The 144,179-nt window shown below is 40.0% G+C and overlaps 1 protein-coding gene and 1 long non-coding RNA gene across 2 annotated transcripts; one reads left to right on the top strand and one right to left on the bottom strand.

Moving 5' to 3' along the window:
- Window positions 1–64,202: 64,202 nt before the first annotated feature.
- On the top strand, window positions 64,203–120,395 carry LOC113043657 (hydroperoxide isomerase ALOXE3-like). The gene is made up of 16 exons (XM_026203167.1): window positions 64,203–64,258; window positions 64,366–64,424; window positions 64,519–64,669; window positions 82,411–82,615; window positions 83,055–83,136; window positions 83,236–83,358; window positions 85,759–85,862; window positions 85,961–86,130; window positions 86,233–86,376; window positions 86,648–86,851; window positions 99,032–99,118; window positions 99,448–99,617; window positions 101,078–101,199; window positions 107,145–107,245; window positions 119,634–119,804; window positions 120,130–120,395. The coding sequence occupies exons 3-16, from the start codon at window positions 64,526–64,528 to the stop codon at window positions 120,307–120,309; spliced, it is 2,007 nt and encodes a 668-aa protein (XP_026058952.1). The 5' UTR covers window positions 64,203–64,258; window positions 64,366–64,424; window positions 64,519–64,525; the 3' UTR covers window positions 120,310–120,395.
- Window positions 67,202–72,839, bottom strand: LOC113043658 (uncharacterized). Its single transcript, XR_003275765.1, has 2 exons — window positions 72,073–72,839; window positions 67,202–67,329 (listed from the first exon to the last, which is right to left on the bottom strand). It is a non-coding gene; the product is annotated as an uncharacterized LOC113043658 (long non-coding RNA).
- Window positions 120,396–144,179: the final 23,784 nt, after the last annotated feature.

The following is a 144,179-nucleotide window of genomic DNA, read 5'->3' as shown; positions in this document are numbered from 1 at the left end:
TCAGTTTACAGACAAATGTCTTTTTCCCAAGAAGTTATCTGTCAAAATAAAGGGCAGGTAACAGATAACAAAAATGCATGTTGTTTTATTAAAGGAATTTTAACATTTTTATTTAAAATATAGGCAAATAAATGAAAATATCGATATTGCATATTAATCCATGTAGCCTACCCCCCTAAAATAGGCTACCACTTTTAATGCTCCGATGCAAAGTAAACCACAATTTCTTTTGAATAATATAATGCATAATTAATATAAAATAAATAATACTGCACACCTTTTAAATGTATTAAATCTAAAATATGGTTTAATACCATGTAGCTTAGAGAAAATATAAGCACAGACTCAGGAACAGTATGAACTGCCTTTATCATTTTGCATTATTGAGACACTGTTTTTAAAATGAATGTTGTTCAGTGCTTTGACGCAATGTATTTTGTTTAAAGCACTATATAAATAAAAGTGATTGATTGATTGATTGAACAGGCTTGACATTTATCCTGCTTGAATACGTTCTAAGAAATGCACATAACTTCATAAGTACCAAACTTTCATCTGGGAATATTAAATATTAAAAAAATTTTGTTATTTAAACTATAGTGTTTTCCTTTTCTTTTTCCGTGACTAAAGCAGTCAAATGTAACACATCAGCGAGGCAAAACTGACGTCTATTAGTGAAAATGTGCTTTGATGCGCTTGTTTGATAACTTGTGGTTAAAGCGCCACTCAGTGGTCAAAGGCTGAAAATGCACTTTACAGTTAAAAAGGAGAAGGGTATTCCCATAGACATATAAATAATTAAATTATTTATATGTCTATGGGTATTCCTGCACAACCGGAAGCTGCAGTTACAGGACCGCAATTCTGTGACCGCAGCTTTAGGACCCTAGTATTTTTGTGACAGCGCCACCTACTGTACTGGATCAACACTAATTAAAGATGGACGACGTGGACAGCAATCAGACGGTGAGTATCGATATTTAATTAAGTTTTATTTTATAACGTTTAAACGGTGCAAAGTTTACATAGTGAGAACTGCTACCTATGAATTAATAATTAATTCCCACCTTATTAAGAATTTGTGAGCTAGTTTTATTAATTACTACGACGTTAATTCGTGGCTATGATTTCATAAATCCTAATTGTGTTATAATGACGAAGTATTATAAGTGAATCTAGCCAGCACATTAATTAAACTTATCAGATGACAAGAGCATGGTTGATGTAAGGTTCGTTAGATTTACCTGCAGCTTAATGTATTAGTGTGAATACTGGCTTAATAGTCGTTGTTTTACCATATTTGTGTATAAAATATATTTCATAATTAAACTGGACTGACTGACTAGTTGCCTGTTGTTTTGGCATTATTTTGCAATGATAAATGAGGCTTTTGCCAATTTTAATAGTTTGTTACAATTTGGCCTAATCTGCAGGTCTACTCCACATACAGTTATACATTGCTATCATGTGTTAGTTTCTGTCATGTTCTGCATGGCCAATATGAAGTGATTTTATGGATTCGATTAGGCTCATTGTAGGACAGATGATTAAAAAAGGCACTAGGGATATTTTCATGATCTCAAAATATTCTAACAAGTACACTCTCTCTTTTCCAAGATGCATATAACAATCAAAAAAGGAAAATCCCTGCCCGAATTAAAGCGATGCACCACATGCTGCAAGGACTTTCACTTTTCATATTCATATATATATATATATATATATATATATATATATATATATATATATATATATTCCAGTTGAATATGTTAAACAAATGTTTCTTATTTATCTCTCTCTGTCTCTCGCTCTCTCTTTCCCTAGAGTTGAAGCCTACAGCCGTTCTATCCATGCAGCAACTGATGGAGAAGGGGTTCTCTTTGGTGCTGTTGTGATGTTGTCACAAAAATTACATGTATATACAGTACAGACCAAGAGTTTGGACACACCTTCTCATTCAAAGAGTTTCCTTTATTTTCATGACTATGAAAATTGTAGAGTCACACTGAAGGCATCAAAACTATGAATTAACACATGTGGTATTATATATGGAACTATATACATAACAAAAAAGTGTGAAACAAGTGAAAATATGTCATATTGTAGGTTCTTCTTTAGCTTTGATTACTGCTTTGCACACTCTTGGCTTTCTCTTGATGAGCTTCAAGAGGTAGTCACCTGAAATGGTCTTCCAACAGTCTTGAAGGAGTTCCCCGAGAGATGCTTAGCACTTGTTGGCCCTTTTGCCTTCTGTCTGCGGTCCAGCTCACCCCTAAACCATCTGGATTGGGTTCAGGTCCGGTGACTGTGGAGGCCAGGTCATCATCACTCTCCTTCTTGCTCAAATAGCCCTTGATGCCTTCAGTGTGACTCTACAATTTTCATAGTCATGGAAATAAAGAAAACTCTTTGAATGAGAAGGTGTTTCCAAACTTTTGGTCTTAGCTATAACATATATATATATATATATATATATATATATATATATATATATATATATATATATATAAATAAACATTCTTGAATCATTCTTGTGTTTTGAATGATCATTCCTCTCAACAACTTTTAAAATATTGGCTGTAATTTAGTGACTCCATACACTGATTCCAACTTTAACTTACCTGATAATGAGCTAATTCACCTTAAGGAGGTTAATAAATATACTGTATAATTCAAGAGACAATTCAAGACATTTAAGGTTCTTAATTTTTTACAATTGTTTTAACATTGATATACATCAATTTCACAAAATGTATATTTCATTTATATTTTGTGTAAATTCATGTTTAAATTTAAAATTGTGACTCAAAGCACACTTAGTAATTAACCTCTGCTGCATTTTAAATCAAAAATCACATTTAAAAACAAATGCTACTGAGATTAATATATTGATACAATATACAAAGTAACGTGACTGCAAACTAAACCAACAGGATACTAGAACTGCGTTCCTGAAACTGCAGCCATCGCTATATTGGCCAGTACGGTAGGTGGCGCTGTCAGGAAAAACTAGGGTCCTAGAACTGCGGCCCAGATCTGCGGTCCTGAATCTGCAGCCTCCGGTTGTGCAGGAACATACTATTGTTAAAAAGTCCACCTACTGTCCACCTACTGTAAACAAAACACAACTTTTATTCAAATCTTTGTAGAGTGTCAATAAGTAACAATAATACAAACTTACTTACTAAAATGCTTAACAAAAAATAGACATTAACTCAGCAACTACACATTTATGGTTTTTAAATAAAGCAGAAGAATATCAGCATTTGTGGCTCAACATTAATTGAATGACAGGGTCTACTCTCCAGCACAATGGTGAACCACAACACTACATTAACATATCTCTCTTGAGCAAAAACAAAAATAATATAGTTCACTTAAATATTGTCTTTCCTTATCAGTTAATGATTTTGCATAACATTTTTTCTATGAACATTTGCTTATACTTTAGTGAAATTATCTTGTTTTGCTTGGTAAATCTGACTTATATTTTCACAGTATATTGCTGATTTTCCCTTGAATTGATGGTAATCTACTGGCACACTGTAAAATAATTTGACAGTAACAGTTTTTTCATTAAAACAGTGGATTCTGGGTAATATGCATCATTTTCAAGAAAGTAGCCTGCTACTATATATCGAGAATTAACAGCGTTCAAAGTCGACACTCAGAGGCTGTGTTTCAAATCACATCCTACACCCTCATTCACTATTCCCTATATGAGTTTACTGATATAGTCCACCTGACAGAGAGATTGAAAACTAATGAGTGAATTCAGACACTGATCAACAGCTGCTGTTAAAGTGCAGAATCACAGAAGAAAAGAGAAACAAGACACACACGTGTGCTGTGTCCTAAACCTAAGTGCGTGGACTCTGAAGTTCGCATTTGAAGTGCAAATGCGTCACAGTGTCACGACGTAAGCTGTCCCAAAGAATGCGCACTTCGAAGTGAAGTACAAATGCGTCAATGTGGCGCGACAAAGGCTAACGAATTTAGAAAGTGACTTTAAATGCACCCTTCCTTTCCCATGAAAATGAAGTGTACATCTGATGGACACTTCACACCCTTCCATATCCCAGAATCACTTGCGTGCATACAACGACAGTGTTTGTATTCAAACAACACGGCAGGTGAGATTTCTGTGGAGGACTTCACATTGATATGTAAGTATTGTGTTTTCATTCACTCAAATACCTAGTGAAAGTGTTAAAAGCCAAAGGTTTTTATTATTTTTTTTTTTTATATAAAGCCCACAAACAATAAGACAGCCGCTATATAAGACAATGGTCTTTCTCTTTGTTGTGTTAAGTGCTGTCATGCAAGAGATGTCTACAAATGTTTTAACCAAACTTCAGCACTACAGTATTTTGTATGCATGTCCTGCTGTGTCATATTTTCTATTGGTAAGAAGAGTCACAGCCCACATCAAAAAATGGCTTGGAGTTCCACAATGCCTCACCACCATAAGCCTCTACGGAAACATTGTCCTCAAGCTGCCCCTCACCAGCCTTACAGAGGAGTTCAAGTGTGCTAAAGCACGCCTGCAGATGACCTTGAATGAATCCAAAGATCCAGTGATCAGAGAAAATGCACTGATCCTGGTTACTGGGCGCAAGTGGAGACCAGCAAGAGCAGTAGAGGAGACAACAGCAGCTCTTAGACATGCTGATATTGTGGGGAACGTTCAGAAAAGAAGAGGAGGCCTTGGTCTAACAACTAGTCGCCCAGCCTGGAGAAACGCCACTGCTCCAACACGGAGGAAGATGGTGGTGGAGGAAGTGCGGCGTCAGGAGGATACGACAAGATGGGCCAAGGCAGTTGCACTCGGCAAACAGGGACGGTGGACACGGTGGGAGAGTGTCGAAAGGAGGATGCTGAGCTGGAGGGATGTATGGACGATGGAAGCGAGGGATTTGAGCTTTACCATCAGAGCCGTATATGATGTCCTCCCAACACCAACTAATCTCCATCAGTGGTTTGGTGAAGATCCTGGGTGCATCCTGTGCTCCAGGCCAGCCTCCCTCCAGCACATACTCACCGAGTGTAAAACCAGCCTTACCCAAAGACGATATACTTGGTGCCACAACCAAGTTCTGAAGAGCCTTGCTGCCACACTGGAGAAAAAATGATCCAGCATCAATGCCCTGTCTCTGCCAATGCCTAACACCTCAACAAAACCATGGGTAACTGCCTTCGTCCGTGAAGGGGCTAAAGCTGCCAGGGGCAACTCCACACCATCAGAGAGAAGCCAGCTGTGCCTAGCACACGACTGGAAGATACTGGCAGACATTGGTAAACAACTGGTATTGCCCTCAGAGATTGCCACTACCTCCTTGAGGCCTGACTTGGTGCTCTGGTCCCCCTCGATAAAAAAGGTATATATATATATAATCGAACTCACCGTATCCTGGGAGGATTCCATGGAGGAGGCATATGAACGGAAGCACCTGCGGTATGCCGACATAACCACCGAAGCAAAACATTGTGGCTGGAACGCGGAAGTCCGCCCAGTGGGGGTTGGGTGCAGAGGGTTTGTGGGAAGATCCACCACAAAACTGCTGAGGGATCTGGGAGTTAAGGGCCAGAACCAGCGCACAGCCGTTAAAGCTGCATCAGAGGCAGCAGAAAGAAGCAGCCAGTGGCTCTGGCTGAATCAATCAATCAATCAATCACCTTTATTTATATAGTGCTTTAAACAAAATACATTGCGTCAAAGCACTGAACAACATTCATTTGGAAAACAGTGTCTCAATAATGCAAAATGATAGTTAAAGGCAGTTCATCATTGAATTCAGTTATGTCATCTCTGTTCAGTTTAAATAGTGTCTGTGCATTTATTTGCAATCAAGTCAACGATATCGCTGTAGATGAAGTGACCCCAACTAAGCAAGCCAGAGGTGACAGTGGCAAGGAACCGAAACTCCATCGGTGACAGAATGGAGAAAAAAACCTTGGGAGAAACCAGGCTCAGTTGGGGGTCAGTTCTCCTCTGACCAGACGAAACCAGTAGTTCAATTCCAGGCTGCAGCAAAGTCAGATTGTGCAGAAGAATCATCTGTTTCCTGTGGTCTTGTCCCGGTGGTCGTCTGAGACAAGCTCTTTACAGGGGATCTGTATCTGTATCTGGGGCTCTAGTTGTCCTGGTCTCCGCTGTCTTTCAGGGCAGTAGAGGTCCTTTCTAGGTGCTGATCCACCATCTGCTCTGGATACGTACTGGATCCGGGCGACTGCAGTGACCCTCTGATCTGGATACGGACTGGATCTGGTGGCTATGGTGACCTCGGAATAAGAGAGAAACAGACAAATATTAGCATAGATGCCATTCTTCTAATGATGTAGAAAGTACGGTGTTATGTGAAGTGTTTCCGGTTCCGGTTTACCTAATTAATGCAGCCTAAAAATCCTTTAACGGATTTGGATATTAAAAGCATATTAGTATGTTATGTGTATGCCAGGTTAAAGAGATGGGTCTTTAATCTAGATTTAAACTGCAAGAGTGTGTCTGCCTCCCGAACAATGTTAGGTAGGTTATTCCAGAGTTTAGGCGCCAAATAGGAAAAGGATCTGCCACCCGCAATTGATTTTGATATTCTAGGTATTATCAAATTGCCTGAGTTTTGAGAACGTAGCGGACGTAGTGGAGTATAATGTAAAAGGAGCTCATTCAAATACTGAGGTGCTAAACCATTCAGGGCTTTATAAGTAATAAGCAATATTTTAAAATCTATAAGATGTTTGATAGGGAGCCAGTGCAGTGTGGACAGGACTGGGCTAATATGGTCATACTTCCTGGTTCTAGTAAGAACTCTTGCTTCTGCATTTTGGACTAGCTGTAGTTTGTTTACCAAGCGTGCAGAACAACCACCAATAAAGCATTACAATAGTCTAACCTTGAAGTCATAAATGCATGGATTAACATTTCTGCATTTGACATTGAGAGCATAGGCCATAGAAAAATGCAGTTTTACAAATGCTAGAAACGTGGCTTTCTAAGGAAAGATTGCGATCAAGTAGCACACCTAGGTTCCTAACTGATGACGAAGAATTGACAGAGCAACCATCAAGTCTTAGACAGTGTTCTAGGTTATTACAAGCAGAGTTTTTAGGCCCTATGATTAACACCTCTGTTTTTTCTGAATTTAGCAGTAAGAAATTACTCGTCATCCAATTTTTTATATCGACTATGCATTCCATTAGTTTTTCAAATTGGTGTGTTTCACCGGGCTGCGAGGAAATATAGAGCTGAGTATCATCAGCATAACAGTGAAAGCTAATACCATGTTTCCTGATGATATCTCCCAAGGGTAACATATAAAGCGTGAAGAGTAGCGGCCCTAGTACTGAGCCTTGAGGTACTCCATACTGCACTTGTGATCGATATGATACATCTTCATTCACTGCTACGAACTGATGGCGGTCATATAAGTACGATTTAAACCATGCTAATGCACTTCCACTGATGCCAACAAAGTGTTCAAATCTATGCAAAAGAATGTTGTGGTCAATTGTGTCAAACGCAGCACTAAGATCCAATAAAACTAATAGAGAGATACACCAACGATCAGATGATAAGAGCAGATCATTTGTAACTCTAAGGAGAGCAGTCTCAGTACTATGATACGGTCTAAATCCTGACTGGAAATCCTCAAATATACCATTTTTCTCTAAGAAAGAATATAATTGTGAGGATACCTCCTTTTCTAGTATCTTGGACAGAAAAGGGAGATTCGAGATTGGTCTATAATTAACAAGTTCTCTGGGGTCAAGTTGTGGTTTTTTTATGAGAGGCTTAATAACAGCCAGTTTGAAGGTTTTGGGGACATATCCTAATGACAATGAGGAATTAATAATAGTCAGAAGAGGACCTATGACTTCTGGAAGCACCTCTTTTAGGAGCTTAGATGGTATAGGGTCTAACATACATGTTGTTGGTTTAGATGATTTAACAAGTTTATACAATTCTTCCTCTCCTACAGTAGAGAATGAGTGGAACTGTTCCTCAGGGGGTCTATAGTGCACTGTCTGATGTGATACTGTAGCTGACGGCTGAATGGTTGCAATTTTATCTCTAATAGTATCGATTTTAGAAGTAAAGTAGTTCATAAAGTCATTACTGTTGTGGTGTTGGGACATGTCAACACTTGTTGAGGCTTTATTTTTCGTTAATTTAGCCACTGTATTGAATAAATACCTGGGGTTATGTTTTTTTTCTTCTAAAAGAGAAGAAAAGTAATCGGATCTAGCAGTTTTTAATGCTTTTCTATAGGATATGCTACTTTCCCGCCAAGCAATACGAAATACCTCTAGTTTTGTTTTCCTCCAGCTGCGCTCCATTTTTCGGGCTGCTCTCTTTAGGGTGCGAGTATGCTCATTATACCATGGTGTCAAACTGTTTTCCTTAACCTTCCTTAAGCGTAAAGGAGCAACTGTATTTAAAGTGCTAGAAAAGAGAGAGTCCATAGTTTCTGTTACATCATCAAGTTGTTCTGAGGTTTTGGATATGCTAAGGAATTTGGATACATCAGGAAGATAACTTAAAAAGCAGTCTTTTGTGGTAGAAGTGATGGTTCTTCGAAACTTGTAACAAGAAGTAGAATTTACAATTTTGGCTATATGAAGTTTACACAGAACTAAATAATGATCTGAGATATCATCACTTGGCTGAATAATTTCAACACTATCAACATCAATTCCATGTGACAGTATTAAATCTAGAGTATGATTTCGACAATGAGTAGGTCCTGAAACATGTTGTCTAACTCCAATAGAGTTCAGAATGTCTATAAATGCTGATCCCAATACATCTTTTTCATTATCGACATGGATATTAAAATCATCAACTATTAAAACTTTATCTGCAGCCAGAACTAACTCGGATGTAAAATCACCAAACTCTTTAATAAAGTCTGTATGGTGCGCTGGTGGCCTGTATACAGTAGCCAGTACAAACATAACAGGGGATTTATCATTAACATTGGTTTCTCTGGATAATGTTATATGAAGCACCATTACTTCAAACGAGTTATACTTGAAGCCTGCCCTCTGAGAAATCCTGAAAACGTTGTTATAAATTGAAGCAACTCCTCCCCCTTTGCCTTTTAGACGTGGCTCGTGTTTATAACAATAATCTTGGGGGGTGGACTCATTTAAAATAATGTAATCATCAGGTTTTAGCCAAGTTTCTGTCAAACAGAGCAAATCTATATTATGATCAGTTATCATATTATTTACAAAAAGTGTTTTTGTAGAAATGGATCTGATATTCAATAAGCCAATCTTTATCATTTGTTTATCCGTATTGCATTTGTTTTTTATTTGTTGAACCTCAATTAAATTGTTAACATTAACTTGGTTTGGACGTTTTTTTTATTTTCTATTTCAATGAGGAGGTCTGTCAGATCGGAGAAGGTGATAGGTAGATTATTCTCCACCTTTGTAGTGTCATTCTCTAGATGGTGTATCAGACGGATGAGCTCGTAAAAAAGTTTGATGGTGTTTTTTAATTGTGGTGGTGCCGGTTTAAAATCTGGATTTTTTCTCCAATGTTTTTTTACGTTAGGACGCCCTTGTTTTGTCCAATTTGTGTTTCTAGGTGGGGGGTATTGTCGATCCACGTTCCTATTGGTGAAATAGAGTCTTAACCCGAGATGAAACAAAATCTTGAGTCCTACCACCATCATTGTGGAAGGAGACCGTTCTGGGTCTCTGGTGGTACTGGGCAAGGAAGCGTGTGGGGGGTCCAGTCCTGGACACCTCCCTCGGGTTGGGTCCAGAAGCCTCTGGAAACCCATTGGAATTTGTGAAATTCCTGTTTTTGTATCTCTTCCCCCCTTTCTGTTTCTTATGTCTTTTCCAGGGACGGGACTGTGGAGCTGTGTCATATGGTCTCCTGTATGGGAAACTCCGCTCATTAACGTGAGGGCGTGCTGAGGTGTACCCCAGATAGCAAAATTGTTCCGGGCCTTTTATGGCCCAAACACTGTTCTTAGTTTTGGCAATCATACCGCCAGGAATGCAGGGCCAAAACTGGCCCAAAGAGTTTTGCCTAAAGCACACCAGAAAACTGCCAGAACAATACCAATGCCTTACCAGATGAGAGCCAGAAGACCCGAAATTGGCCCATATTGATGCCATAATGTTGCCATTGAAAAGCCAGATGTCTCCCGAGCACAGGCCACAACTCTGCCAGATTATATTAAAACAACTAATTTGGCCCATATTCAATTTCTGCGCCCAACACCAACCATGCAATTCAAAGAGAAATCAAACCAGGAAACCATAACTGCTGAAAATTTGTGTTTATTTTCAAGTCAACATAAACATATGACCTAAATAGGTAAACATTTACAATTATTATTTTTTATACAAATAAAATGAGAAAATAAAATGTAAAAGCATTATAAAACAAAGCTTGGTTTTAGAAAAATCACACTTAGTTGTGTAAACCATGGAATATCATGAATGAAACCAAGAAACCATGAAACTTATGAACGGTAATGTTAAAGAGTTAGTTCACCCAAAAATGAAAATTATGTAACTAATAACTCGCCCTCATGTCGTTCCAAACCAGTAAGACCTCAGTTTATCTTCTGAACACAGTTTAAGATATTTTAGATGTAGTCCGAGAGCTCTCAGTCCCTCCATTGAAGCTGTGTGTACGGTCTACTGTCCATGTCCAGAGTTCAAAACACTCAGCTCGGTGTTCATCTTCAGTTCTCTCATCACAGCAGTTCAGTCAGTGTACTGTTTGAGTAAATGAATTACTCCGGGATATTGGTTTGTTTGAACTCAGAGGGAGTGTCAGCCACATTAAAAAAAGTTAACAGCTTAAGTCATTTATGAATTAATGCTTATTGGAGACGCGAACCATTTAAAACGATTCAGTTCGATTTGGTGAACTGAATGATTCGTTCGTGAACCGGAAATCCAGCTGCTTTGTTTTGAACTCTCTCACAACAGACACGGAAGAGAAGACAATGCTGAATAAAGTCGTAGTTTTTGCTATTTTTGGACCAAAATGTATTTTCGATGCTTCAAAATATTCTAACTGACCCTCTGATGTCACATGGACTACTTTGATGTGTTTCTTACCTTTCTGGACATGGACAGTATACCGTACACACAGCTTCAATGGAGGGACTGAGAGCTCTCGGACTAAATCTAAAATATCTTAAACTGTGTTCAGAAGATAAACGGAGGTCTTACTGGTTTGGAACAACAAACGACTGGTTTGTTCCCAACTCTTTAAAGTATGGCCAGAAACGGGCCAAAGTGAAATGTATAAGTGTGTGTGTCTGACTTTGTGTTGATGTGTGCCTGACTATGTGTTGGTGGGTCGCTGGTGGTGGAGGACTGTGCTTCTCCTCCTCCTACCCCCTTCTCGATCACCAGCCAAATACAACCAATGCCTCCAACCATTGCTCCACCTCCTGGTTCGTAGATCCTCTGCATCCAGGATTTCTCTGAATGGCTTCTAGAAACAAACAATTAAAAGATGTCATGGCAGGTTCCAGAGTTTAAATATAAAACTTTTTAAAGACAAAGTAAAGACAGGCAATGACATTTAAACTTAAATTTAATTTAGGCCTTAAATTTAGTTAAGTCCCATTCTTTTGTTGACTTTGTGTGACAGACTTAAGGAAAAGGGATAGCATAATTTGTTCATAGTTTCTTTACCACTATTGAGTTAAACACCCAGACCTTACAAAAGAGAGATATACATAGCCTGACAAGCCAGACTATATCATAATGTGTAGTCCGACCACGAACGATAGACTAACACCCCTTTGAATGTTCATTGCGGAGAAAGCAAAAAAAATAAAAATAAAAAGTTCAGAAAAAAAAGTGGTCCAACTACTATGATAAAAGTAATTATTACCAAGCCCTTCTCGTCTCTGGCTTTGTCTTAAAGTCACAGTCCAGCGACAATAGAGCCTCAGCATCCCTCAACGCCAGGAAACTTCCGTCCATGTGGTGTAGGTGTAGAAGAGAGATGTAACATAGAAATATATATGTAACATAGAAAAGTATTTTAAATGGAAATAGAGCATAAGGTCTCACCAGAGTGCAGGTCCATCTCATAAGCTGCATGAGGGGCAAGATGGGATGGATCAGGAGTTTCATGGTGGCGAGATGGCTGAGGGGGGAAGATGGTAGGATCTCAGGAGGTCCAAGGGCGTGAAACGTCTGCAGAGAGGCAAGGTTGACTAGCTGATGGAGATATTCCATCTGATGAGGAAATGGCATCAAGCAACAGTGACGGCAGACGTGGAATGGAGGGCACCTTAGGGAGGACTCGTTCGGTCTTCATAGACTCCTCATCAGACTCCTCCTGACTTGAGAGGAAGTGCTGGTTTGGTCTTTGAAGAGAGAAAACTAAAATTATTTAAAACCCTACAGCTGTGTAAGACCTGTTTACACTGCCTACTCTGAAGAGACCAATCTATGAATAAAACTCGATAAAACTAAGGTTTTGAAGTAAATTAAATCCTACAATTACGGTTTCTCATCAATTACCCCACATACTATTTTTTCAGTGATACTTCTGACAGAAATTTGGCAACTTAAATGCTTAAATCTTTTTAAATGCCTTAGTTTAAAGACTAACGCTATGTAGATAAACTGAGCAAAATCTGAGTCCAACACACATTATCCTGGATTCAGCAGATTTGCGACATACCTGGTTTTTCTTTTTACTGGCCTCCACTCCTCTGCTTCTGACTGGAGGTCTGGGTCATCTTCTGCCCGGCAAAGTTTCAACCTTGCCTCACTAAAGCTATCTGTCAAGAATGGGAACCAAATGAAAAACAAAACTTTACCCAAACCGGTATTGGTGTTGTGAGATAAGATCATGATTATTATATATTAAATCATTTGGTTTTTGTAATGTCTGCATCCCAGTGTCAACACTTAATGACACCAGTCATAAACATAAGTGTTCATGATGTGCGCCATGCTAATAAGGCTCACTCTTATGTAGACACTTTAAAATCAAGTGTTACCGTTACCAGGGTACAAGAAGGCTGTGGTACATCGATTTTCAACATTTTAGTATCTAAACTGAATTTTATTAGGTTTAGTTACAACATCTGGTAAGCTACGTTTTCTATTATTGCTTGAAACAAATTTCAGCATTTCAGTTAAATTCTTGTGATTTGATTTAATATTCACTAATTTAGATAAATATTAGGTACACAAGATAGACATTAATTTTTCTCAAGAAAAAAAACTGGTAGTATTAAAAATAATTCAAATGAAATATAATGTTTTTTTGTTATAATAACAACATTATCTCATGATAAAAGTAAAAAAATATAATAAATGTGTAATATAATAGGCTACACATATTTAGCTAAATACTCTATATCTCTTTTTTTCTAGCCAACTAACGTGCTATGGCCTATATTAGAGAAGGGTATTCCTGCACAACCGGAGGCTGCAGTTACAGGACCGCAATTCTGTGACTGCAGCTTTAGGACCCTAGTATTTTTGTGACAGCGCCACCTACTGTACTGGATCAACACTAATTAAAGATGGACGACGTGGACAGCAATCAGACGGTGAGTACCGATATTTAATTAAGTTTTATTTTATAACGTTTAAACGGTGCAAAGTTTACATAGTGAGAACTGCTAATTATGAATTAATAATTAATTCCCACCTTATTAAGAATTTGTGAGCTAGTTTTATTAATTACTACGACGTTAATTCGTGGCTATGATTTCATAAATTATAATTGTGTTTTAATGACGAAGTATTATAAGTGAATCTAGCCAGCACATTAATTAAACTTATCAGATGACAAGAGCATGGTTGATGTAAGGTTCGTTAGATTTACCTGCAGCTTATTGTATTAGTGTGAATACTGGCTTAATAGTCGTTGTTTTACCATATTTGTGTATAAAATATATTTCATAATTAAACTGGACTGACTGACTAGTTGCCTGTTGTTTTGGCATTATTTTGCAATGATAAATGAGGCTTTTGTCAATTTTAATAGTTTGTTACAATTTGGCCTAATCTGCAGGTCTACTCCACATACAGTTATACATTGCTATCATGTGTTAGTTTCTGTCATGTTCTGCATGGCCAATATGAAGTGATTTTATGGATTCGATTAGGCTCATTGTAGGACAGATGATTAAAAAAGGCACTAGGGATATTTTCATGATCTCAAAATATTCTAACAAGTACACTCTCTCTTTTCCAAGATACATATAACAATCAAAAAGGGAGATCCCTGCCCGAATTAAAGCGATGCACCACATGCTGCAAGGACTTTCACTTTTCATATTCATATATATATATATATATATATATATATATATATATATATTCCAGTTGAATATGTTAAACAAATTTTTCTTATTTATCTCTCTCTGTCTCTCGCTCTCTCTTTCTCTAGAGTTGAAGCCTACAGCCGTTCTATCCATGCAGCAACTGATGGAGAAGGGGTTCTCTTTGGTGCTGTTGTGATGTTGTCACAAAAATTACATGTATATACAGTACAGACCAAGAGTTTGGACACACCTTCTCATTCAAAGAGTTTCCTTTATTTTCATGACTATGAAAATTGTAGAGTCACACTGAAGGCATCAAAACTAGGAATTAACACATGTGGTATTATATATGGAACTATATACATAACAAAAAAGTGTGAAACAAGTGAAAATATGTCATATTGTAGGTTCTTCTTTAGCTTTGATTACTGCTTTGCACACTCTTGGCTTTCTCTTGATGAGCTTCAAGAGGTAGTCACCTGAAATGGTCTTCAATAGTCTTGAAGGAGTTCCCCGAGAGATGCTTAGCACTTGTTGGCCCTTTTGCCTTCTGTCTGCGGTCCAGCTCACCCCTAAACCATCTGGATTGGGTTCAGGTCCGGTGACTGTGGAGGCCAGGTCATCATCACTCTCCTTCTTGCTCAAATAGCCCTTGATGCCTTCAGTGTGACTCTACAATTTTCATAGTCATGGAAATAAAGAAAACTCTTTGAATGAGAAGGTGTTTCCAAACTTTTGGTCTTAGCTATAAAATATATATATATATATATATATATATATATATATATATATATATATATATATATATATATATAAATAAACATTCTTGAATCATCCTTGTGTTTTGAATGATCATTCCTCTCAACAACTTTTAAAATATTGGCTGTAATTTAGTGACTCCATACACTGATTCCAACTTTAACTTGGAATGAGCTAATTCACCTTAAGGAAGTGAATCAATATACTGTATAATTCAAGAGACAATTCAAGACATTTAAGGTTCTTAATTTTTTACAATTGTTTTAACATTGATATACATCAATTTTACAAAATTGACATTTCATTTATATTTTGTGTAAATTCATGTTTAAATTTAAAATTGTGACTCAAAGCACACTTAGTAATTAACCTCTGCTGCATTTTAAATCAAAAATCACATTTAAAAACAAATGCTACTGAGATTAATATATTGATACAATATACAAAGTAACGTGACTGCAAACTAAACCAACAGGATACTAGAACTGCGTTCCTGAAACTGCAGCCATCGCTATATTGGCCAGTACGGTAGGTGGCGCTGTCAGGAAAAACTAGGGTCCTAGAACTGCGGCCCAGATCTGCGGTCCTGAATCTGCAGCCTCCGGTTGTGCAGGAACATACTATTGGCTATATTATGGTCATTAAATTGCTTCCTGAGGTAGGCTAAATTTTATTGACCCTTTCCATAAAATGGACAGAATCTGAGATTTTTTTTATATCATAAGTGCTTGGTCTAGTCTGTCGGTCTCCATGTCCTCTTTGCTTCGCGATTTTTCAGTGCGTGAGAAAATGGATCTGGCCTATCCATACGCCATATGCAATTTTCTCATCATATTCCTGTCATCTAAACTGCCATGACAATCTGCCTGGTGCTCATGAGGACACTTTAACGTTAGGGCGCGAAAAGAAAAAAAATCTACTTAGCAGATAAAAGACGAACAGAACACAACTTACCTTACTTTTACTTGTCTCTTGACAGTCAGCGGTGAAATCTCTGTCAGGAAATGTACAGGAACATTTGGTTTGGTCAAGAAAAACGGGCTCGGTTAGCTAAAGTAAGTGCTGACGCTAAGGTCTGGTACAACTATTCAAAAACGGCACAGTTTATGCTTCTCATAACATATCATATAATATAATGCCAGTTTACACGGAACTTACCACCTATACAACAGGAACTATAATTAGGTAACGAGCTATTTGCAGGACAGTTAATGGAATTACTAAAAATAAATCATAGTTCAGCTTAAGCAAAACTTTACCTCAACGCAGTTCAGGTACACGACTCCGTTTAAAATGGCGCGGCAGCAAGGTCAAAGGGTAAATCATTACCCAGATAGCAAATGACATGTGGCCCAGTTCTGGCCCACATCTCCCATATTCTTCTGGCCCACATACCGCGCGGAATGACGGCGATGACTCAACCTGAGTCTGGCTGACATATGTCAGCCACAACTGAACCAGATCTGGGCCACATCTCAGAAATGGTGTGGGTGACATCTGGGCCAGATCTGGCCCAGTTTTGTCAGACAGAAGTCAGCCACAACTGTACCAGATCCATGCCGCATCTCACAAATGGCATGGGCGACACCTGGCCCAGATGTCAACCACGTCATTTCTGAGATGTGGCCCAGATCCGTCCCAGTTGTGGCTGACTTCTGGGTTAGATATGGCCCATATTTACCCTTTCTAGACACAAAAGAATATGTAATTCATCCAGAATAAAGAAAACACTCATGTAGTCTAAACTGCTTTATTAAAATATAAAAATTAGACAAATTAATATACATACATGAATACAACTGCATGTATAGATATAAAACAAATACATTTACATTATTACAAAATACAAAATACAGATAAATATTTATAAATATAGTTAAATACACATTAACATTACATTTACATTTAGCAGACACTTTTATCCAAATCAACTTACAAATGAGGACAATGGAAACAATCAAAATCAACAAAAGAGCAATGATATACAGGTGCTGGTCATATAATTAGAATATCATCAAAAAGTTGATTTCACTAATTCTATTCAAAAAGTGAAACTTGTATATTATATTCATTCATTACACACAGACTGATATATTTCAAACGTTTATTTCTTTTAATTTTGACGTTTATAACTGACAGCTAAGGAAAATCCCAAATTCAGCCGCGGCAGAGAGGAGAGAGTATGAGAAACATTCAGATACACAGCCTGATTCAGTCTTCTGAATTGGGAGTAGCGAACATGCATTATAAACTTCTTTCAAATTAGAATCTGTTGGGGAGATAAAATGTGCAAGATAACCTATATGTACTAATAAAAACATAAAACAAAAAACATCAAACAAAAATTTTTTATCTTTTACTCTCCAGTACTGAAAGCAGAACTGATAAGGGAGCCCTTGATACTGTGACACAGCTCTTTCAAATTAACATTACCTTTTTTGCAGTGGCGGTAGTTTGTATGTCCATCTATAGTTGCCATCATCTAAGGTCTTTTGAGTACTGGTATCATCTGAAGTCCTCACAAGTCCTGTAAGTCCTGTGCTGTGCAGTTTCTAATAACCCTGGGATGGACATTTGCAGAAACAGGAAGGCAAAGGGAGAAAGATTAGCATAGCTGCTGTTCATATCATTTCAGGCAATGTGCACTTTTTACTATTTCATCAATGGAGTACGTTGAGTACTATTTTTAATCTAGTAGTTTTTGGGGAACAGACACAGTCTCTATAGAATGGACTGCATATGCCAGAGTAACATTTAATACATTTTAATAAAATTTAACTGGGAGGAACATCATAACTGTAATTTACACAACCATTCAAGAGTTTGGGGTCTGTAAGATATTTTATGCCTTTATAAAAAATCTCTTATGCTCACCACGGCTCCATTTATTGAATCAAATTACAGTAAAATAGTAACACTGTGACTATTACAATTCAAAACAACTCTTTTCTATGTGAATATTATGTTAAAATGTCATTTATTCCTTTGATCAAAGCTGAATTTTCAGCATCATTACTCCAGTCTTCAGTGACACAGCTTCAGAAATCATTCTAATATGATGATTTACTGCTCAAGAAACATTTCTGATTATGATCAATGTTAAAATACAGACGTGCTGAATTTGTTTTTTGTTGGATTCGTTGTTACATAGACTCCAAACATTTGAATGTTAGTGTTACATGCATCAAATTGTTCAAAATCATCAGTTTCAAATAGTGTTCCTGTAGCTCAACTGGTAGAGCACTGTGTTAGCAAGCAAGCAAGTGCAAGGTTTGGGGTTTGATTCCCCGGGAACACATGATATGTAAAAATTGATAGCCTGAATGCACTGTAAGTTGCGTCTGCTAAATGCATAAATAAATGCAGGTCTTTTGAACTTTGTATTCATCTGTGAATCCTGAAAAATAAAATGCATCACGGTTTCCACAAAAAAAAAAAAAATGAAGCAGCACAACTGTTTCAACGCTGATAATAAGTTTCTTGAGCAGCAAATCAGCATTTCTGAGGGATCCATGTGACACTGAAGACTGGAGGAATGATGCTGAAAATACTCTGCACATCACAGAAATAAATTAGTTTATAATGTATTCACATAGAAAACAGCTATTTTAAATTGTAATAATATATCACAATATTACTCTTTTTACATATTTTAATCAAATAATTACTACAGAGGTGAGCAGAAGATAATTATTACAAATTTTATCAACTTCAAGCTTTTGAACACTAGTGTACTGTATATTTGAGGTTTGACTTACTGTACTAGTCTTGTGGTCAATAGCATCTTGGAGATGTTGTCTTACAGTAGGTTCACTCCGACTCTGCTGGATGCAGCAGGCCATCAGCACTGAAGAATCTAGGAACAAAACAAGCAATTTGACACAGAGCCAACAATATTTAGTCTGCAGTTCCAGGTTTATTAGATGGAAACAAGCTAGAGCAGGTGAATTGCAAAAAATAAATAAATAAAATAACAGATTAATTGCGATATATGTTGTGAAAAAAAAAGCATATTAGGTTACTTAACCTTTTCAGCGCTTCCTACATCTCTGTCAGCAGCTCCCTTCAGAAATATTGAAATCTTAGACACTCCCTTCTGTTGTAGAAGGATTATTTTGTCACTCTTGAAATCGCAGTTCAGTTTTGTTTACCATAAAAGATCAAAACAACTTTAGTTTTCTGCCAATTTTCGCGCTCCTTGATAACGTGACGTCATCGATAAACAGTAAAGTGTAAATGTTAAGGTTAAATAAATTAAGCAATTTCCAATCATCCATTGAAAGATTACCAACAAAACAGTCAAAAGCTATCATCTACAGACGAAGATTTGATTAAAAGCCCAAACTTTCATAAATAAGAGCACAATAGAGTTATCATACCTGACGATACGTCGTCTGAAAACGGTAGAAATGCTAACGGACTTTTTCGAAAACATTAAACCATTCCTATAAAGTAAATAAACAACAGAAGCGAGTCAAATACAAGTAAGAGAAGTGTCAACAACAGTTATAAGTAGTATTTGTGTGATTTTATGGACTTAACTCACCTGAAAACAGTGAAATCAGCGAGAAACGGGGTGTTTCCTCGTGACATTTGCAGTGTTGCGCTCCGTTTCCATGGCAACTCCATCCGGTCCGCGCGCACGCCCATGAAAGCACGTCACGAATTAAAAGTCACACGCTTACGTTACATAAATAAACAGGGGCGGTTCAAGATGGCGCTCTAGAAACATGTGAGTTGATGTGCTCTGCAAACTCAAATGGTGAAATTTACTTTTAGTGCTGTCAGAATAAGTCTAAATTACTTTCTTTTAACTTCAAACAGCAATTTATAAATAAATGTTCTTCTAGTAAAGAGTAACACAATGGGCAAGTCCGAAAAAAGGAAAACAAAGAACGCTTCACAGGCTACCACTAGTCCTGCAATCAAAACTAATCATGAAGTGCTGCAAGCCTCTAATAATCTTGCGACAGAAAACCTGCATGATTACGTCAAGACAGATTTACAGGTAGATGCAATTTCTGACGAGTTCATGTTGTGCGAGGAGGAATTTCCTTCACTTTTAGACACGCCATGCAAATCTCCTGCCGCCAAACAACGGAAGACTAATCAATCTGAGATTGCTGACGTGCTCTCTCAACTTGGAGCACTTTCTCAGTTAATAAACACTCGATCTGATTCCCTGGAGAAAATCATAGGAGAAAACACACGCGCGATTACCAACATGAAGGAGGTAATAAATGAAAACACAAAGCAAATCACAAGTGTCAAAGAAGCAATCGAATTTATGAGCGAAGAGGTTAACTGTCTGAAAACCAAGTGCGGTGCAGTGGAGTCCAAGATGGGCAAAATGGAGCAGACTACCTCTGAGCAGGAGAGAAGACTAGCACATCTGGAAAGTTATTCGCGACGTTGGAATTTAAGAATTTACGGAGTCCCCGAGAAGGAGAGAGAAGATGTTCGACTACAGGTGATCCAGTTGTGTCAGCGACTCCTGCCAGAGGACAGAGACAAACTTCCGAACGCCATTGATATTGCACACCGACTTGGTCGCAAGCAGCCGAACAAAACTAGAGGAGTTATTGTTCAATTTGCCTCCCGATTTTATCGCGACGCTGTGTGGCGTGCAGCAAAGGAGTCTACTTTTCTCAGGGAAAACGGCCTGAAAATATCTGAGGGCTTATCTCCTGCAGATAAAGAGAGGAGAAACAAATTATGGCCGGCAGTGGAAAAAGCAAGACAAAATAATAAGCGTGCTTACTTTATTGGAGGTAGGGCGTTTGTAGAAGGAATTGAAATATTCCCTCCAGCCTGAAACTTCATTTAGCTGACCTGATATACATGAAACTTGTTTCACTTTGTGCCGAAACCGTGGGTTAACGAGAGGCTATTTAATTTAGAGATTTTTGCCCTTAGGTTTAATTTATTTTTTCCCTTAAAAGAAGGCAAAGTCCAAATATATATATTTATTTTTAGTTGGTATTTTGAAGGTATTTATTATAATTACTACCATTCTAAGTTATAATTACTTATATAATTTTGAGAAAAAGATACTCTGGAGATCTGTTTTGTTTTTGTGTTTTTTTTCTCTTATAACTTAGAAGGCAATCTAATCTCAGGAATATGTTTTTGTATTTCTCCTTGTGGAGGAGAAAAAAAAAAACAACTAAGCCAACAACATTGATGGTTTTATTATTATATTGGCTGTATTTACACTACATAAATAAGAAATCTGAAATTATAAGACAAAAGACTACTCAAGTTCTATAGATGTTGATGTCTAAATTCTGAATTGCACTACTTTATTTGTATTAATATAGAGTTTGCTGTTCTCATCATTTTACGTGTGTTAACACATTTTCAGAGACCAATATACTCTACTTCTATTGTAGACCTTTCTTTTTTCCTTTATGTCTCTATCTATAATTTCTTTCAACACTAGAGGGTTAAGAAACATTACAAAAAGGAAAGCAATTTTTTTGTTTCTTAAACAATTTAAGTCTGACTTTTGTTTTTTGCAAGAATGCCACTCAACCAAAGAGGATTGTAATTTCTGGAGATCTCAGTGGGGATCTGATTTATGGATGGCTCATGGAACAAGTAACTCAGCTGGTGTCTGTATTCTTAAAAACCGTTTTGATGGGAAGATTGTATGTTCTAATTGTGATCCTGGTGGACATTATATTTGTCTTGTATTGGAAATTTCGAATGTAACCATTATTATTGTTAATATTTATGGGTTTAATCAACAAAAAAATAATGAAAAACTTATTGATCAAGTGGAAGAACATGTGTTAAATTTGCTAACCAAATATCCAAATTCTTATTTAGTTTTTGGAGGGGATTTTAATGTAGCTTTGGATAACGTCTTAGACAGATGGCCTCCAAAGTCTCCTGATAATTCTAGTTTGTACTTAAAGAGGTTTATGCAGCGATTTTCTTTACTTGACAGTTGGAGAGAAACTCATCCTTCTCAAAAACTATTTACGTGGAACAATAATTCCTTCTCAAACCAATCACGTATCGATATGTGGCTTATCTCTAGAGATTTAAACAATGTATCTTCTGATATTATTCCATCACCACTTTCTGATCACAAATGCATCTCTATATGCATTCCTCTATCAAATACTGCTAATTTACATAGATCTACCTCATATTGGAAGTTGAATATTTCATTGCTCAAGTATAATGAAGTAAAGGATAAAATTAATTTCATAATCACAAAATATTTGGAAAAAGCTAATGAGGAAAACAATTTTTGTAGTAATTGGGAATTGATGAAACATGAAATTGGTAAATACTTGCGTACTTTTAGTAGCAAATTGGCTAAAAAGAAAAAAAATGAAGAGAACATTATAATATATAAAATCTCAAATCTTCTATCTAAAATGGTTCTGTCTAATGCTGAAAAAGTTGAGCCTGTTCAACATCAAAATGTTCTAGATGAGTTTTATAAAGAAAAGGCTCAGGGAGCATTTGTAAGATCACGAAAAAGATGGATCGAGGAAGGTGAGCAAAACTCTTCATATTTTTTTAGACTAGAAAAACAACAAATGAAAACAAATTTGATTGGAAAGCTACTAATCAATGGATCTCTCTGTGAAGACCAAAAGGCCATTGCAAATTTTTGTGCTAAATTCTATCACGATTTGTACACCTCTAAATGTAACAAACAACATGCTCATGATTTTTTTGAGTCATTATTTTCCATTAATCAATTAAGTAACACTGATCAAACCATTTGTGATTCTCCCATTAACTTAAAAGAAATCGAGGAAGCAATTAAATCTTTAAAAATGAATAAGTCCCCTGGTACAGACGGTCTAACATCAGAATTCTGTCATATGTTCAGTAAAAACATAGCCCCTTTTTTGTTAAACGTATTTAAGGAAAGCATAAATAAATCGTTTCTTCCACCCACATTATGCCAAGGGCTGATCACTTTAATTCCCAAGCCAAGTAAAAATATTACTTTATTAGATAATTGGCGTCCAATAACATTGTTAAACAATGATTATAAAATAATTGCTTTAGTACTGGCTAAAAGATTAAAGGGAGTGTTACCTTCTATTATTGATGAAACACAATCTGGCTTTATGCCAAATAGACATATATCTAATAATATAAGATTAATATTAGATATTTTAGATTATTCTGATTTAATTTCTAATGACAGCTTTATCTTTTTTTTAGATTATTATAAAGCATTTGATACTTTGGAACATGGTTTTTTATTTCAAGCACTTCAAAAAATTGGTTTTGGTGATTATTTTTGTAAGATGGTTAAAATGTTATATGTAAATGGAAATAGTTCAATTAAACTGAAAAACGGCACCTCTCCCAGGTTTTCTCTAAATCGTGGTGTTCGTCAAGGATGCCCAGTGTCTCCTTATCTGTTTTTAATTGCAGTGCAATTTCTCAATTTACATATTAAAAACAGTAACCTGAAAGGAATCACTGTTGGAAATGCAGAATTAATCATTAGTCAGTTGGCTGACGACACAGCATTGTTTTTGGAAGATTCCTCTCAAATCCCAGTAGCCTTAAATATCCTTCAGTCATTTTCTAAAGTTTCTGGTTTAAATCTCAATATTGATAAATGCGTATTATTTCCCATTAAAAATTGTAATCTCTCTTTAATATGTGGCATAGCTGTTAAAAGCACTGTTAAATATCTTGGTATAGAAATAACTAAAGAAAAAAATAGATGTACAACAAACTTTAATCCGATTATTGAAAAAACTAAGAAAAAACTTAATTGCTGGCTTCAAAGGGATCTATCTATTAAAGGAAGAGTTTTGCTCACTAAGGCTGAGGGACTTTCACGCCTCTCTTATGCCGCACAATCTCTATATGTAGATAAGCCTACATGTAAATTGATTGATAGAGCTCTAACAGATTTTGTCTGGAAAAATAAATGCCATTATATGAAGAAATCTGTAATTTTAAATTCTTACGACAAAGGTGGTTTAAACTTTATTGATTTTAGTTCCTTAAATTATACTTTCAAAATAAATTGGCTTCATCGATTTTTGAAAAATCAAGACTCCATCTGGAATATTTTCCCTCAACAAACTTTTTCATATATTGGAGGTATAAAATTTTTATTGATGTGCAACTATAACTTATCAAAAATTCCTATCAAACTTTCAAATTTCCACCAACAGGTTCTTTTGGCATGGGCTTTAATATATAAACATAATTTCACTCCCCATAAATTCTTTATTTGGAACAATCAGAATATTTTATACAAAAATAGAACTTTATTTTTTGATCGGTGGTTTAATAATGGATTACTTTTAGTTTGTCAGTTATTTAATGACAAAGGATTACTAATGAATTATGCAGAATTTCTTTCAGAATACAACATGCCAGTTACTCCCAAAGAATTTGCAATAGTTATGGGAGCAATACCATCAGGAATTTGTATGCTTTTTAAAAACTACAAACAATCTACTACAATAAACATTGCTTTCCCTGAGCCAGTAGACACTGCAATAGGTCAAATATGTTTTTCAGGAAAAAAAGATAGAAATAAGAAAGTTAGATCCCTTTTTACTGAATATATTATCTCAATATCTCCTGCAATCTCTTACTGGAATAATTTATTTAAAAATTTAAAGTGGAAAAAGATTTGGTCTTTACAACAAAAATATTTTCTCACCAATAAAGTGAAAGAAGTATCATTTAAAATACTAAATAAATTTTACCCTGTTAATTATTTTATGATTAAATATAAAAACAATATTGAGACAAGATGCTCATTCTGCCAAGTTCACACAGAAACTGTTTTTCACTTATTTTGGACATGTTCCTATGCTGAACATCTATGGAAAGATGTGGAAACATTTATTAAAAATAATATCCAAAAAGACATATCTGTTACTTTTAAAGATATTATTTTTGGACACTTTGATTCTGATTCAAATAACAACAAATCTTGTTTTGTTATAAATTTAATTTATTTTCTTGGCAAATTCTACATCCATAAATGTAAATTCACCAACAACAAACCAATTTTTCTTGTTTTTCGGAAAGAATTTAAAATGTATCTTAATACTATTTAATTTGTTTACTCTACTTGAAATATAAATCAATATCTTACCCTCATGTTCTTTTTTTTATTTTTCATGTTAGCAATTGTTAAATTGTATGTTTGTTTTGTATATTCAGATGACATATTGTTGATACATATTGTGTACTCTACACAAAGTTGTATATAATTGATGTCATCTTTGTATTGTTTGCATTCACAATAAAAAAAAAAAAAAAAAAAAAAAAGTTACATAAATAAACAGATGAATAAACATATGCCCCTTATTTTTTTTCTGTAAGAGGGGGCGCGGCCATTTGTAAATATAATGTGTCTGGCTTTCGGTGTCATTCCAGCTATATTAGCTGTACAAACAGATTGTTTTGCTGTTTATTGTTGCAAACTGCTGTATCTCACCATGTTATTTTTAATGTATTGTCTTAATTATGAACGTACTGGTTTGTAGTGCAAACAGTTTTACCGTTTACTGCAATTTGTTCTTCTTGTTATTTCCCTATAACCACGTACATAAGTCTCACACATTCACATACAATTGCTTGGTGGATAGAATTAGATCACTACATAATTCAAAATGTCATTCATATGTATGTGTGTGTGTGTGTGTGTGTGTAAGGTGCATCTTGAATAAATGTGAATTAATTTTTTCATTTTTCATTCATTTTTTGTAACTTTTTTTATTAAAAAGTGAAATTGTCATATATTCTAAAGATTCATTTTTTTTTTTTTTTTGATGATTAGAGCTTAATTTAATGAATGTAAATATTGCATTTAAAAGTATAAAAAAGGAGTTAAACAAATATTATTTAATTATTTAAAATGATTTTTAAAGAAACTTTGTCCTGTGGTGTGACAGTACATGTGTCACAATGGAGGATTTTTTTTTTTTTTTTTTTTACACCAAAGGACGTTTCAGCCTTTTCTGTCAATTAATGACCTTGCTATTCCAAGCTAACCTGTCATTAGTGGCAAGCAAGACACATTTGCAAAATTTTCTAGGATTATGTAGCTTAACATGCACTTTTTAATTAAAAATATATATAATTTAGGGGTGTCATATTAATGCACAACAAAGCATAAAAAATTTGTAGTGGTTCCGAAAAAGTTCAAAGGACATGGTGTCACACCAGAGGACATGGTACAAAAATGTAAAAAAATCGAATAACATTGCAGCTTCATAACAGGTCCGTGTAGGTCAAATAAATGTGTGTATGTATTTATATTATGTGTCCTAAAATATTATGGTCGTCCAGTACTCAAAATAGTTTTAGAACCACTGACTGGTAAAGTAAGGTGATCTGCCAGGATGTGTCTTCAGAAAATGGCACATCTGGTCACCTGGTATAGGCCATATCTGGCCCACATACAACAAGCCAGAACTCAACCTAAAACCAGTTTGTCACACATGGGCCAAATCTGGCCCGCACACAGCAAGCCACGACTCAAATTAAAGCCGGTTTGTTGCACACGGGCCAGATCTGGCCCACACACAGCAAGCCACGACTCAAATTAAAGCCGGTTTGTTGCACACGGGCCAGATCTGGCCCACACACAGCAAGCCACGACTCAAATTAAAGCCGGTTTGTCGCACACGGGCCAGATCTGGCCCACACACAGCAAGCCACGACTCAAATTAAAGCCGGTTTGTTGCACACGGGCCAGATCTGGCCCACACACAGCAAGCCACGACTCAAATTAAAGCCGGTTTGTCGCACACGGGCCAGATCTGGCCCACACACAGCAAGCCACGACTCAAATTAAAGCCGGTTTGTCGCACACGGGCCAGATCTGGCCCACACACAGCAAGCCACGACTCAAATTAAAGCCGGTTTGTTGCACACGGGCCAGATCTGGCCCATAAACAGCATGCCGCAACTCAAACTAAAACCGGCTTGATGTGTGTGGGCCAGAGATGGCCCATATAACCTCTCCCGCTGCCAGAACTGAGCCAGATGTGCCATAGTTGGCCCAGATGAGGCCCGGATATGTTTGCTATCTGGGTAATGTTTTAATAAGTTTGTTTTTTCATACTTAAATAGGTATCCATTTTTATTTTATTATGCCAAGTTAATTCTGGTCATACCCTACCTTTACATACATTTTAAATGTGATTTCAGTAAAATTTATTATTAAATTGTGTAACTTCGTGTAATTTCATAAAGTTATGACAAAGACAGCTTTGTCCATTAGAGGCTATATATATAATGATAAAACATGAGAGGAAATACTTGTTTAAGTCATTTCACAATCACTCCCACAACAGCAACTGAAAAATACGTTGAATCTGGCACATTTCATATTTGCCAGAAGAGAGCCATAAAATAATGCCCCTCCCTCCACCACCCCCAGCTGCGCCACCACCGATTCCGGGACTCTTCAGGAATGCCATCCATTTGCCAACAACGTACACAAACCAAACAAATGCCAGAAGAATCCAGAAAAGGCCCGGAAGATTTTGCTATCTGGGACGCAGGTGAGTAATTATAGTCTCTGAAATTCGGTGTGACACTAGTGTGTCTCACTTTGAGACGAGGTGTATTCCTCTGTCTCGAACGGCCCCGAAAAATATCCATGATCACACAATGTTGAACTTTTTTTTAGTGTTTTTACTGTGGGTTTTTTTTGTATTTTTTTAGTTTTTTTTTTTGTTGAACCAGGAACAGTGAAATAAAATAAGAACAAATAAAATAAAACCAGATAAAAATGAAAAAAAATATTGGCCAAATGTTCAAGTCCTTCGCGACGTTTCGGTATATCAATAATACCTTTTTCAGGCTAGACTTGAACTTTTATATATAACAAATAATAAAGATATATATGAAAGTGCAGTATATATCTATATAAAGGCACACGCACAGGCTATAATGTGTATATATATAAATATATATATTATTACTCAATATATCTTTAATAAACACCCAACAAGGTAGGAATTGTGACTCTTGGTTGGTTTGTGAAGGAAGAGCGATAAGGCTGCGACCGTCTGCTGTCTGAGCACGAGTGAAATGAGACGCGCGCATGGATAGGCTTCCTCTGGAACAGAGAGAATGCCCAAACGTGGATTAAAAACCCTTCTGAACCAGATATAATTAATAAAAGACAGCGAAAAGTGAGTATGGTTGTTGAAACAGGTGCAGGATGTGTTTTAATGAATAAAGTTTTGAATAAGAGTGAGATATGGCTTAAATAATTACTGGAGCGCGGGACGACATCGGATGACGTCATCACCGCGGTGACAGTGGTAAACTAAAATCATGTTATAAATAGTCTTAGGAACCAGTAAAAGATCTGAAAATAAGGATATATGACTGAAATATTTTATACTCTCCTTCTGTAAAAAGAGTTTGGATGAAGGGATCCCGGAAACATGTGTTTTGGGAATGGTTTCGGCGACGACATCGTTTCGGTCGGGACGACATCGTTTCAGCCGGGACGACATCGTTTTAACATATAAGAACTACAAGGTCGTTAAAAACAGTCATGGATATCTCAGAAAATTCTGAAAACGAGGATTCTTGACTGAAATGTACCACAGGACATATTTATAAATGGAAATGTGGTGAAATACCTGTGGAAATATATAAACATAACCCGTTTACAGGGACGATCTCGTCCCACAGGTCGGGACGATATCGTTTTCTCTTTTGAACTATAATGTTGTTAAAAACAGTCATGAACATCCCAGAAAATTCTGAGAGCTTAGATTTATGATAAAATGTACTTTAGCACGTTTTCCTATATGATGGTAAGGAAAAAATGTTTTAATATAGTAAAATAATAAATGTTTGCCTTCTCAATACCTACTAAAGAAAACCAGAGTGATCAATATGTGTTTTAGAAAAATAGAGGTGATAATTTTTTACCTCTAGGTGTTAAATACTTGTATATTCACCTGAGGGATGGTTTTCTACAATGATAATCTGTATATAAAATAATGGTAGTATATTGTTATATCATAGGAAACAGGGGACACATTAAAATACAGACCACCCTCGATCCAGGGCCCACCAAAAGCTCAGAGGTGGCGGCGCGGGCTAGGTTAGGGGAATGAAAAATCCAAGATCAGGGACCCTAAGGTCCCTAAAATGGTTATGCACAGTCCAGCCTTCTACTGACCACTAAAGGCAGCCCAGGTCCAAAGACAGTCAATACCATGCGTCCCCGTGTTCTCACAGTGACACTATATATTTAGTTTATATCTATGAAGCATGTGTCATAATTAATTATTTATTTATTTATTAATACTGTAGAAGCCAGGAGAGGGGTAAGTAACCACGGTGTATGATACATCAAATGGTATATGTGATAATCACTTTTAAATTTTTTATTTATTAATATTGCAGAAACCAAGAGAGGGGTAAGTATACACGGTATAGCCGGGAGAGGGGTAAGTATACACGGTGTATGTTAAATCATAATAGTATGTCATCATTAATTTTTTATTTTTTTATTAATATTGCAGAAACCAGAAGAGGGGTAAGTATAAACGGTGTATGGTAAATCATAATAGTTATGTATGTAAAATTATGTCAATTTAGTATTATGTGTATGGATGTATATCCACCCGTAATCACACCCGTATCCATTATAGTCTATATATAAAAAAAAATTTGTATGTTTTATTATAAGATAGTTATTTATATGTTAGCCATTTATGCCATTTAACCCACGTTATGTTTCATATAATCATATAATTATTTCTATTTTTTTTCAGGAGTCCAGGGCTACGTCCACCAGGGGTATGACAGGCCGGGCTGGATCCGCGCGGGGTATGGAATCGAGGGTTGAATCGGACACAAGACGAGAGGGGTAGGTTTTATGTAAGGTTTTGTGGTCTGGGTTAGCATAATGGGAGGGCTATAAAGCCACTGATGATATTGCCAGGGGTATCTGGGTAGGGTTAGGGGGGATGTGGGTGTGGCTATACAAACACATTTGCCCAGGGTATCTGGGTAGGTTTTAGGGGTGGGGTGGTATGGGTATTGCCATACCCACATGCTGATCAAAGAAGATAAGAGAAGGAAAACATCGCTCATTTAGGCGTCATTCAGGCGTCTCGGATGCACCGTGTCCAAACGTTTAATCCAGGTACTCTCTGCCCTGAGTCTCATTCAGGGACTATGCTGGATTGGATTGGAGCGCGGTGACTTTAAACGAGGACAATCCGTGGGCCAGGAAGTGCTGGACGAGGTACAGCTGCTTGTCAATGCCATGCGTAATGTTGTGAGCATGTTGATAAGCTCGGACACGGAGTTCGTTTTTCATCTGGCCGACGTATTGTCTCCTACATCTCGCACAGAAGACCAGGTAAATACAGTTAGACGATTCGTGAGTCAGAGGTCTGGGGATCTTGAAAATCTTTTTGTTGTATCTGCTCATTACCCATCTGGTTTGCACAAAGTATTTACAGCGACCAACGCGGCTCTGGGGTTTGAGAGTGTACAATTTGCTACGGACCAATACGTGCTTGAGATTTGTGTTTCGTTTATAGGCCGCAATTGGCCTGTGGTGCTGAAGGCACTTTGTGGGTCCTAGGAATTTAAGAAAATTTTCTTTTATGGCCAAATTAAAGGAAACACACTGGCTAGAGTACAGTGCCGTTAAAGGGATAATCTTGTGTCTGTTTTGTGTTTCTTCTGCCTGTGGTTTCTTTGGCTCATCAAAATTCTTTAATATTTTTTTCAGGAAGGATCTCCCGTAACCACGACACCTGAGGTGAAACAAGGTCTGTGTGGCTTCCCGAAACGAGCTGGGTTGTGAGCAGATTCTTTTAAACCTCAATAATTGGGATTTAATGATTCCCCTAAAGGTATGTTTAGGGTGGAAACTTTCTCTATGTAGTAAGGAATGTGTGTCGGTTTCCTTAAAATAGACTTTAAAGTCTAGATGACCCGTTTCTGTGAATCTAGGTCCTTTATATGACACAACATCTAAAAAGTTGACCTCTGACCTGTCTATACTGTATTTTACGCTAATAGATTCCAGGTTTATCTCTAATAGTTTTAGATGTTCATCTGGCCTATGGGGGTCGGGGTATTTTTTCATACAGTTTTGGACTGCTGTAATGCCAGTAGGGGTATCAATATTGGTGTATAGACTGTCTATGTCAATGGTGAACAAAAAGGAGTTTGATGGAATTTTGAGTTTGCCAATTTTGGAAATAAAATCGTACGCATCTTTTAAATAGCTTGGATGTCTGGTGGAGAGAGGGTTGAGGAAGTGCTCGATATATTCCGCGGTGCAGTACGTCTCGCTGTTACAGGTCCAGCTTCGCAGGTCCAGCTTCCGGCTTTGCTACCGTTCGGACGTTCTAGCTTACTGCTCTGCGCTTTGCTTCTTATTTCTGTACTTTTCTCAGATTTTTATCAGCACAGTGCTCAAACAAAAGATTTTTGGCACAAACGCTAAAACTAAAAACATTGGGACTGGAATAATACTACAAAAAGAAGACTTTGTCTCCCACTGCGAACAGATTACATTCCTGTGACGGGATAACAACTGCCTACATTCAAACAGAAAAGAGAGAAAATGCCTCCTGTTGGATCTACTTGTTGCATGATCTGCTGCAAACTTCTACAAAAGATTGTGATTCTTGAAACAAAGTTACTTTCTGGACTTCCAAAACAGACGGAACACTCAGCAGACCGTCATCATGGACCCCCTCAGCAAACAGCCGATGAGTCCCATGAATCTTCTGAATCTCAACAGTTTATACCAAGTGTAGAGGAACAAGCCGAAACTGATCACCAAACTAATCGATGGCACAAACAGGGAGCGAGACCCAAAGGAACACGAGATATCAGATTGTCACGAGTTTCTCGTATTGCTGCCATAGCTTCCTCTACCCCAGATTCGACTATGACAATGCTTGTGAATACTGGCATTCAACCACCCCCTATACATCTGGAGAACAGATTTGAAGCATTAATAAATGTGGGTGAGGAATCCCCAAATGTATTTAAACATGGATCTGATCAGCCAGCAGCTAACACCGCTACTAACAGACGCTCGAGGTCGAGCAGACAGCGGCTTTCAGCTCAGAGCGCAGCCGAGCCCAGGACTCTGATAGTGGGTGACTCTGTTATCAGAAACATCCGTAGCAGGACTACAACAACATGCTCCCTTCCTCAAGCAACGGTCTCTGATGTGAACAAGGAACTTCAGAACATTCTGATGAAGCACAAGACTGCAAATCAAATCATCATCCATGTGGGGAAGAATGATATTCAGAAAGAGCAGTCAGAACTCCTTAAGAATCAGAATCAGAATCAGAATCAGAATGAGCTTTATTGCCAGGTATGTACACATACGAGGAATTTGTTTTCGTGACAGAAGCTCCGCAGTACAACAGAATGACAGCGACAGAACATAAAACACATAATAAAGAATAAAAAATACAAATAAGTAGAGAGTGAATAACAATATACAAATGACAATTGTAGGCAAGTATATTACAAAATGAAGTTATGTATGTACATATATATTGTGTGCAAAATTTAAGTGTATACTAAGTATGTGTGTTAGATAAATAAAGTGTGTGTGTATATAAATATAAAGTGTAGTGTGTCCGCCGTTATTATAAGCTGTTCATAAGATGGATTGCCTGAGGGAAGAAACTGGTCCTGTGTCTGGTCGTTCTAGTGCTCAGTGCTCTGTAGCGTCGACCAGATGGCAACAGTTCAAAGAGGGAGTGTGCTGGATGTGAGGGGTCCAGAGTGATTTTGACAGCCCTTTTTCTCACTCTGGATAAGTACAGTTCTTGAATAGATGGGAGGGTTGAACCGATGATTCGCTCAGCAGTCCGGACTACCCTCTGTAGTCTTCTGAGGTCAGATTTAGAAGCTGAGCTGAACCAGACAGTTACTGAAGTGCAGAGGATGGATTCGATGATGGTGGAGTAGAACTGTTTCAGCAGCTCCTGTGGCAGGTTAAACTTCCTCAGCTGGCGGAGAAAGTACAACCTCTGCTGGGCCTTTTTCACAATGGAGTCAATGTGAATGTCCCACTTCAGGTCCTGAGAGATAGTGGTGCCCAGGAACCTGAATGACTCCACTGCAGTCACAGGGCTGTTCATGATGGTGAGTGGGGGGAGTGCAGGGGGGTTTCTCCTGAAGTCCACGATCATCTCCACTGTTTTGAGGGTGTTAAGCTCCAGGTTGTTGAGACTGCACCAGACAGCCAGCTCTTTTACCTCCTGTCTGTAAGCAGACTCGTCACCGTCCTGAATGAGGCCGATGAGTGTGGTGTCATCTGCAAACTTCAGGAGCTTGACAGAGGGGTCCTTAGACGTGCAATCATTAGTATACAGGGAGAAGAGCAGTGGGGAGAGAACGCAGCCCTGGGGAGCTCCGGTGCTGATTGTACGGGTGCTGGATGTGTATTTTCCCAGCCTCACTAGCTGCTGCCTGTCTGTCAGGAAGCTGTTGATCCACTGACAGACGGAGGTGGGCACGGAGAGCTGATTTAGTTTGGGCAGGAGGAGGTTTGGGATGATCGTGTTGAAGGCCGAGCTGAAGTCCACAAACAGGATCCTCACATAAGTCCCCGGTCTGTCTAGGTGTTGCAGAACATAATGCAGTCCAATGTTTACTGCATCGTCCACAGACCTGTTTGCTCTGTAGGCAAACTGAAGAGGATCCAGCAAGGGCCCAGTGATGTCCTTCAGGTGGCCCAGCACCAGTTTTTCAAATGACTTCATGACTACAGACGTTAGAGCCACAGGCCTGTAGTCATTTAGACCTGTAATTTTGGGTTTCTTAGGGATGGGGATGATGGTGGAACGTTTGAGGCATGAAGGGACTTCGCACAACTCCAGGGATCTGTTGAAGATCTGTGTGAAGATGGGGGCCAGCTGGTCAGCACAGGATTTCAGACAGGCTGGTGTAACACAATCTGGGCCTGGTGCTTTTTTCCTTTTCTGCTTCCGGAAGACCTGGCGCACCGCATCCTCGCTGATCTGAATTGCAGGTGTGGGGGAGAGGGGGGATGCAGGAGGTGAGAATGGTGAGAGTGCTTGATTGGAGAGGTGTTCAGGATGGGTTGCAGGAGCTGTTAATGGTGTGAACGGTAGTTTGGAGAGGCATTCAGGGCTGGTTGCAGGAGTTGTGAAGGGTGTGAATGGTTGTTGGGGGAGGCGTTCAGGGCAGGTGATGGGTGTTCTTTCAAACCTGCAGTAAAACTCGTTCAGATCGTCTGCCAGTCGTTGATTCTCTACAGTGCTGGGGGGTGGTGTCTTGTAATTGGTGATCTTCTTTAGACTTTTCCACACTGATGCGGAGTCGTTGGAAGTGAACTGAGTCCTTATTTTTTCAGAATAATTCCTCTTTGCCACTTTGATCTCCTTTTCCAATGTGTATTTAGCCTGTTTATACAAGACATTGTCCCCCTTCACGTAAGCATCTTCTTTGGCCTGACGGAGCTGTCTGAGTTTTGCAGTGAACCACGGTTTGTCATTATTGTAAATTAGTTGAGTCTTTGTAGGAATACACATATCCTCACAGAAACTGATATATGATGTTACGGTCTCTGTGAGTTCATCCAGATCGGTGGCAGCAGCTTCAAAAACACTCCAATCAGTGAGGTCAAAACAAGATTGTAAATCCTGCTCTGCTTCATTAGTCCATCTTTTTACAGTCCTTGATACAGGTTTAGCTGATTTTAGTTTCTGCCTGTAGGACGGTATTAGATGAACCAGAAGGTGATCAGAACGTCCCAAAGCTGCTCGTGGAACAGAGTGAAATGCATCCTTTATTGTGGTGTAACAGTGATCCAATATATTACTGTCTCTTGTGGGACAAGTAACATGCTGTCTGTATTTTGGCAGTTCACGGGACAGATTGGCTTTATTAAAGTCCCCGAGAATGATTAAAACAGAGTCCGGGTGTTGTTGTTCTGTCTCTGTGATCTGATCAGCGAGTTTCTGTAAAGCTGAGCTCACATGCGCTTGGGGATGGATGTAAACACTGACCAGAATGAACGAGTGAAACTCCCGCGGCGAATAGAACGGCTTGCAGTTAATGAAGAGTGTTTCGAGATTTGAGCAGCATGTCTTCTTTAACACAGTTACATCTGTACACCACCGTTCATTGATGTAAAAGCATGTCCCGCCGCCACGCGATTTCCCCGTTGATTCTGATTCACGATCCGCTCTAAACAGCTGAAATCCCGGCAGATGGAGCGCGCTGTCCGGTATGGTGTCATTCAGCCAGGTTTCCGTGAAACACAGAGCAGCAGAGTGTGTGAAATCCTTATTTGTCCGAGAAAGCAGAAGGAGTTCGTCCGTTTTGTTGGGTAGAGAGCGGAGATTTGCCAGATGGATGCTAGGCAACGGCGTTCGAAATCCGCGCTTCCTGAGTCTGACGAGCGCTCCCGCCCGCTTCCCCCGTCTGCGCGTCCTGAAGCGCTTGATCAGCGCCGCCGCTCCTCCGATAACAACGTTCAGTAAAACGTCTGAATAATTGAAATCCGGTAAAATATCCTGTGGTGTGTTCTGCCGAATGTTCAGCAGTTCTTCCCTGGTGAAACTGATGGCAGGAATATAACCAAAGACAGGACAAACTAACAAAAACACAAAAACATATGCGGAGCTCGTCACGGAGGCAGCCATCCTGTATCGGCGCCAGACGCTTCATGTAGTAAGAAGGACTTCATTGAACTCTTTGAAACACTTCGAAGACTCAAAGTTCAGTCGTTCATCAGTGGACCGCTCCCAGCGAGGGGAACAAATATGTTTACACGGTTGCTTGGGCTGAACACATGGCTACAAAGATTTTGTAATATAAAAGGATTGAATTTCATCGACAACTTCAATCTTTTCTGGGGCCATAAACAATTGTTTAAACCGGATGGCCTCCACCCAAACAAACTTGGTGCAAGAGTGTCACGTGATAGAAAGTCTAAGGCCATCTCAAGCCGAAGGGCAAACTCATCTAATCTGTGGCCTATTATACATCAAACTAAGATTGATATAAAGACACCAAGCACTGCCATCAAGTTAGCACTTTTAAACATTCGCTCACTAAAAAATAAATCATTTCTAATCAATGACTTTATAACCACAAACAATCTGTATTTTATGTTTGTAAATGAAACATGGCTAGAAGACAGCTGCAGTGCAACAATCCTAAATGAAGCAGCCCCTCCTAACTTCACTTACATGAGTGTTTGCAGGACTGTTAGGAGAGGTGGGGGTGTAGCTGCTCTATTTAAAGATGTCTAGCAATGCAAGCAAGTGTCATTTGGTCAGTACTTGTCTTTTGAATATCTAGGGATTGTGCTGAAAGGTGCTCCACGCATTCTGTTTATTATTATTTACAGGCCTCCAAAATACTCTCCAGCCTTTGTTGAAGAGGTCACAGAAATGTTATCAATAATTTCCTCAGAGTTTGACTGTTTTGCAATTGCAGGGGATTTTAATATTCACATAGATAATGCAGAAAACAAAACTAAAAGAACTACAAAAGAAATGATAACGGTTCTAAACACCTTTGACCTGATTCAGCATGTGATGGACCCACACACAAAGGTGGACACACTCTGGATCTAATCATCAGTAGGGGTCTAAACATTTCATCCATTGTTATTAAGGACGTAGCACTATCTGATCACTTCTGTATTTTCTTTGATATATTGATCTCTGCTACCACTGAATCTAGATCTGTCTCTGTCAGAAGGAGATGCATAAACGAGAACACAAGTGTACTATTTATGGAGGCTATATCTTTAACACCAAGCATTTCTGCAGACTCTGTTGATATTCTCCTTGATTCCTTCAACTCAAAAGTTAAGAATGTTACTGATGATATTGCTCCAATAATAGTCAGTAAGAAAACAGACAGAAATCAGTTTGGAGAAGATCAACAGCAGTTCAGACTATGAAAAGACAATGCAGAAAAGCCGAGCGGATGTGGAGGAAGACGAAACTTGAAATTCACTATAGCATCTATAAAGACATCCTTCATGCTGTTAAAAGCCGCGTTTCCACCGCAGGAACTTTACCCAGGAACTAGGGACTTGGTTCGGTACTTGGTGTGTTTCCACCGCAGGAACCAGGAACTAAATAAAGTTCCGGGTAAAAAAATGCCCCTCAGAAAGTCCCTGCTGGTGAGGTAGTACTTTTTTAAAGTTCAGGAACTTTCGGGGGCGGGACGTTTACGCTAAACATTCTGATTGGTTGAGTTCACGCAGCATTGGTTGAGTTCAACCACCATTTATTCGGATCAACATTTTCAAAATATTACTGTTATTGTGTCATGAAATGTAATTTTAAAAGTATTTCAGGCGAGAATGTAGTTGTTTAAAACTCAAATCTGTGGTTTATTTATAAAGACAGTGCCTTTTTAAAAATGTGTTTCGCCGATCTCGTAGACGGTGAGCTCCACTCGATCAGCGGGAGCTCAGTCCTCATGTATCCACAGAGAGCAGCCTCTCCTGGGATAGACCTTCTGATATGTGCCGCTGGCTCTGATGTCTCTTCAGCGGTTAAACATAAAATATAATTCAGCTGCGGGGTAAATCTAACAGGTTTTCTCTGGTCTGTATTCAATTTATCTATATGTTAAAATGAAAATAAAAAAGGCAAATTTATATGATATTTCGTTTCATTGTAATGGCTCTATATAACGTTACACATATCCCTGAACTAAGTACATTTCTGCAGCTGTTATTATGTTTAAATGAAAATGAAAGGAGGCAGTGGTATTTTATATCCTATTTCATGTTATTGTATATATACTGAGGGGAAAATTGCTTTAGCCAAAGCCATCTGAGTTCATGCAGCATTGGTTGAGTTCAACCACCATTTATTCGGATCATTTTCAAATATTACTGTTATTGTGTCATGAAATGTAATTTTAAAAGTATTTCAGGCGAGAATGTAGTTGTTTAAAACTCAAATCTGTGGTTTATTTATAAAGACAGTGCCTTTTTAAAAATGTGTTTCGCCGATCTCTGAGACGGTAAGCTCCACTCGATCAGCGGGAGCTCAGTCCTCATGTATCCGCAGAGAGCAGCCTCTCCTGGGATAGACCTTCTGATATGTGCCGCTGGCTCTGATGTCTCTTCAGTGGTTAAACATAAAATATAATTCAGCTGCGGGGTAAATCTAACAGGTTTTCTTTGGTCTGTATTCAATTTATCTATATGTTAAAATGAAAATAAAAAAGGCAAATTTATATAATATTTCGTTTCATTGTAATGGCTGCATATACACATATCTCTGAACTAAGTACATTTCTGCAGCTGTTATTATGCTTAAATGAAAACCAAAGGAGGCAGTGGTATTTGATATCCTATTTCGTTTTATTGTAAATATACAGTAGGGAAAATTGCAGTAGCCAAGACGAGCTGACTGAAGTTATCAAGTATAATATATATATATATAGTTACGCTGCTGTTTATAGATTTACCGGACTTGCGTCGTCACGGACATCACACTCCCCAGTCGAATGCACAAAGTCTGAACTAACTACCCATGATGCACGTCCAAAATCAGCATACTTTTTTTTTTTTATTTTTTTTTTTATCAGCGGTACTTTGTATTGAGAAACGCGCGCAGACCTACGTCACCAGTCATTTGCCTAATCTTCCCGGTACTTTACACCGCGGTGGAAATGCAGAAGGCAACAGGTCTGGGGGGAAAAAAGTTCCTGGGAAAAATGTTCCGGGTAATTTCGGTGGAAACGCGGCAAATGTGAAACTAGCCACAGCTAGACAGAACTTCTTCTCAAACCTTATAAACAGTAACTTGAATAACACTCGTACTCTTTTTGCCACTGTTGAGAGACTGACAAACCCCCCAAGTCAGATTCCCAGTGATATGCTCTCAGACAGCAAATGCAATGAGTTTGCTTCTTTCTTTTCTGAGAAGATCATAAATATCAGGAAGGCGATTAGCACATCCTCAAGTAATGCAGAGGTCAGACAGATTCGGCCACAATATCAAAAAGATACTATGTGTATTTTTGAAAAAATTGATAGCAAAATTCTGGAAGACAGAGTGCAGCAACTAAAATCATCAACCTGTTGTCTTGACACACTTCCCACATCTTTTTTCAAAAGTGTGCTTGACTGCTTAAAAGCAGATCTCTTAGAAGTGGTGAATGCCTCACTTCTTTCTGGGACATTTCCAAACTCCCTAAAAACTGCAGTTGTAAAGCCCCTCCTGAAAAAGAGCAATCTTGATAACAACATTTTGAGCAATTTTAGACCAATTTCTAATCTTCCTTTTATAGGCAAAATTATAGAAAAGGTAGTTTTTAATCAGATGAACAAATACTTAAACTCAAATGGATACCTGGACAATTTTCAATCTGGTTTTCGACCGCATCACAGCACAGAGACAGCACTCATTAAGATAATAAATGATATTCACTTAAATTGTGACTCTGGCAAAATATCGGTGCTGGTATTGCTAGAGTCTCGTTTGACACTGTCGATCATAACATACTACTAGAGAGACTGGAAAACTGGGTCGGGCTTTCTGGGATGGTACTCAAATGGTTCAGATCATACTTAGAAGGGAGAGGCTATTATGTGAGTCTAGGAGAGCATAAGTCTAAGTGGACGTCCATGACATGTGGAGTCCCACAAGGGTCATTTCTTGCACCTCTCTTGTTTAGCCTGTATACACTTACTAGACATCCAAAACGCCGCTTTTACCGCCACTCCTACCGTTGCCGCAGCGGTGTAAAGTGCATGTGCAGCCTTTTTACCGCTGAGTGGCGCTTTAACCACAAGTTATAAAACAAGCGCATCAAAGCACATTTTCGCAAATAGATGTCAGTTTTGCCTCGCTGATGTGTTACATTTGACTGCTTCATTCGCGGAAAATGAAAGAAAAACACTATAGTTTAAATATTTAATATTTAATACTCACAGAAGAAAGTTTGGTATTTATGAAGTTATATGCATTTCTTAGAACAAGAAAGAGAAAGAGTCTGTGCTTATATTTTCTAAGCTACATGGTATTAAACCATATTTTAGATTGGACACATTTAAAAGGTGTGCAGTACTATTTATATTATATTAATTATGCGTTATATTATTCGAAATGAATTGTGGTTTACTTTGCATCCGAGCATTAAAAGTGGTAGCCTATTTTAGGGCGGTAGGCTACATGGATTAATATGCAAAATGTCTAATTTTAATTTATATTTTAAATATATATTTTTTCCTTTAATAAAACAACATGCATTTTTGTTATTCGTTACCTGCCCTTTATTTTGACATAACCTATTGGGAAAAAGACATTTGTCTGTAAACTGATTAAGAAATTGTTGCATGTTTAAATGTGAAGCACTGTATAATTCCGTTCCCATTATTTAGGCCTAATTTGCCTAAAACAAGAAACGAATAAAATTAAACCTGCACGATTAAATCTTTGAAACTCTAAAGAATTAATAAAACGTCCTCACAATTAAACGCAAGTTCTCTCATTATAATCAGCAACATTCACACGGTGTAAAAAAAAAGCTTTAGTAATTGATAACTAAAGTAATTTTAAAGGGAACCTTCTCTACTTGCTTTTAAAGTAGGGTAATATCATATGGCCTAAAAAAAAAATCCCAGTTTTTTTTTTTTTTTTTTTTTTTTAGAAAAATCTGATTTATGATTTAAACCGATTTTTAAATCAATATTCAAATGACAAAGAAATTTTACAAAAGTTTTAATATAGTTCTTTATCATTCATTTAGCAGTCAAATTTATAACTGCAACAAGATGATTAATTTAATACTAGCCCATCATGCATTTAACCATCCACTCAGCTTTAAGAGCTGTTCAGATTAAAACTGGCAGCTCAGCAGTGAGTCAGTGTCATGGATGGAGGACCTGTTAATATTTTTTCTAGTTTATATTTCCATCTCGTTATGCCACTGGTTTAGTTGTCATCTGTGCCCCAAAGCAAATAGTGTGTCTAAACTTGATGACATCACACTATAGTGTCAAATCATCTGAACACAGTGTCAGAACATTTCATCATAAACAGAACGAGCATCAGTTCACTGATGGGGATCGTGTCCAGTGTATCCATCACTGTGTTCTGCTGTATTTGGTTCGATCGTTCCACTCCAGACCGGTGTAGCTAGACCTGGCATGCGTTTTTTATTGGTTTTTTTTCTTACTGCCCTGCTTGTTTGACTGCATGGTCATATTATCGAATTGTTTACTGCCATGCGACCTACAAAAGTAAAGCTTGGCGAGTCGATGCAGGAGCATTGCTTCAGGTTGATTTTTGGCGGATGTTCGTTTCGTCAGGTGAAACATCTCTCTCACTTGCAGCAGAGTCTGTGAGCAGCAACAACTTCCCCTCCGCGCGAACTGATACCAGAAACACGCTCCGCCTTCACCCAGTGAATAAAGTATTTCAGTATGTTTGAAATGTTATGTTCATAACAAAGCATATAAAATAAAAATAATAATAATAATTAAAAAATAACAGGAGAGTTTCAAAGTGGCTTATGCTATGTGTAAACTTTTTCCCTATATCACATGCCAAACTAATAACATTGTAAGCATTAGCTACATCTTTAATTGCTGCTTTCTGCTGTGAAAATTTTGTTTGTGATGAAAATAACATCTTTGTCAGTTATTTTATCTAATAACATCTTTGTCAGTTATTTTATCTTCAAGATTTAACTTCTTCAAGATTTCAAAATCAGATAGCATGCTGATAATGTAGCACTGTAAGCAGTGTTGTGCCTGAACGCGTTCATTGAAGGATAGTTCATGAACTCGTTCGTATTTTGGGCGAACGTGAACTGAACGTGCTGAATTAATGCCCGATGAACTCGTTACTGTCAACTGTTCATTCTGGTGTCTGTGAACGGCACGCTCTCTCAGGTTAACTTCGTTCAATAGGGTGCCAGATTTCTATAGAGCCTTCCAGACGAAAAACCGGCTAAAACACACCGTAAACGGGTCTTAATATGTAGCGGGAAAACACCCAATCTGGCAACACCGTCCGCCGCATGCGTGACGCGTCATCAAAAAAAAAAAGGCATCGAGGCGACAGCAGCATGTAGAAAGAAGGCGTATGATCATTATAAAGAATTTTATGATGTTTATGATAGACAAGGTCGGTGAGAATGGGAGACAAAGCATTAAAGCAAGAAGGGGGAAGTGCTGTCCCCTCAATGCTAATGTAAACCCTTGGATAAGTATTCAAAATTGGATATGAAGATGAAATCTGACGCATAGTTTCATTGTTAAAACTGATAAAATAATTGCTGTCTGTGATTCTATATGGGCTGTGGCAATAATTTTGAAAAATAATAGCTCGCAGCAACATATGGAATAAAAGAACTATGAACTAGTTCATTTTTGGAACTGTGTGAACTTAGTTCAACATTTTGTGGTTTGAACTATGAACTGAACTAGTTCATTTTAAAATTTGTGAATTGAACTTTGAACTAGTTCAGTAGAAAGTGAACTTTCCCAACACTGACTGTAAGATTAAATTTGTTTGAACGCATTATTGCGAAAGCGATTGAGTGTGAATCTGTTTAAATCATGCTGTAACCCGAAAATAATCAGTAAAAGAAACAGACTAACTCTTAACATCCCGCTCGACTCTTGCAGTCAACCTTCTGATCAAGCTAAATATGTTGGCTATTGGCATTAATTTTACTCGTGATAAGAAGCTCATATTCAAGTGTTTGTGCAAAAATTATTAATGTGCATTAATGACAGGGAGGTGCCTCTCATCACTTTAATTTTTCATGATAATGATAATTTTTTCATTAACATTATATCGTGGTGTCTCACATAGGTACATTAAAAATATAGCTACAGAAAGCTTGAAATGTTTTTAAACGAAAAGGAATAATGTAATGTGTGAATTTCTCTGGTCAGAGAGAGCCAGCACTGTGAATATAACCAAAACAACAGTCCTATATAAACCGGTTCAGCAAGTGAAAGCCTCATAAGACACTGTCCATATGAAAGAGCAATTCACACCTTTATCTCGACCCCCACAAGCCATGAATAACTATCCAAAACCCAACCCCCTCCAGCTGAACAGAATTCGGTCTGTGTTTTGGCTCTGAGGAACGGTGTGTTACCTGGCTGAAACATGCCTGCACTACACTTCATAATTTTCTCGCAGCCCATATTATTATTTTCACAAGACCATAATGATAATAACAAATCATCAATTAATAATTAATCATTATTTTATGAAAATCATTGTTATTTGTGATCGTGGATGTTTGCGGGAGGCTTTAAGACCAAGCGGAGTCCTCTGTTCCCGCCTCACAGCGCGCGGGTCTCCGAGGCTTCACTGTCTGCGGTTTGACTTTACTGAATCAGATTGAGGCGAACTTATTGATCATGAGCCCAACATTTAGCAAGGCAGGAGAAGTCTAACGGAAGGAAGACATATATCATTGAGCTAATGCTGTTAAAGAGAGTGTTACGCGCATAAGCGATTTGAATAGTTTGAGCATTGCGAATTTAAGAACTCGAGCTGAAGGCTCGTGAGGCTGGTGCTCTATTCAACGCAGATCAAGTTGACATAACCCGTAACATTCGCCTTGTTCCACCTTTTAATGAGAACAAAGTTGATACGTTTTTTTGCACATTTCGAACGTGTAGCGACAACATTTAAATGGCCCAAAGAGATTTGGGCCATGATGTTACAATGCGTTTTCACTAGAAAAGCGCAGGAGGCTTATTCCTCGTTAACTCTTGAAGACGCAGCTGATTATGAAAAAGTTAAACATGCTGTTTTACACATTTATGCTCTTGTGCCAGAGGCTTATCGACAAAAGTTTCGCAGTTATCAGAAACCTGACGATCTCACATTTGTCGAGTATGTTAGAGAAAAAGAAATGTTATTTGATAGATGGCTTAGCTCTCAAGAAGTAAAAACTTTTCAATCTCTTCGTGATTTGATAATTCTTGAAGATTTTAAAAACGGTCTTCCTCGAACAATCGCTACTCATGTTAGTGAGCATAAGAATTTAACTCCTGCTCGTGCAGCTGTGCTTGCCGATGAGTATGTACTCACTCATAAGCGTGTTCCTTCTAATTCTAAATTCGCACAAAACGCTTCAAGTCATCCAAATGTGTCCAAGATGTCTAGAGAAACCGTGCCTGTTTCTGCCCGCCCTCTAGATCGGCGTCCGTCGGTACCTAATGTTACAGCTCCAACCTGTGCTTATTGTAAGAAACGTGGTCATGTTTTGTCTGAGTGTTATTCACTACAGCGTAAAAATAAGGCAGCGAGTCAATCCGCTTCTTCTAGATCAGAGGTGGGTTTGTGTGTTTCGAACTTGCCTGTGAGTAGGGATGACACCCATACTAACAATCATAGTTTTGCGCCTTTTATAATGGATGGCTTTGTTTCTTTGCCAGGTGAGCACTTAAAAATTCCCGTAAAAAATGTGCGTGATACTGGTGCTTCACAGAGTTTTATTTTTCAAGATGTGTTGTCTTTCAGTGATAAGACTTTTACTGGTGATAGTATTCTTGTACGTGGATTTGAAATGGGTTATGTTAGTGTCCCTCTGCATGAGATTTCTCTTATGTCTGACTTGGTTACATGCAATGTTACCGTGGGTGTACGCCCCTCCTTGCCTATTGAAAATGTAGCTGTTCTACTTGGTAACGACTTGTGTGGTGGAAAGGTCTTGCCTTGTCCCATAGTGTCTCATGTAGCTCCAAAAACCTGTACTGATGACCTGTCAATTAACTTCCCCAAGGTTTTTTCGTCTAGCGTGGTTACTCGTGCTATGGTGAGAAATGAGAAAAGGATGAAATTGAGGATCAACTTAATCTTAGTGACACTTTTATTGCTCAACCTCCACTCTTTAACGATAGTGATTTACCTTTGAATTCTGCTTCAGTATCGTTCCCTTCTGATGTTCCTAAATTTTCTATGAGTCTAGAGCAGCTTATTAAGGAACAGAAAATTGACCCATCTCTTGCTGCTTTCTTTTCAGAAGCTATGTCTGAAGAAGACATTGAGCATTCGCTGCATGGCTATTTTTTACGAGATGGTGTCTTAATGCGCAAGTGGAGACCTCTTATGGCCTCAGCACAAGATGAGTGGAGAGTTTTCTTACAAATTGTTGTCCCAGTCTCCTTTCGTGATAAAGTCTTGGGTTTAGCTCATGACCATCACTTTGCAGGTCATCTTGGCATAAATAAGACCACTGACAGAATATTACGCCATTTTTTTTTTGGCCAGGTATTAAAAGAGATGTCGTGAGATATTGTAGAACATGTCACTTATGTCAGGTAATTGGCAAACCTAACCAGGTGATTCCACCTGCACCTTTACAGCCGATTCCGGTTACGTCTGAGCCTTTTGAAAATGTTATCTTAGACCGTGTTGGCCCATTGCCCCGAACAAAGTCTGGGAATCAATGGTTACTCACCATAATGTGTAGCGTGACTCGTTTTCCAGAAGCTATTCCGCTCTGTAAAATCACAGCTCCTGTCATCGTTAAGGCCCTGATGGGTTTTTTCTCTCTTTTTGGTCTTCCGAAAACCATTCAGACTGATCGCGGTACTAATTTTCTGTCCAGTGTATTTGCTCAAGCTATGCGCCAGCTCGCTGTCCACCATGTTACGTCCAGCCCGTATCATCCGCAAACTCAAGGTGCACTTGAGAGGTTCCATCAGACTTTGAAAAGTATGCTCAGGTGTTTTTGCCTCGAGTTTCAACGTGATTGGGATGAAGGTGTACCGTTTGCGTGAGGTAGTACAAGAGAGTTTGAGTTTTAGCCCATCAGAACTTGTTTTCGGTCACATGGTTCGTGGGCCTATGAAGCTGTTGAAAGAGTCATGGCTAGTTGAGCCTAAGGAGTCAGTTTGTGTGATTACGTGTCCAACATGCGTAATAGGCTCAGTCGTGCATGCCAGTTGGCTAAAGAGAATTTAGGTCTCTGTAAAAAAACGAATGAAGCAGAGGTTTGATCAGAAGCCTGTTTTTCAAAGTTTCAGTCCTGGTGATAAAGTTCTTGTGTTGATTCCTGTGATTGGTTCTGCTTTGCAGGCTCGTTACACTGGGCCTTATTGTGTTGAACGGCGGGTGAGTAATTTGAATTATGTCATTTCGACTCCTGATCGAAAGAGAAAGACCACACTATGTCATATTAACCGTTTGAAGTTGTATTGTGGTCGAGAAGATTCAATTTCTGAGCTCAAATCTCCTTGCTCTCCAACTGTCAGAAATAGTGAGGCCTGCGTAACGACCGTGCCACCATCCAAGAAGTGTGACACTGGAGTTGTTTCCTCGTTGGTAGTTGAGGCACAACCTGAAAGTGCATTTTCGTCGGTACAACCGGGTGCTGTGGTCAGTGCTTTGTTTGAAGATGAGGGTCGTATTCCATCGATGGAGGTAATTGAAGGGAGAATGAAGAATTCTGAGGTTCTTAATAGGGGTGTAACGATATTTCGCAGTACGATATTTCGCGATGCAAAAATGTTACGATATGTATCGTAAAATGGTGGCGATACTTTAACGATATGACGGCAGTCTAATCCTATTGGTTGAGCTGCTGACGTGACTTGTGCCATGTGTGGTTTCCTCAAAGTTGAAGAACTCGCTCAAGCTGAACATTAGTTGAGAAACATGAGTTCGGTTGAAACTGAAATTGAAGATGCCCCATCTTCTTATAAATCCGAAGTCTGGCAGCATTTTGGCTTTCCAGTCACGCGACAGGACGACGGTAAAAAAATTACAGACAAAACACAAACTGTTTGTAAACACTGTAAAACAAGACTGCCATACACAACGTCAAACACTTCGAATATGATGTGCCATTTAAAACGGCATCACAACAACAAACTTCTGCAAACTCCTTCGACAAAAAGAGTAAAAGAAGGCCAAACATCTATACAAAGCAGTTTTGCTGCAACATGGTCTCAGTCAAGTGCGAAAGCTCAAGAAATAACTAGGTGCATCGGAGTTTTTATTGCAAAAGACATGAGACCATTTTCCGTTGTCGACAATGTTGGATTTCGTGAATTGGTCAGGGTACTGGAGCCCAGGTATCATATTCCGTCACGACCGCACTTCAGTCAAGAGATAGTTCCAGCCCTGTACTGCGAAGCTAAAGCAAAGGTGGTCGACGGTCTGAAAAAAGCAGAGAATGTGGCAATAACAACGGACGGGTGGACTTCGCGGGCTTGTCAGAGCTATATCACAATCACTGCGCATGTTATTACAGCGGAGTGGGAAATGAAAAGTTTTGTGCTTCAGACTCGCCCACTTTTTGAGTCACACACTGGAACTAACATAGCCGGAGTTTTAAAAGCGGCTATACAAGAGTGGGGGCTTGAAAAGGCTTCTCATAGTACTGCTGTTGTTACTGACAACGCACGCAACATGGAGGTGGCAGTGAGAGAAGCCGGGTTGTCACCGCATATTAAGTGTTTCGCGCACACACTGAATCTCGCGTCGCAAGCAGGTTTAAATGTTTCTCGCGTGAGTCGCCTGCTTGGTCGCGTGAGAAAAGTCGTGGCTTTCTTTCACCGCAGTGCCACAGCAACAGCTGTGCTCGCTGAAAAGCAAAAGATGCTTGAGATTGCATCACATAAGCTTATCATGGATGTTGTAACACGTTGGAACAGCTCCATGGATATGCTGGAATGCTATCTCGAGCAACAAGCGGCTATAACTGCATCTCTCTTGAGCACAGAGGTGCGCAAAAATGCCCGTCAACTTGATACTCTGGATAGCAACGACATCACTGATGCAGAAGAAATAGTAACCCTTCTTCTTGTTCTGTCTGATGAAAAGAGCGCCACCCTGTCACTCATTGTGCTCTTGAAATCCATGATCGAGCAGAGCATGACACTGGATGAGAAGGACTCCACAACTATAGCTAACATGAAAGCAGCCATCCTGCAAAACCTCTCAGGCAGATACTCAGAAGTACACGATTATCTGCTAGAGAGCACTGCACTAGACCCCAGATTTCGAGCGTTGCCCCATCTGCTCCCTGAACAACGTGAAGAGGTTTTCCACAGGTTGATGGACAAATCAAACCAGTTACAGCAGGTATGTCTCTGCATTACTAATTATTTGAGAATCTGTATTTGCATTTCCATGTTTTGGTTAGCCTTCTTTGTGATGTGGGTGTGTGTGTGTGTGTGTGTGTGTGTGTGTGTGTAACTATGCAACTATGCTATACCTCCCCACTCCTTAATAGTGTGTTTAAATATTTTTTGAGGCTGGCACTGTGGAGCAAGCAGATAAGAGGGAGGTGCCAGTGATGGAGATCCCACTGATGCAGCAGAGAAGAGAGAGATAACACAGAGAGTTGAGCAAGAGCAGCCACCACCTAGCAAAAAGACAGCACTGGAAGATCTCCTTGGTGCAACATTTGCTAAACCAACAGTCTCTCAGTCTAGATGTAGGATAGAAGTAGAGATTGAAATGTACAAAAAAGACACTTCTATTCCCCTCACTAGCTGTCCACTGAAATGGTGGAAAGAAAATGCTCAAGCGTACCCACTTCTTTCCTCTCTTTCCAAGGCTTACCTAACAGTTCCAGCAACTTCTGTTCCCAGTGAACGTGTTTTTTTCTACAGCAGGGGATATTGTGAATGCTCAAAGATCCCAGCTTCTGCCAGAAAATGTAGATATGTTGGTTTTTCTGCAAAAAAACCTGTAGGTAAACTAAACAAACCTAGTGTCTATGTTTGAACTTATTTGAACAGAAAACCATTGAACCTTTTTTTTTATACTGCTTTCAGAAGTTCTGTCTTAGGTTTCTTAATTCTAAGTTCATGTTAAATAAAAAAAAATTAAACAAATCAGTGACAGACAGACCTATTCAGTTGGTAATTTGAGTACAGAAAGGTTTTTATTAAACCTTGAAATTTGATATTTTATGTACAACACAGAAAGTTGTTGAAATTTGTTTGTTTTTGAAATAAATCTGTTATTTAAATTTCAGTTTCATTTTTTTAAATTTTGTTCAAAATATCATGATATGCATCGTATCGTGAACCCAGTATCGAGATACATACCGTATCGTGACCCAAGCATATCGTTACACCCCTAGTTCTTAATGATCTAGATTCATTTTTGTCTAGTTTATCCACATTGGAACGTAATGACTTAATCTCCTTGATTAAACAACATGAGAATTTGTTTCCTGATGTGCCTCGTCGAACAACGGCAATAGAACATGACATTGATGTGGGGGCCTCATTTCCAATTAAACAGCATCCTTATCGTACAAACCCACACAAAAGGTTGTTGCTTCAGAATGAGGTAAAGATTCTGGCATTGCAGAATCTAGTAATAGTCCATGGAGTTCTCCCTGTTTACTCATTCCAAAAAGTGATGGTTCCATGCGTTTTTGCACAGATTTTAGAAGGGTGAATGCAGTTACAAAACCTGACAGCTACCCATTACCGCGTATCGACGATTGTGTTGATCGCCTGGGTTCAGCTGTATTTGTCAGTGAAATTGACCTGTTGAAGGGTTACTGACAAGTTCCGTTGACCCTTCGTGCCAAAGAGATTTCAGCCTTTGTAACACCAGATCATTTTTTACAGTATACCGCCATGGCCTTTGGCCTTCGAAACGCTCCCGCCACTTTTCAAAGGCTCATCAATGGCGTGCTGGATGGTGTGCCTAACTGCGCAGCCTATCTGGATGATTTGGTGGTCTATAGTGCCACCTGGCCTTCTCATATGGCCAATCTTTCCACAGTGTTTCGTAGGTTATCGGAGGCTAATTTAACCATTAACCTGGTTAAATGTGAGTTTGGCCAGGCTACTGTCGTATATCTGGGTAAAGTGGTTGGTCGTGGGCAGGTGCGTCCTGTCCAGTCTAAAGTTGAAGCGATTTTAAATTATCCTCCTCCAACCACTCATCGCGAACTTCGTCGCTTCCTTGGCATGGTAGGTTACTACCGGTCATTTTGCAAAAATTTCTCTGCTTTTGCCTCGCCCCTCACTGATTTGCTCAGTCCGAAAGTGACCTACAATTGGACTCCACAGAGTCAGGCTGCTTTCGAGTCTGTTAAAGCACTGCTGACTACTGCGCCTGTGTTAGCCGCTCCTGATTTTTCTCGGCCTTTTTCTATTGCTGTTGATGCGAGTGATTTAGGAGCAGGAGCTGTTCTTCTACAACAAGACAGGGATGGTCTTGAACACCCGGTCTGTTTTTTTTCGTGCAAATTTAACTGTCATCAGCGTGCTTATTCGACCATAGAGAAGGAAGCCCTTGCTCTTGTGCTTGCCTTTCAGCACTTTGAGGTCTACGTGGGAGGTGCTGCATGTCCGGTTGTGGTATACACAGATCACAACCCCTTGGTTTTTCTTGATCGCATGCGCAATTCTAACCAGCGCTTAATGCGGTGGAGTTTGATACTGCAAGGTTACAACTTGGAGATCAGGCATATTCGAGGACGCGACAATGTAGTTGCAGATGCATTGTCTCATGCTTGATTGGGATAAACTTGAAAATAAATTGTAAAAAAAAAAAAAATAGCACTAATTTAGTTTTTTTCGTTTAGCAGGGTTTCGGTGCCATTGCTGAATGTTAATGGGTTTGTAAATATTTATTTGTAAGTATTAATTATTGATTTCAACCCCAACTTTTTTCTTAAGGGTGGGGGTGTTACGCTATTAAGCGATTTGAATAGTTTGAGCTGCTTAATTGCGGTTATGCTCCCGTTATTTATTTTTTCTCCTCTAGGTCAATGATGTCCAGGTGTTTGCTGTTAGTGGGTGGGGCAACCCACTTTAAAGACGCCTTGTTTGATGTACAGGGGGGCGGGCTCTCCTTTCATTCTCATCAGCTCCCGCTGGCAGACGGAGCGCAGCTCCGTGGTGTCTCGCTGGGCTCGCACGGCTCAGCTTATGATCTTTGTGGAGGTTTTTTTTGTGTTGAGTTAATATTTCCGTTTCCACAAGCACGTGTTCCGGTATGGGATTGATGTTTGTGTTTATAGTTGATTTTTAGAGCGGTGGTGGTGGAGATTCTGGTGATTGGTGTTTCCAGGTTATTTAGTTTAGATTAGTTAGTGCAGCAGTTAGAGGACCCGGAAGACTCACGGTAAACATTGTATTTTGTTTTTGGTCGGGAGATAGGTAAGTTTTATCTTGTGCTGTAGTTATGTGAGATCAGGATTTTCTTTCTGTTTGTTTTGTTATTTTTACCACCACGCTCGGTTTATGTAAAAATCATTATTTCATTAAATTAAATTTATTGTTGCAATGTCACTGCGTCTATGGTTTTTGTATGTTATGTTGTACCAGTTTGGTTTATTACCATGGTCACGTTACAGAGAGAGAGAAGTCTAAGACTATTCTTAAACTTGGAGCTCATTATATTGAAGTACATATCCAAACACCAGAAACGTTATGCATTTTATGAATAATGAAATGTTATGAAAATTATGAATTTTATTTATTCACATGTTGTATGGTTGAAATAATATTTTAGTTCACAACTCTAAGTTCCGTTGTTTAAAAAAAATGCTTTATTGGTTAATGTTTCATAAACCTTCAGTTGTTATGCTCTAAAATCCATGCCATTATTAATTTCACAGTATTTTTACCACCTAAATGACTAATCTTCTAAGTCACAATTCTATAATGGTCAAATTACTCAGGCCAATGGTATTTTTTTAATGACATTATTTTATTATTATTATTTGAATAATTGTAGCTTACATAAATAGGTAAAGCAAAACAAATATTCGGATTGTCCCTTATTTTTCCCCTTGTTTTCCTAAAGAATAAACACGTATTTTTTACAAGAATAAACATGACATATTATTAATTAATAAAAATAATTTAACCAATTAAAACCTTTTTTTAAAACTTGAATTTAAATACTATTAAACTAACTTTAAATTCTCAAGGAGTTTATAAGTAAAAGTTCTAAATGAACTTGTGTTAACAATATAATTAGAACTAACAATATAATTCGATTTTTTTTAAAATGAACAATTCCTGTATAAAATGGGACAGCAACCTTTATATCAGTGGTTCTCAACCTTTTTTTCCAGCGAGCCGCACTATGGTCTAAGTGCAAGTCTACGCATATAATTTACATATTACGTCAGCAATACAAACCAACCTGATTTATAATATTATAGCCTAACTATTATGATATATAATCTATTACATTCATTGAAATAAACAATTCTACTCCCCATAAATAAAACACCTGATGCTGTCGGGAGCTGACCAATTTTGTGAGATTCAGCTTGAAAGGAGTAACACAAAGAAGTTGCGATTGTAACGCCTGTGTTATACTTTCCGCATGAGCAATCCGGACGCGTACACGGCCAGCGCGGACGCAGACTTCTTCAATTTATACTTCTGAATGTGCAGGCTGATGGCCAGCTCTGCAATTGCCCAGAATTATTGCACATCTGACTGTCTTTATAATCTTTTACTGACGGATTGCACAGGTTCGAGTAGCAATGAGCTTCTTCACTCTGCCTGCACATGTGCAATTTTGTTTTTGATCCTCCTGACCAGGCGCACCTGTCCACGCGGTCGTCTGCTAGAGTCTCTGCACACACTCTCCAATGATGATTTTTACTTCACGCCTACCTAGCGGTCCATAGCGGACTCACGGACACAGAAAGTTTGACAGAGGGTTTAAGATGCAGGCTTGCATGTCCTGACGTGCAACATTTCAGAAAATGTGCGTTCACAAATGTAGCCTATTTTGACCCAAATATGGAAAGCACTATTGAATTTAATAATATGAGGTTCTCTCTTGAGATATTTGCCACATTTCTTCAATTAAGGATTGTTACATAGTGTATGGTGTTTCCATTTATCTGAACTTGTTCAAGTGAGTTGCGGGGCAAAAAAAAAAAAAAAAAGAAAATCCAGCACTTCTCCTTCAATACTGATACTGCGACTGTTGACAGTTTGTACATGTTCATTCGCTGGCATTTTTTGAATTTCTTTTTTTTTCTCCCTTAAAAAACAAATGTGTATGTGTTCGTTAAATGCTTATGCCAGTGCTCATGTCTGAAAATAATATATGAAGAAAAAAAATAAACACTTAAAAACATTAGGATATAGCTTATATTTCATTAGTAGCATAATTTTTTTTAAATTGATGTAAACAATAAAATTTTACAAACTGATAAAGTTTTTTTTATTCAGCATGTGGTGCGGGCCGCATTAGAATTCGTGACGGGCCGCGGGTTGAGAACCACTGCTTTATATCAAACATTTTTAAATCGTCCACAACTGAGCTTTGCGGGAGGCTGATCTTTGATGGGAAGTCGTGGCCTAATGGTTAGAGGGTTGGACTCCCAATCGAAGGGTTGTGGGTTCTAGTCTCGGGCTGGACGGAATTGTGGGTGGGGGGAGTGCATGAACAGTTCTCTCTCCACCTTCAATACCATGACTTAGGTGCCCTTGAGCAAGGCATCGAACCCCCAACTGCTCCCCGGGCGCCGCAGCTCCGGGTGTGTGCTCACAGTGTGTGTGTGGTCATTGCTCTGTGTGTGTGCATTTCGGATGGGTTAAATGCAGAGCACAAATTCTGAGTATGGGTCACCATACTTGGCTGAATGTCACTTCACTCACTCACTCACTTTTTATCTGCGCCAGATCACGTGAAGTGAATGTAATGAACAAAGTCGTTTTCAGATGCAATGAAAGAAAGAAAAAGCAAAAAAAACATGGATAACCTAGATTAGTGCCAGGCTCTGTTCTGAAGTAAAATAATTATAATTACTGTTAACCAAGAGTAACACATTTTAACGGATTAATTGCCTATTTTCATTTGCTGAATGTTTTCTTTATTTTTTTATATTTTAAACGCGCTAAAAAATTAAGTTTGTCAGAGGAAAAAAATATATGAGTTGTGTATAGGTTTCATTTGAACGGATCAATCACCTATTTTCGTTTGCTGCATGTTTATTTATTTATTTATTTTTAAACACGCTAAAAAAATAAATCAGAGTTTGTGAGAGGAAATAAATAGGCTATAGGCTCGATCGGGAGAAATCAAACGTTTCCATATTTGTGATGTTGCCCATTTGAACCTTAACTAGGCTATTATTCATGAGGTAAATAGGCTGTGTGCGTTTCATTATTGATGAAAAAAAAATAATCATAATTAACAATATGTCAAAGTGCTCACGCCGAATGTCTGGTGAACGACTTCTGTTTCCAATATGTGCGCGAGGCACCAGCACGATCAGTTGAAACAAATAATACTTAATTTTTGGTCACACATAAGGCATAATTCAAAAATGCTGGTAGTATGAAAAATCAAGAATAATAACAGAGTTAATACTAATTATTGCTAAATGCTGAACTGTTCCCATTTCGCTCTCCATATGGAACCTGAAGATTTTTTTAAACCAAGAATGAATCGAAATGAAAATGAAATTAAAACATTTAGCTATAAAATATAGGCCTTATATTTATTTACTGTTTAATAAAAATAGCATGCATATGATCCTTTGTATTAAGGTATTCTATTAATTTTTGTTTAGTAGACTGTAGTCTAAGTCTATCCTACATTTAAAAAATTAACAAATTGTAAAAAAAAGTTTTTTTTTTTAAATGTTACAATGTTATATCATAATGATATTGTTGTTTTACTTCCTTCTTTTATCTCATTTTACAATTACATTCATTTCGCAAGGCGTCCCTTTGCGCCACCTGGCGGTAGTTTCGCAAATGATTTTAACACGCGACTGAATTTCAGTTACTGCCGCGGCGGTAAGCCCCAGAAAGGCTGGCCACCTACTGTATGCTTCCACTAAGTCAAATAACGAGAAAGAACCAAATTGCCTATCACAGCTATGCTGATGATACCCAGATTTACCTAGCCTTATCTCCAAATAACTACAGCCCCATTGACTCCCTCTGCCAATGCATTGATGAAATTAATAGTTGGATGTGCCAGAACTTTCTTCAGTTAAACAAGGAAAAAACTGAAGTCATTGCATTTGGAAACAAAGATGAAGTGTTCAGGGTGAATGCATACCTTGACTCTAGGGGTCAAACAACTAAAAATCAAGTCAGGAATCTTGGTGTGATTCTGGAGACAGACCTTAGTTTCAGTAGTCATGTCAAAGCAGTAACTAAATCAGCATACTATCATTTAAAAAACATTGCAAGAATTAGATGTTTTGTTTCCAGTCAAGACTTGGAGAAACTTGTTCATGCCTTTATCACCAGCAGGGTGGACTATTGTAATGGGCTCCTCACCGGCCTTCCCAAAAAGACCATTAGACAGCTGCAGCTCATCCAGAACGCTGCTGCCAGGATTCTGACTAGAACCAGGAAATCATAGCATATCACACCAGTCCTCAGGTCCTTACACTGGCTTCCAGTTACATTTAGGATTGATTTTAAAGTACTTTTACTCGTATATAAGTCACTAAATTACCTAGGACTGAAATATATTGCAGATATGCTCACTGAATATAAACCTAACAGAGCACTCAGATCATTAGGATCAAGTCAGTTAGAAATACCAAGGGTTCACACAAAACAAGGGGAGTCCTCCTTTAGTTTTTATGCCGCCCGCAGTTGGAATCAGCTTCCAGAAGAGATCAGATGTGCTAAAACACTAGTCACATTTAAATCTAGACTCAAAACTCATCTTTTTAGCTGTGCATTTGTTGAATGAGCACTGTGAAATGTCCGAACTGATTGCACTATATTTTCACCGTTTTATTATTTATTTATTTTTTTAATGTAAAATAATTTTCGAACTGTTTTTAAATGTCTTAATCATTTTAAAAGTTTTAAAATTGCTTGTTTTATTTTTGTTATTATTTTTCTTCATGATTATTTTACTTTCTTTTATGTAAAGCACTTTGAATTACCATTGTGTACGAAATGTGCTATATAAATAAACTTGCCTTGCCTTTCCTTACAATCGGACACTATTGGCCGGCCGGGTGGAACTACAAAAGGTATGCTCCATTTCGCCGGTTCTTTATGGATCTTCGGTAACAGGTAAAATAGTCTTGGTCTGGGTGGGCCCTCACCCATCAGATATTTCTCTTGTTTACCATTTATTACCCTCTTTTGCACCATATCCTCTAATATATCTTCCACTTCCTTTGCAGTTTCCAAGTAGACTGGACCCTCGAGTGGATGATAATGATCGTGCACGGACAGCTGTCTGAGACCCTCCCCTATATAATGTGCCCTGTCTAGTATGACCGTAGCATTACCTTTGTCAGCGGGTTTAATAACTATATTAGTGTTATCGCATAGCTCTTTGAGGGCTCTCTTTTCCCCGGTGGTCAGGTTGGGGGTTCTGCCGATGCCCCATTGAAGGCTTTTCAAGGCGTAGTTATCAGCCCTGATGACTTTGCCGATTTATTTAGGCAGGTTGGACAACGGGGGCTCCCAATCAGATGGGTGGGTAAAAGGCACTTTCTCTTTGGAATTCTTTTTGCCCTCAAAATATGTCTCGAGCTTAATTCTGCGATGATAAGACTGTATATCCGCTAACAATTCTTTTTTTAGGCATTTGGGAGGGGTGGGAATGAAGGAAAGGCCCTTCTCCAGAACGGAGGTTTGATCTTTCGTTAAGATCAGGGACAGAGACTCAGGGACAGATTAATTATACGTTTTTGGGGACCACGTTTTGGGCTGTCGGGTTTTAGAAGTTTAAATGGTCCATCCAATGAGTGAACAGTGCCTTGGCCGTAGCCGGTCTCCAATGGACGCCATCACCCTCCACCCGAAAATGTGTGGCCGCCAGGAGGGGGATGGTGTTCATGTTCTTGCCGATAAAGCGATTCATATGTTCAATCATTTCTCGTTCGGCTAGTGGTAGCGCTCTAGAGAAGTTGATCAAAGGCACGATGACAGCTGTCTGCGGTAAGATCCTTCTCGCAGTTTGGTAGGCTTTTTGAATCTCCGCGATTGCTCTCAATTTATGTCTCTGTTTTCGGTTGTTAATACCAAAAGTCAGGATGATCTGATCCGGGACCAGAGATACCGTGGCCTTTTCCAGAAGATTGCTCGCGTGTTGGAATTTTGCACCCGGGAAGCAATCTATCTGGAGGTCTGAATCATCATATTGAGGGAATCTAGACAGGTTAGAGTAGCCAATCATGACCGTTTTCTTTTTAATCGTTAAGCTCCAGTCTATGAATTTTCTATTTGTGATAATGTGAAGTAGCGGGCGGTTCAGGGAGCTGGAATGCGGACTTTCGGGTGACGCTTGTAGCGTCACAGTCTGTAGCGCCGTTGTGGTCGCTGGAGGCAGCACCGTTTGTTGCTGTCGGTATGGGAATCGATGTCCGTTTCAGAGCACTGGGTTCACCCTGCTCAACCTGTCTTGGGTTAGGGTCTGACAGAGGGTCGAGTTCTTTAAGGAACAGCGACAGTGGAGAAGGTATTTTCTCTGGGGTCGATGGGTCGTCAGAAAATAACAACCCGTCACTTTGGGAAAGATTCGGAGACAATGGGCGAAGATATCGGGGGGAAGGGGAGTCGTGTGGGGTCCGGTCTTCCGCCATCAGACTCCGGTAAAGCCTCTTCACCTCGTGGAGTGGACGCCATATTGTTAACCCGTGGGTCCACTGCCAGAGGTGGGGAAATCTCAACAGAGCGTTCCGTCACGGGGTTCCTCCTCAAAAGACCAGTCCCCTCTGGCTGGAGGGGGTGTGACAGTGCGCTGTCGGGGGCAGAGAGTAGGAGAGGTTTGTATTGACACATTTTGGTGGCTAACATTCTGTCTTACAGGGTCAATGCCAACGGAGGGCTGGGCTGATGACGGCGGTTGAGTCTGCAGAGGAGCCCGACTGGTGGAAGCGATCACCGCGGCTTAAGTGCGAGGAGGTTCTCTCGCTGGAGGCTTTGCAACGACATTCTGTGCCGAAGTGCTGCTGGTTAGTGGAAGTTCCGCTGTGATGAGTGCTTCTGCCTGCTCAATGGCTTAAGCGCTAACTCTGCCTCTATAATTTCTATCCACCCAATGTGAGGCCACTTCAAAGGCTTCGGGCCAGTCATCTCGGTTGGTCTGAGTGCAAATTTTTTCTACAGTTAACTCGATAGTGGATTTGTAATGCTGTTCCAGAATCAACTGTGGGGTGTAGCACCAGTTTTTCGCATTGCCCTGCAACAGTTGTGCCACGCGCTCATTGCTAAACGCTGGTCTCACTGTCTCAATGAGGAGGTCCGTCAGATCGGAGAAGGTGATAGGTAGATTATTCTCCACCTTTGTAGTGACATTCTCTAGATGGTGTATCAGACGGATGAGCTCGTAAAAAAGTTTGATGGTGTTTTTTAATTGTGGTGGTGCCGGTTTAAAATCTGGATTTTGTCTCAAATGTTTTTTTACGTTAAGACGCCCTTGTTTTGTCCAATTTGTGTTTCTAGGTGGGGGGTATTGTCGATCCACGTTCCTATTGGTGAAATAGCGAGGAGTGTTAACCCGAGATGAAACAAAATCTTGAGTCCTACCACCATCATTGTGGAAGGAGACCGTTCTGGGTCTCTGGTGGTACTGGGCAAGGAAGCGTGTGGGGGGTCCAGTCCTGGACACCTCCCTCGGGTTGGGTCCAGAAGCCTCTGGAAACCCATTGGAATTTGTGAAATTCCTGTTTTTGTATCTCTTCCCCCCTTTCTGTTTCTTATTTCTTTTCCAGGGACGGGACTGTGGAGCTGTGTCATATGGTCTCCTGTATGGGAAACTCCGCTCATTAACGTGAGGGCGTGTACGCAGGGGAGTAATTATAGTCTCTGAAATTCGGTGTGACACTAGTGTGTCTCACTTTGAGATGAGGTGTATTCCTCTGTCTCGAACGGCCCCGAAAAATATCCATGATAACACAATGTTGAACTTTTTTTTAGTGTTTTTATTGTGGTTTTTTTTTGTATTTTTTTTGTTTTTTTGTTGAACCAGGAACAGTGAAATAAAATAAGAACAAATAAAATAAAACCAGATAAAAATGAAAAAAAGTGGCCAAATGTTCAAGTCCTTCGCGACGTTTTGGTATATCAATAATACCTTCTTCAGGCTTGACTTGAACTTTTATATATAACAAATAAACAAATGATAAAGATATATATGAAAGTGCAATATATATCTATATAAAGGCACACGCATAGGCTATAATATGCATAGATTATACTATGTGTATATATAAATATATATCTATTATTAAACATATCTTTAGGGTTAGGGTTAGGTTAATGGATTAGGGAAGAAACATGACCGGAGGCTAACATTAGTTGTTTTCATGCCTTTGCATAATATTGCATATATATTTGCACTGTCATTGTTGGGAGACACTGATCAGCTAACCTAGAGTTTCTCAAGGTTAAATGTAGACCTTTTTATCTGCCACGGGAGTTCACTTCCACCATAATAACCACAGTCTATATTCCACCGGATGCTAATGCCAAGCTTGCTTTGAACGAACTTCATGCAGCCATTAGTAAACAACAGACTGCTCACCCAGAGGCTGCTTTTATTGTCGCGGGTGATTTTAATCACTGCAAATTAAAAACAGTACTCCCCAAATTTCACCAGCATGTTTCCTGCCACACCAGAGGAGACAAAACTTTGGATCATGTTTATACAAACATTAATGGAGCTTACATCGCGAGCCCCCTCCCCCACCTCGGACAGTCTGATCACCTTTCTTTGTTTCTCACCCCTAAGTATTCACCCCTCATCAACCGTGTGAAGCCATCAGTGAGGACCATCAAAGTGTGGCCAACTGGAGCTGACTCTTTACTTCAAGACAGGTTTCAACACACTGACTGGAGTATGTTTGCTTCACAGGCTGCCTGTGGCTCTCACACGGACATTGATATCTACACCTCCTCTGTACTGGATCACATCAACTCCACCATTGACAGTGTAACAACAGAAAAACAGATAACAACATACCCTAATCAGAAGCCATGGATGAACAAGGAGGTGCGACTTCTGCTGAAAGCCCGCAACACCGCTTTCAGGTCAGACGACGCTCAGGCCTACAGTAAATCCAGGGCTAACCTGAAAAGGGGCATCAAAAAGGCGAAGTACTGCTACAAGTTGAAGGTAGAGGAACACTTTTCCAACTCTGACCCCCGACGCATGTGGCAGGGCATCCAGATTATCAGTGACTACAAGTCAAGCAACTCCACACCAACAGTCACGGACGTCTCCTTCCTTAACGAGCTAAATGACTTTTATGCTCGCTTCAACAGCGACAGCAAGGAGACGGCCACCAAAATCTCAGCCTCTTCAGACCACCAACCTCTCAAACTCACCTCCACAGATGTCCACACTGCACTGAGCCGGATCAACGCACGCAAGGCTGCTGGCCCGGATGGCATTCCTGGACGTGTGCTTAGGGCATGTGCAGAGCAGCTTGCAGGGGTCTTCACAGACATTTTCAACATGTCCCTCATCCAAGCAACTGTGCCTACATGTTTTAAGTCCACATCCATTGTGCCAGTACCAAAACACTCCTCCCCAACGTGCCTCAATGACTATTGTCCCGTAGCACTCACACCCATCATTATGAAGTGCTTCGAGCGACTGGTCCTAGCACATCTCAAAGACTGCCTCCCACCCACACTGGACCCACACCAATTTGCCTACCGCAGAAATAGGAGCACAGAGGATGCAGTATGCACAGTGCTGCACTCTGCACTCACACACCTGGACCATAACAACACGTATGTTAGGATGTTGTTTGTTGACTTCAGTTCAGCATTTAACACCGTCATTCCCTCCAAGCTGACCACAAAATTTGGAGACCTGGACATTAACAGCTCCCTCTGCAACTGGATTATGGACTTTCTGACCAACAGGCCTCAGCATGATCGGTCAGGCCACAACCACTCCACCACCATCACACTTAACACTGGTGTACCACAGGGCTGTGTGCTGAGCCCATTCCTCTACTCCCTTTACACCCACGACTGCAAGCCTGTGCATGGATCCAACTCCATCATTAAGTTTGCAGACGACACCACGGTGATTGGCCTCATCAGTGACAACGATGAGACTGCCTACAGGGAAGAGGTACAGCACCTGGCCACATGGTGCGCTGACAATAACCTGCTCCTTAACACCAATAAGACAAAGGAACTCATTGTGGACTTCAGGAAGAAGAATGGAAGCACGCATGACCCCATCCACATTAACGGGATGGTTGTTGAACGTGTCTCCAGCTTCAAGTTCCTGGGAACCACCATCTCGGAGGAACTGTCCTGGGCCACAAACACCTCCAGCCTGGTCAAGAAGGCTCACCAGCGCCTTTTCTTCCTCAGGACACTGAAGAAGAACCAGTTGTCTTCAACCATCCTGGTGAACTTTTACCGGTGTGCGATCGAGAGCATCCTGACCAGTTGCATCACAGTCTGGTATGGGAACTGCTCAGTGGCTGACCGCAAGGCACTGCAGATGGTGGTGAAAACTTCCCAACGCATCACAGGGACACCACTTCCTGCTCTTGAGGACATCCAGAGGAAACGCTGTCTACGTCGAGCTCGCAGCATTCTGAAGGACTCCTCTCACCCTGACCACGGACTGTTTAACCTCCTCCCCTCCGGGAGGCGTTTCAGGAGCCTCCGAACAAGGACCACAAGATTCAGGAACAGCTTTTTCCCTAAAGCTGTCTCCTTGCTGAACTCTGCCCTCTGACACCCTCAACACCCCCCACACCACACATAGACTCCTCCCCCTCTTCAACACTATGATTTATTTATTTACTCACAACAAGCAAAAAGTAACTTGTTATTACTTGCACTACTGTCTGTTCATCCAGGAACACTGTACAATCCATCTGCACATTGAAATATTTTCTATGCACTTTACTGTCCATTGCAATAATGTAAATTATGTTCATAGTTCTGCCTATAGTGTACATACACTTTTACATAGCCCATCTGTATAGTATGTTCATAGTACACCTATCTGTATATCGTGCTTATAGTATTTAATATCTGTAAATTATGTCCATAATACTTACCTGTATAGTTATTGTACATATTATAGACCTTTATTCTGTACTTACTGCTTATTGCACTTCTGGTTAGATGCTAACTGCATTTCGTTGCCTTGTACCTACATGTGCAGTGACAATAAAGTTGAATCTAATCTAATCTAATCTATTGCACCATTTCATGCTTATCATCTTCAGAAAGATGTTTCTTCCTCCTCATATCGCATGAGAATCGGGACTTGCTTTATAATGGTAACCTCTTTAGAAAGGCTTTCCCCTTACCTAAGAAGACCTTTGGAACGAGTGTATAAATGGAGATGGTCAAACATTCTTTTGTATATACTTTGCATCTTGTCTATTGATAACTGAAAACTATTCATGCCATTATGAATGTGAAAAAAGTGAAACTGTGTGTGTGTGTGTATGTGTTGCTGGTCACACACAGTGCAGTGAAAGAGCAGAAAGTTCAGCTGTGGTCAGATAAGACTTCCTCTATTTTCAACGATTTAAAACAACCGGCACAGTTATTAGTAAAAGTACTGACGCAAACATAGAAATGCAGACGTTAGTGGCTTGGTGTAGAAATGTTGTGTTGCATGTTGTGTCCACGTGTAAGATATCTGCTTTCCCTGCCATCTGTATCAGTCCTAAATGTTATGAGCGCTTATTAAACGGCAAGATGCTAAGGGTCAGTGGCCTCTCGTCAAAGTAGTAAAATATGTACAGCCATCACACTCCAGAGTAAAGTACAGTTGTAGATCATCAGCATACAAGTGATAGTTAATATTATGCTCTTTGAAGATGGACCCCAGGGGTAACATGTATAACGAAAACAGAGTCGGACCAAGGACTGATCCCTGAGGAACCTCCCAATAAATAGGTATGCGGAGACATGATTTCCAGTTTAGACAGAGCATGTGCTGTCATGCAAATAAGAGGAAAGCCACTTACCAACAACAACATCAACAACAAACTTTATTTCTAAAGCACATTTAAAAACAACCATGTTGACCAAAGTGCTGTACATTAACATGAAACAGTAAATAGACAGGATACAACACCAGACATTTACATCAATTTCTCATGCCGGATTAAAAGCCAAGGAACAAAAATGTGTTTTAAGTCGCGATTTAAAAACCGAAAGGCTGGGGGCCAATCTCACATGAAGAGGCAATTTATTCCACAGTCTTGGGGCTGCGACTGAGAAAGCTCGATCCCCTCTGCCCTTAAGCCGTGTTTTAGGGACAACAAGAAGAGACTGGTTTGCAGACCTTAAAGACCTTGAAGGAGCATGTGGCTTCAACAAAGCAGTAATATAGACTGGAGCTAGTCCATGAAGGGCTTAAAAGACAAACAATAGAATCTTAAAATGAATCCTAAAGTTAACAGGGAGCAGTGAAGAGAGGCAAGAACTAATATGATCTTTCGAGTTCCAGTCAGGAGACGAGCGGCAGCATTTTGCACCAGTTGTAGACGAGACAGGGAGGCCTGGCTAATGTTACGGCGTCCAGTCTCCCATCATTTAGCCACGGTTCTATTTTAACTTTTTGTCAACTCTTTTTAAAAGGTGCAACATTATCCAAGATCTCAGAGCAAACATGATTAAAAGAATGGAGGCTGATAACAGAGTTGCAGAAGTAAAATTAAACCTAATTAACCTTTTTAAATCTCTTCTTCAATATTTGCTCTGGGTACGGTGGTCCTGACTCAAGCGCCGGTCCTAAGTTATGGAATAATTTACCGCTTGCTATCCACTTGAACGCTTTGAAAACGGATTTAAAAAGCACTTTTATATCTTGCTGTGTGATTCTGACCCAGAAGTAACTAAATATTAATTCTAAGTTGTTGTGTTTTGTATTCTCCTTGTTAGGTTTTCTTGTTTGCTTTGTAAAGCACTGTGGGCTGCGCTTGAGGCAGTGGAAATGTGCTTTATAAAAAACTAAACTTAATGAAGGTATATATGAATATGCCCCCCCCCCACCCCGATGCCACTGCCAAAGACAAACCAAGTTGCTCAACATTTTGCAATGATATTGCAAGGAATGAACAAAGGCGAATTCAAAGATTAAATTTCAGTGTCATGAAACATTGCAACCAATCATAAACTTCAGTTTAAAGACTTTCCTTATTTGTACAAAGGAAGGTATTAATTTTTAGATTGGGTGTCATTACAGTGACGAAAATGAATACATTACAAGGAAGTTATAAAATCCTTGGGTTCTTCTGCTCTTGTCCTCTTCTTGTTCAGGTCATTCTGAAAGCTACAAGGTCCTTGTTTTGGCAAAAACCTGGTAATAAAACTTTATAGATCTTTGCTACGTAGTATTTAATTAAAATGTATTTCATTGTTTTGGTAATTTCCATGACATAAACTGCTCTCTTTTTACAATCAATCTAGTTACAACAGTTGTTGCAATTCTTACATCACTAGCATTGTGATTTCTCTTACAGAAAGAGGTGAGCATCTCTTACTCTCTCTGGACTTGGGGATATTCTTTGGTGGTCTCATGTTTTTATTTTCTCTTAAAAATCACTGTCCATTACTTTGCAGAACAGCCATGGTGATCTACACAGTGACGGCGTACACAGGAAAGGGTCTTCTGGCGGGCACCACTAGCCGGATCTCCATCCAGCTGCGCGGCGCTGAGGCTGAGAGCGAGGAACAGAGTCTAAACCACATTCAGGGGTTATGGCAAGCATCGGTAAGGGCATCAAACCAACAGGAAGGAGTTTTAGACTAAAAACCATCAGTCAACGCTATTTAATGAAAGATATTTAATGAAAGATATCTGAAAGAGTAGTGATAAATATATATATTTTTAATTTACCTTAAAATTATCTTCCCATATGAACGATGGCGTATTAGGGACATTTGTTGGTAAAAAAATAAATAAATAAAAACATACAGAAACGTATAGTCACAACATTGCAGGAAAAAACTCGGAATTAAAAGTAGAATATTATAAAGTCACAAATTTGAGAGAGAAAAAAACCCTCAGAAAACTAGTGTGAAGGACCCACATTGCTCCACACGGCTGTACTTATCACACCATAACCGGGAATCCCTCACGCACTGAGTGGCTGTCTAACATGCTCTGCCAGTGACAAAGACTAGCTAGGCCATTACAGTCATAGCGGATTATCATGAATATCCAAAGCAAAACAGTGTCAGTCGATTAACTTGGCAGGCTATCGGCTGTTTCTTCCGTTCACAGCTTGCCTCAGCCATTGAGAAATAGGTTCTCCGTGACCTTTGCCCCTGCGCACCTCTGGATCAGCCGTCGGGAAGCGGCTCTGTATCACCTTCAGGATGGGCAAAGTCAAGCACTGCGGTTATAGTGATTCAATTAACGTTTATTTACATAACGCTTTTCACAATACACATCATTTCAAAGCATCTTAACTGAAAGTGCATGAGTCCACATTACAATTTACAGTGATCTGTTATCAGAGGAACCTGTCTAAGTCAAGTAGAAATGTAAATATACAAAGTCACAGTTAGCTAAAAATTTATTAATTTAAACAATGTAATAATTTAATGCAGATATTATGAGCTCATTGAAGTAATGAATACTTGTTTGTAACCAAATGATTATGATATTTAGCAAATATAGCATTGGAGAGTGTTGTCTTCGCAGTCTCTCCTCAGGTGTATGGTGTTGTGGCAAAAACAATTACAAACAAATAGCATCTCAGTGTAAGAGACAAGGAATCAAATTATATTTAAGGAAAGAAGTTTATTTTCCTTAAAGAGGTGCGTTCACTGTTTCAGCAGCTACCCTGAAACACAACAGACCTGAATCACACTGAAAACAGACAGCCTTATTATACTGTTATCACCTCCCACTTCTTACAAGGCTCCTTCTCTGTAAATTTCCACTTAACCCCGTAACCCAAACCTAGTTGTTTCCAGAGAAAACAATGGTCCTTCTAACCCTCCTGGGCTTTTATTATCTTCACATCTTTGAGGTCTCCTGCGCTAAAGAGTTCAAAGGCTATTTCTGTTTACTGTGTGTTTGTGTGCCTTCACACCCGTGAGGTCAAAAGGTCTTTATTTATGGCTAACCTCTCTGTCTTTAAATTACCCGCACTAAGGACTTCAAAGGCTCTTTGTTACTGTGTGATGTCTTTGTTGCATTTCAGGTTACATACATACATACATATTGAGAGAGAAAAACACAAGTAGTATCAAAAGGGAAAAGAAATGAAAATATATAAAGAAAAAAACAAAGCAAAACAAAACCCTGCACAATGTTTAAGAAAGTAAATAAGAAAGAGTAAAATGTAAATTTTTCTACAACAATTCCTCCTCTTTATCATTCTCTGATAAACGATTTGGATGAATTAACATTAGTTTTGATAACAACTTAAAAATAATAAAAAAAAATAAAAAAAAAATAAAAATAAAAATAAAAACTTGTTTCTAATTCTAGACAAACTCATACATGATTATAATATTGAAAAACATAAATGATTATAATTGTTTCAAGTCATTTCATCACAGTTATACTCCTTAAGTCTGACTTTCATATACCTGATCAATCTTCACATTTCTGTGTAAATGTCATCACTCTCGTCACTCTCATAATCATCACATCTGTGTTCGCTATCTATTGGATAAGCAGTCAGTTTTACTGCTTGTATGGGCGACCCAGCCCTGACCAATCACTGTACTGAGCTGGAAATACATCTCATAATTCATTGCAAGCAAAACATGATCAGAATTCCTATCACTACAATTGGCAGAACAGTTTGAATTATCCAGTACATCCATCCTCCCCACAAAGACATAAACCCACCCGGCCCACAGGTTGTCAGTCCGCTCGGGTTCTCTTATGGTCTCTCTCATGGGTTCAATTATGTTGCAAAGTCAAAATGAATGTAGTCTTACAAAGTCCACACACATTCCTGGCAGTCTGAATGGGTGCCACGGTCTTGAGCGATCCATCTTGTCTAATGATTGCAGCTCTTTGCAATGTCTCTGGTTGTGGCTGCACAGATGGCTTTACTCTGCTCACCGGCCTTATCACTCCTCTTGAGTGACCTTGCTCTTGCACTTGGTGTTTGGGCTCGATCTTGAAGCTTATTGTTGAACTTGTTGTTGTTGTTGCTGAGGCTCCTCCTCCTGTTGCCCTTCCGATATGGGCGAACTCTCCTGCAGTGGCTGGCGTGCACACACGAAGCTCTCTCCCCGACCTTCACTGCCGTGTGTGTTCTCAGCAAAACTTGGAATGGCCCTCGCCACCGTTTCGCCCTCCAGTTCTTCCTCCTCAGGTCACGAATTACCACGTAATCCCCCGGCCTGATCTTATGCAGAAACATCTCAGCAACCTTCCTCTGGGCAGCTTTCACCTGCACACAACTGTTGGATAACAGACAAGACATTCAACATTTCGTTTTCAGACACATCCGTTGATGGAACCCTGGGTTTTTTCCCCCTTCTATTCCCATGAATGGTGGTCTACCAAAGAGAATTTAGAATGTCCTCAAATTTGTTTTGACTCTCTTTCTCATTGTCATGTAACATCCTTTTTTTTTTTTTTTTTTAAGTATCAGCGAATATTGAGAAAGCCCTTTGTAAACCACAATTCTTTCATCTGTGCAATCATTCCCCCTTTTGATACATGCTCTAACCCATGTGTCAACTTAGCATAATGTTTAAAAAAATAATGTTTGGGAAAACAGGGTGTTCCAACAACGGATCTCCACACGCTATAAACAGCCTTATGCCTTCCAGTTGTTTTTTCTCAGCTCCTGTGGAAAAAGACTGCATGCTCTGTAAACAAGGAGAAATGTAAAGATTAATGTCAACTTGTGCGCAAGTGACTCTTTTACTATCATCTTCATTCTGATCCTCAGCGATATCAGCTCTAGCATTTCCTGTTGAGGTGAAACTTTTATCATTAGTATGCGCTGCGCACTTAAAAATCGCAATTTTGTCTGGCAATAGAATAGCCTCGGGCAGGTCCGATACCAGAGACGCGTTTAGTATCGGCCTCCCTTCCAATTTCAATAATTTTCTGTGCTTCCACAAAGCACTAAAGTCATGCGTGACCCCGAAAGTGTATCACTAGTCTGTGTATCTTGTCACGCATTTATCTGCTCTCAGTTTACACACTTCGGTCAATGCAACCAGTTCTGCTGCCTGCGCAGAATAGTGTGATGGTAATTTGTCAGATTTCAGAGTTTCAAATTCAGTCGTTACAGCATAACCCACTTTATTCTGCCCTGTTTGTGGATCTTTCGAGGCAGACCCATCCACAAAGAGGACATTGTCACAATTATCAAGCGGTATGTCTTAAAGGTCTGGACGTGGTGTGCACACCTGTTAGAGTGCTGACAGACAACAGTGATGTTCCTCACCATCCTCCTGTGTGGGCAGAAGGGTGGCAGGATTCAAAGTTGTGCATCGTTTTACAGTTATGTTTGGCATGTCCAACAAAATTGTATGATACCTCAGCCATCGGGCTGTAGACAAATGTGACGTTCTCTATTCTTGCAAAATCATGGATAGTGCGTGTGGAACCATTAAAGTCAAATCAGAGTAGCCTCGAGGCCATCACAGCCAGCTCGGCCGCTGCCACTGCTCTCAGGCAGTGTGGAAGTCCTGCAGCTACAGCATCAAGTTTCGCTGAAAAATAGGCCACAGGTCACAGTCTGTCACCATGAGTCTGCAAGAGAACAGAAGACATAAAACCATTCTTTTCATCAACCATCTGTACAAGCGGGCAGTTTATGATAGGAAGGCCTAACGTTGGAGCCATAGCAAATTGCACTTTCATGTTATGCTTCCTCAGCCTCGCTTGTCCAGACAAGTCTGTCACCTGACCTCAGCCTTTTCCCTGTCATTAGGGCTTGTAAAGGCTGCTCAAAAATGGCATAATTAGGGATGAATATTCTGCAGTAAGTACACATACCCAAAAAATGACAGCATCTATTTCTTTGTAACTGGTTTTGGCACCTCTTTTATGGCCCGTACCCATTTCTCATACAGTGCTTTGCTATTTGGTTTGATCACATGTCCCAGGAAGGTTACTTCCTGTTTCACAAACTGCAGCTTTAAAAGACTAAACTTGTGGTCCCCCTGCTCAAAATGCTTCAGGAGAGTCACAGTGTCGGCAATGCAGAAAGTTTTATCTTTGGCACAGATTAATAAATCATCGCTCTGCCCACAATTTTGATGGTATTTCTGCCAAAGAAATATAAACATCTGAGGCAGAAATAGCCCCCACCCCAATTTCTTCTAAGTTTCTTTTTTGTGTGTGTGTGTTTTTTTACACACATCATTCTTCACAAAAGAACAGTTCTCAAAACCTGCACATCAAAATCACAGTTTGATTTAAAATGCTCCAACACTTTTGCTCTGTGCTATGTCTTTATCAACTTCAACCCAGTCTGTGGCCTGTAGGCACTTTTTCACAAAAAAAAAAAAAAAAAAACCTAAATCTTTCCACTGCTGCTTTGACATTCGACACAAATAGATGGGGAACACTCTCTTCTGTCATTAAATAACACTGCAATTGTTGTTCATTCAAACTCACAAAGCACACACACATTCTCTGTCCAGAAGATCTTGTCAAATTTCACACTTTCATTCTCCACACCACTAAACCAAGTTTCTTCATACTCTGAGTCTCACTCAACTACGACATGTGACGTGCAATGCATTTTATCAGGCTTCATACACTCTGTGTTGATTGGTGTTGTTCAAACCTTAGCCAATTTCAATATCATCTCTGCCCAATCAACTTCTTTTATCTACCATTCATAAGCCCATTGCGGCTCAAATTTAGAACATGTTTTTTGTGGTGCTTCCTCAATGCTTATGCCATAGGAATCAGCACGGAGAGACAAATTTAATTCACACATTAAATCTCTGGCCATTAGATGATGGATCAAATGGCCTGAAGCCGAAGTGCTTTCATTCACTTTTCTTGTCATTTTCGGCACACATGGCAAGTCACATGGTCGTAAAGCTCTGGCACGCTCCGGAATCGACTTAAAAGTTAATTATTATTCCCTCTACTATTATTGGGTATCTTGGGATTTGAGAAAACCTGTGCTTTTGTACAGTTTTAGTCATTCTTCAGAAACACTGCTCAAAATTTCATCATTCACAACATTGTTCAAAACACACAAAGATTTGCAAGCAGATTCTTCATTGCAGATAGCAGACAGTACATCAGTGTATGTGTTTGTGTTTGTGCATGTTTTGCGTGTTAGAAATAAATGTTCACTTCCCTTTCTCGTAGTCAGCCACTGACCTCCTCGAACTGGACCATCTCCGTCCTGCTCTCCTTCTCTTCAATCTTTTCAGTGTCCACACGCGGAGGAAATTCTGCGCTTACTGCATTAGTGCAATTTTCCACTTCTTTCCTGCATGGTCCCAGTCTATGTGCACACATCTCACGTCCGTTGTCGCCAGTTTTCTGCTCACCTTATGCCAGTTTGCTGGACTCATTTTCACACCCAGCATTCGTCTCAGTTCTTGTGAAGTCGGGCTGAACTCCTGGCACAGTAAAAGCAGTTCTTTCGCAAACCTTTCGCCCGCGTCCTGCGGATCCGGTAGATGTGCCATCACGTCTTTCATATCAGACAATGTCCAAGCTCTAAAAACCAACATTGGTCCATCTGGACCCGCAACTTCAACCATCGGAGCTGTTAGATTCGGCGCTGTGTCTTTGATCTTGTCACTCTCGGTCGGCTGGTACTTGGTCTTACCGAAATAGTTGTGCTGGGAACCATTTCAGACGTGTTCCCGAAAACCATAGACAGTAAAAGAAATGGACACAGCGACCCCATTGGAACTCAATTGAGACAAGTGAAGCCCATTTTTAGCGTTTTTTAGCACTTCCTTTTCTGACGCGCAGACTCAAACGAAACTTGACGCCGTCAGAAACCTGTCTGCCAGATGTAAATCTTCTAGTAGCTGTGCGTGCAAACTGCCATCGTTAATCTTGCAGAGACGGTGAGCTTGAGCGGGGAGTTATTTGTCGTGAGTGAGCAGGAGTAAGTATTCTGATTAATTATTTTGTATAGTATTTTAAAATTCAACGCCAGTACGCCATATTAAGTTAATTGCCTGCGAGCTTCTCCTCCTGTCTCTACGGTAATGCGACAGAGAGCCGAGTGGTTATGACGCAATCGTTAGCCTATTTTTTACAAAAACTGTTTATACGGGGCCATAATGTAACATAGAAGGTAATGGAGCCCTTTATACATTGTCGTGTATCTTTAGAAATAAATAATGGACAAACAGAGTCTTTAAACGCCTCAGATGTAAAGTTATTCGCTGTCAAAGTGACGCCAAAATGAATGGGAGTCAATGGGAATGCTAACGCAAGTGAAGTTCTGCTAAAAGATGGCAGCCCCCACCCGACTTCAACTTCCGGTCGAGTTCCTTGCCCCTTGCCGAAAACGTCCTGTTCTTCGTCTTCCTCGCTGTCTGTGGCAGCGAGCGCTGAAGGTTTTACCGCCGCCTGCTGTACTGGTGGTATTGGTGCTCGTGGGTATTCTTGCGCTTGTGGCATGTGCGCTGCTGCGTCTGCTGCTGCTCGCGCTCCTCTCGCTGCTACTCGTGCTGCATTTTGTGCTGGTCTTTGGAACGGAGAGCAGTCGAGATCGTGGTCCAGTTTCAGGGCTGTCAGCTCTGCCACAGGGTAGTGATGTTTATAAGCCGGCGGTGCTGACCCGATCTCGGGTGCATATTGGAAAACACAAACACACTTTTCATTAGTAGCATTTTGCTCCGGTGGAGCTGTTTTCTCACACACATTCTCTTCTATCTTTTTCATTTCACCCCTACCGTTACATGCCAATTCTTTCTGCATTTGCTTTTGTTCTCGTCTTTCAGCCTCTTCTAACCAACAACCTATAGTCTGCTCACATCCTCTACACACATGACGAAAACACATACAACAACCATTCTGTTTTTGATTATTCTTTTCAACGGACTCTCTCACAACATTCAGTCTTATTTTACTCAATGTCCCTTCTTCGGGAAAATCATGATATTTGATCAGCTTTTCCATGTCTAACATGCACTTATGTCCATAATTCTTTTTCATTTGACCGAAAACTGGTGTATAAAAATTTGCTAGGTTACTGTTTGGTGATCCCATGTTGGCTGACTTCAATCTCTTCTGGATTTCCTTCGACGCACGTCTATAATCTGTTAAACGTCTTCAACAGATCCGATTTTGTCACCTCAAATCGGCAAGGTTAGCAAAAAATGCTCTGTAAATTAAGCTTACTCAAAATCTTCACTCGATTGAATGATTCTAGTTCACCTAATCAGCTGTGGCTCTTCCGTCCACCTACAAGCAAGTTTTCGGCATAAAATTGATTAAAGCTTCTAGTTTTCGGCATAAAATTTTACAATTTGCCTCTTGAAAACCTCTGCACCATGTTACAATTTGCCTCTTGAAAACGTTCTCTGCTCGCTGTGGCTCTTCCGTCCACCTACAAGCTAGTTTTCGGCATTAAAATTGAATTAAAGCTTCTAGTTTTCGGCATAAAATTTGCCTCTTGAAAACCTCTGCCCCATGTTACAATTTGCCTCTTGAAAACCTTCTTTGCTTGCACCAAAGCGATGGTCAGCCACTATGGTTCACACACAGTCATGTCGAATTACACCACTCAAAATAAACAATTTACAGTCTCTTACCTGAGATGCTTTTACTGCCACCGGGTTCTTTCTGATCTCATCTGAGTCACTCTGGCCCTGAAAGCAGTTTTGGCTCTTCTCTCTCAATTTTCGAGGTAAGACCAGAGCCTGGTGCTCTGAGATGATCACTTCGTCAAATCCGCTCAGGACCAGAAGAAACCACTGTGAGATCCCACTATTCTGACACCAAATTGTTGTGGCAAAAACAATTACAAACAAATAGCATCTCAGTGTAAGAGACAAGGAATCAAATTATATTTAAGGAAAGAAGTTTATTTTCCTTAAAGAGGTGCGTTCACTGTTTCAGCAGCTACCCTGAAACACAACAGACCTGAATCACACTGAAAACAGACAGCCTTATTATACTGTTATCACCTCCCACTTCTTACAAGGCTCCTTCTCTGTAAATTTCCACTTAACCCCGTAACCCAAACCTAGTTGTTTCCAGAGAAAACAATGGTCCTTCTAACCCTCCTGGGCTTTTATTATCTTCACATCTTTGAGGTCTCCTGCACTAAAGAGTTCAAAGGCTATTTCTGTTTACTGTGTGTTTGTGTGCCTTCACACCCGTGAGGTCAAAAGGTCTTTATTTATGGCTAACCTCTCTGTCTTTAAATTACCCGCACTAAGGACTTCAAAGGCTCTTTGTTACTGTGTGATGTCTTTGTTGCATTTCAGGTTACATACATACATACATATTGAGAGAGAAAAACACAAGTAGTATCAAAAGGGAAAAGAAATGAAAATATATAAAGAAAAAAACAAAGCAAAACAAAACCCTGCACAATGTTTTAGAAAGTAAATAAGAAAGAGTAAAATGTAAATTTTTCTACAACAATGGCATCTGAAGTCTTCATTATAGACTGGGTCCAAACTCTTACCTCAGGATGGGCATCCGAAGATAAAACACTGAAGCAAAATAGAAAATAATTAGCATAGCTGCTGTTCATGGCATTGGATTATCATGTGTATTTGATCTGATATAACTCTATAAGTGTAGGAGATGCATTATGTGAATGCTAGTTAAAGAGATGTGTCTTTAATCTTGATTTAAACTGGGAGAGTCAGTCTGAGTCCAGGAAGACTATTCCAGAGTTTAGGAGACGAATGTGGAAACACTCTCCCTCCTTCAGTGGACTTAGATGTTCTAGGTACTACCAGAAGCCCAGAGTGTTGTGTGATGGATAGTACGGTGATAGAAGATTAGTTAAATACACAAGAGCTAAACCATTTAGGCATTGTAGGCCAGTAGCAATACTTTGTAATTAATACAGAACCTAATAGGTAACCACTGGCATTTTGGACTAACTGTAGCTGGTTTATTGAGGATGCAGGACAACTAGCTAGTAAAGCATTACAGTAATCTAGTCTCGAGGTCATGATTGCATGATCTAACTTTTCTGCATTCGAAACAAGAGCATGTTCTGGAGCTTAGCGATGTTTTGGAAGAAGGCAGTTTTCGTGACATATAAAATATGATTTTCGAAAGACAAGTTGTTGTCTAATATAACGCCCAGGTCTTTAACTGTAGAGGATGGAGTTACAGTAGATCCTTCCAAATGAATTTTTATATAGCAATATTTTATATTTTTAACGCATTCTGTCAACTTAGACAATTTAGAGAATTCATCTGGTCGTAATGAACTATACTATAACTGAGTATCATCGGCATAACAGTGGGATTCTGAGCACGACTGTATATTGAGAGTAGCAGAGGGCCTAACACAGAGCCTTGAGGCACTCCATCATTTACTGACATTATCTTAGATTGTTCCTCATTAAGGTACACAAAATGGTGACGGTCTGATAGATACGATCTAAACCACCTTAATGCCTGTCTCTGAATACCAGTGTAATTCTGTAATCGATCTATGTGTATTTTATGATGTGTCAAAGAGTAAAACTCCTATAGAGATATAGCAAAAAAGAGCCTAACTGAGCGGACACGACTTTTTCTAGTATTTTAGACATAAATGGAAGATTTGAAATGGGTCTGTAATTTGCTAATTCATTTGGATCTGTGATTTCTTAATGAGAGGCTTAATAACTGCCAGCTTGAACGTCCTAGAGATAAAGACAAGTTAATAATATTGAGAAGAGGCTCTTCCGCTACAGGTAACACTTCTTTCAGTAGTTTAGTAGGTATTGGATCCAGAGGTGTCAAGTAACGAAGTACAAATACTTCGTTACTGTACTTAAGTAGAAATTTGGGGTATCTATACTTTACTTGAGTAATTATTTTTCAGCCGACTTTTTACTTCTACTCCTTACATTTTCAGGCAAGTATCTGTACTTTCTACTCCTTACATTTTAAAAATAGCTTCGTTACTGCTATTTCATTTTGGCTTGTTTTCATTCCGGGTGTCATCATTCAAAAAAATAAAATAAAATAAAAAAACTATAGTATCCAGATAAATCGCGCCATCCGGAAGCAGTGAATTTGATTGTGGTTGGATGAGAAGGATAAACATATACCATTCTGACACCCTATTGGTTTGTACGTGATCCATCGCACCTGCACATGACACAAATCACATCACACTCCAGCAAGGACATAGCCAGTTTTGGGCTCGTTTATCAAAAAATATATATTTCTTAAAAGTAGGGTTGGGTTTGGAACCGGTATCCGATCGCCTCAGAGTCAGTCCCCTTAAATTTCACATGAAACCAGCGTCAGACCGGTCTCCTTCCGTCTTTCAGCGCGCTCTTCAATCCACAGAGGCGCAGACCGCGAATGGAGCAGCGGATGCGCACTTAAATAAACAGAGGACACAAGGTATGTGTTTAATAAACAATCACTCGGTTTCTCATCTGTAAAGTTTTCGCTCATCACACCACAGCCGTTTCCTCCAGCGAAAATCTAGCCCTTAACACATATGAACGAACACATACTTTAATTACACTTATTTAAATATACTTAATTTAATCATACGTACTTTATACATACACTACTGTGCAAAAGTCTTAGACACGTTAGTATTTTCACTTAAAAGAATGGTGTTCGGCCAGTAATTTATATATATTGCTGTAGTGTGTCAGTATAAAATATCAGTTTACATTTCCAAACATTCATTTTGCTGTTGTCAAGCTGCTTGTGCATTCAAAATCGCACTAGATTATTATTAAAATTAATGGCAAACTGATATTTCCTACTGACACACTGCAGCAAAAGATATAAATAACTGGCTTAAAACCCTTTTTGGGGTGAAAATACTAATTTTTCCATAAGACTTTTGCACAGTACTGTATTTTAAAAATGACATTTTTGCTACTTTATAAAGAATGAGCATACAGTAATTCACAGAACTGATAAAAGACAGTGACAGACAGCACTCATCTTAACTAAATATCAGAGTGATTGACAGAGATACAGTAGAAATATTATGTGTGGTTTTGTATTAAATAATGACCCAGATTGTGAAATACGTTTATTAGCCTTAGATTAAGGGAAGCACAACTTGGGAAATGAGAGCATCCAAGCTGAAAGCTATGGATTTATTTTAAATATTTGTAATGTTCTTTAAAGTTATCCATAGTTTTTTTTGTGGTTCTTTTTTTTAAAGGGGGGTGAAATGCTATTTCATGCGTACTGAGTTTTTTACACTGTTAAAGAGTTGGATGCCCATGCTAAACATGGACAAAGTTTCAAAAATTAAGTTGTACGTTTGAAGGAGTATTTTTGTTCCCAAAATACTCCTTACGGTTTGTCACAAGTTTCGGAAAGTTTTTTTTTGAGTATGGCTCTGTGTGACGTTAGATGGAGCGGAATTTCCTTATATGGGTCCTAAGGGCACCTCTGCTGGAAGAGCGCGCGCTCCCGTATAGCAGAACGCACTAAGAGGCTGAGAACAGACACTGATCACTGATCAGAGCGAGAGCGTCGCGAAAAGTCACAAAAGAAGTGTGTTTTTGGTTGCCAGGGCAAGACAACCCTGCACAGATTACCAAAGAAAAAACAGCATTAAGGGACCAGTGGATGGAGTTTATTTTTACAGAGCATCAACGGAGTTGTGCAAGTGTTTGTGTTTGTTCCCTGCATTTCTAAAATGCTTGTTTTACAAACAAAGCCCAGTTTGACGCCGGATTTGCGTATCGTTTATTTCTTAAGGATGATGCAATCCCAACGAAAAAGGGTCACGATCGTGTGTTGGAACCGCAGGCGGTGAGTAAAACTGCTTAAAACATCTCTGCCTTCTTGTTAGTGCGTCCGCCTCCCATGCCGGAGACCGGGTTCGAGCCCCGCTCGGAGCGAGTCGTTGCTGATGCTGCTCACGTTCAGTTTCAGCCTCGGGATCTGATTCTGGATCATAAATAAACGGCTGAATCTGACTGTTAGCCATGGTTTGTTTTGGATGATGGTTTTTTCCTCACGGTAATGTCACAGCTTCCACATGCTCTCAACGCAAAAGCCTACTGGCGCTCGTGATTCTTTAGCTCCGCCCACACGTCACGCCTCCAGCCGCTCGTGTTTTTCCGGGAAAAATCGGTACAGACTATCTTTCTCTTATGAATATAATAAAACTAGAGACTTTTTGGAGTTATGAAGGATGCAGTACTACTCCATAGGTACTCAAGATTAACAGGATATTGAGTGAAAACGAGCATTTCACCCCCCCTTTAAAGTATCGGTTCAGGTTCAGTACCGTTTTAAAAGTATCGAAAAGGCACTGGACCCTACTTAAAAGTTATTATTTCTCACTGGCTCATTTACCAAATGAGTGCTTTTTCTTCGTCCTCCACAAATTAAGCTACTGTAGGTAGTTCGGTAGCGAGACGTTTGAATAAATTAGCGTTTTCGATTGACGATGCGATTGACAATGTTGTGATAGGCTTTACCAACTTTGTAACTCGTTCCTCCCCCAGAACACTGGACATAGCAGACGTATGTACCGAAGAAGCTATCAATCAAGAAGGTATCAGGATTATGACTTATTTTTCAGTTTTAGTTTTTGATTAATCACTTGGAATAATCATTCATTTTGACAGCACTATAATGTTTATTGTAAATAGACAGCCATACAAGTGTAATTGTTACTAAGCCTGCACCAATGTTCTTGTCCATTGCCCTCGCAGATTCCTGCAGCTAAGCTTGGATGTACATTTACATTCCATTAAAGGTTATTGATGACATACCTCTAAAGTTTGACTTTTTGCACCATAACAATACTTATTGGCAACTAGTCATCATATCTCTAGTCCTTTAATGTATTTGCATTGTACTAAAGTGCGTTCATTTTAAATGGGCATATATGCGGCTGATGAAGACCTGAAGGTCGAAACAATGCTTGATTAAATTCCTCTGGAGCAGTAGTTTTCAGTGTTCAGACTTCACTTCTTTATTTGTCTATATCATTTAGTTGTCTTGCACCTGCGTCCTAATTGGATGTTTGGGATGTGCACACCATTTTTGTATTTTCATATATGCGGCTGAAACAGGAAGCCTAGTGCATCCCAAATTTTTCAACATGAACATTTTAATATAACATTATAGTCATTATGGCCTATGGCCTTTAGAAAAATGTTTTTTGAGGAGGTGGGGTAGTGTACAATAGGCCCCTGTGGTGCGGCCTAAGCTTTTGTTCTTAATGGCATTTTTTCCCCCTTACATTACTTTTACTTTTAAACTTTAAGTAGTTTTTTAAACCAGTACTTTTACACTTTTACTTGAGTAAAAAGCTTGAGTTGATACTTCAACTTCTACAAAAGTCTTTTTAAACCCTAGTATCTATACTTCTACTTGAGTAATGAATGTCAGTACTTTTGACACCACTGATTGGATCTAATAAACATGTTGTTGGTTTAGATGCAATGATAAGTTTATTTAGGCAAGGCAAGGCAAGTTTATTTATATAGCACATTTCGTACACAATGGTAATTCAAATTGCTTTACATAAAAGAAAGTAAAATAATCATGAAGAAAAATAATAACAAAAATAAAACAAGTAATTTTAAAACTTTTAAAATGATTAAAACATTTAAAAACAGTTAGAAAATGATTTTACATAAAAATAATAATAATAAAACAATAATAAAACAGTGAAAATATAGTGCAATCAGTTCGGACATTTCACAGTGCTCATTCAACAAATGCACAGCTAAAAAGATGAGTTTTGAGTCTAGATTTAAATGTGACTAGTGTTTTAGCACATCTGATCTCTTCTGGAAGCTGATTCCAACTGCAGGCGGCATAAAAACTAAAGGAGGACTCCCCTTGTTTTGTGTGAACCCTTGGTATTTCTAACTGACTTGATCCTAATGATCTGAGTGCTCTGTTAGGTTTATATTCAGTGAACATATCTGCAATATATTTCGGTCCTAGGTCATTTAGTGACTTATATATGAGTAAAAGTACTTTAAAATCAATCCTAAATGTAACTGGAAGCCAGTGTAAGGACATGAGGACTGGTGTGATATGCTCAGATTTTCTGGTTCTAGTCAGAATCCTGGCAGCAGTGTTCTGGATGAGCTGCAGCTGTCTAATGCTCTTTTTGGGAAGGCCAGTGAGGAGCCCATTACAATAGTCCACCCTGCTGGTGATAAAGGCATGAACAAGTTTCTCCAAGTCTTGACTGGAAACAAAACATCTAATTCTTGCAATGTTTTTTAAATGATAGTATGCTGATTTAGTTACTGCTTTGACATGAATACTGAAACTAAGGTCTGTCTCCAGAATCACACCAAGATTCCTGACTTGATTTTTAGTTGTTTGACCCCTAGAGTCAAGGTATGCATTCACCTTGAACACTTCATCTTTGTTTCCAAATGCAATGACTTCAGTTTTTTCCTTGTTTAACTGAAGAAAGTTCTGGCACATCCAATTATTAATTTCATCAATGCATTGGCAGAGGGAGTCAATGGGGCTGTAGTCATTTGGAGATAGGGCTAGGTAAATCTGGGTATCATCAGCATAGCTGTGATAAGCAATCTGGTTCTTTCTCGTTATTTGACTTAGTGGAAGCATATACAGGCTAAACAAGAGCGGTGCAATAATTGACCCTTGTGGGACTCCGCATGTCATGGACGTCCACTTAGACTTATGCTCTCCTATACTCACATAATAGCCTCTCCCTTCTAAGTATGATCTGAACCATTTGAGTACCATCCCAGAAAGCCCGACCCAGTTTTCCAGTCTCTCTAGTAGTATGTTATGATCGACAGTGTCAAACGCAGCACTGAGATCTAGCAATACCAGCACCGATATTTTGCCAGAGTCACAATTTAAGTGAATATCATTTATTATCTTAATGAGTGCTGTCTCTGTGCTGTGATGTGGTCGAAAACCAGATTGAAAATTGTCCAGGTATCCATTTGAGTTTAAGTATTTGTTCAGCTGATTAAAAACAAGCTTTTCTATAATTTAGCCTATAAAAGGAAGATTAGATATTGGTCTAAAATTGCTCAAAATTGTGTTATCAAGATTGGTCTTTTTCAGGAGGGGCTTTACAACTGCAGTTTTTAGGGAGTTTGGAAATGTCCCAGAAAGAAGTGAGGCATTCACCACTTCTAAGAGATCTGCTTTTAAGCAGTCAAGCACACTTTTGAAAAAAGATGTGGGAAGTGTGTCAAGACAACAGGTTGATGATTTTAGTTGCTGCACTATGTCTTCCAGAATTTTGCTATCAATTGTTTCAAAAATAGACAGTGTCTTTTTGATATTTTGGCCGAATCTGTCTGACCTCTGCATTACTTGAGGATGTGCTAATCGCCTTCCTGATATTTATGATCTTCTCAGAAAAGAAGCAAGCAAACTCATTACATTTGCTGTCTGATAGCATATCACTGGGAATCTGACTTGGGGGGTTTGTCAGTCTCTCAACAGTGGCAAAAAGAGTACGAGTGTTATTCAAGTTACTGTTTATAAGGTTTGAGAAGAAGTTCTGTCTAGCTGTGGCTAGTTTCACATTAAAAGCATGAAGGATGTCTTTATAGATGCTATAGTCAATTTCGAGTTTCGTCTTCCTCCACATCCGCTCGGCTTTTCTGCATTGTCTTTTCATAGTCTGAACTGCTGTTGATCTTCTCCAAACTGATTTCTGTCTGTTTTCTTACTGACTATTATTGGTGCAATATCATCAATAATATTCTTAACTTTTGAGTTGAAGGAATCAAGGAGAATATCAACAGAGTCTGCAGAAATGCTTGGTGTTAAAGATATAGCCTCCATAAATAGTACACTTGTGTTCTCGTTTATGCATCTCCTTCTGACAGAGACAGATCTAGATTCAGTGGTAGCAGAGATCAATATATCAAAGAAAATACAGAAGTGATCAGATAGTGCTACGTCCTTAATAACAACGGATGAAATGTTTAGACCCCTACTGATGATTAGATCCAGAGTGTGTCCACCTTTGTGTGTGGGTCCATGCACATGCTGAATCAGGTCAAATGTGTTTAGAACCGTTATCATTTCTTTTGTAGTTTTGTTTTCTGCATTATCTATGTGAATATTAAAATCCCCTGCAATTGCAAAACAGTCAAACTCTGAGGAAATTATTGATAACATTAAAGTCCTTACTACTAAACTGTAATGGAATAATTTGTTTAGGTGATGTCTGTTTAGTGTTAATCTCGTCACTGTACAAAATAAAAATCTTATATCTTAGGTTATTTTCCATTAGTTTGCGGAGATTCTTGGCCCTGGCTGCTTTTAAAGCCTTTTTATAATGGGAAGTGCTGTCTTTCACGCGATCCTAAAGACCTCTAGGTGAGTTTGTTTCCGCTTGTGCTCTAGATTACGCGTTTCTCTCTTGATGGCGTGAGTAATACTGCTCTACCACGGTGCAGTACTCTTCCCTCTAACCCTTTCTAATCTGATCGGTTCAACAGTTTCTAATGTACTAGAGAAAAGGTTGCTAATACTGCTAGTCATTTCCTCTACTTCGTGTGTGTGTGTGTGTGGCAGGTTATTTGTGAATCTATCGAGAGTGTTTGGGAGAATTGTTAGCGCGGCGCGACATGGCAGATTTCAGCAGTACGCAGTGTGCAAGTTACAAGGTAGTGATCAGTGACATCTTCACTTTGCGGTTTAATATCTATATTAATAGGATTGGTTCCATGTGATATAATTATATCTAGTGTATATGATTAAAATGATGGGTGGGTCTAGTGACATTTTGCTTGACCCCAAATTAATTTAGTAAATCTGTAAACGCAGCCCCTAACGCATAATTTGTGTTATCTACGTGAATGTTAAAATCTCCAACAATGCTTTATTGACGTTGACCAATAGATCTGAGAGAATCCGCAAACTCTGTTCTGCAATCTTCTAGGGCCCTGGAGGTGTGTATACGGCAGCAAAGGCAAGAGGAGGGATTGTTTTTCTTATATCTGAGAGCGTAACATTTACCACAAGCACTTCAAATGAGCTAAACCTGTGTCCTGTTTTCCTGTAATATTAAGAATGTCTCTGTAGATTGTTGTTATTACTGTGATTATAATTGTTGTTATTGGCCAGGAAAGTTTCCTATAACGTGTGTCTGTGGGATCTGGCGTCTGTGGTGTGATGAGGTAGGCGACATCCTCACAATATAAAGAGATGTGGTTCCTATTTTTCAGAGTTTATTCTTCACATTTGGGACTTTATAAATCACAGAATATTCTTCTTTTTTAGTGCAATCTTTTTTTTCATGCAAACTTGTGGTTTTATAATCACAGAATATCTGTTTCTTCATGGAAATTCTGAATTTCTTCTCTGAATTTTAACGCACTCCGCCAACGGCATATTATTATTTTTATTAACCTACAATGGCCCGTAATACGCCACATCTGTCTGTGCAGGAGCGAGCATTTAAGATACACTGTAAAGCGTCTCTGGGAGAGCTCATAGCGGTCAAGCTTTACTCCAAGCCGTTTATGGGTCTACTTTACAACCAGTGGTTCTGCGATAAGATCTCGGTCAACACGCCCGAAGGAGACAAGGTCCTGTTTCCCTGTTACTGCTGGCTGGACTGCAACGAGATGCTCGTCTTACGGCCTGCTAAAGGTAGGCCCTCCCATTTACACACACACACATGTACACGCACACACACGCGCACGCACACACACACACACGCACGCACACACACGCGCACGCACACACACACACACACACACACACACGTGTATTGCTGAATAATAACATTTGTGTCTTCATATGATGCAGTGTCAGATGCTCTAATAACAAGATGTACTGTAGTTTGATTTTTTATGTATCTTAAGTATGGGTTAGCTATAGGTTAATGATACCATCAGCCTTTTTAAAATAAAGCACATTTGAAATCAAATTAAAGTGTCTATGATAAACATTTTTTTACATGGATGACAAGTCATTTATCCATGATCAAGAAACGATATATACAAAATATACTGTAGCCTACTTTTTATTTCGGTTGCAAACATAAACAAATTTAGATTTTGAATTAATGTTGTCATTTGCATTTCAGCTTCACTTGTGTTCCAGGACACCAACCCGATATCCCAGAGGCAGAGGATGAGGCAGCTGGAGGAGCAGCAGAAGCTATTCAGGTTTGTCGTGTGTGAGAGTGAAGTGTCTGCTTTATATTATAATAAATACACTGAAATTAAACCCCTTCCATTGATACACAGCTGAATATTCTCCCCCAGGTGGTGTGTGTACACGGAGGGCACGCCTCAGGTCATCGACTGCGACAATCCCCTCGCTCTGCCAGCTGAGGTCCGATTCTCTTTCACTAAAGAGGCCGAGTTTTACTCCGGTGCAGGAAAGCAGTGAGTGGACAAGCCATGTTCTAACCTAACCCTGTGGTGTTCATCTCTCACACACGACTCACACACACGGCTCATAAACAACCCCATGTTCTCAAAGCCTAACCCTGTGGTGTTCAAAGAGTGTGTGTGTAACACCGGCATCCTGGCCAAACCTGCCCCGTGTTTGTGTTTGTGTGTGTGTGTCTGTGTGTGTGTGTGTGCGTGCACGTGTGTGTGTGTGTGCGTGTGGAACTTTCCATAGACGTAATGGTTTTTATACTGTACAAACTGTATATTCTATCCCCTTACACTAACCCTATCCCTAAACCTACCCATCACACACACACACGCACACACTAAATGGTGATCTGACAGAATGGATGTGAGGGACCAGCTTATACAGCAAGCACAAAGGTGGGGGAGGAGTTGGGCGAGGAGGTGGGCGAGGAGGGCGGGGAGGTGGGCGAGGAGGTGGGGAGGAGGAGGGCGAGGAGGTGGGCGAGGAGGTGGGGAGGAGGTGGGCGAGGAGGAGGGCGAGGAGGTGGGGAGGAGGTGGGCGAGGAGGTGGGGAGGAGGAGGGCGAGGAGCTGGGCGAGGAGGTGGGGAGGAGCTGGGCGAGGAGGTGGGGAGGAGCTGGGCGAGGAGGTGGGGAGGAGGAGGGCGAGGAGGTGGGGAGGAGGAGGGCGAGGAGGTGGGGAGGAGGTGGGGAGGAGGAGGGCGAGGAGGTGGGGAGGAGGTGGGCGAGGAGCTGGGCGAGGAGGTGGGGAGGAGCTGGGCGAGGAGGTGGGGAGGAGGAGGGCGAGGAGGTGGGGAGGAGGTGGGCGAGGAGGTGGGGAGGAGGAGGGCGAGGAGGTGGGGAGGAGGTGGGCGAGGAGCTGGGCGAGGAGGTGGGGAGGAGGTGGGCGAGGAGGTGGGGAGGAGGAGGGCGAGGAGGTGGGGAGGAGGTGGGCGAGGAGGTGGGGAGGAGGAGGGCGAGGAGGTGGGGAGGAGGTGGGCGAGGAGCTGGGCGAGGAGGTGGGGAGGAGCTGGGCGAGGAGGTGGGGAGGAGCTGGGCGAGGAGGTGGGGAGGAGGAGGGCGAGGAGGTGGGGAGGAGGTGGGCGAGGAGGTGGGGAGGAGGAGGGCGAGGAGGTGGGGAGGAGGTGGGGAGGAGGTGGGGAGGAGGTGGGCGAGGAGGTGGGCGAGGAGGTGGGGAGGAGGAGGGCGAGGAGGTGGGGAGGAGGTGGCGAGGAGCTGGGCGAGGAGGTGGGGAGGAGCTGGGCGAGGGGGAGGGTGGGCGAGGAGGTGGGGAGGAGCTGGGCGAGGAGGTGGGGAGGAGGAGGGCGAGGAGGTGGGGAGGAGGTGGGCGAGGAGGTGGGGAGGAGGTGGGCGAGGAGGTGGGGAGGAGGAGGGCGAGGAGGTGGGGAGGAGCTGGGCGAGGAGGTGGGGAGGAGGAGGGCGAGGAGGTGGGGAGGAGGTGGGCGAGGAGGTGGGGAGGAGCTGGGCGAGGAGGTGGGGAGGAGGGTGGGCGAGGAGGTGGGGAGGAGGAGGGCGAGGAGGTGGGGAGGAGCTGGGCGAGGAGGTGGGGAGGAGGAGGGCGAGGAGGTGGGGAGGAGGTGGGCGAGGAGCTGGGCGAGGAGGTGGGGAGGAGCTGGGCGAGGAGGTGGGGAGGAGGAGGGCGAGGAGGTGGGGAGGAGGTGGGCGAGGAGGTGGGCGAGGAGGTGGGGAGGAGCTGGGCGAGGAAGTTCGGCCCGAGCCAGAACAGGTTATTTAGGGTCTCATCGTCTTTGAAAAAAGAAAATAAAAGATGAATCTCCTGAGCCTGGATGATTGCATCCGGGTTCCATGGGCACAAGCACCACAGGAGAGATAAGTTATATTGGTGACTTAGAGGTAATGTCCGATTACTTTGGAGTATGCTTTATTCAAAAATGAACTGCAATTATTTTTCAGGGATTAGCCATATATACTAAGCTAAAAGTAGGCTACCCAATGTAATGGTAACTCCAGAGTCGCATTTAGAGAGTTTATCAGTAGTGAGCCCACAACAGCAAGCTTAACTATTTCACCATTATTATTAGGGCAATGGACCGTATCAACATTTTCTGTTTGTAGGTTAGCCTAAATATGGTGTGTTTTTTAGTTATAGATTGCACTGGTGAAAATGCTGAATATTTATAGCTAAATTTAATTTTAAGTATGCATTAGTTAAAACTGAACTGTGGTGATTTAATAACATGATTCATGGATTTTCAGTGTATTTTGCATGGAAGTAGATTGTATTCACAAAATAGCTTTGTCTTCTCGAAGACAAATAATATAATATCTAATAGTAACTACAAAGATGCTAACAACTAAAGCTAGGATGGACCATAGGTAGTATATTAAGGCTAGTTACACTATTAATGTTTGCACTATGTACCTGTGTATTCTTTTTTGTGCAGGTTAGCTGCTCTGAAGCTAACTGGATTAGCTAACTGCAGAAAATCGTGGGAAAGCATCAGCCAACTGGAAGGAATCATTTGTGAAAACGGAGTGAAAACCATTGGTACTCATCTTAAATGAATGAACGGTTCAAAATGACTGTATTACAAATAAAGTACTGTCTGTACTGTAGCATATGTTCTGACACAGCATGCTTTGCAGAATACACTCAGAAGCACTGGGATGAGGACGAGTTCTTTGGCTACCAGTTTCTGAATGGCCTCAATCCCATGATGGTCCAGCGCTGCTCAAATCTGCCTGAGAATTTCCCCGTCACAGAAGACATGGTCAAAAACAGCCTAAGAGGCAGCAGCTTGCAGCAGGAGATGAAGGTACGCTAATTGCTACTGGCAATAATTTGGTCTGGATTGCTTTGGCTTTGCCTAATTTCCTGGTTTTCTTCATTATTTGGTGTGATCCACCCCCATACCCAGAAAGGGAACATCTTCTTGTCTGACTATAAGATGTTGGATGGGCTGGTGGGAAATGTTGTCAGTGGCAGGCAGCAGTATCTCACAGCTCCCCTGGTCCTGCTGTACTGCAACCCTCACAGCATGATGCTGCCCATCGCCATTCAGGTGTGTATCTTGCATCCGAAGTGTAGAAATCCAGGGGTTATGAATATAACCTCGGCTCTTTGAGGGAGAACACAAGACATCCCCTTGTATGGGATATTGTTCCTTGAGCATGTTGAGGGATTAAAAAAGGTCTTCAGCTGGGAAATGCTCAAGAAGCGATATCTCAGGGTGATGTCGAAGTGCTTCGACCGAAAGAGAAGTACCTGGGGACATAGGTATGAAAGACACTGTTTGTACCATTTTCACGGATGTTCAAATTTAATCTGCACAGTTAAGGCAAAAGCCCAGCAAAGACAATCCCATCTTCCTCCCAACGGATTCAAAGGCCGACTGGAAACTGGCCAAGATCTTCGTCCGAAACGCAGAGTTTGCCGTTCACGAGGTTGACTTTCACCTGCTGAGAACTCACCTGCTGGCGGAGGTGTTCACCGTGGCCACACTGCGCAATCTTCCCTCTCCACACCCTCTCTACAAGGTACTGAATCTGTCCCGCATGAGTTGGTTTGACATGTGAACAGTGAGGGCTCATAGAAAAACAGGGCCATCTTTGAGAGAGAGAGAGAGAGAGAGAGTCAAAAAATTTTACATTTCAAAACTCACATTCATACACTCACATTCAATCATTACATAATAAAATTAGAACATATAAACCCACATATGTATATAAGAAAAAAATTAAATTCAGAACTATCACATCATCATAAATGGTGCATAAAACCTCATTAACACACCATATTTCAATAAAACTCCTGACATCATTTACAATATTATAATACGCATACTCCAGTTTAAGCCTTCCTGCCACTAATCTCCTAAACATAATTTCAGGATCCGTAGATGCAAGTTGTAAGCCTTTGTGTTAGGGTTAGGTTAACGCTTTGTTCTTCCTAGTCTTCCACACTGACGATTTTGCAGTCCCAAATCAGATATCTTAATAAACACACTTTCTTCCTCATCAAAAATCCACACTTTAACCCTCCAATGAACCCTTTATTCGGAAAAATCCTTGTTAAATTCCCTGAACCATTTCTTAAGATGTTTAAAGAGACTTAGTAGTCTTGCACCTCTTAAAAACAAATGTTCCAAATCCTCCTCTTCACCACAAAACCTACATTCCCCACCCACTGCTGGTCTGTAGCTATTGCCCTGTGAATAATCCTCCATTGTAAATCAGCTGTTCGCTTCTCCACTGGAGGTCTATACAGTGCTCTCCATCTGTCCCCCACGAGGAACTCTGGTGTCAACAGTCCTGGCCACCCAGAGGCTTTTACTCTACTGAGTGATTCTTGATGTATGACCTTCACTGTGATGTAATATATGGCCTTCTTTGATGTAGACTCAAAAAGTTCTATTTATCTTTGGGAATCCTTTCTCATCGTTTTCCTCCCTTGCGATGATCTCTCTGTAGCTGCTTGGTATTACATTAAAAATGTACTCCATCAGTTTTGCTGTAAGTCTTAGTGACTGTAATCCGGTCACCTCTCTGAGGGTCTTTGCTGATCTCCATCCATTATTGTCCAAAAGGTGCCCTAGATTTACAATGTTATCCCTTAGTAAGCATGTCCATATACTCACAGAAGATAACATCCTTGTCTGGATAATTGAATTAAAAAACTAGGGTTCTTCAGTGACCCAGTGTCCTTGAGGATCAATGATGATGATGATGATGATGATGATATATACTTTATTTATCCCGAGGGAAATTCAAATATCCAGTAGCATCCGAAAAAAAAAACATATGAAAACATACATGCATACATTTAACCTATAAAAATAAAATTTAAATAAATTAACTTAACGTATAACACAATAGCCATAAAAAAACTTAACTTTTAACACTGTAACCACAATAAACAAAAACAATGAAAAGTACAAGATAGAGAGTGCAGAGGAAGGTAAAAATTATCAAGTCAATTTGTCTATTGTCCACATTGCCCTGACTTTGATCTGTTGTGCAGTCTGATGGCCAATGGGACGAAAGAGTTTTTAAGTCTGTTAGTGGAGCTGGGACAGCAGTCTGCCACTAAACACACTCCTCTGTCCGATGAAGGTGCTATGCAGAGGGTGGTGGGCATTATCCAGAATGGACAGCAGTTTGTCCAGGGTCCTTCTTTCTGCCACTGTCACCAGATAGTCCAGTTCTGAACCCACTACTGAGCCAGCTCTCATTACCAGTCGGTCCAGTCTACCAGCGTCTCTCTTCTTGCTGCTTCCTCCCCAACAAACTGCAGCATAAAAGAGGACGCTGGCCAAAACAGACTGGTAAAACATCTGCAGTAGTTTTTTGCAGATGTTGAAGGACCCCTGCCTTCTCAGGAAATACAGATGGCTCTGCCCTTTCCTGCAGAGAGAGTCCATATTTGCAGGGCCGTTTGAAGGAATTTGGGGGCCCCAAGCAAAATGGACATAGAGGCCCCCCGACAACCCCCCCCCCCCCCCACACACACACGCAAAGCCTACAGGAACCACAGCATAGCCATACAGTTTAAGTTCACCTGCACTTTATTTTAAAAAAAAAATAAAAAAAAGTTTACAGTGCAAATACTGCTTGAAAAAATAGTTTGGTGGGAATTCAATAGTGATTTGCACTGTTTTTTTTTTTTCTTCTAATAATATGACAGCACAAACTTAGTTTAAACTCTGGGCTGTGCAGGATATCAGCTATAATTATAGAGCTTGTGGTACCTTGTGCTATATAGAGGAAACATCAGCACTGAGAAGTGATGCATCTGTTAATGTTGAGGATGAAGTTTATGGTGTAGCTGGGAAATAATTGAAACAAAAATCTGAAATTACCTATGAAGTACGTTTAACCATTTCACTATTAGCATATTGAAAGAGGTCACTATTACCAGTTCAGGGGTGCGTTAAATGAACAACTTTTTTTTTTAAATGCATAGAATGCAATGCATACATAAAAAAAAAAAAAAAAAAAAAAAAAAAAAAAACATTTAATTATTAATAATTGTTTCTCTGTCTGTACTTGTACTTTGAACAATGACAATAAAGTTGACAGATGAATTAAGTGCATTTAAGTGCCATTCAGGTGGGTTTTTAAATAAAGCATTTTCTGAGATGCACATTAAACACCAAACATTAATTTATCTTTTAATTATTGAAAATTAAGCAAACTAAAGTTTTTGTTAAGAGCAGTTCTGTAGATGTTGTTCATGTGTTCACATCCTTATTTAGTGAGATATGAGATCTGCGTTTTCCTTATCCCGTTAAAAAAAAAACATATTACAGTAACCATATTCCTTCCGTTCGAAAAAAAAAAAGCAGAGATCACTTGACTTGGTTGGCCTGCTGCTGTCAGCGACAACTGAGAGGGGCCCCCTTGAGGGGAATCCCGATAACAGTGTCATTACACGTTACTGCATTGACGATCAAAGGGGCGCTCACACAGTGTCGTTGCATTTTATTCTTAACCAGTCGTTGTCTTGGGGCCCCAGGTCAGCTCGGGGCCCCAAGCAATTGCTTGGTTTGCCTGCCTTGTTGCGACGGGCCTGCATAAAGAAATCAAAAACAGATATCCTCACAGCGCCCTCTCCTGGTCCAGATGTGAGTAGGCCCTGTGGAGCAGATAGAGGATAGCATCCTCCACGCTTATCTTCTCCTGGTATCCAAACTGCAGTGGATCTTGTGCATGGTGAACCTGAGGTCTGAGGACATGGAGCAGCAACCGTTCAAAGGTCTTCATGATGTGTGATGTCAGTGCTACCGGTCAAAAAGTCACCCGGCTCCCTGGGGTGTTTTTTCTTGGGAACCGGGATTAGACATGAGGTCTTCCAGAGCACTGGGACCCTCCCCAGCTGCAGACTCAGATTAAATGCATGCTGGATTGGCTCCCCCAGTTCAGCAGAACATGCTTTAAGCATCCTTGGACACACTCCATCCGAGCCCACTGCTTTCCTTGGTCAGAGCCTCCTCAGCTCTCTGCTCACCTGATCCTTGGTAATGGTGATGGATAGGGGTGTTGAACTGTCCATATGTGTGGAGGGTGTGTGTAGTCTATGTGGTCTTGAATGCTTTCTTCTTCCTATTCAGGATGTCTTTGACATTACTGGTGATCCACGGCTTGTTATTAGGGAAGCAGCGTACAGTTCTAATGGGGACCACAAGTCCATGCAGAAGTTCAGGTAGTCAGTAGTGCAGTGAGTGACCCCCTCGATGTCCTCGCCATATGCTTCCTGCAGAACGCTCAAATCTTTACACTCAAAATCTCTCAGAGCCTCTGCTTCCTCAGGAGACCATTTCCTGAAGGAGCGTTTGGTCGTGGGCTGTCTCTGGATCCGTGGTTTGTACTGTGGCGTGAGCAGAACCAGGTTATGATCAGACTTTCTGCATCACCTCCAGAACTATTAGAGTGCTTCCTAATCAGAAGCCTTGGTTCAATGCGGATGTGCGCATCAAAATTAGAAACCGGTGTACAGCCTTCACGACAGGAGATATCATGGAATACAAGCATTCCCGATATGAGCTCCAAAAATCCATCAGAGCCGCCAAGAGATGCGGTCTCAGATCAATAGCATCACTAGGGCCTGCAGCCTCCTCACTGTTCTGAGGTTTATGTGGACACGCCATCCTTTTATGGCCCACATCGCCACACTTAAAACACTTCATTTTGGTCCCTTAAAAAGTGGGATGTACATATACAAACTGTTGTAATTCCTACACCGTTCACCTGATTTAGATGTAAATACCCTCAAATTAAAGCTGAAAGTCTGCAGTTAAAGCACATCTTGTTCGTTTCATTTCAAATCCATTGTGGTGGTGTATAGAACCAAAAAGATTAGAACTGTGTCGATGTCCCAATATTTATGGACCTGACTGTACTTATACACACACACAAACACACACACACACACACACACACACACACACACACACACACATATATATATATATATATACATATATATATATATATACATATATACATATACATATATACATATATACATATACACATATACATATATACATATTTATTTATATATATATATATATATATATATATATATATACAGTATTGTTCAAAATAATAGCAGTACAATGTGACTAACCAGAATAATCAAGGTTTTTCGTATATTTTTTTATTGCTACGTGGCAAACAAGTTACCAGTAGGTTCAGTAGATTGTCAGAAAACAAATGAGACCCAGCATTCATGATATGCACGCTCTTAAGGCTGTGCAATTGGGCAATTAGTTGAATTAGTTGAAAGGGGTGTGTTCAAAAAAATAGCAGTGTGGCATTCAATCACTGAGGTCATCAATTTTGTGAAGAAACAGGTGTGAATCAGGTGGCCCCTATTTAAGGATGAAGCCAACACTTGTTGAACATGCATTTGAAATCTGAGGAAAATGGGTCGTTCAAGACATTGTTCAGAAGAACAGCGTACTTTGATTAAAAAGTTGATTAGAGAGGGGAAAACCTATAAAGAGGTGCAAAAAATGATAGGCTGTTCAGCTAAAATGATCTCCAATGCCTTAAAATGGAGAGCAAAACCAGAGAGACGTGGAAGAAAACGGAAGACAACCATCAAAATGGATAGAAGAATAACCAGAATGGCAAAGGCTCAGCCAATGATCACCTTCAGGATGATCAAAGACAGTCTGGAGTTACCTGTAAGTACTGTGACAGTTAGAAGACGTCTGTGTGAAGCTAATCTATTTTCAAGAATCCCCCGCAAAGTCCCTCTGTTAAAAAAAAGGCATGTGCAGAAGAGGTTACAATTTGCCAAAGAACACATCAACTGGCCTAAAGAGAAATGGAGGAACATTTTGTGGACTGATGAGAGTAAAATTGTTCTTTTTGGGTCAAAGGGCCACAGGCAGTTTGTGAGACGACCCCCAAACTCTGAATTCAAGCCACAGTACACAGTGAAGACAGTGAAGCATGGAGGTGCAAGCATCATGATAATTAATGTTATGGAGTGGCCAGCCCAATCTCCAGACCTTAATCCAATTGAGAACTTGTGGGGTGATATCAAAAATGCTGTTTCTGAAGCAAAACCAAGAAATGTGAATGAATTGTGGAATGTTGTTAAAGAATCATGGAGTGGAATAACAGCTGAGAGGTGCCACAAGTTGGTTGACTCCATGCCACACAGATGTCAAGCAGTTTTAAAGAACTGTGGTCATACAACTAAATATTAGTTTAGTGATTCACAGGATTGCTAAATCCCAGAAAAAAAAATGTTTGTACAAAATAGTTTTGAGTTTGTACAGTCAAAGGTAGACACTGCTATTTTTTTGAACACACCCCTTTCAACTAATTGCCCAATTGCACAGCCTTAAGAGCGTGCATATCATGAATGCTGGGTCTTGTTTGTTTTCTGAGAATCTACTGAACCTACTGGTAACTTGTTTGCCACGTAGCAATAAAAAATATACTAAAAACCTTGATTATTCTGGTTAGTCACATTGTACTGCTATTATTTTGAACAATACTGTATATATATATATTTTTTTACAAAGATAAACAATAGATAAACAAAAGATGAACTATTAAACAAAGATACACATTATATAGGCCTACACAGTGCTTTGTAAGGTCTACTAACATTACTGTTCAGGTATGGTCTTAAAATAACTCTAATAAAGTAATCAAATGTAAAATAACACTGCATAGTTTATCATAGGTGGATTAATGTTTATTAAAGCTGAAGTTATTTATTCAAGACCTGTGAGTGATTTTCTCTTTGCCATTTGTTGTTTGATTTGCAGTTATTTTGTCATGTTTATTAGACTGCGGCCCCTTTAAGACCGAGCGCTGATCTGAAACTGATGCTGCACCATATTTTCTCCCCAAAATTTCCATAACTACGTCCATTTAAGACATAAAAGGTGTTTGAGTTGATCTCCAAGCCGGTCATTTTGACATATTTTTTGTGTACATTTGATTTAGACGCACACATGAAACCCAAAGTTGCTTGTCTCGTTGCGGTCTGTTTAGGAGCGCGTGCCGCCTTGTGAATTACATCTCTTGCACAGATCTGTGTGCTTTTTATAGCTCTTTTTATTATTAAACCATCCCGCAATTTAGCAACTGCATTTTACAACACTCACCGAACGTGCTGATTCTGTCGTTAAGTTTGAGTTTTAGGGATTAATGAAATAGGCTACTGCTGTGAAGGGAAGGAAGTTGCGCTAGACAGAATGTGGCTTATAGTTTTTAATGGTTTTAACTCAATATATAATTTTTAGAATCTTTGGAAGCTGAAATCTAAAATAAAATCAGACTAATATCACAGATCTAAAGTGTAACCACACGTCGCTCATTACAGTGCTGTCGTGTTGTGCGCGCAGCGCGCTGTGGCTTGTCTCTCTCTCTCGGGCCGCAATACCAAAAATGCATTACAGACAAATGATTTAATATTATTATACATAGAAATGGCTGGCGAGATAAAAAATAAATACAAAATAAAATAAGGTCTTTATAGCAATAATAAATAGTATGTGTATTTTTTTAATTTCTCCAGTACCGACAGCAGAACCGTTAACGTCCGAGCTTATTGATACAGCGGTCTTTCAAAATTCAGCCCCGGGGCCCGTTTAATACCGGGTTTCGGTACCCATCCCTAGACACACTTGACTCCATTACGCAGAGACACAATTGACTCTAATACACAGAGACACACCTGACTCCATTACGCAGGAACACACTTGACTCCATTACGCAGGGACACCCCTGACTCCATTACACAGGGACACCCCTGACTCCATTACGCAGGGACACACCTGACTCCATTACGCAGGTACACACCTGACTCCATTACGCAGGTACACACTTGACTCCATTACGCAGGGACACTCCACACACCTGACTCCATTACGCAAGGACACACTTGACTCCATTACGCAGGGACACACCTGACTCCATTACGCAGGAACGCAGGGACACACCTGACTCCATTACGCAGGAACACACCTGACTCCATTACGCAGGGACACCCCTGACTCCATTACGCAGGGACACCCCTGACTCCATTACGCAGGGACACACCTGACTCCATTACGCAGGGACACCCCTGACTCCATTACGTAGAGACACACCTGACTCCATTACGCAGGAACGCAGGGACACACCTGACTCCATTACGCAGGGACACCCCTGACTCCATTACGCAGGAACACACCTGACTCCATTACGCAGGGACACACCTGACTCCATTACGCAGGGACACCCCTGACTCCATTACGCAGGGACACCCCTGACTCCATTACGTAGAGACACACCTGACTCCATTACGCAGGAACGCAGGGACACACCTGACTCCATTACGCAGGGACACCCCTGACTCCATTACGCAGGAACACACCTGACTCCATTACGCAGGGACACACCTGACTCCATTACGCAGGGACACACCTGACTCCATTACGCAGGGACACCCCTGACTCCATTACGCAGGGACACACCTGACTCCATTACGCAGGGACACCACTGACTCCATTACGCAGGGACACCACTGACTCCATTACGCAGGGACACCCCTGACACCATTACGCAGGGACACACCTGACTCCATTACGCAGGGACACCCCTGACACCATTACGCAGGGACACACCTGACTCCATTACGCAGGGACACACCTGACTCCATTACGCAGGGACACCCCTGACTCCATTACGCAGGGACACCACTGACTCCATTACGCAGGGACACCACTGACTCCATTACGCAGGGACACCACTGACTCCATTACGCAGGGACACCCCTGACACCATTACGCAGGGACACACCTGACTCCATTACGCAGGGACACCCCTGACACCATTACGCAGGGACACACCTGACTCCATTACGCAGGGACACCCCTGACTCCATTACGCAGGGACACCACTGACTCCATTACGCAGGGACACCCCTGACTCCATTACGCAGGGACACCACTGACTCCATTACGCAGGGACACCACTGACTCCATTACGCAGGGACACCCCTGACACCATTACGCAGGGACACACCTGACTCCATTACGCAGGGACACACCTGACTCCATTACGCAGGGAACTTCCACACACCTGACTCCATTACGCAAGGACACACTTGGCTCCATTACGCAGGCATACACTTGACTCCATTACGCAGAGACACACCTGACTCCATTACGCAGGAACACATCTGACTCCATTACGCAGGGACACACCTGACTCAATTACGCAGGCATTAGTGATGGGAAGTTCGGTTCTTTTCCGCGAACCGGTTCTTTCAGACAGTTCGTTTCAATGAACCTGTTCAAAAAAACGGTTCACCAGTTCTTTTACGTCATCACGTAATGACGTCAATAATATCGTCCCGGCGGATAGAAATACATTAAAATAAAGGCATTTGCAATCATAATTTAAGTAATATTAGGCTAATCATCTTCATAATAATCTTGGATAAGTTTCTTATATTTATGTTTTGCAAATGAACCCTGTAGTAGCCTACAGGCGATACAAACGTGGATGTTTTACATTACACAGGAACACATCTGACTCCATTATGCAGGAACACACCTGACTCCATTACGCAGGGACACACCTGACTCCATTATGCAGGAACACATCTGACTCCATTACGCAGGAACACATCTGACTCCATTACGCAGGGACACACCTGACTCAATTACGCAGGCATTAGTGATGGGAAGTTCGGTTCTTTTCCGCGAACCGGTTCTTTCGGACAGTTCGTTTCAATGAACCTGTTCAAAAAAACGGTTCACCAGTTCTTTTACGTCATCACGTAATGACGTCAATAATATCGTCCCGGCGGATAGAAATACATTAAAATAAAGGCATTTGTAATCATAATTTAAGTAATATTAGGCTAATCATCTTCATAATAATCTTGGATAAGTTTCTTATATTTATGTTTTGCAAATGAACCCTGTAGTAGCCTACAGGCGATACAAACGTGGATGTTTTACATTACACAGGAACACATCTGACTCCATTATGCAGGAACACACCTGACTCCATTACGCAGGGACACACCTGACTCCATTATGCAGGAACACACCTGACTCCATTACGCAGGAACACATCTGACTCCATTACGCAGGAACACATCTGACTCCATTACGCAGGGACACACTTGACTCCATTATGCAGGGACACCCCTGACTCCATTACGCAGGGATAGGGCTGGGTACCGAACTTCGATGCCTTTATGGTATCGAACGAAAAACTTCGATACTATGAATATCGAAAAATTATTTATCTTTCGGTGCCAAATTTCGGTTCCAAAAGCCAAGCGGCCGTTTTTCTTTTCTTTTTTTTTTTTTTTGCCAAGCGGCTGTGTCTGTGTGAGCTTGTAGCATACGTGCATGTAAGGACCCAAATTCGCCGTGATTGGCTGTCCACCACCACGTGACGGGACGGGGAGGATCTCTGAAAAAACTCGCAGTCACACAACACAACTGTAGTTGTTTTTTCTCAAAACGTTTCCGGCTACACTTTATTAAAGTCATGCCGAGTCAGCAATGTGCAACATATGCAATAATAGTATTGCAACCAAATCCGTTGTTAATGATGCATTTGTTTGGATGAGTGTTTTGCCCTCCCTCCCTGTTTAGTTTGGTCTACTCTATTGCGTATCTTGAAACGCCCCCTTTCACGTCGTCTAAAAAACAGAGAGAGAGAGACAGATTTATCCGGTACAGCAAATTTCGATACTCAAAAGATGAATTCATTCTCTCTACGCGCATTGTCTGAAATGCTGCTCACAGCGCGTGCTTTGAATGAGTGAGCGCAAGCTCTGAACGCACGTGAATTGTTTAAAACGCTTGAATCAGCAATATTTAGAAACAAATGCAAACGATCGGCTATGATCCGTTTCACCCCTTCAAGCGAGTGAACAACACGAAGCAAGTGAAGTTAAGGAATTTTACATCACTTCACGATAGCCCATCGGACTGGAAAACACAATAGCCCGAGGAGGTGGGGCTAAAGATTTTGCGAGCCCTGCACCTCAGATCTATTTGTGAAACACTGGTTTCGTTAAACAAAATAAATTATTATTTTGAAACATTGACTCAAAAGAACCATGGGTTCACTAATCTGATCATGAACTTGTATTACCGAGTCAAAGATGAGCTATTATTGAACATCTCGAATGAATAAAGACTTCAAGTTCATCTGTAAAGCACATAAAGCTATTGTTTGAGTCTATTTCATGCATGATTTGCATGGATCAGCTAACTGAATGCAAAGAGTGAGTTCTAGAAGAATGTTTGTGTCTTGATGAGTATCGCTCACTTGGAGTCGCTAAATGAACAGCTGTTGTTCTTTTTTTTCAATGGAGGATCAGTTGTCCTATTGGTTAAAATCCCCAAACTGTTTACTTAAATATAAAATTAATAAATTACATAAAAACAGGGCCGTTTGCGTTATGATGTGGTGGGCTGCTGTGGGCCAGAAAGCCTGGGCAACTTTTTGGTCCCAGTCCGCCGCTGAATAGCACACCCCTATCCAAAAAGCACAACCAGTTGTATTAATAATGTTATCCTGAGTGTGAAGTGTTACCAGAATTTGTTTTATTTAAGGTGAAAAATAAAAGTTTTGTGTTTAATGTATTTGTGCTGATGTTGAAATGGATTTCAAAACATATGGTATCGAAAAAAGTATCGTTAGGAACCGGTATCGAAACTGAGGTATCGAAATTGGCACCGGATCGAAAGATTTTGAACAATACCCAGCCCTACGCAGGGACACCCCTGACTCCATTATGCAGGGACACCCCTGACTCCATTACGCAGGGACACACCTGACTCCATTACGCAGAGACACAATTGACTCCATTACGCAGGAACACATCTGACTCCATTACGCAGGGACACACCTGACTCCATTACGGAGGGACACACCTGACTCCATTACGCAGGGACACACCTGACTACATTACGCAGGGACACACCTGACTCCATTACGCAGGGACACACCTGACTCCATTACGCAGAGACACACTTCACTCCATTACGCAGGGACACACCTGACTCCATTACGCAGGGACACACCTGACTCCATTACGCAGGGACACATCTGACTCAATTACGCAGGGACACACCTGACTCCATTACGGAGGGACACACCTGACTCCATTACGCAGGCATACACTTGACTCCATTACGCAGGGACACACTTGACTCCATTATGCAGACACACAGGTGGCAGTGACTCTCCCCCGTTTGGGAAAGATGCCATCCCAACACGTCCCAAAAACAACTTACCTAACCTCAACTTAAAGGTTCTCAACGTGATCCTGGGTGACGTCACTTCTTGTTGACATTAAAAACTTTTGTCAAACAAAATGGAGGCTAGCTAGACCCTCCCTCCTCCTCATCCGCGCACTAACCCCCCAAACCCCACCCCCAAATCTTTCTTGTTGGTTATTAGCTGGAACACTGTTTGTTATATTTCATGGTGCGGCAGTGCGGGTAAGACCAGTTTGTTTTTGTTGCCGTTTGTGGAGCCTGGGGTGTCTCCAGAGACAGCGTTTTTTACAGTGTGTTCAGGGCACAGGCAGCTAGTGGATAGTGAGGAGATGTTTGCTGTATGTGACAAAAAATGTTTTGGCCTAAAAAGCACGTGAGATCACTTAGAGCACCTTTTTAAGATAAAAAATAATGAAAAAGTAAATAATAGTCACCCTCTTTCCTTCCGTAGCTCCTCTTTCCCCATATCCGATACACGCTCCAGATCAACGTCATGGCCCGGAATCAGCTGATATCCGAGGATGGGGCCATTACAAAGGTATGCATATGTCATGGTTAAAGAGGCACTAAAGGTCTTCAATTGTAATCCAATACACTTTTTGTTGTATTCCGTTCACTACCCTATGAACCTGCAAACGTATCTTGTAAGATTGTAAAAAAAAAAAAAAAAAAAACATAATGGCTCTTAAATGTTATGTGTGATGACCTGACTTCTTGAACAATCTACTATTTTACTAAAAAAAAAAAATCTTATTTAAATTTGAGGGAAATTATTATGGGATTTGTGGTGACAGAACTTAGTTTATACAGTAGCCATTAACCTAACTTTATGTCACGTCTTCTCTATGTTAATGATACTACTCTTAGTATGCAGGAGTAGGTGGAGAGTCATTGGTAAAGTTGATGAAGCGTGCTACTGCCGCCCTGACCTACAGCGCCCTCTGTCTTCCCAATAACATATCTGAGAGAGGCCTGGAGACTGTGCCCCACTACTACTACAGAGATGATGGGATAAAACTGTGGGATATCATCAACAAGTAAGACTACCAGTGGAGTTTAGTCCAGTGTTTTATTGATAGGCATTATGCGTTCTAGTGTATGTGGTACATAATACGCCTAGTTTTTAGGGCTGACTAATACATCCTGGTGGAATTTCTGATTCAAATTTCAACAAATAGGGGAGAGTGGTCATGTGACTACATATTTTTGAAAAGCAATCAATTTTACTCATCCTCCAAATAAGAGAGATACATGGCATGAGAGTTAAAGGGATAGTTCACCCAAATTTGATAATTCTGTCAGTAATTACTCACCCTCATGTTGTTCCAACCCCGTAAGAGCTTCGTTAATCTTCGGAACACAATTTAGGATATTTTTTATGAAATCTGAGAGCTGTCTCACTCCTCCATAGGCTTTCAGAGGGAATGAATCTTGCTGGGTCAGAAAAGTTATCAAAGAGATCGTTAATATAGTCCAAGTGACTACAGTGGCTCCATCTTAAGTTTATCAAGCGACGAGAATACTTTTCGTGCGCAAAAACAAACAAAAATAACGACTTAATTCCACTATTCGTTTCCTTCTCTCTGAGCCTTGAGTGAGTTTACGTAGTATAATAGTGTAGTGCGTCTGTGTTGCACGTCACCACGTAGGCTCACTATTGGCTAAAGCTGGTCATGTGTGTGATGCGTGTGACGTACAACACAGACGCGCTGTGTCAGGACACTGACTTCCGGCCCAACACTTCGAGCAAACCGCCATTATGATTTCTAGCTGCGATTTTGTAGTCCAAGTTCGAGGATGCAAAAGTTACGAGAGAGTAAGTCCAAATGTTGGGTTGTTGGATGTAGTAACCCACACGCTTCATTACACCGTCTCCAAGCACCAGAACCTCTTCAAAGTGCCTGGTTGAGTTTTATTTTTCACGGAAACCCACATCTGTGAACTGCCGAGCTTGTAACAGGACGCATGAGAGAGAGACACTGTCGCACGCGTGCGTCAGGCGAAAGTGTAAACAAGAATTCACCATCTCCAAACTAGGCACTGTCGTGCTCTCTCTCCCTCACACATATTAATCAAAATAAATCGACACGGTGGTAAAAGGTCGGAAGACCAGTTTCTTGAGGATCATATCTCTGCTATCAAACTACAAAAATGGCCGAACGGGGTGGAGTTGAACCTCTGCAACCTGGAGAGAGGGCGGGGTATCAAGTGTCTCTATTGGATTTAAAGAGAACGCACCAAAACGAGTTGATCTCAGACGCACATCAGAAAGGGGGTAGAAAAGGAGACCTGTGGAGCTATAATAATGATGAATTCAGACCCAAGCATTGCAGTTCCGCTTTATATAGACCCCAAATGTATGATTTATATGTAAAAAGGAACGATTTAAAAGCATGATATGTACCCTTTAAGAAATAAATGCAAAGCAAATCTACAAAAAAGGTAAAGCTGTAAATATGTAAACCCGGAAAACATCTGACTGTGAGTTTGCTTACAGGTTTGTTGCAGCTTTCTTGTCACACTACTATCAACATGATGCAGACGTGAAGAAGGACACAGAGCTGCAGTGTTGGATCAGTGAGATATTCACCAATGGCTTCCTGGGAAGAGATTCCTCAGGTCTGTTATCAGGGCTGTTGCATTTGAATATGCTGCAAGTGTGATTTCTGGTGGAATAAAAATGTGTCTAGACTAATAAGGAATTGTTGCCATATTAGGACATTTAATCCAACAAAGGTTTCTTTTCTTTTTTGAGTGCGTGTTCAGATCAGTATTTGCACAGCATAAGATTTAGTGCTGTGAAACTTTAAACTTTAGAAACTTTAAACTCTCTCTTTTCCAGCACTTTAGACACAGTTGCTCCTTTGCACTTAAAGAAGATTAAAGAAAATAGTCCAACGCTGTGGTACAATGAGCACACTCAGGCCCTTAAGAGAGCAGCCAGAAAAATGGAGCGCGACTAGAAGAAAACAAAACTAGAGGTATTTCGCATTGCATGGAAAGAGAGCACAATTTCATACAGAGAGGCATTCAAAGCTAGTTCTGCTTATTTTTCAACCCTTTTCGAAGAAAATAAACAAAACCCTAGGTATTTATTTGAAACGGTGTCAAAACTAACAAAAAATAAAACTCCTAACCCAGACGTTACCATGCTGCACAGCAGTAATGACTTTATGAACTTCTTTACTTACAAGATTGATAATATCAGGGAGAAAATTATAACTATGCAACCGTCTACTACAGTATTGCATCAGGCAGTCCATTGTAGTCTCCGTGACTAAAAATTTGATTCATTCATTGCTATAGGAGAGGAAGACTTATCTAAATTCGTTAAATCATCTGAACCGACAACATGTAAGTTAGACCATATACCAACTAAGCTAATGAAAGAAATGCTTCCTAAGGTCGTAGATCCTCTTCTTAATATCATTAATTCATCTTTGTCATTAGGATACGTACCAAAAGCTTTTAAGCTGGCTATGATTAAACAGCTTGTTAAAAAACCACAACTTGATCCTACAGAATTAGTCAATTACAGGCCGATCTCCAATCTACCTTTTCTGTCAAAGATACTAAAAAAGGCAGTATCTTCACAATTATGTTGTCACGTTTAGTGTTTTGTTCAAGTTATGTTTGCCCACGTGTTTCTTTGATTTCATCCCGGTCACCTGTCTTGTTCATTACTGTCATTATTAGTTCATTTGTCCCAGCTGTGTCTCGTTTCCCTGAACTGTTCTCTGTGTGTATTTAAGCCCTGTGTGTTTCCTTGTTCTTTGTCAGTTCTAAACGTCGTTGTATGTAGAGTGTCTTGCTGCCTGTCCTGTTCTCAGTTTAATTCCCATTAAACCTGAGTATGGTATGTTCAGCGTTGTCTCCGCCTGCCTCCCTGCAACCACTTCCTGACATATGTTCCTTTTTAGAAAGAAATGATATCTGCGAGGATTTTCAGTCAGGATTTAGACCGTACCATAGTACCGAGACAGCTCTCATTAGAGTCACAAATGATTTGCTCTTATCATCCGATCGTGGTTAGATCTCTCTATTAGTGTTACTCAATCTCAGTGCTGCATTTGACACTATTGACCACAACATCCTTTTAAATAGACTTGAAAATTATGTTGGCAATAGTGGAATTGCACTAGCATGGTTTAAATCAGTGGTTCCCAACCTTTTTCAACTCGCGGCCCACACAACCAAACACATATGTTTGCACGGCCCACTTCAAAAAAATTAACTGACCCCGCTATTGTTGGGTTAATAACTTAGTACTCAGAAGCTAGATTTTAAACTATATTTATTGAATAAACTAGGGCTGTGCGATATGGACAAAAAAAAATAAAAAATCTATCGCAATTTTTTTGATCAATTTTGCAATTGTGCTTTTACAGTCATAAATGCATTCAGGATTAACTTGAAACATATTTCCAAAAGAAAACCAATTAGAGCTTTATCAAAAAGTTGTAACATCTCTAGAACAGACATAAGTCAAAATTATCACTATAGTGAAGATGTAAAAAAATTTATAGACTTGTGGCAAAAAAAAATAAATAAAAAAAAATCCTGTATACAGGGACTTTTTTTTCTTTTTTGCCATGGATTGTTCATAGAGCTCATTAATTGTAGCGGTGCCTCAGGTGTTTGCAGTGTGTATACAGTATGTGTATGTTGTCAGCAGTGAGAGCGCATAAATATAACGCGAAAGCACATTAAAATAATGCACGAGTGCGAATCTCTCTGTTCGCAGCAGATTTCCTTTGCTCTGTCACAAAACCGGTCGTGCTTGCTCAGATACACGCTGCTTTGCGAGGAGAGAATGTGCACACTTAAAACGTGTCTCCTCTCACTTAAACTGCATCCTGTTCACTAACAAATTCACTCTATGCTCATGTGTTAGACATGAATTTTTGCACGTTTTTATTTCTAGCCTTTTACCGCAGTGAGAACGCTCTGATCCGTCAACATTGGCTCAGAAAAAAGGCGCATCACAGACAGTGTGTGAACCTGGAGTTAGGCATATGCGCACGCTCAAATCGTGATTTTAGAACGTTTTCTTTTAATCGCACAGCCCTAGAATGGACTGGAAATGAACAGAAAATAATTGGCGGCCCACCTGCAATACCACCGCGGCCCACTAGGGGGCCGCGGACCACAGGTTGAAAACCACTGGTTTAAATCATCAACTGGGGATGTTGTCGGACGGTGGAAGGAATACTTCGAGGATCTCCTTAATCCTGCCGTCACGTCTTCCATCGGGGAAGCAGAGGCTGAGGGCTCAGAGGTGGCCTCCTCCATCACCCGCGCTGAAGTCTCCGAGTTAGTCAAGAAACTCCTCGGTGGCAAGGCACCGGGGGTGGATGAGATCCGCCCTGAGTACCTCATGTCTCTGGATGTTGTGGGGCTGTCTTGGCTGACACGTCTCTGCAGCATTGCGTGGCGGTCGGGGACAGTACCTCTGGGATGGCAGACCGGGGTGGTGGTCCCTCTTTTTAAGAAGGGGGACCGGAGGGTGTGCTCCATCTACAGGGGGATCAGCCTCCCTGGGAAAGTCTATGCCAGGGTACTGGAAAGGAGAATACGGCCGATAGTCGAACCTCGGATTCAGGAGGAACAGTGCAGTTTTTGCCCCGGTCGTGGAACACTGGACCAGCTCTATACCCTCTCCAGGGTGCTGGAGGGTTCATGGGAGTTTGCCCAACCAATCCACATGTGCTTTGTGGATTTGCAGAAGGCATTCGACTGTGTCCCTCGGGGCATCCTGTGGAGGGTGCTCCAGGAGTATGGGGTCCGGGGTCCTTTGCTAAGAGCCGTCCGGTCCCTGTACGACCGGAGCAGGAGCTTGGTTCGCATTGCCGTCAGTAAGTCAGACTTGTTCCCGGTGCATGTTGGACTCCGGCAGGGATGCCCTTTGTCGCCGGTACGGTTCATAATTTTTATGGACAGAATTTCTAGGCGCAGCCAGGGGCCGGAGGGTGTCAGGTTTGCGGAACACACAATTTCGTTGCTGCTCTTTGCGGATGATGTTGTCATGTTGGAAGCGGCTGGTATGAGAATCAGCACCTCCAAATCCGAGGCCATGGTCGGAAAAGGGTGGCTTGCCCACTTCAGGTTGGTGGAGAGTTCCTGCCTCAAGTGGAGGAGTTCAAGTATCTTGGGGTCTTGTTCACAAGTGAGGGAAGGATGGAACGGGAGACTGACAGACGGATCAGTGCAGCTTCTGCAGTAATGCGGTCGATGTACCGGTGTGTCATGGTGAAGAAGGAGCTAAGCCGCAAGGCAAGGCTCTCGATTTACCGGTCAATCTACGTTCCTACTCTCACCTATGGTCATGAGCTTTGGGTCATGACCGAAAGGACAAGATCCCGGATACAGGTGGCCGAAATGAGCTTTCTTCGCAGGGTGGCAGGGCGATCCCTTAGAGATAGGGTGAGAAGCTCGGTCACTCGGGAGGAGCGCAGAGTAGATCCGCTGCTCCTCCACATCCAGAGGGGTCAGCTGAGGTGGCTCGGGCATCTGTTCCGGATGTCTCCTGGATGCCTTCCCGGGAAGGTGTTCTGGGCGCGTCCCACCGGAAGGAGACCCCGGGGAAGACCTAGGACACGCTGGAGGGACTATGTCTCCTGGCTGGCCTGGGAACGCCTCGGTGTCCCCCCGGAAGAGCTTGAGGAAGTGTCTAGGGAGAGGGAAGTCTGGGCATCTTTGCTTAGACTGCTGCCCCCGCGACCCGGCCCTGGAGAAGCAGAAGAAGATGGATGGATGTATGGATGGTTTAAATCATACTTATCTGACCGTTATCAGTTTGTAGCAGTAAATGACGACATGTCTTACTGATCAAAAGTTCAGTATGGTGTACCACAAGGCTCAGTACTAGGACCGTTGCTGTTCACTCTGTACATGCTACCCTTAGGAGATATCATCAGGAAGCATGACGTTAATTTTCACTGTTATGCTGATGATACTCAGCTCTACATTTCTTGACGCCTTGATGAAACTTACCAATTCACAAAATTAACGGAATGCATAGCAGATATAGAAAACTGGATGACTAGGAATTTCCTACTACTTAATTCTGAAAAAACAGAGATTCTAATTATTGGACAAAAACCTTCCTCCCTAGAATACTGTCTAATACTCGATGGCTGCTCTGTCACGTCCTCGTCGCTCGTTAGGAACCTGGGTGTGCTCTTTGATACCAATCTTTCATTTGAAAGTCACGTGTCTAGTATCTGTAAAACCGCATTTTTCCATCTAAAAAAATATATCTAAATTACGTCATATGCTCTAAATGAATAATGCAGAGCAATTAGTTCATACATTCATGACATCAAGGCTAGATTATTGTAATGCTCTACTGGGTGGTTGCTCGACGCACTTAATAAACAAACAACAGCTGGTCCAAAATGCAGCAGCTAGAGTTCTTACCAGAACCAGGAAGTATGACCATATTAGCCCAGTTCTGTCAACACTGCATTGGCTCCCTATTAAACATCGTATACATTTTTAAATATTGCTAATTACTTAAAAAGCACTAAATGGTTTATCTCCCCAGTACTTAACGTGCTATAGTTCTTCACGTTTATTGCGATCTCAAAATTCCGGACAGTTGATAATACCTAGAATATCAAAATCGACTGCGGGCGGTAGATTCTTTTCCTATTTAGCAGAATTCTGGAACAGTTTTCCTAACATTCTCCGGGAAGGGGAGACACTCTGTCAGTTCAAATCTAGACTAAAAACACATCTCTTTGGCCTAGCATACACATAACACATTATAGACTTATTTAATTCAATGTTAGGCTGCAAAGTTTAGACCAGCCGGGACCGGGAACACTTGCCGTAAATCCTGATGTACTTGGTACATCATAAGAAGGATGGCGTCTACGCTAATTTTAGTCTTTTTGTATATTCCAAGGTTTACCGCAGTCCACCGGATCCAGCCCGTATCCAGATCTGATAAAGGACCAGTGCCAGGACACGACAACACCACTGTCCTGAAGTGTCCACTAGTCTCTCCCCTGTGAAGGCCTCCTTTCACTTCCCTTTACCTCTATACAAATACAATATTGTCGGGAAAATTCTGGTTACGCAGAAAAAAATCTGTATTATAAATGTTTAAGGCCTAACAAGTAGTTTGTTGAGGGTTGATTTGTGAAGAAGGTCTACACGCCTGCACACATATATATTCAAACGCCCATACCTATCGACCGAACACGTAATGTGCATGTACGCCTGTCTGCATTTTCGCAACTTCACTGTTACGGTAATTTCTATTATCACTGTAAAGCTGCTTTGAAACAATCCATACTGTTAAAAGCGCTTTATAAATGAAGGTGACTTGACTAAGATAGACATATTTGCTTTGAGGCACAACCTCTTTTGTAAAACTTTTTTATGGAAAATAATTGAACCAGATCAATAGTCAAAATGAGTTTGGTTTATGACTCGACTTTCCATTTCAGATTGTGTGTGTGTGTGTGTGTGCGTGCTTGCTTGTATAAACATCCTGATCCTAACCCTAACCCTAAACTGAGTTCCTCACAGAAACAACCTTTCATTCTTCTTCCCAGGAACACCATCATCTTTTCAGACTGTGAAAGAACTTATCAAGTTTGTCACCATGGTGATCTTCACTGCATCAGCCCAACATGCCGCTGTAAACAATGGACAGGTCAGTTAGAACAAGTAAATTAAATTCCAATCCCACAGAGCCATTAAAGCTGCAGTCCGTGGTTCTAATCTCACACACATTTTTCAAATCCAGCGAATTGCTCCACACATTTATTTAGCTGTACGTTCGTGGGTATAGTTCTGTTCCAACGTTTTGAGACCTGTGTGTTGAGCACACACTGGGATTTTGACCAAAATTTGGCCGTCTGAGACAAATTTAGCAAATCCTAAAAGATTCATCTGATCTTTGGCTAAATTCTAAAGTCTTTGTTCATTAGTTTGACATGTTCACCGATAGCCCATTTTCATTTATATAAGTTATATAATACATCTACGATGCTAGCATACACCTATTTCTAATGGATGAAGCATTGGCCTGGAAGATAGGTCATCAGGTGGTCCTCAACCTTCACTGGGTGTTTCGACCCTTAACCACTACACCCTCCAGTTGGTGGGTCAGCAGTGACTGGCCAGGTCACTGCCCCTCTTCTCCAGGCTTCCAGCTTGTTTCCTCTCTCTTGTGCCAGAGCCAACAGGAGGTACTCTCTGATGCTTCTCCCAAACTACGAATGGCTGCTTTCCTCAAGTGGCCTCTCAATCCAACCCTACTGCGCATAGGGCACCAAGTGCTTGGGGGGGCACCAAAAAATCTGGGTCGTGAAAAATCATCACAATAGGCTACTAGTATAAATAACAAATAAAATATGTCTAACAGTGAATGATTATGATGGCAGCATTACAGGTCAAAATCAAAATGAATCAGAATATTTGTCCAGTTCCAGCTGATTGGAGTCGGAGAGGAGAGGGGGAGAGACTAGTGGACACTTCAGGACAGCGGTGTCGTCGTGTTCAGGCGCTGGTCCTTTATCAGATCTGGATACGGCCTGGTTCAGGTGGACAGCGGTAAACCTCAGGATAAACAGAGAGACTGATATTAGTGTAGACGCCATCCTTATTATGATGTACCAAGTACATCAGGTTTTACGGGAAGTGTTCCCGGTCCCGGCTGATCTAAACTATGCAGCCTAACATTGAATTATAGAAGTCTATCATGTGTTATGTGTATGCTAGGTCAAAGAGATGTATTTTTTTTTAGTCTAGATTTGAACTGACAGAGTGTGTCTGCTTCCCGGACAATGTTAGGAAGACTGTTCCAAAGTTTTGGTGCTAAATAGGAAAAGGATCTGCTGCCCGCAGTCGATTTTGATATTCTAGGTATTATCAACTGGCCAGAATTTTGAGATCGCACTGGACGCGAAGGAATATAGTGCGTTAAGAGCTCGTTCAAGTACTGGGGAGCTAAACCATTTAGTGCTTTGTAAGTAATCAGTAATATTTTAAAATGTATACGATGTTTAATAGGGAGCCAATGTAGTGTTGACAGAACTGGGCTAATATGGTCATACTTCCTGGTTCTGGTAAGAACTCGAGCTGCTGCATTTTGGACCAGCTGTAGTTTGTTTATTAAGCGTGACGAACAACCACCCAGTAAAGCATTACAATAATCTAACCTTGAGGTCATGAATGCGTGAACTAATTGTTCTGCATTTTTCATTGAGAGCATATGACGTAATTTAGATATATTTTTAAGATGGAAGAATGCGGTTTTACAGATACTTGACACGTGACTTTCAAAAGAAAGATTGGTATCAAAGAGCACACCCAGGTTCCTAACCGACGACGAGGACTTGACAGAACAGCCATCGAGTGTTAGACAGTATTCGAAGTTATTTCGTGAGGAAGTTTTTTGTCCAATTATTAGAATCTCAGTTTTTTCAGAATTAAGTAGTAGGAAGTTGCTAATCATCCAGTTTTTTATATCTGCTATGCATTCCGATAATTTTGTGAATTGGTAAGTTTCATCCGGGCGTAAAGAAATATAGAGCTGAGTATCATCAGCATAACAGTGAAAACTAATGCCATGCTTCCTAATTATATCTCCTAATGGTAGCATGTGCAGAGTGAACAGCAGCGGTCCTAGTACTGAGCCTTGTGGTACACCGTACTGAACTTTTGATCGATAACACATCTCTTTATTTACAGCTACAAACTGATAACGGTCAGATAGGTATGATTTAAACCATTCTAGTGCAATTCCACTAATGCCAACATATTTTTCAAGTCTATTTAAAAGGTTGTTGTGGTCAATAGTGTCAAATGCAGCACTAAGATCGAGAAACACTAATAGAGAGATACCACCACGATCGGATGATAAGAGCAAATCATTTGTGACTCTACAGCCTTTTCTAGTATCTTTGACAGAAAAGGTAGATTGGAGATCGGCCTGTAATTGACTAATTCTGTAGGATCAAGTTGTGGTTTTTTAACAAGCGGTTTAATCATAGCCAGCTTAAAAGCTTTTGGTACGTATCCTAATGACAAAGATGAATTAATGATATTAAGAAGAGGATCTATGACCTCAGGAAGCATCTCTTTCATTAGCTTAGTCGGTATAGGGTCTAACATATGCATGTTGTCGGTTTAGATGATTTAACGAATTTAGAAAATTCTTCCTCTCCTATAGCAATGACTGAATCAAAATGTTCATCATTTTCATCAGGAAGACTACAATGCACTGCCTGATGCAATACTGTATTAGACGGTTGCATATTTCTAATTTTCTCCCTGATATTATCAATCTTGTAAGTAAAGAAGTTCATAAAGTCATTACTGCTGTACAGCATGGTAACGTCTGGGCTAGGAGTTTTATTTTTCGTTAGTTTTGCCACTGTTTCAAATAAATACCTAGGGTTGTGTTTGTTTTCTTCTAATAGGGTTGAAAAATAAGCAGATCTAGCAGCTTTTAATGCCTCTCTGTATAAGATTGAGCTCTCTTTCCATGCAATACGAAATACCTCTAGTTTTGTTGTCTTCCAGTTGCGCTCCATGTTTCCGGCTGCTCTCTTAAGGGCCTGAGTGTGCTCATTGTACCACGGCGTTGGACTATTTTCTTTAATCTTCTTTAAACGCAAAGGAGCAACTGTGTCTAAAGTGCTGGAAAAGAGAGTGTTTAAAGTTTCTGTCGCAATATCGATGAAACTGTTCAGGAAGGGTATTAATAAAGCAATCTTTAGTGGCAGAAGTGATCGGTCTAACATATTTGTAATACGGAGTCGGCTTTGCAGCTTTAGCTAAACGAAGTTTACACGAGACTAGATAATGATCTGAGATGTCATCGCTCTGCTGCAGAATTTCAACGCCATCGACATTTGTTCCATGTGATAATATTAAATCTAAAGTATGATTACGACAATGAGTTGGTCCTGACACGTGTTGTCTAACACCAATAGAGTTAAGAATGTCCTTAAATGCCAATCCTAATGCATCTTTTTCGTTATCTACATGTATATTAAAATCACCAACAATTAGGGCTTTATCTGCAGCCAGTACTAACTCTGATAGAATATCAGCAAATTCTTTGATAAAGTCTGTATGCTGGATATTGTTATACTAAGCACCAGTACTTCAAAAGAATTATATTTGAAACTAGACTTCTTAGTAATTTTGAAAATATTACTATAAATAACAGCAACACCTCCGTCCTTGCTTTTTAGACGAGGTTCATGTTTATGGCCGAATTCTTTGGGGGTGGACTCATTTAAAGTAATGTAATCGTTTTGTTTTTAGCCAGGTTTCTGTCAAACACAGCACATCTAGGTTATGGTCTGTAATCATATCATTAAAAATAAGTGCTTTTGAAGTAAGAGATCGAATATTCAGCAACCCAAGCTTTATAATTTGTTCATTTGTATATCGTTTTTTTAATTGTTGAACATCGATTAAATTTTTCCCCTTAGATGGGTTCGGAAATGTTTTATATTTCATTATTCGGGGAACAGACACAGTCTCTATATGATGATATCTAGGTGAAAGAGTCTCTAGGTGATGAGATTTATCTGACCTTGGTGACGGGAGACAGCTAGCAGACGGTCGGTTAAGCCAGTCTGTCTGCTTCCTGACCTGAGCCCCATATTGTCATGGTTGTGCTCTAAGACTATTAGCCATATTACTAGAGAGAAGAGCGGCACCATCCCAGGAGGGATGAATACCATCTCTTTTCAACAGGTCAGGTCTGCCCCAAAAACTTTTCCAATTGTCTATGAATTCTATATTATTTTGCGGAAACCACTTAGACAACCAGCCATTTAGTGATGACAGTCTTTAACTATCTCATCACTCCTGCGAACAGGAAGGGGGCCAGAGCAAATTACAGTGCCTGACATCGTACTTGCGAGTTCACACACCTCTTTAACATTAATTTTGGTGATCTCCGACTGTCGAACATCATTAGTGCTGACATGAATAATAATTTTAGAGAATTTACATTTAGCATTAGCCAGCACTTTTAAATTTGCTTTGTTGTCAGGCGCTCTGGCTCCTGGCAAACATATGACTATGGTGGCTGGTGTCTCTATTTTCACGTTCCGTTTAATAGAATCGCCAATAACTAGGGCCATAACTCTCTTAGTGGGGAGAAACTGTTTAATGTTGTAATCGGAACAGAAGAGTGGTGTTTTGTCCCGCGACTATGCCGTCTCACCGTTACCCAAGCCTGCTGCACGGGCTCTACAACCGGGACCGAACCGTGTACTACAGTGTTTTCTATGCTAGTCGCATCCAAAGCAGTATCTAAGGCCCTTGCACTCTCACTATCCTCAATTCAAGTTTGGATGCGTGTTTCTAGTTCTGAGATCTTCTCCGTCAGCCTGACTATCTCCCTACATTTATCACATGTAAATCCTATGCAGACGGAGAGAGCTATACTATGCATGTTACATGAGGTGCAAGTGACAATAAGAGGATTAGACATGACTTACAGAGTTTGTTGAATGATTCTACTTACCACAGTTGTTTGATGGATTTGAAAAGACGCGGGCGCGCGAGGGAGATGTAAATAGAGCGCACGGACGGCACGCTAACAGGCTAGTGAAATAGCGTTTTGTGCTAGTAATGAATTAGATTGAAGCTAGCGATCACAGGTGAATATGTGATGTTGAGTAAGTTATATTAAGTAGTATAGACAATGGTGAATGATGATAAAACAAAGTTTCAAAACAGAAAGATATACGGAGATACAGAGAATTACAGACGCAAACCAACTCAGAGTTGCAGCAAGGCAGACACGAGCAATCGACCAGTGGTGTCAGTGATTTAGCCCTGCATGTTGAGTCTTTTATTTTAACGGTGGTCCGGGGGTTTCTCCCCCGTGAAATTTTGAAACTTGGGCTGTTAAAGATGCAGTTAGTTTGTTTGAGAAGGAAAGGAAGGCCAATCGTTGGGGTCCTCATCGTCATATTTGAATGACAAATAAAACTAATTTTCTCTCTAGGTAGGCTATTACGTTACAGATGTGTGCATAGGCTATTAGTGCAGAACGTTCCCTATTGTAATTTCTTTGCGTCAATACAATGTCTATCTGCCTCTTGGTAAGGTGAACTTTAGAAAAAACCCTGCAACTGTGATGTGATTTTGCCAAATTAGACCGCTTAGATAAGTTTTTTCATTGTTGTTCTATGCGGATAATGCATTTATCTCCTCTGGCTTCGTTAGTATTCTTCTGTTAGTATTACTGGATCAAGTGCTGCTGAAAAAGATACGTCTTCAGCAGTTTCTTGAAAATGGCTACCGACTCAGCAGCTCTTGTTGAGTTAGGCAGTTCATTCCACCAGTAGGGAACCGTCATGGTAAAGGTCAGAGGTCATTCCACCTGTAGGGAACGGTCATGGTAAAGGTCAGAGGTCATTCCTCCAGCAGGAACAGTCATGGTAAAGGTCCGAGAAAGAGTTTTTGTGCCTTTTTGAGATTGCACCACAAGACGCCGTTCGCTTGCAGATTGCAAGTTTCTGGATGGCACAAAAGTCTGAAGTAGTGAGTTCTGGTACGAGGGAGCGGAGCCAGTGGTTGTTCTGTACGCAAAAGTCAGTGATTTGAATTTGATGCGAGCGGGAATCGGCAACCAGTGCAAGTTTGTGAGGAGGGGAGTGACGTGTGCTCTCTTCGATTCGTTAAAGACCACTCTTGCTGCGGCATTCTGGATCAGTTGCAGATGTTTAACAGTGCAGGCTGGGAGACCAGCCAGGAGAGCATTACAATAGTCCAGTCTGGATAGAACAAGGGCCTGAACAAGGAGTTGTGTAGCATGCTCTGATAGGAATGGCCTGATCCTTCTGATGTTGTACAAGGAAAATCTGCATGACCGGGCAGTGCTAGCAATGTGGTCTGTGAAGTTCAATTGATCATCAATTAGCACTCCAAGGTTTCTGGCTGATCTTGATGGAGTTATGGATGACGAGCCTAGCTGAATGGTGAAGTTGTGATGAAGTGCTGCTCTGTCTTCGCAAGGTTTAGTTGAAGGTGGTGCTCCTTCATCCAGTCAGAGATGTCTGACAGGCAGGCTGAGATGCGAGCGGCTACTGTCAGATCATCAGGCAGGAATGAGAGGTAGAGTTGTGTGTCATCAGCGTAGCAGTGATAGGAAAAGCCATGTTTCTGAATCACAGATCCTAGTGAAGTCATATAGATGGAGAAGAGAAGTGGTCCAAGCACTGAGCCCTGAGGCACACCAGTAGCTAGATGTTGGGTCTTAGACACCTCACCCCTCCACGACACTCTGAAAGACAGGAAACAGATGATTCTTCTGCACAATCTGACTTTGCTGCAGCCTGGAATTGAACTACTGGTTTCGTCTGGTCAGAGGAGAACTGGCCCCCCAACTGAGCCTGGTTTCTCCCAAGGTTTTTTTCTCCATTCTGTAACCGATGGAGTTTCGGTTCCTTGCCGCTGTCGCCTCTGGCTTGCTTAGTTGGGGTCACTTCATCTACAGCGATATCGTTGACTTGATTGCAAATAAATGCACAGACACTATTTAAACTGAACAGAGATGACATAACTGAATTCAATGATGAACTGCTATCATTTTGCATTATTGAGACACTGTTTTCCAAATGAATGTTGTTCAGTGCTTTGACGCAATGTATTTTGTTTAAAGCACTATATAAATAAAGGTGATTGATTGATTGAAAGACCTACCTGAGAGGTAAGACTTGAACCACATGAGTGCGGTTCCCGAGATGCCCTTCATATTTAGGATTGGCAGGAGGATCTGGTGGTTAAGTGTGTCAAAGGCAGCAGACAGGTCCAGCAGGATGAGAACTGAGGATTTGGAAGCTGCTCTTGCCAGTCTCAGAGATTTAATTACTGAGATCAGAGCAGTCTCCGTTGAGTGTCCACTTTTGAAGCCAGACTGATTGTTGTCTAGGAGGTTGTTCTGCGTAAGAAAGGAGGAGATCTGGTTGAAAACAACTCGTTTAAGTGTTTTTGCGATGAAAGGAAGAAGGGATACCGGTCTGTAATTATCTAGATGTGCTGGGTTTAGAGTGGGTTTCAGTGGAGTTACTCGAGCCTGCTTGAATACGGTGGGAAATGTACCAGTGTGAAGAGAGGTGTTTAAGATGTGTGTGAGTGCTGGTATAACCGAGGGAGAAATAGCTTGAAGCAGGTTAGTGGGAATAGGATCAAGCGGACAGGTAGTAGGGCGATTGGAAAGGAGGAGTTTGGAGACTTCCTTCTCTGAAAGCATGGAGAAGGAAGGTAGAATGTGTGTGTTAGCTGGTAAAGTGTGTGTGTCAGTTTGTGGAGTGGTAAATTGTCTGCTGATGGTGGTTGTTTTATTTATGAAGAATGTGGCAAAATCGTCAGCTGTTAGGGTTGATGAGGGAGGAGGAGGATTAAGAAGAGAGGAGAACCTGTGGAGGGGTATGTGTTGTGTTCTGAGGCAGGTTGAGGTCTAGAGTGAGGAGGAAGTGATCTGAGGTGTGCAGTGGAGTGACTAGAGTATGGTCAGAGGAGCAGTAGCTTGTGTAGATTAGGTCCAGTTTGTTACCTGATTTGTGAGTAGCCGCAGTGGATACTCGTTTGAGGTCGAATGAAGCAATCAGAGTGTGGAAGCCAGCAGCTTGAGGTTTTTCAATGTGGATGTTGAAGTCTCCAAGAACTATGAGAGGAGTACCATCCTCGGGGAAGGATGAGAGTAGCACATCAAGCTCCTCTAAGAAACTGCCAAGCTGACCTGGGGGACGATATATAACTACACAATGGATTTTAATAGGAATAGTGATGGAAATAGAATGTGATTCAAATGAGCTATTGTTACACATGGGTGGTAAGTGATTAAATTTCCAGTCATTTGAGATGATGAGACCAGTACCTCCACCCCTCCCAGTCAGGCGAGGAGTGTGTGAGAAAGTGAAGTTAGTGGAGAGCGCAGCCGGTGTGGCAGTGTCCTCTGGTCTGATCCAGGTCTCAGTGAGGGCCAAAAGTTTGAGACCTGAATGACTAGAAATAGATGTGATGAAATCAGCTTTGTTTACCGCAGATTGGCAATTCCAGAGACCAATAGGAAAAGAGAAAATAGCACTAGAAGACATCGGGAGGGTACGCAGGTTGCAAGGATTGTACCGTCTCCGATGTGTGACGTTAGATCTACGCATGTTAGTAATAGTATGGATTATAAAACACATGGTGAAAGAGGAAACAGAGACAAAACAAATAACAAGAAAAGAATACTCAAGTGCCTTGTAGGTGTCCTTGCTCGGTGGAATCGCACAGGTAGAGTCGTTGGTCTTTACCCTCTTCGGGCTTCACACGATGAGGGCTTCACACTACAGCTGCCACGACCGCTGCCGCGGTGCCCTAACCTATTTATACACGCCTAATGCCTCGTTTATTGAATACAGCAGGCCATGCCCTAATTAGCCACGTGAAACCCAAGTCTCGACACACACACAAACAACAAAGGGTCACGTGATCTCGCACTTTTACCAGAGTACAAACACAGTAATCAAAATAAGTTTCTTAGCAACAAAGACACGCGTTAAATCTACTCAGAAAAGTCAAAAACACTCACAGACTGGCGATCTCTCCCGCAGTTCAAATTGCTTCTTCTAACTAGTGCTATTAGATATCAAGCTTTCTATCTGCAAGGACACTATCAAGCAAGATATCTGATATTCTACCAAGCTAGATATCAAGTTTTCTGGTGCTGGAGATGCTGTTCCAATCTGACAGGGAATCATCATACCACTTTCCAAGGCTTTTAATTGGGTTCCCCTGGATGTTCGGGATCACTTCTCCTTGAACAAGTAGCTTGAACCTTCCAGTTGTTTTGCCCTTTTGGATCACCAGTCTCCTTGATTTCTTGGGCTTGAAGACCTTTTTTGCCCACGTGGCCATACGATCCAGTTCTTCCAGGACCCATCTTGCCTGCTCGTGAGTTGGTGTTATCACTGTAAGGTCATCCATAAATGCCCTGATTGCTGGCTGTTGACATCCTGCTGCGGTCTTCGGCCCTCTTGACTTTGTGCTCGCCGCAGAGATGATCAGGTTCATTCCCATGATGAACAAGATGGGAGAGATTGTGCATCCTGTCACTATCCCCTTCTCCACTGGCTGCCATTTTGTTGTATACAATCGTAGCTTGATGTCTCTCAGGTAACTGGTGATCATGCCCTGGATGTTATGTGGGATGGGGTAGTAGTCCAAAGCAATGCTTGCATGCTTGACTATCTCTTGCACCTCGCTCCATGATGGACACTCTGTGCTGAGGGATGTGGTAGGTGGGTCGATGTTAATAAGCCCATGAATTCCTCCAAGAGCTTTGTCTCTTGTAGGATCACTAAATGCCTCCTCTACTGACTGCTCCGACTCCTTTTTGGAACTTGTTAGAGTCCCAGACCTCACCTCCCCAGAAGTGATTTTGTGAAGTGGTAGGGGTCCTTTATAAACTGGGCTCTTGCACCTTCCTGCTTCTTCTGCCTCTGCTTGACCCTTTCAGCTCTTCTTGTTCTGATAAGCTACTCACGAAAGGCTGGCTGTCAGCTCTTTTATTCGTTCCTTTTTCACTGTGCTTGCCTGTTTGAATTGCTTCCTCAAGGTTTTGATCTCCTTCCTCAGTTGTTTGATCTTTCTCTCTCTTCTGTTGACCTTTTCTGGTCTTGCTCTATTCTCTCTCTTTGGCACTATTCCATTAATGACTGTTGCGATCACATTTGACCTCTGATGTTATTCTGGCAGTGTCAGAAGATTTGCCTCTCAGTCCTGCAGTGACTTCTCCAACGACGACCGTCAAATTGTCTTTGTTTTTCAAGACAAGTCATGACCAAAATTAACGTTAAAGATTTCTTTGTAGCCACCATTTCAATCCTCCGTGTAACGCAGCTCACTGTCACCGAACGTGTCATTGATTGATGAAAAACTCCTGACGAGTTTTCTTACATTCATCTGTTTTTAACATGTCTTGATTGTCGTACAGTCTGATATTTATGACAACTGTGATCGTACAGTGTGACATGGCTTACAGCGAGGATCATGTTGGTACAGTCTGACAAGCAACAACAACTTTATTATGTGCGATTAAAAATGTGCGATTAATTGTGAGTTAAAGGGATACTCCACTCTAAAATGAAAATTCTGTCATCATTTACTCACCCTCATGTTGTTTCAAACCTGTATGAATTTCTTTCTTCTGCTGAACAGAAAGGAATATATTTAGATGAATGTCAGTAACCAGACCGTTTTTGGTACCATAGTAGGAAAAAATATATATACTATGGAAGTCAATGGTACCAAAAACAGTCTGGTTACTGACATTCATCTAAATATCTTCCTTTCTGTTCAGCAGGATTTTTTTTTTTATTGAAAACAACATTGGCATATAGCCTACTGTAGTGTTCAACACTAACATTCTCAGACTTGGAGCAAATAATCTCTCACACAATGTAACACTGTCCATCAATAAAAGGGTGAAAAAAGTACTGACGAGGTCCTGATATTGACGAGGGGGCGGAGAATTCGCATCAGCTGTGTTTGTGCTTGGCCATCAAGTGGTATTTCAGACTGGACGTGCTGTGATGATAACTCAGTTCACAACGACAAAGCACACAGATCACTTTGGTCTTGTCAATGGAACCATTTGGCAACTTTTTAAAAGTAAACTTTCCATTCAGAATCTTATTGGCATCCATTTCAGCATCTTGCGCTCGTCATTCATCCACTCAAAATGTAACGTTAAAGGGGGTCACACACCAATGAGAAGTGCAGCGCCCCGTCACGCAGTGCCTCGTATTTAAAATTCAAACACATCACTCTCTGTGAGTGTACACAAGCCGGCGGCGCCATTCAGCGTCTGTCCTCGGCACCCAGAAACAGCTCAGGACCTTGTTCAAAATCCTGTGCCGTTTACATAGTTTTATATTAAATTTGCATTTGTCTCAAATCGTTGTTAATGTATATACTGACTTACCCTGTGCTCCAATATACATTCAGTTTTACCTTCATTTACAGAAATCAGCTGGTTGAATGAAAATAGCTGATGTTATCAGATAAACGAGCGCACATCCAGCCAGACACTAGAATTGCCCTGATGATTGACATTCACAACACCTGACAAGCAACAATCGTAAAGGACTATTATAAATCGCAGTGTGCACCTGCCTTTAATTACTTCAGTCTTCCTCGTTCCCTGCCTGTTTGTCTCCTTGGTTATAAATTTGATTAGTCCTTAGTTCAGGTGGGTCTTGTTAATTAGTCTCATTAATTCCTCTGTTTGTGGTGTACTTAAGCCATGTTTAGTCCTATCCAGTTGTCAGGTCTAATGTCTTATTTAGTTGGTTGTTCTGCTCCTGAGCTTGTTCCTGTTCATGACATTCTGTTTTGTGAAGAAAGACTGCTCCACTTAGATCTTGTTTAATCTCTACTGCAACTTACAGTGACATTCAGAGCTCAAAAAACCCTCTGTTGTCCTGGATCTGTGAACGGGAAACAAACATAGTGGTTTGGACCGAGCCATAAACAATCCCAGCCAATCAAGCTTAAGCAGCCTGAAGGGGATGTTTCATTTGATTTGCTATTGAGCTCAAATGTCAACAACCTTTCACAAACCGATATTTGGAGACTCTGCTTTAAACTGTTTTCTGTTAGTAACATTTCCTCAAGAAGCTTTAACCCCCTAGGGCAATGGTTCTCTAAAGTGTGTGGGACACTGCAGAGTGGGTGAAGGAGATCAGCAGAAAAATAGAAATATTAGTGAATAGTGGTTGGCACTCTGCCTTGATAAAGCAGCACCGAACACCAATTCCACTCAATTGTTTTTCTTAAGACTGTTGACTTGTCACAAGATTTGTTCAGTGTTTAAGGGGGGCATGACTAAAAAAAGTTTGAGAACCACTGCCCTAGAGCAAGTAGCCCATGACAACAAAAAAAATCCCTGTCCATATCCACTTCCCATGGCCTAAGTAATGTTAATTATGTGCTCTTGTTATTCTTTATGAATATTTGGCTTACAAAATATTTTCAGGCTTACAAAACATTTTCCACCAATCCTTTCCCCCCAGTTTGACTTTGGTGGCTGGATGCCTAACTACCCCACTGCCCTCAGAAAGCCCCCTCCCAAGGAGAAAGGCCAGACCACTGAGGACACGATACTGGAGACCCTACCTGATGTGAGCACAACGGTGAATGGAATGGCTGTCCTGACACTGCTGAGCCAGGACTCTGCAGACCATGTGAGTTTTTACACCATCAGGGAACATGTTAAAAGACTGCAATTAAATTTTCCTGTGAAAAAGTGAAAAATCTGAATGGTGTTCTTGCATATGCCATCATTTTACTCTGGATGACAATGGCTTACTTACACCGCTTTCATTCCTCTAGTTTGCATTACTTGAGTGTTACATTACAAAGGAGATTTAGCAAACTGTAAGCATAGTGTTGCAGTGGGCTATTACAGAATATTAGTGTGCGGTCATACAAAGTGTGTTAAACATTGTCATATACATGTTTCTTATCAACATGTTATTTACGATTACAATCTTGATACCCTGTCCGTAGTACCCTCTGGGACATTTCCCAGAAAATCTGTATGATGAGGAGGTCCCCTGCAAGCTCATTGAAGATTTTCAAAAGGATCTGAGGGAGTTGTCCGATCTCATCGAGAAGCGGAACAAGAAGCTGGAGCTTCCCTACACCTATTTGAACCCCAAAAATGTGGACAACAGTGTAGCCATTTGAAAGGAATACAGAAGTCCTTCTTAATACATTTGTCTTTCTATTAATAGCTTTGTCAATAAAAATAAAGACCAAAGCAAAAATAAATCAAAATGAGTCATGGGTGTTGCTTTTCAGGGAAATAAGATAATGTGAAATGCACTGCTTAATGTGTGGTGCATTTTTTTAACTTGTGGGTTCTGATATATGTTTTTACAGCTGTGGTGCCATCTACTAACATTAGTCAGTACAGTCCTGCTATATTAAACATTGCATATGTGGCAGGGTCATCAGGTAATAGGGAAAATAGAGACCCCAGAACGACACTTAACAGTCGTCTACGCCACATGGAATATCAGCCCTGCACATGGGGGTGCACAGGTTTGTTACCCATATTTGGGCAAGTAGAGAGAAAGGCAAGGGAGTATTGCTGCGTTCCAGGCAGGTTTTTGAGCACGTAAATCACGACTTCACTTCACGACTCACGACTTTGTAGCCTTCCAGGCCAGTCACGCCAAACTACCGTGTACCGCCTGCAGAAACTTGTTGTTTTGTATTGTTTCGCGGGCTCAGACGTCAGAGCTCGTAACTGGGAGTACATCGATCTAGTACGAGTTCACGGGTGACTGCCGTTCCAGTGCACTTTCACGGGTATAAAGTCGGAAAAACACGGGTTACAGGTTGCCTGGAACGTGGCATAAGATGCGGTAACTTTATTAAAGTTTAAGAAAAATTAAGAAAAATAACTAAGGGACCGGTATTTATGGAATGGACCACCGGAGGAAAATAGGGGAGGGTCATGCCTTTTATTTTTTGTTGAGGGGAGGTCATCCAAAAAAAATTAGTCTAGCGGGGAAGGGTCACCTAACTTTTGTATGCATGATAACAGCAAACTTTAAAAGTGGCTTGTTTGGTGAATATTTTTCCATGTAGTTCCATGTAAGTTCTCCCAGTCTTGACCTCCCCATCGCTAGCAGATGGTCTGACCCAACACAAATCAGACACAAAATATCAAGTTCAGTTTGGCGCTGTTTGACAGTGTGCACGCACTCAGAAATTGTGCATCATGTCAGAACAGTACGCCAATGAAATATTTACCCGGCAAAGCTTTAAAGCACGAGCAAATAATTAACTTTTGCGAATAAGTTAAGTGTCCTGTGAGTGTAAATCTACCGCTGCATTAACATATGATGTCGCAATAAGAGAGCGCGGCAACAGCCCTGGTAAGATCATTTCGTTTCGTTACTTTTAAGCTGATGTAAGGGCGAAAGAACCTGAGATACTTTGATCTCCTGAGAAACAGACAATACAAACATACACGGGCATCTTTGAGACACCCCACAGAGTGGAGGAGCAGGAGACCTCCTACCCTTCCGGCCATTTGTTTCATTTTAAATCCCTTCACCCATTCTTCCTTCTACTCAGTCTGCTCAAAATGATTACATGAAAATATCAATGCAAGTGAACTAACACTCATGTCTAGTATCATTGGAAATGTCTCAGTGCAACTGGTACAATGGTCTCACTCTCACAAAAGTAGATTAGAAGATAATACAGATCTGAAGAGTCAAGAGATATCTTGATTACTGTGATGGGAGTGCCCTTTCCTAGGGCCCTCCACGTAAATTACTCCCTGTTCCCATTGAGTTGTAAAACCACCCAGACTTGGGACCTGAGTTAATGCAAATTCCAATTGTTAGTTCCTGTCTCCATCTCGGGGGATGTTTGTCTTGGTCTGAGGTATTTAAACGATTGCAGCAAGAGGATAAGGGCGTTTTCTGTAGCCAGAAAGCCCGTAGTGTGTTGTGTGTCTCTTCACTTCATAGTATGTATTTTCTAAGGTCAGGTATGCATATTTAGGGGCCAAGCACCGAAGGTGCGAGGCACCTATTGTTTTTGTTGGCGTTCTTCTTCTTATTATTATTCTTCCGACTGGGAGTCTATGGCATCCCACAGAACCGAATGTGGGAAAGTTGTTTTGGTTTTACATTCTGATAGAGGACAGTGCCAACATTAAGTACACCAATTTTGGTGTGTCTAAGACATCCCCTCTAGCGCCACCAACTGTCTGAAATTTCACTTTAATTTTGTTAATAACTTTTTAACTGTAAGGCCAATCAACAAAATTCTTTTTTCCTCTGATTTCTGATCTCTGAGTTTTTTGAAAAACCTACTTTTTCGAACTCGTCCTAGACGGTTTGTCCGATTCACACGAAAATTGAACCATATCATCTTCAGGCAGTGCTGACCAAAAGTTATGCAAAACAAATTGATTCGTCAAATCGTTTTCGATAAACGCTCTAACAAATTTTACGTAGTGCTTACAAAAACAGTCGTAAGGTTGTATCTCGGCAACGACTTATCCTATTCAGACCAAACTTGGTACATGTCATAACAAGCATGACCTGAGGCAATATGCTTTGTTTGGGCGCAGCGCCACCTACTGGTCCGGAGATATGAAAACCTGCTATTTTTGCTTATAACTTCTGAACAGTTTGTCCAAAAATCATAACATTGGTCTTGTTAGATTCAGGGCAACATGCCGAGTAGGGGTGTCCATGGTTAACCGGTTAACCGATTAACCGTTAAAAATTGTGTAACCGAGTGAAACATTTTGCTCGGTTAAGTGACGTCAATGGCGTGCATTGAATTTAGTTGTAATACATTTTTGCACCACCAGAGACCGCCAGAGCGCTCCCAGACATTTGTAATGTCCACAAGAAGAAGTCATTTTTCTAATATGAAGCGGGCTAATACGAGTGATGGGGCAAAATGCAAGTATTGCAATACAGTGCTTAGATATACTTCAAGTACAACCTCGTTGTTGTAATCTCAACAGCCAACACCCGGGCATCATTAGGCCGGTCAAGACACACTGGATGCGTGGCGAAAGCATCTCAGCTGCGTGGCGTGTCTGTTTTTAATTCGGCTCCCATGTTAACAGGTTAGAGCTTGCCGACTGCCTGCGTGAGACGCGCGGCTCAGGCGCGGCTCGACGCGTGCATGCTAGAAATAGAACCGACGCCTTGTTGGAAGCGTTTCCAGGCAAAGTATAATAGGAAAATATGTTTATATGTCATTTTGTACAAAAATACATATTAATTCATGACATTTTGATATTTGAAAGTCTATAGGTTGACATAAATTCAGATATAAATGTAATTTAAATAAATAAATAAATAATTATCGCTTTTCAAAAATTTGTACGTTTCAAACATAGTCATAGTCATAGCCTTAGCGAGGCGGCCGCGGAGTCTGCTTGTTACCTTTTGCCTTATACATTTTAGGCTTATTCTCAAATTCAGATTGTGTTAATGGGCGGCATTATTAGGCAGTTTTAATAGGACAATTTGACCGGAGAGATTAAATTTTGTCGGACATTCCTTTTTTTTTTTTCGGCCAATGTCCGGAAATTACTATGGTTATGGCTACTATGGCACACTATGGTTAACCGAGTATTAACCGCTAAGGGCCTCGGTTAACGGTTAATGAAAAACTTGAGAACGTGCAGCCCTAATGCCGAGTCTAATGATATCCAATTTGACCATTTCGGCCATTTTGACTGTCGGCCATTTTGAATTTTGTGCTAAAATGCTGTATTTTAAGAACGCATCAACGGATTGTTACGAAACTTGGTATGGGTCATCAGGTATGGTGATCTTCTTTTTTTAAATGCTTATAACTTTGGGTGTGGTCGACTTATTTTCACGAGACTCATCAAATTAGACTCCTGAAACTTTACCGAGTCCTAGGATACCAAACATGCTAGGTTTTGCCTTACGGTTTGTGTAGCATTGTGATTTAGCGCTTAAAAAACATTTGGCTATATCTTCGAAACCATTTGTCTGATCGAGACGAAACCACCGTCAGAAGTTCGGAAACATAGGTTGATAGCAACATAATTTAGCCCAAATGCGAAAATATTGATAGATAGGGGTAGTAAAATTCAATCAAAGTCAAAAGTCAGTCATTTTTTAAGTGTTTTTTCATACAAATGTCTATAACTCTGAAGTGAATTGAGATATTTTCACCAAAATCGATAAACATATGTATGGGCTCACTCTGATGAAACATAAAAAAAATGGTGGGACTGTGCCTCTTGATGGCGCTATAATAGAACAAAACATGAAATTCCCATTGACTTCAATACAATTATGTGAAATAAAAGGCTATACTAAACAAATGCATTGGTGTTATATTTCGAAACTCAGAATGTGCCAACAACACCATCCCCTGAAGGTACTCAAAATATTTTGAAACAGCGCCACCTAGTGGTCAAAAGTTAAAACCCAATTTACATAAAGGCTAATAACTTTTGAAAAGATCTGGCTATTGACATGACGCTGATCTTAATAAATTCCTTGGGTCAAGCCGAGAACATAGATACAAAGTTTTCCTTATTTGGCTGAACTTCCTGTCCGCCATTTTGATTAATGTTGAAAACATACTTTTTCGAACTCCTCCTAGACTGTTAGTCAGATTTTCACCAACTTTGACGTGGATCATATTCAGACCATGCTGGCAAAATGTAATGGATTTCATGTCGATATACGAAACGGTTCTCATTTAGCGCATCAAAGAATTTGCTGGAATGATGCATTCATTTGAGGCTGTATCTCTGCAAAGCTTTGACATATTTGCACCAAACTTTGTATATGTCATCGTCACCTCACACTGACCTTTCCAAACTAATTTGGTAACAGCGCCACCTATTGGTTACACGTGATAAACCAATAAATCCTATTACTAGTTGTTGTGTTTATTGTTTTCAAGCCATTTTGCCTAAAATAATCTTAAAACGTTTTTTATTACTCATTCCTGCCGTTCTTCTGAAGCTTGCTTCTGTAGTGCTTGGCCCCGTTATTGCTGCTTGCAGCTATATTTTACTTTTAGATTCATCTTTGAGAATTTGATGTTTTGTATTGATATGATTTGATGTGTTTCAATTGGATGTGTAATAGGCAAAACACATATCTACCTGACTGTTAATAAATTGTTACATTTTGATTCTATTCTGTTTTACTCTGTAATTATTGACTAGTAGATTACATTGTATCCTTGTTAGCAACACGAGCACCCGAATGAACAAGTTAATATAAAAATAGTTAACTAGAATAATCAAATGTCAGAAGAATATTAATTAAAAAGGCATACAACCAATTTGCACTTCAACCTAAATTCGAGATCATACTAAAATGGAGTCAGATTAAATAATAAAATGGAGTCAGATTTGAGTTTAACCTAAATTGAATAACTTTACGCGCTGAAAGACCGAACACGCAGGAAACCTTCATCCAGCACCGGATACCTTCCTTGGGCCGAGTGCCTGGACCTTACACTGATGGTATTAAGCGTCTGCGACTTCCTTGATGATCAGCTGCCTGTGATGCATGTTGCAGTAGCGTCGTCATATCTGGCTATAACATGATGACATATATACAGCCTAACACGCTCTCACACGTTTATTTTTTTCGAGGAGTTGCCTACAATTTACATATTTGTTTTCAGCAACCAGATGCATTTACACTGAAGTGAGCGGGTGTAAACAGCAAGACAGAGGCGAACCAACACTGAGTGGCCCAGGCAAAATTAATCAATAAGGACCTTTTATTTTATGTTTTATATAGCCTATACATTATATATGATTTTTGTTAATATATCTTCATTACCTAGATATATTATTATACAAAATTATAAAAAAAAAATATACCATACAAAATTATAGTCAAAACACAGAACATCTTTACAACACAATACAACAATCTTCAAGATATAGTAAACAGTGTCACCTTAAAGTGTCACCTTAAAAACAGTAATTTGCGTGGTGGAACAAGCCATAAATAGAATTATAGTTAGCATCTTAATTGAATCTTTGTTTTATTATTTTATTAGTTCAATAACTAATTGTTAACTCAGCAAATTTAATGTAAAGAGCTAGAAACTTATTATTAATTAAATAATGTCAACTATAGTAAATGTATTGACTAGAGTTGCCATATCCTAAAGATTTTACTAGTCGACTAATCGCACGTTTATATTAATTTTTGCTTTAATACTATTTTTTTTCTAAATCAGTGGGTTTTTTTTTTCTAAACACATCTCCGCTGTAAAGTGCGCCTTTAATAGAGAGAAATGCATCTTTCATACGGAATACATAATCAGATGATATTTGCTTTCGTTTTGATTTTTTTTTTCGTTTAAAAGTGGACATATCAAGCTTTATATAGATATTTTTCTCATTTATGTGAGGCTATAGCCAACGCTGTGTTTATGCTTCGCCTCTTAGTTAACACTGTAAGATGATTCCTGTAATTCATACAACAGACGTTCTTCCCAGGCTTGTTGCTCTCTTCTCTGCCTCTCCATCCGTCATTGGTATCTGAACACAGTTCAGACATTTAATCTAGAAATCTAATATCAGTGTCTTGGAAATTCATTGGGCCGTCCGATTGATATGTTGCTCCCTAAAGTTAATCCAAGCTTTAAGTAAAGTAAACCCAAGCTTATATACATAGGAATAAACAAGTTTCAGTTATAGTGGAGCCAATTTTTGGGTTATTAAGGGTTGCATAGCTTTGTGTACACAATGTGATCGCAGAATGCATCCTACCAGTTCTTATAAGATAACCCGTTTCTTATCTAAGAAAAATCAGCTTTTTTATAAAAAATCAGCTTTTTTCTCTCGAAAGTCTTCTGCAGTTCTCAGAATTCAAGACTAATCTATCACCCCCCATCTTCCACCCAGATGCTGTAACCACAATCTGTTCCCCTTCCCCTTACTGGGTTTCTAAAATTATTTTGCAAAACAATAGGGGAGAGTGGGGTGAGTTGTGCCAGTTTTTACTCAAAGTGACTTTAAAGTGAGGCCATGACAGTAATGCCTTCAACTTAAGGATGTACATATATTTCAGGATGTTGTGCATCCCTGAGAATAATAACTTTGGATCTGAAATAAATTGTTTCAGAAATATAGCCTTTGGGAAAAAAGTGGTCTCATGTCACAACTTGCCCCTGGTGCGTGGTAAGTTGTGCCTTTGGCGGAATATATTTGGGGTAAATTGTGCCAGTGCTTTCTGAAGTAAAACAGAACATTTTAATGTTATGAACCGTAATGCTATATGAAAGCAAGACTAATCCAATACAAAATGACTAATTTAATGTTTATTAGATATTGTCAGCCTGGAATACCATAGCATGCGTTTTTCCTACTATGGTCAATTGCATAGGGATTTTGTATTGAACATAACTCTGGATCACAGTGTCATAGAGACAAGGGGGCGGGCTCATTTTACTCAGACGACCAATCAGTCTCTCAGGATCATTGTGAAGCTATCAAGCTACACCCTAGCAACCATTTAGAGCACCAAAGCAACACAATATATGATATTTGTGAATCATTTCATTCAAAAAAGACTTTGGCAATAGATGCCTGTTGACAGAACGCTGCTGTCAATTATGTAACATAAGAATAAAGTGACTAGGCTAATTTCTAAACATCCTATTGTGACTTAGGCCACTTAAAAACTGAATAAAACTTCTCTTTAATAACATAGTGCAAACTCAAAACTGAAATCATTGTTCGCTAAATTAAACAAATAGCAGGCAGGCCTAAGTCAAACACTGAAGAGGCATGCCCATCTCCTCACTTCTCAGGATTATCCCCTGTGAGTATGTAGGTCTCTAGGTGGTCTGGATCTGGCACAACTTATCCCATGCCCTTTGGCACAAATCACTCCGACCCACAAGTTTGAACAATTAGCATGATCCAGCAGTTAAGAGCAAACATCATGCTAACTGTATAGACTCATTGTGTAGCCTACTAAAGCACTAAAACATGTGTGAAATGTTTTCAAACTTGTCTATAATTGTTCAGACACTACAATCAAAAAACCTTAATCATAGAAAATTTACTTTGAAAGGGAAAAAACAGTTTTTTTGCACTAAAATGTGCTTAACTCTCATGCCATGTATCTCTCTTCTTTGGAGGATGAGTAAAATTGATTGCTTTTCAAAATGATGTGGTCACAAATTATTCTATGGTTTTCCAGAACAAGGGGTGGAACTACTCCCCCCCCCCCCCCGCAACAAATCACCCCACTCTCCCCTACTACTAATGTAATAAACAACAACAACAAAAATCAGCATTGCTTAGCAAATTCAACCACATTGAACACTGGAAGTTCAAAATAAAGAAATAATATATGCAGACGGATCAAAAAGGTGGAAGAGAAGTTTTGCTGCATCTCCAAATTGAATGTAATCAGTTTTGAGGAAGATCCAGAATGTGGTGAGGCATGTTGTAGGCCTGATTGTCTCAGGCAGCTGGTTCCACTATTGGGGGAGGGGGGCAGAAGAGGAAAAGGAGCGAGCACTAGCAGTAAGAACATAGGAAAGTTTACAAACGAGAGGAGGCCATTCAGCCCATCTTGCTCGTTTGGAAGGAAGGCACAACAAGTTAGCCTGCAGAAGAGGATCACAGAGGGCGAGAGTGGATATAGGGAGAGATAAGAGATTGGAGGAAGGAAGGAGTGAGCGATGAAGCGATATAGGGATGAATCGTTGAAAACGATAGTCATGTGAAGTTACGCATAACGGCCGAAGCAGAGTGTCGATTCTTCCCCTTCAGAAAAAGATACTGATGGTAGCCTTATTTCATATGTGATGGTCATCCAGTTGGCAAAATGTGTCACAAAATGCACATCTGCAAAAGGAGGAACGAGATCTGACGTGGCACTTGTGTACTTATCACCCATCGGGGATCTCACTCAGCAATCAAAACACAAATCTCTCTCTCTCACACACACACACACACTCACACACAAAATGATTGCTGTCTCCTTAAATTTGCACAGCGCATATCAAAAAGTGTTTGTAAAACAATGACTGCACTCGCACCACAGCATTTTAAATAATTTCTCCAACCAAGACTTCCCTGTAACCTATTATTATTATTATTATTATTATTATTATTATTATTCTGTTAAAGTATAACGTTGTTACTGTACTGGTGTAACGTACCATCTTAACATTTTGGAATTTTAATATGAAATGCCCGTTTCCAGGCATAATTATTTCAGAAACACAATCAGTCTGATATCCTAGACAAAAAAAGAACTTTGCTTAAATGTAACTGACAAAAAAAAAATTTTTTTGGGTCACTCGAAAAAGCAGCTTTCAAGTAATTTACTTCAAATACATTGTGTAGCCACCTATATAACATTTTAAATATTGAAATAGTTATTGATTTACATTAATCAGGCCTTCAAAATCATTACAAAGTTCCAGTTTTTACTTTGAAAATCAGCCTGAATCTATCTGAAGACACACTTGGAATTTTTTATAATTTACAAATTGTTTTAATTTGTTTTACTCTCAGTGGGCGCTATACGCAAAAGTGTTGGGTCCAACATTTCTTAATAAGGAACGTTTAATGAATGTTTAAGGAGAATTTGCACTCCTTCCCACACTTCATGGAAAGAGATACCACAGGCGTAACAAATACCGAATATTGGCAAAATTCTGACTGTTTGGCTTGTTATCACCTCATTAACTGGTCATGTAGGAGCTCAAATTGATACACAAAAGTTTTAGTAGTGTTTAAGGAGATTTTTTACAGTAAATATTTACAGACAGTTCTGGTCTGCCCTTAAAGCATATAAGCTTAGCGTTCACCATAGGAACTGCCATTTCGTCAGCGTAAAACATGGATGCGCTGGTGTTATGGCATGATGGGTGATGCTGCCGCTGTTGCCATTGGTATTGCTCTAGTTCAGCTTTTGCACCATGAGCCCACAGCACATAAACAACAAGAAGATTTCAGATGGCTTTTACCAAAAAGAATAAATGCAGCATTTACTTTAATAAATATGTTTTAACAAGAAAATCAATCAAGAATTGTGCTTCAGTACATTCGGTCTGTGGTTGGCCATATTAACTGTAGCCTATGTGGGCTATAATCATAAATAAGTGTACATTCAAATACATTGCCTTTCAGATTTTCTTTGGAAGGGTAGGGTGAAGAAAGGAGATGGGGGGTTTATTACACCACTCATGCTAGTGTGACAAGAACTTGTTAATTAGAACTTGTTAATTATAGACCAATCTCGAATCTCCCTTTTCTGTCCAAGATACTAGAAAAGGTGGTATCCTCACAATTATATTCCTTCTTAGAGAAAAATGGTATATGTGAGGATTTCCAGTCAGGATTTAGACTGTATCATAGTACTGAGACTGCTCTCCTTAGAGTTACAAATGATCTGCTCTTATCATCTGATCGTGGGTGTATCTCTCTATTAGTTTTATTGGATCTTAGTGCTGCGTTTGACACAATTGACCACAACATTCTTTTGCATAGACTTGAACACTTTGTTGGCATCCGTGGAAGTGCATTAGCATGGTTTAAATCGTACTTATATGACCGCCATCAGTTCGTAGCAGTGAATGAAGATGTATCATATCGATCACAAGTGTAGTATGGAGTACCTCAAGGCTCAGTACTAGGGCCGCTACTCTTCACGATTTATATGTTACCCTTGGGAGATATCATCAGGAAACATGGTGTTAGCTTTCACTGTTATGCTGATGATACGCAGCTCTATATTTCCTCGCAGCCTGGTTAATTTGGTTAATTTGAAAAACTAATGGAATGCATAGTCTATATAAAAAATTGGATGACGAGTAATTTCTTACTGCTAAATTCAGAAAAAACAGAGGTGTTAATCATAGGGCCTAAAAACTCTGCTTGTAATAACCTAGAACACTGTCTAAGACTTGATGGTTGCTCTGTCAATTCTTCGTCATCAGTTAGGAACCTAGGTGTGCTACTTGATCGCAATCTTTCCTTAGAAAGCCACGTTTCTAGCATTTGTAAAACTGCATTTTTCCATCTCAAAAATATATCTAAATTACGGCCTATGCTCTCAATGTCAAATGCAGAAATGTTAATCCATGCATTTATGACCTCAAGGTTAGATTATTGTAATGCTTTATTGGGTGGTTGTTCTGCACGCTTGGTAAACAAACTACAGCTAGTCCAAAATGCAGCAGCAAGAGTTCTTACTAGAACCAGGAAGTATGACCATATTAGCCCGGTACTGTCCACACTGCACTGGCTCCCTATCAAACATCGTATAGATTTTAAAATATTGCTTATTACTTATAAAGCCCTGAATGGTTTAGCACCTCAGTATTTGAATGAGCTCCTTTTACATTATACTCCTCTACGTCTGCTACGTTCTCAAAACTCAGGCAATTTGATAATACCTAGAATATCAAAATCAACTGCGGGCGGCAGATCCTTTTCCTATTTGGCGCCTAAACTCTGGAATAACCTACCTAACATTGTTCGGGAGGCAGACACACTCTTGCAGTTTAAATCTAGATTAAAGACCCATCTCTTTAACCTGGCATACACATAACATACTAATATGCTTTTAATATCCAAATCCGTTAAAGGATTTTTAGGCTGCATTAATTAGGTAAACCGGAACCAGAAACACTTCACATAACACCGTACTTTCTACATCATTAGAAGAATGGCATCTACGCTAATATTTGTCTGTTTCTCTCTTGTGCCGAGGTCACCGTGGCCACGAGATCCAGTCTGTGTCCAGATCAGAGGGTCACTGCAGTCACCCGGATCCAGTACGTATCCAGACCAGATGGTGGATCAGCACCTAGAAAGGACCTCTACTGCCCTGAAAGACAGCGGAGACCAGGACAACTAGAGCTCAGATACAGATCCCTGTAAAGACCTTGTCTCAGAGGAGCACCAGGACAAGACCACAGGAAACAGATGATTCTTCTGCACAATCTGACTTTGTTGCAGCCTGGAATTGAACTACTGGTTTCGTCTGGTCAGAGGAGAACTGACCCCCCAACTGAGCCTGGTTTCTCCCAAGGTTTTTTTCTCCATTCTGTCACCGATGGAGTTTCGGTTCCTTGCCGCTGTCGCCTCTGGCTTGCTTAGTTGGGGTCACTTCATCTACAGCGATATCATTGACTTGATTGCAAATAAAAACAGACACTATTTCAACTGAACAGAGATGACATAACTGAATTCAATGATGAACTGCCTTTAACTATCATTTAGCATTATTGAGACACTGTTTTCCAAATGAATGTTGTTCAGTGCTTTGACGCAATGTATTTTGTTTAAAGCACTATATAAATAAAGGTGACAAGAAAAACACCACTGCAAAAGTGTATTCAACATAATGAACAATGAATGAATAAATATCAATATAACATGTAACTGTTATGTTGCATACTACGACTACGACTACTACTACTACTACTACTAATAATAATAATAACTAGATAAAAAAGTTCGTCAAGACAAACTTTAAGTTGGCTTGAGAAAGCCTGACCAGAAAGTCTGAAAAAGTTTGAAAAGTTTGAAAAGTTTGAAAAGATTGAAAAGTTTAAGTTTAAAAAGTTTTAAGTTTGATGGTTTTCAGTCTGAGATAGATAGATAGATAGACAGATAGACAGATAGATAGATAGATAGATAGACACAGTCAGAAGATAGATAGATAGATAGATAGATAGATAGATAGATAGATAGACAGTCAGAAGATAGATAGATAGTTAGATAGATATATAGGTAGATAGATAGTTTGAAAATGTGAAAAGTTTAAAAAGTTTAAAAAGATTTAAGTTTAAGAAGTATAAAAATGACAGTGTTTAACATATTGTTAGCATTACAAGCAAGTGACTATCATGTGACAAGCATGTACTTAGCATGATTAGCAAGGTATCTAGCATGTCGCTAGCATAATTAGCAAGTGACTAGCCATGTCGTTAGCATGATTAGCAAGTTACTAGCATGTCGCTAGCATGATTAGCAAGTTACTAGCATGTTGCTAGCATGATGTTAACATGATTAGCATGTTTCTAGCATGCGACTAGCATGTTGCTAACATGATTTTAACATGATTAGCATGCGACTAGCATGTTGCTAGCATTGATTTTTAGCATGACTAGCATGTTGCTAGCATGATTTTAGCATGATTAGCATGCGACTAGCATGTTGCTAGCATGATTTTAGCATGATTAGCATGTTGCTAGCATGATTTTAGCATGATTAGCATGTTGCTAGCATGATTTTAGCATGATTAGCATGCGACAAGCATGTTGCTAGCATGATTTTAGCATGATTAGCATGTTGCTAGCATGATTTTAGCATGATTAGCAGGCGACTAGCATTTTGCTAGCATGATTTTAGCATGATTAGCATGTTGCTAGCATGATTTTAGCATGATTAGCATGCGACTAGCATGTTGCTAGCATGATTTTAGCATGATTAGCATGTTGCTAGCATTGATTTTAGCATGATTAGCATGTTGCTAGCATGATTTTAGCATGATTAGCATGTTGCTAGCATGATTTTAGCATGATTAGCATGCGACTAGCATGTTGCTAGCATGATTTTTAGCATGACTAGCATGTTGCTAGCATGATTTTAGCATGATTAGCATGCGACTAGCATGTTGCTAGCATGATTTTAGCATGATTAGCATGTTGCTAGCATGATTTTAGCATGATTAGCATGTTGCTAGCATGATTTTAGCATGATTAGCATGCGACTAGCATGTTGCTAGCATGATTTTTAGCATGACTAGCACGTTGCTAGCATGATTAGCATGCGACTAGCATATTGCTAGCATGATTTTAGCATGATTAGCATTTTGCTAGCATGATTTTAGCATGATTAGCATGTTGTTAGCATGATTTTAGCATGATTAGCATGCGACTAGCATGTTGCTAGCATGATTTTTAGCATGACTAGCACGTTGCTAGCATGATTTTAGCATGATTAGCATGCGACTAGCATATTGCTAGCATGATTTTAGCATGATTAGCATGTTGCTAGCATGATTTTAGCATGATTAGCATGTTGCTAGCATGATTTTAGCATGATTAGCATGCGACTAGAATGTTGCTAGCATGATTTTAGCATGATTAGCATGTTGCTAGCATGATTTTAGCATGATTAGCATGTTGCTAGCATGATTTTAGCATGATTAGCATGCGACTAGCATGTTGCTATCATGATTTTTAGCATGACTAGCATGTTGCTAGCATGATTTTAGCATGATTAGCATGCGACTAGCATGTTGCTAGCATGATTTTAGCATGATTAGCATGTTGCTAGCATGATTTTAGCATGATTAGCATGTTGCTAGCATGATTTTAGCATGATTAGCATGCGACTAGCATGTTGCTAGCATGATTTTAGCATGATTAGCATGTTGCTAGCATGATTTTAGCATGATTAGCATGTTGCTAGCATGATTTTAGCATGATTAGCATGCGACTAGCATGTTGCTAGCATGATTTTAGCATGATTAGCATGTTGCTAGCATGATTTTAGCATGATTAGCAGGCGACTAGCATGTTGTTAGCATGATTTTAGCATGATTAGCATGTTGCTAGCATGATTTTAGCATGATTTTAGCATGATTAGCATGCGACTAGCATGATTTTAGCATGATTATCATGTTGCTAGCATGATTTTAGCATGATTAGCATGTTGCTAGCATGATTTTAGCATGATTAGCATGCGACTAGCATGTTGCTAGCATGATTTTTAGCATGACTAGCATGTTGTTAGGATAGATAGATAGATAGATAGATAGATAGATAGATAGATAGATAGATAGATAGATAGATAGATAGATAGATAAGTTTGAATAGATAGATAGATAGATAGATGAGTTTGAATATAGATAGATAGATAGATAGATAGATAGATGAGTTTGAATATAGATAGATAGATAGATAGATGAGTTTGAATATAGATAGATAGATAGATAGATAGATAGATAGATAGATAGATAGATAGATAGATAGATGAGTTTGATGATAGATAGATAGATAGATAGATAGATAGATAGATAGATAGATTAGTTTTAATATAGATAGATAAGTTTGATAGATAGATAGATAGATAGATAGATAGATAGATAGATAGATAGATAGATTAGTTTTAATATAGATAGATAGATGAGTTTGAATATAGATAGATAGATAGATAGATGAGTTTGATTATAGATAGATGAGTTTGATTATAGATAGATAGATAGATTAGTTTTAATGTAGATAGATGAGTTAGATAGATAGATAGATAGATAGATAGATAGATAGATAGATAGATAGATAGATAGAGTTTGAATATAGATAGATAGATGAGTTTGAATGAGTTTGAATGGGTTAGTAATAGTACATAGGTTAGTCTGATTGAGTCTAATGGGCTTCAGTGTGTTTAGATTTGAATTTTTGACAGTTGGAGTTCACGGAATGTTCAGATGAGCAGAGGCTTTTCAATGCAAGTCTATGGGATTTTTATGATTTTTAATCTTCAGTTTTATGAAAAGTATAAGTCCGATCAGTTAGAAAAGATATAGCACACCCGGCGAGATTAGTCTGAAGAGCTGGTCCGAGTTTGGAGTCTGTAGAGTTAAAGCTCTAGGAGGAGTTAGAGTCAGAAAATTTAGTCTCAGAAGAATAATAATAATAATAATAACTAGATAAAAAAGTTCGTCAAGACAAACTTTAAGTTGGCTTGAGAAAGCCTGACCAGAAAGTTTGAAAAGTTTAGAAAGTTTAGAAAGTTTGAAAAGTTTGAAAAGTTTGAAAAGTTTGAAAATGTGAAAAGTTTAAAAGTTTAAAAAGATTTAAAAGTTTAAGAAGTATAAAAATGACAGTGATTAACATATTGCTAGCATTACAAGCAAGTGACTACCATGTGACAAGCATGTACTTAGCATGATTAGCATGTTGCTAGCATGATTTTAGCATGATTAGCATGCGACTAGCATGTTGCTAACATGATTTTAGCATGATTAGCATGTTGCTAGCATGATTTTAGCATGATTAGTATGCGACTAGCATGTTGCTAGCATGATTTTAGCATGATTAGCATGTTGCTAACATGATTTTAGCATGATTAGCATGCGACTAGCATGTTGCTAGCATGATTTTAGCATGATTAGCATGTTGCTAGCATATCTCTAACATGACTAGCATGTGACTAGCATGTTGCTAGCATTATTTTAGCATGATTAGCATGTTGCTAGCATGATTTTAGCATGATTAGCATGCGACTAGCATGTTGCTAGCATGATTTTAGCATGATTAGCATGTTGCTAGCATGATTTTAGCATGATTAGCATGCGACTAGCATGTTGCTAGCATGATTTTAGCATGATTAGCATGCGACTAGCATGTTGCTAGCATGATTTTAGCATGATTAGCATGTTGCTAGCATGATTTTAGCATGATTAGCATGCGACTAGCATGTTGCTAGCATGATTTTAGCATGATTAGCATGTTGATAGCATGTCTCTAGCATGACTAGCATGCGACTAGCATGTTGCTAGCATTATTTTAGCATGATTAGCATGTTGCTAGCATGATTTTAGCATGATTAGCATGCGACTAGCATGTTGCTAGCATGATTTTAGCATGATTAGCATGTTGCTAGCATGATTTTAGCATGATTAGCATGCGACTAGCATGTTGCTAGCATGATTTTAGCATGATTTGCATGTTGCTAGCATTTCTCTAGCATGACTAGCATGCGACTAGCATGTTGCTAGCATTATTTTAGCATGATGAGCATGTTGCTAGCATGATTTTAGCATGATTAGCATGTTGCTAGCATGATTTTATCATGATTAGCAGGCGACTAGCATGTTGCTAGCATGATTTTAGCATGATTAACATGTTGCTAGCATGATTAGCATGCGACTAGCATGTTGTTAGCATGATTTTTAGCATGATTAGCATGTTGCTAGCATGTCTCTAGCATGATTAGCATGCGACTAGCAAGTTGCTAGCATGATTTTAGCATGATTAGCATGTTTCTAGCATGATTTTAGCATGATTAGCATGCGACTAGCATGTTGCTAGCATGATTTTAGCATGATTAGCATGTTGCTAGCATGATTTTAGCATGATTAGCATGTTGCTAGCATGATTAGCAGGCGACTAGCATGTTGCTAGCATGATTTTAGCATGATTAGCATGTTGCTAGCATGATTTTAGCATGATTAGCATGTTGCTAGCATGATTTTAGCATGATTAGCAGGCGACTAGCATGTTGCTAGCATGATTTTAGCATGATAAGCATGTTGCTAGCATGATTTTAGCATGATTAGCATGTTGCTAGCATGTTGCTAGCATGTTGCTAGCATGATTTTAGCATGATTAGCATGTTGCTAGCATGATTTTAGCATGATTAGCATGTTGCTAGCATGATTTTAGCATGATTAGCATGCGACTAGCATGTTGCTAGCATGATTTTTAGCATGACTAGCATGTTGTTAGGATAGATAGATAGATAAGTTTGAATAGATAGATAGATAGATGAGTTTGAATATAGATAGATAGATAGATAGAGTTTGAATATAGATAGATAGATAGATAGATAGATAGATAGATGAGTTTGAATATAGATAGATAGATAGATAGATAGATAGATAGATAGATAGATAGATAGATAGATAGATGAGTTTGATAGATAGATAGATAGATAGATAGATAGATAGATAGATAGATAGAGTCAGAAGAAAGATAGAGTTAGATGATGATAGATAGATAGATAGATAAATAGATAGATTAGTTTTAATATAGATAGATGAGTTTGATGATAGATAGATAGATAGATAGATAGATAGATAGATAGATAGATAGATTAGTTTTAATATAGATAGATAAGTTTGATAGATAGATAGATAGATAGATAGATAGATAGATAGATAGATAGATAGATAGATAGATAGATGAGTTTGAATATAGATAGATAGATAGATGAGTTTGATTATAGATAGATGAGTTTGATTATAGATAGATAGATAGATTAGTTTTAATATAGATAGATGAGTTTGATAGATAGATAGATAGATAGATAGATAGATAGATAGATAGATAGATAGATAGATAGAGTTTGAATATAGATAGATAGATGAGTTTGAATGAGTTTGAATGGGTTAGTAATAGTACATAGGTTAGTCTGATTGAGTCTAATGGGCTTCAGTGTGTTTAGATTTGAATTTTTGACAGTTGGAGTTCACGGAATGTTCAGATGAGCAGAGGCTTTTCAATGCAAGTCTATGGGATTTTTATGATTTTTAATCTTCAGTTTTATGAAAAGTATAAGTCCGATCAGTTAGAAAAGATATAGCACACCCGGCGAGATCAGTCTGAAGAGCTGGGCCGAGTTTGGAGTCTGTAGAGTTAAAGCTCTAGGAGGAGTTAGAGTTGATAATTTTAGTCTCAGAAGAATAATAATAATAATAATAATAAGTTTAAATAGAATATCAGTAAGTTGGCTCTCTCAAGCCAACTTAACTAGATAAAAAAGTTCGTCAAGACAAACTTTAAGTTGGCTTGAGAAAGCCTGACCAGAAAGTCTGAAAAGTTTGAAAAGTTTGAAAAGTTTAAGAAGTTTAAAAAGTTTTAAGTTTGACGGTTTTCAGTCTGAGATAGATAGATAGATAGAGTTTGAAGATAGATAGATAGATAGATAGATAGAGTTTGAATATAGATAGATAGATAGATAAAGTTTGAAGATAGATAGGTAGATAGATAGAGTTTGAAGATAGTGTTTGAAGATAGATAGATAGATAGATTAGTTTTAATATAGATGGATAGAGAGATAAACATCTAACATTACCATGTTGCTAGCATGATTTTAGCATGATTAGCATGCGACTAGCATGTTGCTAGCATGATTTTAGCATGATTAGCATGCGACTAGCGACTAGCATGTTGCTAGCATGATTTTAGCATGATTAGCATGCGACTAACATGTTGCTAGCATGATTTTAGCATGATTAGCATGCGACTAGCATGTTGCTAGCATGATTTTAGCATGATTAGCATGTTGCTAGCATGATTTTAGCATGATTAGCATGTTGCTAGCATGTTGCTAGCATGTTGCTAGCATGATTTTAGCATGATTAGCATGTTGCTAGCATGATTTTAGCATGATTAGCATGCGACTAGCATGTTGCTAGCATGATTTTAGCATGATTAGCATGCGACTAACATGTTGCTAGCATGATTTTAGCATGATTAGCATGTTGCTAGCATGATTTTAGCATGATTAGCATGCGACTAGCATGTTGCTAGCATGATTTTAGCATGATTAGCATGTTGCTAGCATGATTTTAGCATGATTAGCATGCGACTAGCATGTTGCTAGCATGATTTTAGCATGATTAGCATGCGACTAGCATGTTGCCAGCATGATTTTAGCATGATTAGCATGATTAGCATGTTGCTAGCATGATTCTAGCATGATTAGCATGCGACTAGCATGTTGCTAGCATGATTTTAGCATGATTAGCATGTTGCTAGCATTTCTCTAGCATGACTAGCATGCGACTAGCATGTTGCTAGCATGATTTTAGCATGATTAGCATGTTGCTAGCATGATTTTAGCATGATTAGCATGCGACTAGCATGTTGCTAGCATGATTTTAGCATGATTAGCATGTTGCTAGCATGATTTTAGCATGATTAGCATGCGACTAGCATGTTGCTAGCATGATTTTAGCATGATTAGCATGTTGCTAGCATGTCTCTAGCATGACTAGCATGCGACTAGCATGTTGCTAGCATGATTTTAGCATGATTACCATGTTGCTAGCATGATTTTAGCATGATTAGCATGCGACTAGCATGTTGCTAGCATGATTTTAGCATGATTAGCATGTTGCTAGTATGATTTTAGCATGATTAGCATGTTGTTAGGATAGATAGATAGATAGATAGATAGATAGATAGATAGAAACAGTCAGAAGATAGATAGATAGATAGATAGATAGATAGATAGATAGATAGATAGATAGATAGATAGAGTTTGAAGATAGATAGATAGAAAGATATATAGAGAGATAGATGAGTTTGATTATAGATAGATAGATGAGTTTGATTATAGATAGATAGATAGATAGATAGATAGATAGATAGATAGATAGATAGATAGATGAGTTTGATTATAGATAGATAGATAGATGAGTTTGATTATAGATAGATAGATAGATAGATGAGTTTGATTATAGATAGATAGATAGATGAGTTTGATTATAGATAGATAGATAGATAGATAGATAGATAGATAGATAGATAGATAGATAGATGAGTTTGATTATAGATAGATAGATAGATAGATAGATGAGTTTGATTATAGATAGATGAGTTTGATTATAGATAGATAGATAGATTAGTTTTAATATAGATAGATGAGTTTGATAGATAGATAGATAGATAGATAGATAGATAGATAGATAGATAGATAGATAGATTAGTTTTAAGATAGATAGATGAGTTTGATAGATAGATAGATAGATAGATAGATAGATAGATAGATAGATAGATAGATAGATTAGTTTTAATATAGATAGATAGATGAGTTTGAATTTAGATAGATAGATAGATGAGTTTGATTATAGATAGATAGATAGATAGATAGAGTTTGAATATAGATAGATAGATGAGTTTGAATGAGTTTGAATGGGTTAGTAATAGTACATAGGTTAGTCTGATTGAGTCTAATGGGCTTCAGTGTGTTTAGATTTGAATTTTTGACAGTTGGAGTTCACGGAATGTTCAGTTGAGCAGAGGCTTTTCAATGCAAGTCTATGGGATTTTTATGATTTTTAATCTTCAGTTTTATGAAAAGTATAAGTCCGATCAGTTAGAAAAGATATAGCACACCCGGCGAGATTAGTCTGAAGAGCTGGTCCGAGTTTGGAGTCTGTAGAGTTAACGGTCTAGGAGGAGTTAGAGTCAGAAAATTTAGTCTCAGAAGAATAATAATAATAACTAGATAAAAAAGTTCGTCAAGACAAACTTTAAGTTGGCTTGAGAAAGCCTGACCAGAAAGTCTGAAAAAGTTTGAAAAGTTTGAAAAGATTGAAAAGTTTAAGAAGTTTAAAAAGTTTTAAGTTTGATGGTTTTCAGTCTGAGATAGATAAGATAGATAGATAGACACAGTCAGAAGATTGATAGATCTAGGGTCCCCAGGAGTGGTTGCTAAGGTGTTGCTATGCGGTTGCTAGGGTACCCTGAGTGGTTGCTAAGGTGTTGCTATGCGGTTGCTATGGTATCTGGGATGGTTGCTAGGGTGTTGCTATGCGGTTGCTAGGGTACCCTGAGTGGTTGCTAAGGTGTTGCTATGCGGTTGCTAGGGTATCTGGGATGGTTGCTAGGGTGTTGCTATGCGGTTGCTAGGGTTCCCTGACTGGTTGCTAAGGTGTTGCTATGCGGTTGCTAGGGTGTTGCTATGCGGTTGCTAGGGTACCCTGAGTGGTTGCTAAGGTGTTGCTATGCGGTTGCTAGGGTATCTGGGATGGTTGCTAGGGTGTTGCTATGCGGTTGCTAGGGTACCCTGAGTGGTTGCTAAGGTGTTGCTATGCGGTTGCTAGGGTATCTGGAATGGTTGCTAGGGTGTTGCTATGCGGTTGGTAGGGTACCCTGAGTGGTTGCTAAGGTGTTGCTATGGTATCTGGGATGGTTGCTAGGGTGTTGCTATGCGGTTGCTAGGGTACCCTGAGTGGTTGCTAAGGTGTTGCTATGCGGTTGCTAGGGTATCTGGGATGGTTGCTAGGGTGTTGCTATGCGGTTGCTAGGGTATCTGGGATGGTTGCTAGGGTGTTGCTAAGCGGTTTCTAGGGTACCCTGAATGGTTGCTAAGGTGTTGCTATGCGGTTGCTAGGGTACCCGGGGTGGTTGCTAAGATTTTGGTATGAGGTTGCTAGGATACCCTGGGTGGTTCCTAGGTTGGTTTGGATAGTTGCTAGAGTGTTGCTATGAAGATAGATAGATAGATAGATAGATAGATAGATAGATAGATAGATAGATAGATAGATAGATAGATAGATAGATAGATAGATAGATAGATTAGTCTGAATAGATAGATGGCTAGATTGATAGACAGATGAGTTTGAATATAGATAGATAGATAGATAGATAGATAGATATATAGATAGATAGATAGATAGGTTAGAAACTGTCAGATTATAGATAGATAGATAGATATATTAGAAGTATTAGATAGATAGATAGATAGATAGATAGATAGATAGATAGATAGATAGACAGACAGATAGGTTAGAAACTGTCAGATTATAGATAGATAGATAGATATATTAGAAGTATTAGATAGATAGATAGATAGATAGATAGATAGATAGATATATTAGAAGTATTACATAGATAGATAGATAGATAGATAGATAGATAGATTAGTTTTAATATAGATAGATGAGTTTGAAAATAGATAGATAGATAGATAGATAGATTAGTTTTAATATAGATAGATGAGTTTGAAGATAGATAGATAGATAGATAGATAGATAGATAGATAGATAGATAGATGAGTTTGAATGGGTTAGTAATAGTACATAGAAGGTTAGTCTGATTGAGTCTAAAGGCGGTCGCACACCGGACGAGACGCGCCGCGTCGCGTCGCGCCACATGTAGGACAACTCGAGGTATCGCACACTGGACGCGCACATTCTATATGCGTGAGCTCAATTTCGCAGCAAGATGGGAGAGTTTTAACTTCATCTATTATTTTAATTTTAAATATATGATTTTAATTGATAAAAGCTGAGTTTTGAACGTTAATTAATGAAAAGAATCTGTTATTATAATAAGTCTGTTATTGTTTTGTTGTATCTGTTGTCTAGGCAACTGTGCTGCTGAAAACGTAACCAAACACTTTGTAATGTTTTATTTGAATGAAACAAGTGTGCTGTACTTTAATTTCAGTTTCAGTTTATAACATCTGGGTTTTTTAATATAAAACTATGCGGATGGCGCTCTGTGGCGCGGCAGAAATTTGAACAGCGTTCTGAGTCGTAGCTGGGCGCCGCGGACAGACGCCGAATGGCGCCGCCGGTGTGTGTACTCACATAGAGAATAATGTGTTCGAATTTTAAAGACGTGGCGCGACGCGACGCGGCGCTGCGCTTCTCGTCCGGTGTGCGACCCCCTTAATGGGCTTCAGTGTGTTTAGATTTGAATTTTTGACAGTTGGAGTTTGACGGAATGTTCAGATGATCAGAGGCTTTTCAATGTAAGTCTATGGGAGTTTTTATGATTTTTAATCTTCATTTTTATGAAAACCGTAAGTCCGATCAGTTAGAAAAGATATAGCACACCCGGCGAGATCAGTCTGAAGAGCTGGGCCGAGTTTGGAGTCTGTAGAGTTAAAGCTCTAGGAGGAGTAGCAGTCAGAAATTTTAGTCTCAGAAAAAGAAGAATAATAATAAGTTTAAGACGGATTTCAGTAAGTTGGCTCTCTCAAGCCAACTTAATAACTAGATAAAAAAGTTCGTCAAGACAAACTTTAAGTTGGCTTGAGAAAGCCTGGCCAGTTTAAAGAGTTTAAAATTAAATTTTAAGTTAAGTTAAAAAGTTTGATAATTGCTATGCAGTTGCTAGGGTACCCGGAGTGGTTGCTAAGGTGTTGCTATGCGGTTGCTAGGGTATCTGGGATGGTTGCTAGGGTGTTGCTATGCGGTTGCTAGGGTACCCTGAGTGGTTGCTAAGGTGTTGCTATGTGGTTGCTAGGGTACCCGGAGTGGTTGCTAAGGTGTTGTTATGCGGTTGCTAGGGTACCCTGAGTGGTTGCTAAGGTGTTGCTATGCGGTTGCTAGGGTACCCAGAGTGGTTGCTAAGGTGTTGCTATGTGGTTGCTATGGAACACTTAGTGGTTGCTAAGGTGTTGCTATGCAGTTGCTAAGGTACCCTGAGTGGTTTCTAGGATGTTGCTATGCGGTTGCTAGGGTATCTGGGATGGTTTCTAGGGTGTTGCTATGCGGTTGCTAGGGTACCCTGAGTGGTTGCTAAGGTGTTGCTAGGGTACCCTGAGTGGT

The sequence above is a fragment of the Carassius auratus genome, chromosome 25 (assembly GCF_003368295.1).
Source record: "Carassius auratus strain Wakin chromosome 25, ASM336829v1, whole genome shotgun sequence".
Lineage (NCBI taxonomy): Eukaryota > Metazoa > Chordata > Actinopteri > Cypriniformes > Cyprinidae > Carassius > Carassius auratus.
The sequence above is the reverse complement of the archived record's forward strand: the minus strand, read 5'-3'. Positions and strand labels throughout refer to the sequence as shown.

Coding starts and splice junctions, on each gene's coding strand:
- LOC113043657 (XM_026203167.1), top strand. CDS start 64,526: ATGGTGATCTACACAGTGACGGCGTACACAGGAAAGGGTCTTCTGGCG. Junction 82,616..83,054: donor CGTCTTACGGCCTGCTAAAG/GTAGGCCCTCCC, acceptor TTTGCATTTCAG/CTTCACTTGTGTTCCAGGAC. Junction 85,863..85,960: donor AAACGGAGTGAAAACCATTG/GTACTCATCTTA, acceptor CATGCTTTGCAG/AATACACTCAGAAGCACTGG.